This window comes from Spinacia oleracea, chromosome 1 (genome assembly GCF_020520425.1).
Source record: "Spinacia oleracea cultivar Varoflay chromosome 1, BTI_SOV_V1, whole genome shotgun sequence".
NCBI lineage: Eukaryota > Viridiplantae > Streptophyta > Magnoliopsida > Caryophyllales > Amaranthaceae > Spinacia > Spinacia oleracea.
Window position 1 is genome coordinate 113079425 of NC_079487.1, and position 104125 is coordinate 113183549.

Sequence of the window (104125 nt, forward strand, 5' to 3'; positions counted from 1 at the left end):
TTGACTTATGAGATACATTTACATGTGTTTAGGTGATGAAAGCTCATTACTTATACAAATGTATAAGAAGATAATCTTTCTATGCATGTCTAGGTCTATCTAATACAAGGAATAGTTAAATCATGAGCAAAGTCAAATAAATAATAATAATAATATTGTAAATTTGTGTAACATTTATTTTACACGTAAGTCGTTTAATATTAATAAATGTAGATTTTTGTTTAAACTTAATTATGAAGAATCAGATCAGATTAGATTATATCAGATCAGACTAGAAAAAATAAGTTCAGATCAGATCAGAACAAACTAGATCAGATCAGACCAGATCAGTTCAGAAGAAATAAGGTGAACTAAACAGGGCCTTATTATGTGTTTAGGTGATGAAAGCTCATTACTTGTACAAAGAAGATAATCTTTCTATGCATATCAGCAATGACCACCTTACAAGGCTAGACATTCCTAACTATAGGGTGCCAAATTGCCAATAGCCAAGCAGTACAAGTAACTAGTCTATTTAAAGGAAGAAGTAAGTTCTATCTAGTAAAGCCCAGGGTTAAAACCATTGACAGTCATTCCACCATCAACTGAAATAACTTGGCCTGTGATGTAAGAAGCGGCAGGAAGGCAGAGAAATGCCACCATAGCGGATACCTCTTCAGCTTCTCCTACGCGGCCAAGAGGCGTGCGTGAAACAACCTTGTCTAAGAAGCTCTTGTCAGCAAGCAACTGAAAATTTTAATAACCAAGGAAAAAAGGAGTAAGGTAGGTTGCCTCAGCATTCGAGGCGCCTAAATAAATGAAATCAGAACTAAATTCAATGCACATGAGGATAATTTCTTGCATCTTGACAAGGCTTTGAATTTTGATACCCAAAAAATGATGAAATAAAAGATACAAATCTATCTCAAATTAAACCAGGGTCGTCACATTTTACTTTTCTAGTTAAACTTCGTCAATGTTTGAGCTTTACTTTCTTTCAGACTATCACTACGTAGATGTCAACTAGCATACTTGGTAAGTCTTAGGGGTGGTACCGGAGAACTAAAGATCAAATCTCGTTTACATTACTACCCTTGTTAGCTCTGATTAACAAAAAACAAAAAAAACTATTACCACCAAGTCAGAAATGATTGAGGTAATAAGACGTTGGGATTATATACCAGCAGGCAGTAGGCAACAATATACCCATCCTTCTTTATCACCATCTTTTGTGGCTTCTTGTACCTTTTGTTAAAAAAAGTTGCATCACATAAAATGAGAGATGTGGATGCACCAGAATGTAACATTTACCTTCATTTTACTAATTGTGTCGGGGGGGAGGGGAGATTAAGTTTTTACTTTTTACACATGAAGCTTAAACTCGGAGGAGTTGGCATTATACTCCGTACGAAATATGTATTTTCACCATGCTATTTATTGACAACTAGAATTACATGATGTAGTAAAAAAGTAATATACCAAATGTACCCAGTGAGCAAGAATCGATAACTTCATATCAGGCTTAACAGGAAAAAGAAAAAAAAGATTCTTTGTAAATTTTCACTTGGATGAATACATATTTGATATTTCTACCAAAAAGAAACGACCCAGAAACAAGCACAAACGTTAAAAATGAATCAGCATGAATAGGAAGTTTCAGCAGGGCAATAATTTGGATAAGCCTCAAGCCTGTTACAAAATTGGTCCCAAAAGAGAGGGAGAAAAATGTCTAAGATTGGAGGATAAAGTGGAAGAAGCAAGAAAAGGTCACGGTAGGGCAATAGATACTGACAATAACATTGGAAGGTTACGTACAAGGATCTAAAAACCTTAACTATGTGGCTCTCTCTTGCCCAGCTTGGCTTGATGCTGTAGCCCAAACCTTGCACAGGCAGAAGCCCAACATGAGTTTATCCCTACCCCAAAGCCTCACCTGAGTCACCCCTAACAAAGCGCTTGAGCACATGATGGCTTTGTGCAAGAGAGGGTTGACAAAATCCTACGCGTACTAACATACTGTTGCAGAACAGGTGGTTTATTCATTATGGAGGATATATGGCTTATCCTGAATACTTGAAATTATACTAACCATCAGCATCATGGCCAAGCCCTACCAACTGGTATTCAATAATGAGACTACTTTTCCAAATACAAAAAGGGGGGTAAACTGGGGATTCAAGAGGTTATGAATCTCTCCAAATCTATCTCGACAACGACAACCCTTTCGGTTTGTCGGATTGGGAATGATTGTACAGTAATGAAGCCTCCATATCCATATCCATATCCATGCACCTTTTCAAGTAGTAAGAGTTGTAGTGAAGGTGCAACGAAATGGGGAAGGCTAACAATTATAACATAACATAAACTCATTAGTACTACTTGTAGTTATGCATTCAACCTATTCTGGGTTTAAAGCTTTAAGCAGAGACAGATCTTTGATAAAACTACAATAGTCGTATATTCTTTAGTGCCTTTTATTTTCTCCAAAAGAGGCTGTAATAAACCGGTCTAAGGGGAGGGGCATATAGTTAGTTCAATACAATTCTGTTAATAGTATCTTGAGGAGGAAGGTAGTTGGTTAGTTAGAGGGGAAGGAGAATCAGAAATGTTATCAATAAGGGAGGGTAGGGGAAGAAGGCACCCACAATATTTAGTTATTGAAGCTTAGTTTAGCTCTTGGGAGTGAATCAGGCCACTCGAAAGTTTGATAAAACTATACGCCCTATATTTTGTATTTTCAGAATTATAAATCAAAATCTATTTAATCTTCCATTAATTTCTGTCCTAACTATGCCATTCTATAACAGTGTAGAGACACTCCTAACCATAGATAAAAAATGCGGTATCGGTCACGGTCGCGGGATCGGTCGCGGAGTCTCGGTCGCGGAAATGATGCGTTTGCTGCGGACCGTGTCGCGGTTGTCGCGTAGGAATTGGAAATTTGAAATAGAAGTCCCATGTCAGCCCCACTCTACCTACCCTAGTCCCCTCCCCTAAACCGTACACATGACCTAAAATGAATTTCTTTGTCTACCTTCTCTTTTCTCTCTTGTTTTAGATTTGAAAATTGAGTTCTCTACTATATTTCAGTGGAGTTTCTCCATTTCTTTCCTTTTTCCCTTTCTTTTTGTCGAAAACATGGGGAATTCGGCTAAAAACCGAGTAGATGTGAGGTTAATAACGTTTAACGCGGACAAAATTCGTTCGAATCGGTTGAACCGGCCGAGATATCGCCGTTTTTAAAAACACCTTTGCAACTCGGGATATCTCGTATCGCCAGCCTCCAAAACCTTGTTAACTCGGGCGATACGAGTTAACTCGGGCTAGTTTTTACACCATGCTCCTAACTCCTAAGGGGGTACTCCAGTGTCCAACTACCCTTCCCATTTCAACTAAATATCCTAAATATGGAATGTGTACAGGAGGTGAAACAAGAATTATTTATGAATAACTAGCAAAGACTAGAAAGTAGACAGTCGTAAAGTGAGGATATGTTGAAGGGTCTTACATGTTCCACAAGCGAGGTTCTGATATACCAAGGTGCAACAGTGTTGGTCCTAATATTGTCTTTTGCCCATTCACATGCCAGGTTTTTTGTCAGCTGATTAATTGCAGCTGAAAATAGAAAACATGATATGATTAACAAAGAATCTTCACCTTTTCAAAAAAAAGAGCCTCTACTAAGTAATACTTGGTAAGTAATTACGCACCTTTAGTGGCCGCATAAACAGATCCAGTACCTATACTTGTAACACCTGCAACAGATGATATGAATACAATACTTCCAGCTCCAGAATCTTTTAAAAGAGGGTGCGCAAGCTGACATAGATGGTAAGCAGATTCCAAATTGGTGGTCATGATTTTGGCATATTCTTCAGCAGAAACATCCGTAGTTGAATTTCTTATATTCGTACCCGCATTATTTATCTGGAGGAACATTCAAAATATGACCAATATATTACATGATAGGCATTTTTAATACCTTAATACCTTACAAGCACTTTATTATGCTGTAAGAAACTTCCTATTGTGTGAAGCCGGATAAAAAGCACAGAATCTGATTATAATGCCTGAATATGAAGAGCTTTACAACACACTGAAGTTGTCAGGAAGGCTAAGACTCTCTTCAAAGTGTTGTTACTAACTAAGGTGATGGGCCTTTATGGCATCGAAAGACGCACACAAATAAAGAAAAGAAAAGAGAAGAGGAAAGGCATATAAAAACTGCCATCAGTCCAGCAGACTAGTAGAGCAGTAGATACCAAGAGAACTCCAAAAAGTTCATCCACACCCCAAACGAGTGAACACCTAATTACATAATGCAGAAAGAAAATCAGTAATTCTACTGCTTCAGAATAAAAACACATCAAAAGAATTTCCACCATTTCTGCCAAGGTTAGTCAGTCAAAACGGCAAAATGCTACTCAACTGAAGCTTAACTTTTATTGTCCAACAAATCACAAAATGTATTTTGAGGATAGTCAGTGACATGTTATTTGGCTAAGAGCGAATAGTCATGTAAGGCGTGCATCCTAGCTAGGGGTCGTACTAATCTATGTTCAGGGGTTTAATTAACACAGTGACTTAGTGAGATGTAATTTTTTCAAAAAAGTTGTAATCAGTTTAGCGAGATCTCCTACTAATTAATGTTCAGGGGATTTTGTTAGCACATAGCAGCACATCTACTGTTCCATTTGAACAACAACAATGCCTTAGGCTCCGTTTGATAGGGTGTAAAATGTTTTCCATGAAAACGATTTTCCCTTTATAATTATTTTACGTTGTTTAGTTTGACAAGGGATGAAAAATAATTTTCCATAACTTCCTCAAAGGTGGAAAAATCTTTTTTCATTTAAAAGGGGGAAACCACTTCTCCACTTTTCCACCTTTCCTCCTTGCCTCCCCCTCCCTTCTTCCCCTCAATCTTCACCATCTTCTCCCATTATTTTTTAAGGAACCAAACAAAGGAAAACTAGTTTGGAATTGTGTTTTCCCTTGGAAAATGTTTTCCGTGGAAAATCATCTTACACTGAAAACATTTTACACCAAACCAAACGGAGTCGTCCCAAAATGATTTGGGGTCGGTACAAGAACACATAGCATCACATCTAGAATTCTGTTGGAAACAAAACCATTTAAATATGGACTGTTGTTATGCCAGATTTCGATGAGGTAAAATCTCAATGCTGTCTGATATTATGACAAAACTTTGGGTGTATAGCACCATCATCTACTTGCCTCCAAGTTAAAACTTATCATTAATCATCCAAGTGCAGCTTGTGTGTGTGTGTGTGTGGTGGAGGCAAAAATGTGCATACTCCTTCCGTCCGGATTTAGTTGCAACATTAGTAGCAGTAAATACAATATCAACGTGACTATTCATTTCCATCATTTGAGAGCATGTCTTAGGCGTCCATAAACAAAGGGGCTAACCTATTCGGACGGGGGAGCATTACAAATTCTATACTTCGTTTCTTAGTGCTTCATTATTCATATAACATTCCAAATTTCCTATCATCTTCATGATCATGAAAAACAATTAACATAAATTCAAAGTCACCAAAACCTATGTTACATAGACTCTGGTACTAGTGTTGGACATGGGTACGTGTCCAAGTGTCTGACTGGGCTAAATTGTGAAAAATTTTCATGATTTAGGGTGCGTTCTATTCAGCCGATTTTCAAAACTTATTTTAGTTATAAGTTGTACTTGGTCAAACCTTAATTTTCCTGAACTTATCTGGACTTATATTTCCTGAAATAAGGTGAACCGAACACAGCCTTATGTCGAAAATGAAGGGTCGGAGTGTCGAAGATCTGACACGGGTACTTATGGTAAAATGAAGAGCCCGAGTAACATAGACCAAAACTATTCAGATAAATTCCCAATTTGCAATTTACAACATACCAAAAACACAGATTTTAGAACGAAAATGTTAAAATGATCAATTCCATATGATAAATCTGCAATTTCTGAAAAAAAAAGTCAAGTCCAGACACATAAATTCAGAGGCAACAAATAAGAACTTACAAGAATGTTGAGCTTCCCATTGAAGATTGAAGAAACATCTTGCAAGAGCTTCTGTCGTTGTTCACGAGAAGAAACATCAGAAACAGAACCACTCACTTCAAAACCTTTCGCCTTCCATTCATCCAAACACTTGTTTAATTCTGCCTCATTTCTTGAACAAAGGTGGACTTTTGCTCCAAAACCGCCTAATTCTTCCACCACTGCATTCCTATAAACCAAAAAGCCAGACATAAATTCATACTAAAAACTTGAATTACTGAACTAGATAAAAACTATAAATTTATCAAAAAACCAGAAAAATTAAACCCTCAAAAATTGATATTGAGCAATTTGGAGGCGAGAGAGACCCAATTCCACGAGTACCGCCGGTGACAAGAGCAGTCATCCCAGAAAGAGACCATCGTTGAGAAGTAGTGCCACTATTTTGGGAATTTGCCATTTTTGTTTTCAATTGATGATTTCTTCAAATTTAACGGAAATAAGTCAAATAAGGATGAAGAATTTACGGTTTACTGTTTAGTTTATGGCTTTATGCGCTAAACTATAGATTAACATAATACAATTCGGATGGCATGTTCGGTTCGGCGAAACCAGTGGGTAACGGTTAACGGTTGAGCAGTAAATAGTAACAGTAGCGGGTAGTTATTAAAGTGGTGGGTAATTAGGTTTTAGTATTCGGTAAATGTAGCGGTTGATATGGTAAAATAAAATAAAAACTATGCATACTGTTTAAAACTTTATTATAAATTTATCAAACGGCAAACGCTACTCGCTATCTGCTACTTTTGAACCCTACTTAAGCCTTACTTGGAAAATATAGCGTAGCGGGTAGTATTTAGCGGTTGAGTAGCGGGTTAATTAGAGCGAATATGGGTTTGACCCGAAAATATACGGATATGGCAAAGTTTTTCAGCCTGATTTTCGGGTCAGGCTCATTCCAACCCGATTTTGTAAAAGACAGGATGTGTATGCAACAATTTACTTCCTCTGTTCTTTTTTAGATGACATAATTTAACTTTTGACACTTCATTAATCTACTTTGACTATCAATTGTGATTTATATTTAAGAAAAAATAAAGTCTTATAGGATCATGTTATAAACGTATAGTCGTATGGATTTATAATATCAACTTATTATAATTTTTATAAATTGACAGTTAAAGATATTAATGATTGGAATATTGCATTGGCAAACGTGATAAAAGAATTGTATCAATTGAAAAAGAAAGGGGAAATTATTTTTTAAGCCATTTATGGTGATGTTTGCAATTAGGGAGGGGGGGGGAGTATGACTTCTTAGGAAGTAGACGTTTCTCATGTTATTTGGTTGATATGAAATAGATGAAACTAGTATAATACCCGTGCGATGCACGATATAATCATCTAAATGTAAATTTATATGAAATCTGTAGACAATATCATCAAAATAGTACTTATGGATATTTTCCAAATTAAAACTAAGGATGGATAAATTTGTTATTGCTCATTCATTTTCTTATTTATTAAAACAAATAAGGGTAGATATATATATATATATATATATATATAAAATATTCCCACTTGTGTCAAGCATAAAGTTATCTCGTCCACCCTTTACTAATTGCTACTTAATACTCGCACGGTCACCCCATTAACCTCATTACCTGATCACTTAGCACCTACATACACTACTTACTTTATTCACTTAGATATGACTTTGAGGCGGGGCGGGCTCTGCAGACGCGTATCCGCCTACAATTCTCTTCCCCATCTTCTCCATCAACGATAGGAACGACACCCACCACTCTCAATCCGCGTCTCGGGAGGTATAAAATAAATTTCATCCCCTATCATCACCCCCCTCCCCCCGGTATACCCACACCTGCCTCAAACCCATCCTTAGGTTCAACTTTTATATATATATATATATATATATATATATATATATATATATATATATATATATATATATATATATATATATATATATATATATATATATATATGGGCCGGTTATAGAGGCTTAGAGAGTCTGTTAGTTTTAATCTTAATGAGTTATTAGCGTTAATATGGGCCGTAGATCAAAATCCAAGGGTTGAGGATGAGAGTTCTCATTAAAAGAGGGGTTTTCATTATAAGAAGGGTTCTCATGAGAACCGACCCCAAAAACCCGCCCCACTGACAATCTGACATCCCTATATTCGTTAAATAATCCGCTTTTTCTTTCAACTAACTTTTAAATATATTGACATAAGTTTATTACGTAGTATTAAAATTGATTGTTTTAGCTATTATATTGATGAAAATATTAAAGAGTGATATACATAATTAGGAGGTGAGTGTTCTCAAATCCAATTAATTCAAACTCGCCCCTTCCGATGCACGGTTTATGATATGAATATTAAATTTGCATATCTAAACTATAACTATAGACAATTATCACCAAAATGGAGCTTATAGATAATTTTCTTATTAAATTAATGATTGCTCGGTATGTTACTGCCCCATTCCATGTCTTATTTATTTAACAAATTCAAAATAGAAAAATAAGGGCACGTAGATATATTTACGTTCTTCCCCTTTCATAACAAACCCATGTCAAACATAAATTTATTCTCATCCGTTCTTTACTTCGATAGTCATAACCATTTAACTCATATATTATCTAAATCATTATTTGTCAAATATTGTGTAATCTCGTATCATTCTCATTAATAACACACGTATATATAGTACAACTCAGTTACCTAAACCCTAGGTACACATTAGGTAACTTACCATAGTTAGGACTCTACAGAATATTCACAGAATAATATCTAATATCTTAACATATCTTAACATCCCCCCTCAAGGTGGAGCATGTAGATCTCGAATGCCCATCTTGTTCAAAAAAAACTCAAATTGCGCCTTCCCCAACGCTTTGGTGAAGATATCTGCTAACTGAACCTTCGTCGACACGTACGACGGACTGATGATCCCTTCCTTGATTGCATCTCGAATGAAATGACAATCTGACTCGATGTGTTTTGTCCTTTCATGGAACACCGGATTCTGTGCAATATGTAACGCAGACTGACTGTCGCAATACATCCTCATGCCTTGGTCGTGTGTCACCCCCAAGTCGCGTAGTAGTTGTTTCAACCACTTCAACTCACACGTCAGACCTGCCATCGATCGATATTCTGCCTCAGCAGACGACCGAGAAACAGTATGCTGTTTCTTGGTCTTCCAAGAAACTGGCGACATAGCAAGTGACACAAACCATCCAGTCACCGACCGACGCGTCATTGGACACCCTGCCCAATCCGAGTCGCACCACCCCTCCAACTGCAACGCACTGTCCGACCGAAGTAGTATACCTTGACCCGGACACTTCTTCAAATATCTCACTACTCGCAAAGCTGCTTCCCAATGTGCCTCCTTTGGTGCTTGCATAAATTGAGATAGGACATGTACAGAGTAGGCAACGTCTGGTCGCGTGACAGCCAAATAAACCAGACGTCCGATCAGACGCCTATACTGCTCACCGTCCGACAGGTCTGGCCCGTCTGCCAATGCCAACCTATGATTCTGTTCCATGGGAAAGTCCACAGGCTTTGCTCCCAACAATCCGGCCTCGGAGATGATGTCGAGGGCATATTTTCTCTGACATACATAGAACCCTTGACTACTTCGTGCCACCTCTAACCCAAGGAAGTACTTCAGAGCCCCGAGGTCTTTCATTTTAAAACACTCCTTCAAGTATGCCTTAAAACTCTCAAGCGCAAACTTGTTATTGCCTGCGACAATCATGTCGTCCACATAAATGAGCACACTCAGCTGCAACGTACCTTTAGACAGAGTAAAGAGAGAATAATCGGACAGCGACTGTCGAAATCCATAGTGCGTCAATGCCGTCGACAACTTCTGGAACCAACATCTAGGTGCTTGTTTCAACCCATACAACGACTTTCTCATTCGACACACTTTGTCAAAGTGATTCTTCTGGAATCCAGGAGGAATCTTCATATAGATCTCTTCCTCCAAGTCACCGTGCAAGAACGCATTGTGGACGTCCATCTGATGCACGTCCCACTGTTTGACAGCTGCGACAGCTAGGAAAGTTCGAATTGTCGCCATCTTCGCGACGGGAGCAAATGTCTCATTATAATCCAACCCTTCCTCCTGATGATTCCCTAAACATACCAATCGAGCCTTCAGTCTCAACAAATTCCCATCCTCATCACGCTTCTCAGTATACACCCATTTACTCCCCAGTGCTTTCTTCCCTTCCGGTAAATTTTCCAACGTCCATGTCCCCTGTTCCTCCAACGCGTCGATTTCAGCAGCCATTGCCTGACGCCACCCCTCATGCTGCATCGCTTGTTTAAAAATCTTAGGAACTTTCCCTTCTTGCAATGCTGCTATATAATGCCTGTGCTTTGACGAAAAACGCTCATAATTAACAAAATATGTGATAGGATAAGGAGTACCTGAGAGTGATGACGCCGTAGGTGTTTTGTCGGAAGTACTATATTTTTCCCGTATTGTATGTATCACACAGTCTTTCAGCTTTGTCGACGGAAACTTCGCACGCTTCCCCCTTCCTAACTCCGTATCCTCCACACACTGCCTTGTCTCACTCTCGTCACTATTCGTCGTCTCCTCTACACCTGTCTGTGAGGAGACGACGTCTGAATCCACTCGACTAGGAGTTTCATGTTGTTGTTCCTCCCTCCCAGGCGACGACACTCCCCTGTCGTCGCCACTGGTCAATGACACCCCCTCATCAGCTCCCGGATGCGACAATACTCCCTCAGTATCACCTGTAGGCGGCGACACCCCAGCAGTATCACCTGCACGCGACGACACGGTCTCAAGACCCGTAGTCCCACTCTCATCCAAACTCCAATGGTCAAGCCCCCCATGACCATCATGCACCAGTGGCAACACATCCGATTCATCTACAAAAGGAAACGTCCCTTCATGAAACTTGACATCCCGTGAGACGAAGAACTCATGTGTCTCTAGATCATAAAGTTGCCATCCCTTCCTGCCAAACGGATAACCCAAAAACACACATCGGCGACTCCGAGACTCAAACTTATCCCCTTTACACCGGAGATTATATGCATAACACAGACACCCAAACACGCGGATAGGCACATACGATGGTGGTTTACCAAACAACATCTCATAAGGTGTTTTATTGTCAAGGATCGGGGTAGGTGTACGGTTTATCAAGTAACAGGCGGCCAAAATACATTCCCCCCAAAATTTTATTGGAAGATTTCCTTGAAAACGTAACGCCCTCCCAACATTCAAAATATGTTGGTGTTTTCTCTCGACTCTCCCATTTTGTTGAGGCGTCCCAACACACGACGACTCAAACAGAATCTCATGTTGACGAAAATAATTTTGTAAGCAATTGAATTCAGTACCATTATCACTGCGTACTACTCGAAGGGATCTATTAAACTGACACTTAATCATGGCAACAAAATTAAGAAATGTCGATGCAACTTCCATTTTATTACTCAGTAAATAAATCCACACACCTCTAGAATAATCGTCAACAATGGTAAAAAAATACTTTGCCCCACAAGACGAGGGAGTCTTGTAGGGTCCCCATAAATCAAGATGAACCAATTCAAATGTGCGACTAGCACGACTAACACTAACTGGAAAACTCTCCCTACATTGTCTCGCCCGCGGACATACATCACAAATTGTTTTATTCTTCCTAATCTTATGACTCACTTGAGGAAGTAACTGCAACACTTTTTCCGACGGATGCCCCATCCGTTGATGCCACAAGTCGACCACACACTCCACTGCTAGCACACGAACCTTTGGAGCCCCACGGAAAAAATATAGTCCTTCCTGTCGATCACCTACGCCAATCACCATCCTCGTCGAGCGGTCCTGAAGAACACACATTTTGTTAGTAAATTGAGCAGCACAATGTAATTCGTCACTTAATTGAGTTACAGAAATTAAATTGCAGTTCAATTTAGGCACAAATAGAACATTATCAAGCACGAAACCATCCTCCAAGACCACCGAACCATATTGGTTTGAATTTGCAGGTTGACCGTCCGGCAACACAACCTGTTGATTTCTTGATGTCTTGATATTTCTCAGGATTGAAATATCACCCGTCACATGACGTGATGCCCCACTGTCAACAATCCATCGTAAATCAAGATTACCTTGCAACTTGTTTGGAGGTCGTGACAAGATGTCAACTATTTGCTGGACTTGCTCCTTCGTCACCCCAACAAGCTCATGATTGGTTGTCGTCACTGCACCCTGCGATCCGTCTCCACTCGTCACAGTGGTTGTCGCCCCTCCTGTGGCATTGCTCACGGCATTGGCACGAGCGACACCACTGGTCGACGACGCTGCCCCACGAGCTACTCTGCCTCCTCTAATCGACGTCCTGCCTCCTCGACCAGGCCCTCGTCCACCTCGTTTCTTCTCATCCCACCATTCAGGAAATCCAATCAGCTGATAACAAGTTTCTTCCTCATGACCCTCACGATTGCAATGACCACAAAATCTGCCACTGACATCTCCCGACCTCGACCGAGCCTTAGTCTCGACCTTGAACGCCATGACACTCTCCGGACCTCTCGCAGCCTTGGCGCGCATGGTCTCGGTATTCATAACCGTCTGGTACGCCTCGTCGAGTCCTGGCAACGGCGATCGTGCTAACAGTTGTGCACGAATGGCTTCATAGTGATCATCCAGGCCAATTAGGAAATAGTGCAGACGATCTTCATCGTGAATGTCCCCCACCTGCTTCGCTATATTACACGTACAACCCGCACATACACACCTGGGAACTCGTGCATACTGTACGTACTCCTTCCATACCTTCGACAAGCGGCCATAGTACTCCATGACGCCCTCAGACGTGCCCTGCTTGCAACCACTCAGAGCCATCTTAATATGGCAGACCCTGGTGCCCGACACGACGCAGTACCGCGTCCTCAAATGACTCCACAACTCGTGAGCAATATCAAAGTCCTCCAGATTCGAACGCAAACTCTCGTCAATGGTGTTTGTGATCCAAGACACCACCATCGAATTGACCGCAATCCAATGTTTCATCTTCGTCTCGTCCATAATGGGTTCCTTCACAGAACCGTCAAGAAATCCAAATTTGAATTTTGAAATCATCGAGCGACGAACGGCTTTGGCCCATTCATCGTAGTTCGATGCTCCTCTTAGTTTCACAGGGGTGATAACAATACCGGGGCCGTCGCCTGACCCGAGATAGTAGTCTAGGTCGACGGCGGCGGCGATGACCTTTGGTGGTGCCTCCTCATCGGAACTCATGGTGATACTTAAGGAATTGTTAACTCCTGATCTCAATACTCAACAAGCGAAGAAAGTCGCTGTTCTCAATACTCGGCTACACTCTCTCAAATTTCTTGCGGAAAAAAAAATCTAGGGTTTTTAACCTAGGCTCATGATACCATGTCAAATATTGTGTAATCTCGTATCATTCTCATTAATAACACACGTATATATAGTACAACTCAGTTACCTAAACCCTAGGTACACATTAGGTAACTTACCATAGTTAGGACTCTACAGAATATTCACAGAATAATATCTAATATCTTAACATATCTTAACATTATTCGATCATTTAACACCTACCCCACCATATACTTTATTCAGCTAGAGATATCTTCGAAGCGGGGTGGTGCTGGTTCCCCAACACAATATAAAATTCTCATTCACATGTCCGTCACCACGATAGGTGTCATACTCATCCCCGTCCTCATTCCCGCCTCGTAGGAAAAAAATAAAATTAACTCCGCTTCATCCCCGTCCGTGTATCTACACCCGCCTCAAACCAAGTCCTAGACGGCTTAACCCAACATTATTTTTTGATAAGAGAGTTTTGAATTTTAAAACTCTAAGAGTATTAGAGAATTTGGTTGTCTGGTTACATTATACTTTGGACACATATAACTTATAGATATTTTCCTAATTAATTAAAGTTAATGATGGATAAATATGTTATTCCCTATTCGGTTTCTTATTTATTGAAAAAAATGAAACAAATAAGGGTACATAGACAAAATTATTTCCCTCCCTATTCATCACACGTGTCAAACCTAGCCCTAGAGCACCCGACATTATTTTTCGGTAGGAGAGTTTATTTTAAAACTCTATTCTAGAGTATTTGACAATATGGTTGTCTGATTACATTATAATTTGGACACGTACAGCTTATGAACATTCTCCTAATTAAAACTAATGATGGATACATTTTTTTATTGCACATTCAGTATCTTACTTATTAAAAAAAGAAAACAAATAAAGGTACATAAAACAAATTATTTTCATCCCCACTCATCACATGTGTCAAACCTAGCCCTAGACGGATGGACCCAACATTACTTTTTGTAAGAGAGTTTTGAATTTTAAAACTCAAATCTCAATTTGGTTGTCTGATTACACTATACTTTGGACACATATACCTTATAAATGTTCTCCTAATTAAAATCAATGATGAAATTTTTTGCTATTTTCCCATTCGGTATCTTGTTTATTATAAAAATAGAGACAAATAAAGAATCATAAACAAAGTTATTTTCATCTCTATTCATCACATGTGTCAATCATAATGTTATTTTCATCCACCCTTTACTTTGATGGTCCCATGTGTCAATCATAATGTTATTCTCATCCACCCTTACTTTGATAGTCATATTTATATCATTATCCGAGCACTTAACAACTACTCCACTATTTTATTTATTCAGCTAGTAATAACTTTGAAGCTGGTCAGAGTCTCCACAGTCGTACTCGTCTAAAATTCTTATCCTTATTCCCGTCACCCACGATGAGAAAAGTACTCACCCCTCCCAATCTCCTTCTAACGGGTTAAAAGTAAAACTCATCTCCAATCTATCACCCACCCGTTTATCCACACTCGCCTCAAACCCACCCCATGACTCAATTTTTTTTTTGGTAAGAGAGTTTTGAATTTTAAAATTCTACTACAGAATCTTCTACAATTCCAGTATCTTATTAGAATAATTGAGTAAATAAAAAAAATATTATAATATGTACTCTCTCCGTCCGGATTTAATTGTTGCAATAGTCTATTCATGAATTTTTATGCGATAAGTTATCGTAAGCTTATATTATATAGTATAATAGAAACATAGGTTTGATGGGATATAGTGAGATTTTTTTTATATAGAAAAAGTATAGGAGAGAGAATTAGAGAGAGACATAGCTCCACATCGATTTTCGTTATCCAAAATTACACGCAAAGATCTTTCATTAGATTACAATGTAAAATAAAGGCAAATATATTACCCATGAAATGATCAAAGATAAATAAACTAATAATCCAAAATGAAACTACAAAATCTTTAAATTACTTTTCATTTAAAAGATTAAGGAACTGTTAAATAAAAGGCATAGTAGAAATTTTAAATTCGAGAAAGAAAAGATACAAAGTTGTTACACAATTTCTTCTTTCAATAAGCATGTTTTACAAAACCTTGATAAATACTACTTTGAATATTAAAGCAAAGATAAATATTTGTTATACATATCCTCAGTCAATATAAGACACATATTTTAAATAAAAATTGACAATATATACATACAATTAGTCATTAGTAAATTTAAGTTAAATATTTTAATACATGCTAAGAGATGTTAAATATTTTAAATAAAAAGATATTTTAGACAACCTTGTTAAAATGTTTTTATTCTTATTTTAAACAGATTATTGTCACATTGTAAATAATGCGATATTGAAGTAAATTCTCAGTATAACTTTTAGTCAATGATCTTGAAGTATGTACAACATATTTCAACATGTTATTTTTGTAGTATTAAAAATAATTAAAAAAATTATTTTCATAAGTAAATAAGTATTTCATAGTGTAATTGATTTATTACCAAAGTAATTAGAAGGTTTAAGTAAAAAACATACGAAGTTTATTATCACATTTATTGCCATATTAAATGTTTGGAAGTAGATTATTGTTTATTAAAGAGATTGTACTTGCAGTAAATGAAATGATATGGGTATTAAATTTGTATTATGTAAGTATTTAGACAAATCCAACAAAATGATACGGAGTACATGACTATGTTCATCATCTATATTAATAGTCATCAAATAACATTAAAATTACAGAGATGTGCGAATATAATAGTTAGTGTAAAAATAAAAGAGTTGTATCTAAAAAATTGAGGAGATACATAGTAGAGTAGTAGATAGATTAGGTTACGCAAGTTTTTCTCGTGTTTAAGGAAGTTACATACTCCGTACTTTCTTTTTTAAAGTAATAAAATATTACTTATAATTATCGAATTTAGTTGTAAAAATATTATACAATATTATAGTAACCTTTTTTATACTATATTCATACTTCGTTGATTTTCAAATTTATTTGCATTCTAATTATGTAAGTACAAATCGGTAGATTACATTAATTATTTTTTGTAAATATCCTACTACGTAATCCGTATAATGGATTAATGTTTTTCATAAAAATATAATCATATATTGTTATATTTGTTACCAAAATATAAAAACAGATTTTATAAAGTATTCCTCATGTATAGAATGACATTTTTTTTAGGAAAATAGAATCAAATATTTTATTGGGTAAAAAGGTAACAAAATAATTTACAATCAAGTATTTTATTTTTTGATTTTTTTATATCTAAAAGAGAGGCCAATCAATGAGTGACATTTGTCATCACCACATTGATTTCCTCTCTTTTAGTATAATATATAGAATATAGATGTGGAAAGTGAAACTTCTATGAGAATTTTGACTTTCCTATAGACATAAGAAGTGGCTTACCCACCCTCCTTTTGTAAGTTACAGTCCCCATGTCAATTTCTAGGAAGAGTGAATACTTGTGTCAACCAAACAAGTTTAAGCAATTTTAATAATTTTACAAGGGATGTAACTTCTCATGAAAATAAACTTCAATTCCAATGAGAATTTAATTCCTATGTGAATCAAACGACCCCTACATTTACGCTGAAAAAATGGTACGATTTATTTTTTATTTTTTGGATAAGGAAAAAAAACCAGGTTAATCCCTTTGATAGAGAAAACCTAACTCATCTTTTCAGATGACAAGGGAGAGGGAATGATCAAAAGACGGAAACCATAACGACATAGTAGGACAAGAGCTTTCTTTTGCCGCCAAGAAATGCGTCGCTTGATTGGCTTCCCGATAACAGTGAATGACCAAAAAAGAATCCAAATTCGATAAATACCGACTGACATCCTCAACTAGCTATAGCCCTTAATCTCCCATGGGACCTTCCAAATCCGGTTCATTAGGTTGATCACCATCAAGTTATCTTCTTCAATAATAAGATTTTTGCACCCCATCGCCACCGCACATTTGATTTCTTCTCGTGGTGTCAAAGCTTCAGCAAATAGGATGGAGTCTTTCGGGTAAAAAGCTTTGGCTCCCGCCACTAACACCGCCCTTCATCGTTGCGAATAACAAACCCCAAAGTTGTGGAGGAAGTTCCTCTTTTGACGCCATCAAAATTTAATTTGAAGTAACCAGAAGGAGGTCGATTCCACGACACTTTCTTTTTTGCCCGAAACACACTTTTCTTAGAAAGAGAGGAAGGATATGCTTGATCTTCAATGTTGGACCACATCTTTATATAGTTAATGATTAAACAACTAATCTCTGTGCCTGACGTTGTTTCATTTTTAAACACTATCACATTTCTAGTATACCAAATATACCACCAAACCGAAGTTAGTTTTGCTATGGAATCCCACCATAAGGAGTCCTTGATGTGAATTAAGTTATCAGCAAGGAGAAATGGGGATCAAGTGAAGTGAGATACCAACCATGTGAATGGTTGAGATGGCTGAGAAGATCCTCTCCAAATGGGCAAGAGAGGAACAAATGCTCACTAGTTTCCATATGGTAGGAACAAAATTGGCATTCAAGAGGAACCGAAACATGACTTCCAAAAAGTCTTTATTTTGAGGGGATAACATATATCGCTACAAATTAAATTTTCCAAAGATTTTTTTTTAATTTTTCGGGGTTACATTTAGTTTCAAAATTCAGTTGAAAGGAACTCTATTATCTGTTTCCAAAGAAAGACCTTGCACTAAGCAATTAGCAGTTGTTTTAGTTGAAAAGATGCCACTTGTGTAACACCCGGCCTAACAATTCATTATTTTTATAAAACTATTTTCGCACTTAAATAAAGGAATTATCAGAATATTACCGCCACCGTAATAATGGGTTAAGGCTACTATCATAATTATGCAGCGAAAATAACAAACTTTCAAAACATAAATAAATAGTTAATGACCTTTAATACAAATTGGAACCATTAAGGTCCAAACCAACATCCAATTTAAAACAAACAATTCCACTAACTACTCCAATATATAGTCTAGACTTTAATTAAAACAAAGCTCAAAACTATGCAAGCAATATTAAACTCTCCCAACCATCCCATCCTGAATGATAACCTTACTTGCAAGTCACCTTCTACGAGTCCTACTTAGAAAATGCTACTCCCCAACAATGCAAATGCATTTGATGGATCATCATAAGGTCATTATGGCAAAGGCCATGACCACAAGACATGAAAGCACGTAATCAACAAAAGCTGAGTACCACAAGCTAAACCAAGCCTATAACTAAACATGCTTCACTCCAAAATACAATAATGAATTCACATGCAAAATCCACCTTATGAACATTCAATCATAAATATAAGACTCGACTCATGACACGACTCATGACTTTATAATTTAATTACAATAAGCACCGGGGTCTCTTTCTTCTTAGGTCCAGCCAGACCAATGTTGGGAGCTCTCCAAACACTCAAAATATAATAATAACCTATGTCACCTCTATGACCTGAATTCCCTACACATAAAATAATAATACAACGTCTTGTATCACCGTTAGAAGCAACAACCCTGCGACCAAGTACTCCTCCCATTGTTCATACTCAACATGTGGCATACATTCCAAGAGTTTTGAAGCTTATTCGATTTCACTTTACATTTATTAATGTTTTATTCAAAGTTCGACTCAAGACACAATCTAATAAAACATTCAATAATTAAATAACCAAACAACACTTTTAGAATCATTTAGGACTTGTGATAAAAAAAATACTTGACTTTAATTAATTACTACTTTGTTCCTTCTCAACATGATTCTACACGTTAGTCCACTTCATGCCTGTTAACATGAGGGTTGTGTACTAGACACAAATAAATTAGATACTCCCTCCGTCCCTTAATACTCGCATCGCTTTCCTTTTCAGGCCGTTCCTTAAAACTTGCACCGCTTCTATAAATGGATTTTTTGTTTACCAATATTACATTATTTTTCATACTTACCTACTAACCCGACCACTCCATACAAAACATCATTTAAAAATTCACACCCCCACTAACCCCTTACATATTTCCCACTAACTATATTAAAAAAAAAATACCCCACTACAAACTACCACCCATTAAATTAATAAGTCAATTCAAGTGTCTTAAACTCCGCACCTGTCAAACCGTTGCGAGTATTAAGGGACGGAGAAAATATATTATTGTAATAATTATGGGAATATGTTTTATCATTTTATCAAGTGAAGGATAAAAAAAGCTCGGATTAAGGTCTGCTCGAACTCGAATTTTTTTTTTATCACATAAGAATTCTTAAGCTCGAGGTGAGTGCAAGCTCGAGTTCGAACTCAGTTAAATTTTACCAAACCATGCCGAACCATGTTAGAGTTTGACTGGTTAGGCTCGTGTCTACCCCTAATGTTGTTATAGTTTAGCTCGGTTTGACTTGTGTCCACCCCTAATATTTATATGCAATTCACTTATGCACGATACATCATGTCTATAAGTGAATACGGAGTACAAAACATTGCCACACTCTAGTCACTCATGACCAAAAGGAATGATAACATGACCCATCCAGTTATCCAAATGATCCAATACATCATAAACTAATGTTTTAAGGTATGAACACAAACCAAGACGATTACAAAATCTTGAATCTTGAATCTTGAATCTTGAACCAGAATGCAAAATTGCAAAGAAAAACATGATAGAAAATAGCAATGGCGATTATCAAAGCAACCCAATAATAGTAAACATCTATATTTACATTTACTTGAAAAGTAATCCATGTCTGAATTCCACAATAAATCCCTTAAAACTTTGCATTTCATCCATCTTAATAAACCCCCATGTGCTAACCCCTGTCTCACCTTTAACGAAATACTCGTACGTACAGTAAAAATTAAAAAGTCAGAGCAGACCTTATTTATTATTTTTAATTAGCTGTTTTGCATCACACCAAAAATATAAAATTAAAAGAGAAATATACTCTGTTTTATGCTCTGGTTTCTGTCACAAATTCACCAAGAAAATCAAGAAATTCACCTCATACCTATTTGTGGTAAATAGAGTTTTGATATATGTGAGACAATTCTTTATTTGTGAGTTTAAATGCAGTAAATAAAATAAAAGAGGTATATGTATATTTATGAGCTGAGCAAAAGCGATGTAACATGAATATGCCTTTGAGGGAATGGGATACTTGTAGTTGTTGTTTGGTGCATTAACCTTTGAACCATCTTTGTCATTTAACTAACTGCATCTTTGTGGGACGGTTGCATGAATTCTTACTGGTACTAGGTTTTATTTTTCATGTTTTTCCCACTGTCTTATCTTCTTCTTTTAATTTATTTCGACTTTCGTTTCTAAAGATAACTCTGCTAATATGATATCATTCTCATTTGTCAATTCCACCGTCAATGAATTACTCTACTAAATTGACCTTGTGTCGAGAATTCGAGCACTTTTGTCATCTCACCAAGACTGCAGTACGGAGTACTAAAATACGTGATCTTAACGTCCATGCTAATTATAGTAGAATAAACGCATTCGTATTATTGTTACTATTTGTGCAAGTTGCATACGAGTAATTGTTAGTCAGTACCGGTTTATTAAACACCACTATATGCGTAACACCGCTGATATTAATAGTAAAAGATAACTATTTGATAAGAAAGTACAACTAATAATAGTAGACATAACTATTTCATAACAATGTCTTACTATTTGGTAAAGAAATTGGTTTTATACATATAAGTTTTTGTAGCTATTGTGCTACGATCTGATCATACATTTTTCTTGAATTGGGATGAAGAATTAATATTGTGCATAGAGTATATATAATCTTGCACCCACAAAACAAAACAAAAAAAAAGTATAGGTCATATACGTTTATGTAAACCTCCTAATGTATGTCCTAAGTCTTATTGTATGCCAAATTGATGAAAGCTAGTGTATACGTTGTACTTTCTTTGTTCCTAAAAAGTTACCACGTTTTTTTTGTTCGTTCTTTTGAATTTACCCCGTATTATTTGTACCATGTGGTCTTTTATAGGTCTTCTTCACATTCTATTTATTTAAATTAGCGAAAAGACAAGACTATTAACTCATTTATTTTTATTTTGTCTGCTTTCTTAATAAAAGTGAAAAATATAATATGAGGCAATTGTCTTGGGAAACGGAGGGAGTACGCCATAGTTTTTTCTCAAATTCTTTTATTTAAGCTAGTGTGTATGTAGTACTCCCTCCATTCCTAAATGATCTTCCTATTTGGTGTTTGGGGTGAAAAATAAAAAAAATGGAATCTTGTAATGATTGGGTGTAAGAGTAATGATTGGGTGTAAGAGAAAATAATAAATAAATGAAGAAAAGTAATAAAGAAATGAAGGAGAGAGAATATATGGTAATAAAAAATCAATTAGAAACAGGAACGACATTTATAGAAACAGGAAGATAAAAAAGGAATGGAGGGAGTAGGTCATAGTGTAAAGTAGCTAACAATTATACTCGGAAAATATGGAATCAATGTTACCAACTTCCGCGTGGAATTATAGGGCATATCCACGTGTCTACAAGACTACAACTAGGATTATTAGGGGCTAACTAATCACATATTGTAAATAATAAGTACTACGTACGTGATTTATCTTGTAAACATATACAAGTATCTAAATAAATAAAATCATTCGACCGAAACTCGTTTGATCTTAGCTTGCCCTAAGTATAGATATGATATTGACAGAGATGATCAACGACAATTTACACGCGGCAAGTCAAAGAAATCAGAGACAAAGACCCCGTAAAAAATGCCAATCGTATTATTAATTATTATAAGGCATTAAGGCCCCTTAATAATTATGATTAACCAAATACATAAGTTATATTCTTTTCGACCACGACAAATAACTCTGCTCCTTTTTTCTTAATTGACAACTTCTTTTGTTCCTTGTGTATTTTTTTGTGATGGTTTTTTCATCGATTTGCTAAATTGAAGTCTACAGAAGAAATTAATCGTGACATTACTCGCGTTTATTCAAGTTAAAATATACTATATATGCATGAGCTAATTGAAAATCAACCTTATTTTGGAAGATACTAAGTGTGTAGTAAGTGTTCATCATCTATACTTTTTTTCTTTTTTTTTTTTTATAAAAGGTAAGAAAAAAAACCTAGGTTCCCCTTCGCACAAGGGTGAAACCTAAGCTGTCACTTTGAACAATATTATCTAAATTAGGGCTAGAGTTCGGGGGAATACACAGTGGTTCAACAATAAGATGTCCTACATTAGCTATCCAATCTGCTGCTCTATTTGCTTCACGGAAGATATGTTTGATATGGGTAGAGTGAAAATGCTGAAGAAGAGTCCTGCTATCTTGAATAATGTTTTGAAGCTTCCACGGGGGGGTCCAGATTCCTTTTAGCGAGTTGATCACAAGTAGGTTGTCACCTTCGATGTAGATATCTTTAATATTCAGTTTGATAGCCTCTTGGATGCCCTTATGAAGGGCTAGGGCTTCAGCCATGTAGACTTGCGAGTTACCCAGGTTAAAAGATTTGGCGGTTCATCATCTATACTTACTGTATTCAAGTTGAGTGTACTATTAGCTTGTACGTTTATACAAGAGTGTGTAATATACACGTAGGCGTGACATGTACGAATATTGCATTTGATTTGATTTGGGAGTTTGAAAATTGAGCTTTCATTGCAAGCTTCACGCATGTACATTGAAGTGACATTGTCATTGTATGTCACTTTCTTGCTTCAAATCAATATCAATGTATGAGAATTACTTAATATATAGAATAAATTAAAAATATCATTAATTAATAAATTTAGCCCTTCACTTGCTCTTTGAAGATCATGTTAAACACTACATACTCGATCAAGAACCTTAATACAATCAAATTAAAGCTAGCAAATTGTACTGAATTTGCTCATACAACCCGATATGAATAATGTAAATTAAAATAAGTAATCAAATCAAAATACGTACTCCCTATATAATTAACCAATCCGATTTGAATAAATAACTAGGGTACGTATCACAAACTAATTAGTACGACTTCAACGTATATGGTTGTTAGCTAGCTACTAGCTTAGACCTTTTGAAGCGGACCGCCCAGTCTTAGCTCCAAGTCCAACTCCTCCATAGATTTACTAGCTTTAAGACTTGAAATCTTCGGTAATTGTAAATCGCTATTATCCTTAACATTAGAACACCTAATCTCTTCAAAGAATGGAATCAAAGCAACATTATACTCACAATTATTTTTCTTAAACCTCTTATTATTCTTTAAACACTCTTCTTGATAATAATAATCCTCCTCTTTTTGGCACTTCCCCATAGCTAAATCCAACCCCATGGACATTTTAGCTTGAACGACATCATTAGTACTACTAATTACTTTCTTAAACCCACGTTTAACAGAATTTGAAGAAACCCTAGATAAAGAAAGATGTGCTACACTAGTCTTAGATACACAAACCTGAGACGGGTTTAGAGGAAGCATTGATTTCGAAGGCTGACTGATCACTTGATCATCATGATTATGATCATGATTATCATAATCGTGTCGATTTTGATCATGATCATGATGATGGGTGACAACTTGTTTGAGTAAAGCTCTATCTCTTCTATGAACATTCATGTGTCCTCCAAGAGCTTGAGCTGATCTAAACTCTCTTTTGCAGAAACTACATGAATATGATCTTTGAGGCCACATTAATGATCCTCTTTGCGCCCCACGGATCGTGTCGTTAGCAAAGGCTGCCTCTTCTTCATAATCTTCCCATGAAGAACATGGTTTTTGCTTCAATCTCTTCATATATTTGTTGTTTTTATTTTATAATATGGTTTCTTGTAACACATAAACTTATTAGCTAGCTAGTTTATATAAAAGATATGAATATCTTTAATAGTGTGTTTTAATTGGATATTTATGGCATGAAAGTAACATGAGAATTTATTAAAAAAAAAAAAGAGAGAGAGAGATGGAAAAAATGTCAATGGACTGACTTTTTGTGAGGGTGCTTAATTATGGAAGATAAAGAAGTTACTCTGTTATACTGTTTGAGGGGGCCTTGAAATGTGTGCAAGTTGCTATTTTTAGTAAGTATTATTAGATGGTCCCATATAAGAAGGATTTCATGCAACTGTCATACCTTTGATGGAACCTTCAGATTATCCCCATGGTTAAAAATAGCTTAATTGAAAAAGAATGAATTGAAAACACGTACATTTTTAGTTCTGAATATTGAATTGAATAATTGATTGACACTTTTGATTTGCATCTTTGTGTACATTATGTCTCTCTGTGCATCTTGGTTGGATCTATATTTGAATTCGACAAATGTAAAAAAGTCTATGTTTACACTTTACGGTTTGTAGCATGGTAGTCCAAATGAGGGTACTATAAGGTGAAATCTTGTTATATTTACGTGTATGTATCATGTATATTATGGACAATTACATTCATGCTGATTTATATGGTCATTCATTAGGAAATTTAGGTAATTTACCAAAATTAGAAACTTGTTACTCTTGCTCATTGGTTGAAAATTAAATAAGGTTTAGTCTTAATCGCTCCGGCAAACAAATACCTTTCCCTTACAAATGTTATAATTCGTACACAAATTCTTATTTAATTGTTTAATAAAATTTATTCCTTCAAAATCACTAATAATGTAAATGATTATAATCTTTAATCCTTTAAAATGTTTATTCATCACCTTTTTTCAATAATATAAAAGTTAGTCATGACATATTAAAAATTAGAAAAAAGATGGATAAAAGTTATCCCGGTCTTGTACGTGCAAAACCTTTTGTATTTCGTATCAAGAATACTTTTTAAATGTTATTCTTCTACGTGATACAAAAATTGTCCGGTTTTTTGTAACTTGATAGGAGAAGTGTTGTATACCTGTATGTCAAATTTAAAAGGCGTGTATTGATGCCATACATTTTGAGCAACTACGAAAATAGTCGTAAAACTTACTATCAATCAATCAAAATTATTGTTAAAATCTTAAATTAGTAGTTTGATTAGTAGGCTAGTGAGCGTATTAACAATTTAATGGTCTTCCTCGCACAAATTAGAGATACGTCTAAGATCCACATTTGAATGAATGTTTGAATCAATTAGGTTGATTATTATTGCATGGAGAATTATTATAATTCCCGTTATTGAGCAATTTTTGTCCCGTGATAGAGACTCTCATCCGTGACTCCTGAGTTTCTCCTTCATCCATCATTTTTAAGCACAAAATAAAGATGGTACACATCAACGAAGTCTTATAATTTGTATTGTTCTTGTAGGCCGTTTGTGAGGGGGTCGAAAAAGCACGAGGCTAATGCGTGACCTCGTCCCTCGTGGGTGTGACGATTCTTTTTATTCAATCAAGTGTAATTGGATTTCCTGTGAGTTTACACCCAATTGACTAGTAATATAGGAGTCGCCATTCAATTTTTAACGACAATGAGAAAAACTGACAAAACCCGGTTATCGTGACATAAAGGGAGTGCAATTATGTTTGACCACGACGACCGTAGGTTCCCTTGTGATCCCTGGTGTGGAGATCTCTCAACATACACCCGCAAGGTAGAGATTGAGGGTTCGGGGGACTGTAACTACCGAGAGGAGTACTTCGCTCGTCGATAACTCCAGAGGCAGGATATCCTTACTAGCTCAGCATAAATAATTGAAGGGACATGCGTTAACTATTAAACTAATCTGAGTTGATTTTAGCAACATGCAACATATAATACTAGATCGATCGCGATTATCTGATTTAAATAGCATTAAGGGACCTAGCATGATAATCCAATTTCCCAAAAATATTATATTTGTTAGGCGTGATAGAACAATCAGATTTAGTTAGTTTAACAGTTCATAAAAAGGGCGAGGAACGCAATTAAATCATCGAAAAGGGACACATTACGACGCACCCTTGAGAGGTGCGTCACGGTTCTCAGAAAACTAACTACTTTGACTTTGCTATTTCTCCTTTTTATTTAACGAATCTCAAATTATGGGACAGGATACGTTCTGTTCGATTTATGGATCGATTGCAACAGAACGCGTGAACAGTTTCGCAGCGTGAGGCTTAGGCTAAGGGTTGGAGTCAATACTCAGCATATAATTGTGTGTTGTGTGTGTTCTTTTCACGTCGAATTTAGGGGTCTATTTATAGGGAAGAGTTCGTGGAAAGATAGAATTGCAGAGTTCTAATCCACAAAGAATTAGGAAAAAACACGTACCCAAGTATTTTCAGCGCCCAAGCCTGGGCGCCGAAGATTTCGGCGCCCAGAGCCAGGCGTTGAAAATAGGGTCTGCGCTGTTTTCTTTAGTCAGATTCGGATTCCTGAAATCCATAGAGTTTGAGATTTAATCGAGTCTTTTAGCGCGTATCAATTTTATGACGGAATGCGTCTGGGCCGTTACGAACTCTAGGCTCGTTAGGATTTTAATTAATACGTAACTCTTATTTCCGAATCATATTAGGAATAGGATTCTCGCAGTTTTCTATCTCATTTAGGATTTATGTTGGAATGCAACACCTAATTCTGACAGGTTTCTATCCTTTATGATTTGCCACTTTTAGAAGCTACCTTTTACGGTAGTTACTATTTTTAGCAGGTTTCCATAAATAGCAGGTTTCGGGTGAAATGAAATGGGGAATCGAGATTCGTTTATTTTATAGGAGATGCGTTGTCAAGTGGAGATTTATGCTTTCATCATCGAACCTTTCCCTTTCGGGAATGGGGACAAAAGTAGGTGTCTACACCGTTGTGACTCTTCTGCAAGAAAACAAAACTCTCTACATTTTTTTTACATGTATTCGATTGTTTATTAAGTCTTTCTTTATTAAGCAAGCTTGTGTAAGAGATTAAGAGACTAGCTAACGTGCAGGTAAAAAATTGTCAAAGGTTTCATTCACATTGTACCCTGGTTTGGATAGATTAAGAAATATAATCGTTCTAAAAGGATATATGTATATCACCATATCGGTGTAAGTTATAAACTTACATAAAAGCAACGACATAGTATTTGCAAATGATTACGTTGAAGTACTATTTCTATATGTGATGTTGTTTTGTTAATGCAAATAATGTGAAATCATATTTGTTTCGTGTATGAAATAATGAGCTTCGGATCGGATGAAGGTCATTTCGTTGGTGTGGAAGATCTATCTTGCTCTTGATGTGATAAGTCCAAGAACACCTGCACACGAGTAAGATTACTAGCCTCGGGGGTGTTTCTGAGAAAATCTCCTCCGATGTCTAAGTAAGCACTTGGTTCGGATCTAGAAAGAGTTCTCTAGAGAATTGTAAGTGTGAATGCAATAAATGAAAATACCTTGATATGTGTTCTAGGGCGCCATATTTATAGTGTTTGTGTAGTACGTGAAACCAGGGCTTTACTACAAATGGATCTTGTGCCGCTTATATGAGGCGTATAGCCTATTGGGTGAGAGCTAACTTGTATTGTGTTAGCCAAGTGGGCTTTTGGGAAGCAAGCCCAATTCGTAACCAATTGCGCACCTGTTGACCCTAAAGTTTTGATGATGACAAAGCAAACTCCTGACAATTGGTTAAGTTATGTTGCATAATAGGTTCCGAGATCCTTAGAGGGATAATGCTAAGTTAAGGAGATCCTGAGTTGGATAAACTAAGCAACGTGGAATATAAGCAAGTAATTGATCCATGTCAGACACTACATTGAAGAAATAATCATTAAGCAAGGCGAGATCCTTAGGCGAGCTCCTAAGGCGAGATCCTCATATATTATGTGGATCCTCGATGTTCCAGAGAAGGAACAAATTGGGAAGTCTTCGAGTGAAGCTTCTAAAGGTGCAACATGAAGACTACAACATATGAGTTTATGTTTAGGATTTATGTAAGTATTTAATATTGTTTATATGTAATTTGGAACGAAAGGAACCTAAGTATTTTGGTACGTTTTAAATGAAATATGTTAACTGTAATTATAAAAGAGTTTTAACTTGGAAAATCTTTTTAATAAATAAAATGAATTTAATTAATAAATGAAACATAGGATTCTGATTTATTATCCTTGTTTCTCAAGTAAAAGATTTTCCATGTTCCTTGAAACTCTCCCCACGTATTTCTGTTTAACGTACATTTAGTGTTTTGATTTGGTCTCCCTTGTTTCTCTCCAACTATGCCCATGTTACTGAGCAGTAACTGTTAGTGGGTAGTTGAGGAGAACATGGGTACCCAACCCTAAGTAAAACTCTCCTATAAAAGGAGAATTGTTTTGGCTTTTCAAAACACAACTGATTTCTACAAAATCTATCTTAAAGAGCTTAAACGTTTTAAAAGAATCAGTTGGCAAAATAGAGTGTTCCTTGAGTTCCTTATTACTATAAGCTTTATTACGTACTAGAATCTATCTATCATATTGTATTTTGGGTTTAAGGATTGAGTGATCCTTGAGTGACTTAGAGTTAAGTCAAAGAGAGAAAGAGCGACTAAGAGTTTAGTCAAAGAGAGAAACAGCGACTTAGAGTTAAGTCAAAGAGAAAAGGAGCGACTTAGAGTTAAGTCAGAGAGAGAAAGAGTAGCACAGTAATCGAAGGGGATTGCTGTGGGGAACTCGTGTTCGAGAGGAACTCGAGTTAAAGAGTGTATTTGTAATAGAGTTATTGCATTAATACAAAAGAGTAGTGAGGTTCTTCTTGATTAGGGTCAAGAAGGTTCCTCCATTTTATATCTTTCTTCGCTCATTATTCTCAGTTTCTTTATTGTTTAAATTCCGCAAGAAACTTACTCAAGTTCCCAAGAAACAATTCACCCCCCCTCTTGTCAAGTGTTCCTACTGAACTATCAGTTGGTATCAGAGCAGGATCTCACAAAAATACAAGAAACCCTGTTGAGAAAAAGTTCCTGGAAAGTATGAACGCTTACGAGAAACTCGAGGAAGGTTATTCCACTCAAAGACCTCCAATGTTCAACGGGAAATTCTACACCTACTGGAAGAACAGGATGGAGATCTATATCAAGGCAGAGAACTATCAAGTCTGGCGAGTCATAGAAGTCGGTGATTTCAAGGTAACAATGACCAATGCTCAAAATGAGGTAGTTCCTAAACCCATGTCTGAATTTACTAAGGAAGATTTTGAGAAATTAGAAATCAATGCAATGGCTGTGAAAATCTTGCATTGCGGCCTTGGACCTCACGAACATAACAGAGTTATGGGGTGCAAGAGCGCAAAGCAAATCTGGGATCTCCTTCAAATAACTCACGAGGGAACTAATGAGGTCAAACGTTCTAAAATTGATTTATTAATGTCTAAGTATGAACGTTTTGAAATGCAACCAAGAGAAACAATCCAGGAAATGTTTATTCGTTTCACTAACATTACTAATGAGCTAGTTTCTCTTGGAAGAATTATTCCCTCTGATGAACAGGTTAGGAAGATCCTAAGGAGCATGCCACAGGATGATAGATGGAGAACCAAGGTCACTGCATTGTTTGAAACAAAGGACTTCACCAAATTCAACATTGAACAATTGGCGGGATCCTTGATGACTCATGAATTACATCTAGGAGCAGCTGTTCCTGAGAACCAAGGCCTTGCTCTCAAGGCTGAGGAACAGGAGGACTCAGAACCTGATGAAGATGAGGTTGCTACGTTGGTCAGAAGAATGAAAAGATTTTACAGGAACTCTAAACCTGGAAATCTAAGAGGAAGGAACTCAATGAGAAAACCAAGCGGTTCCAAGTCTGACCAAGGATGTTTCAAGTGCGGTGATTCTGACCATCAAATCAAAGACTGCCCTCAGTGGGAAAATGAAAAAGGGAAAGGCAAGGGAAAGGATCAATATAAGGAAAGATTCAACAAATCCACCTTTGCCAAGCCCAACTTCAAGAAGGCAATGATCGAAGCTTGGGAAGAAGCCACTGACTCGGAAGAAGATGAGGATCAACCAGAAGAAACAGCAAACCTTTGTCTTATGGCAAAGATCGATGAATCAACACAAGATCCATCAAGTGAAGTAAGTTCCTCAACTCTTCAATCTCTGTCTGTAAATAAATTAGTGGAATTATTGATAGAAACTCTAGACATTTTTAAAAAGCTTATCGTAATAAAGGCTCAAAGTGACAAGGCAATGGAACTTAGCAAAGAACACACAACCTACCTCGATAATGTTAAATCTGATGTACATGGTAGGTTCTTTCAGTTGCCTGACAGGAACACCTCTCTTAAAGACTCTTTTAAAAGTGTTGAAAATGTACATATTATGCTTGATGAAACTAATGAAGTTCAGGAACAGAAGGATTTCGAAAATGGTTTGATTCACTTCACAGATAACAATGAGGAAACTTCTCCAGCTAGACAACATAAAGAGACAGTTGAATCAGGAGTTCAAGAAATCAAAGTGAATCAGGGAGTTCCTACTCAAGAGGAACAAGATCTTAGAGTTCATGATCCAGAAGTTCCTGTTCCTGAGGATCACCCTATTATTCAACAGGAACAAGGAACTCGAGGATCTCAAGGAACTCAAGAAACAGAAGTAACTGAGGAAAGTTTGAATATTCATGTGGCTCAATCTCAACCTAAGCCATGGAAACATCAGAGTTCCTCTCCAATGGATCTGATCGTCAGCGACATTGAAAGAGGAATTGTGACAAGATCTGAACTCAGGAACTTTTGTACTTTCCATGCGTTCCTCTCCATAATCAAGCCAAATAACCAGAAGGGGATAGAACTCAAATGGATGTACAGGATCAAGCTTGATAAATGTGGAACAATGGTCAGGAACAGAGCAAGGTTAGTTGTTAAAGGCTACAATCAACAGAAAGGTACTAATTTCGAAGAAACTTTTGTTCCTGTTGTTAGATTAGAAACTATAAAAACTTTAATTGTTTTTGCAGCCTTTACAGAAATTAAGTTGTACCACATGGACGTCAAACGTGTCTCCATAAATGAATTTTTTAAAAAGGACGTCTGTGTGGAACAACCTCCCCATTATAAAAATCATGAATTTTCAAATCACATCTATAAGCCTGACAAAGCTCTCCATGGGTTAAAGCAAGTTACAAGATCGTGGTGCGAAATATTATCTAAAATCCTTCTGAAAAATGATTTTAAACGAAGCAGATATGACAAAAATTTATTCTTAAAATCAAAAGGAACTGACTCACTAGTTGTACAATTTTACGTTGATAATATACTGTTTGGTACAACTAATGAAAATTTGTGCAAGGAACATGCAAAGTAAACAAGCAGAAAGAAGCACGGGAAAATGAGATTGGACCTCGGGATGATCAAGCTGAGATAAGTAAGCAGGAAAGTTCCTCACAAGGTATGACTTTTATAGATTTATGCATAGCTACTATATACCATTATAAATACATGTGCGTGAAGCATAACTGAAGTTTACCATTGTTAAGGAACAACTAAAAAATTAAAATTAAAATATGTATTTAATTAGTCAAGCAATATGAGATACGTAATTAAAACAGTTCCACTAAAATAGGAGGATCATGGATATATTCTTTTTGTTACAATTTTCTTCCATCTTTTATTTTTCCACAAATTATTTTTATTATTTTTATTTCTTTTTATATATCCATATTTTTATTTATTTTTTTCATTAAATTTTATTTTTTCCAAAATTAAAAGCTAATGGATCACACCTATGGATCTCTCATACCCAATTCCACCACCAAATTCAAATTTCACCAATTCAAACAAAAGAAACCCTAAAAATCAAAAACCCCCAAATTCAAACCCTAAATATCAAAAATCCCCAAAATTAAAACACCAACCACCACTACCGGCGGCCTGACTCGGCTAGCCATGACCACCGGCCAAGTCTCACTCAGCCCAGCGACCGGACTCGACCCGGCCAACCGATCGAGCCCAGCCGCGGAGCCCACTGTCGCGTTGCCAGCGAAACTGACCCATCCCTCAAAGAAACGCGAGCCACCAGCGTCGGTGACCCACGTCCCTTCGCTGGTGGCGGCTGATGACCCAAACCCGGCTGTGTCCGACGCCCACCTAGCCACGCCGACCATCGTCCCTAAACCACCCTCCAATGTCAACCCCTCCTCCAGCAACGATCCAAACGCCGAGGTGCCTCACCGACCCGCCAAAAGGCAGCGGTGGTCGTGGGGGGTCCTCAAACCGGTCGGGGAATGGGGATGTTCGTTCTCAGGGGGAATTTACACCAAACCGTGTTTCTTCGGTTGAGGATGCATATTTGGTGAAAAGCTTTGCAGTTTATAAACTTGGTGTGAAAAATTGAGGAATTCGTTGAAATACTAGAACATCAAGAATGGGTTATGATGTATATATTAAGGGGAAGACGTTGCTTTATTTTATTTTAAAAAAAAAAAAAAAAAAAAAAAAAATAGTATGAAAGGGTTTAAATGGTGGTTCCTAAGGTGAACAGTTCTCTGTTGTTTGTTGATATATATTATGATAATGAGAATGATGATGAGAAAGTGGAAGAATGAAAAGACGCAATTGAGAAAGGATATGGATCTATATGCAGTTGAAAAAGGAACAACCTAAACTTGCTACATACCCAAGCCATCTTTCCTGATCCTATCCATTTGTGTTACATTACGCTTTTGATTTTTTTGGAACTTTTTATTTTATTTTTTTTATTTTTTTTGTATGTAACCATCTGTTGGGAAACATACAATTTCTCTTCCTTTATTTCTGTGGAACTCCTAAAAGATCGTATCTCTAAAAACTTGGCTTGTTAATTATTATGTTTTATATTCGAATTTAGTACGTTGGAACTTAACTTTGAGGCTAACTTAGTTTGCCAACTGTTGATCGGAGGGCGCTATAATCGGTATATATTAGTATTGTGTATTTCTACTTTTTGTTAATGCCAACAGGGGGAAATGAATGCAAACTTAACTTAAATTGATCACTTGAGTCCGTCTCACTACTCTCTTCTCGATGTAAGTTTATAAAATTTTATTTCTCGTTCTTAATTTTATTTTCGTTTATTAAAATTAATTTCAATTTTCCTTAATTTCATTTAGGAAATTTAGATTAATTTTTATAAAAATACTTTATTTAATTTATTGCTTTATATTTATGCTAATTGATTATTATTGCATTTAGTGAAAGTTTGCTTATGTTGTCATCACCAAAAAGGGGGAATATTGTTGACCCTAAAGTTTTGATGATGACAAAGCAAACTCCTGACAATTGGTTAAGTTATGTTGCATAATAGGTTCCGAGATCCTTAGAGGGATAATGCTAAGTTAAGGAGATCCTGAGTTGGATAAACTAAGCAACGTGGAATATAAGAAAGTAATTGATCCATGTCAGACACTACATTGAAGAAATAATCATTAAGCAAGGCGAGATCCTTAGGCGAGCTCCTAAGGCGAGATCCTCATATATTATGTGGATCCTCGATGTTCCAGAGAAGGAACAAATTGGGAAGTCTTCGAGTGAAGCTTCTAAAGGTGCAACATGAAGACTACAACATATGAGTTTATGTTTAGGATTTATGTAAGTATTTAATATTGTTTATATGTAATTTGGAACGAAAGGAACCTAAGTATTTTGGTACGTTTTAAATGAAATATGTTAACTGTAATTATAAAAGAGTTTTAACTTGGAAAATCTTTTTAATAAATAAAATGAATTTAATTAATAAATGAAACATAGGATTCTGATTTATTATCCTTGTTTCTCAAGTAAAAGATTTTCCATGTTCCTTGAAACTCTCCCCACGTATTTCTGTTTAACGTACATTTAGTGTTTTGATTTGGTCTCCCTTGTTTCTCTCCAACTATGCCCATGTTACTGAGCAGTAACTGTTAGTGGGTAGTTGAGGAGAACATGGGTACCCAACCCTAAGTAAAACTCTCCTATAAAAGGAGAATTGTTTTGGCTTTTCAAAACACAACTGATTTCTACAAAATTTATCTTAAAGAGCTTAAACGTTTTAAAAGAATCAGTTGGCAAAATAGAGTGTTCCTTGAGTTCCTTATTACTATAAGCTTTATTACGTACTAGAATCTATCTATCATATTGTATTTTGGGTTTAAGGATTGAGTGATCCTTGAGTGACTTAAAGTTAAGTCAAAGAGAGAAAGAGCGACTAAGAGTTTAGTCAAAGAGAGAAACAGCGACTTAGAGTTAAGTCAAAGAGAAAAGGAGCGACTTAGAGTTAAGTCAGAGAGAGAAAGAGTAGCACAGTAATCGAAGGGGATTGCTGTGGGGAACTCGTGTTCGAGAGGAACTCGAGTTAAAGGGTGTATTTGTAATAGAGTTATTGCATTAATACAAAAGAGTAGTGAGGTTCTTCTTGATTAGGGTCAAGAAGGTTCCTCCATTTTATATCTTTCTTCGCTCATTATTCTCAGTTTCTTTATTGTTTAAATTCCGCAAGAAACTTACTCAAGTTCCCAAGAAACAATTCACCCCCCCTCTTGTCAAGTGTTCCTACTGAACTATCAGCACCCAAACAACATGTCCCCCCCAGACCCATTTCATTTAAGATTTAATAAATGGGTAGTCATATGCAACTTGACGGTTTTGAAGTCCAAAATCCCGCCATTTTATTCAAAAAAGGTATTTTGAATTGATGCATTTATGACAACTATCGATCGTCGCTTCAACTGATCATGCGGTGTAAACCTATATAGATCGGAAGTTTCGCGATTTTTAAATGGCTTCCCTGTAAATATCCGACCCAACACTTCATTCCAATCTTTATTTTACACCTCTTTCTAAAAATTCCCTCAAACTCAGGCGAGCTTGCTCTTCGAATTTCGTAGATATTCGTCTTGTTGTCTGGAATTTTCTTTGGGACCTTTCATCATTCGACTTGTCGACGAATTCCGCTTCTAAAGAAGGTATTCTTCTTGTTACCTTTTCACTTTCCTTCGTCTTTCTCTTCTACCCCACCATCTGAACCCTAGATCTAGGTTTTCCGGTGATGGCTCGAGATAAGGGAAAGAGTAAGTTCATTGTAGACTCCTCCAGCCAGAGGGAGGAAGAGGAATTTCCTCTGGAGAGACCCAAGAAGGTTTCTCGTCGTCATGGAACTCCGGGGAGCGTTGTTGTTGATATATCTGAGAGTGTTGCTCGTGTTAAGTCGAGCATAGAAGCTGGTTCTTCGGGGCGATATGCCTTTAGCCATGATTATCCTCGTTTCACGAGGAGGCGGATCCTAATGCGAGGACGAAGATGTCGTCCTTGCGTTTGGCTGGTAGTGGGCGTACCCTTTGTACGAATTGTACTGTTTTTTTGGCACGTATTTTTGCTTGGTGGTTAAGGAAATTCGCGACTAAAAACTAGCCGTTTCGGTTTTTCGAATTCGGTTTTACGGGATGAGGCCCGACTTGCTCGGTTTTGTGGGTCGGCGCCCGATTTTGGATTGCTTAGTGTCATTTGACTGGAAAAGGCCTTGTAAGACCAATGGAGTGGTCCATTGGGTGAGATTAATTGTACTTGGATTTTAAAATTGATTTTCGGAAATTGAATTTTGTACCAAGTTCCGTAATGGGAACGGTCTCGGGGATCGGACTTTGGATCTTGGATTTTGGAATAAGTTTTAGCAATTGGGACTTCCGCACGGAGTTGTTCCAACCACCTATCAAGGATAATGGTATTGTCATCATCCCAATGGGGAGACACAATTTAGGTGTCTACAGCTAGGGAGACATATTTATAGTGTTTGTGTAGTAAATGCAGCTAGGGCTTTATTACAAATGGGCATTGTTAGGTTATGATACATATGATATTACATAAATCATGCGGAAACAACCATTAAGTCAGGAATACATATTATTTACACATAATCATATAGCATAATTTAGATGCATACTCTTTGTTGCGTGCCCTCCCTAGCTGCGCCCGAACCGAACAAGAACAAGTCTTTAGGACTCCAAGTGTCGTCCCTCCGTAGATAGTCCACAGCACGTCCGGATCCGCCTTAAGATTGACCAACTAGAATCGCCCTTAAGGTACTAGAATTTTCGGCACTTTTGAGCAAGATGTGTGATTGGATTTTTCTCTCAAAAACTCACTTTGAATACTTGAAAACTCGTTATAAATTGTGAACCCAGGCCACATATTTATAGGGGTATGGAAAGGGAATTGGAATCCTATTAGGATACGAATTAATTAAACTTAGAATCCTACAAGAACTCTAATTAATTAATTTATCAAATAGAATTAGGAATTTAATCATTAACCGAACTCTGCACGTTTTAGGAATCGTGCATGAACACAAACACTTACGCACACACACACGGCAGCCACGATGGGCCGCCCATGCGCGTGCGTGCGAGCAGCAGCCCACGCAGCGAGGCCTACGCGAGCTACAAGCCCACGCAAGCACCTGCGCGCGCTGCGCGCGCTGTGCGCGCTGCCACGGCCTGCTGGGCCTGGCCCTGCGCTGGGCCTGGCGTGGCCTTGGCTGTTCGTGTGGCGCGCTTGGCTTGCTGGGCGATGGCCTGGCTTCGTGCTGGGCCCTCGTCCGATGCTTATTCGTACGATACGCTTCCGATTAAATTTCCGATTCCGGAATTCATTTCCGATACGAACAATATTTAACATTTCCGATTCCGGAATTAATTTCCGTTTCGAACAAATATTTAATATTTCCGTTTCCGGAATTATTTTCCGATTCTGACAATATTTCCGTTTCCGGCAATATTTCCGATTCTGGCAATATTTCCATTTCCGATAATATTTTCCGATACGTACCATGTTTCCGTTTCCGGCAACATCTACGACTTGGATAATATTTATATTTCCGATACGATCCATATTTCCGTTTCCGGCAATATCATCGTTTCCGGAGTATTCATTTCTTGCTTGTGACGATCTCAGCTCCCACTGAAACCAAGATCCGTCGATTCCGAATAACCATAGATAGAGTATCTAATGCCATTAGATACTTGATCCGTTTACGTACTATTTGTGTGACCCTACGGGTTCAGTCAAGAGTAAGCTGTGGATTAATATCATTAATTCCACTTGAACTGAAGCGGCCTCTAGCTAGGCATTCAGCTCACTTGATCTCACTGAATTATTAACTTGTTAATTAATACTGAACCGCATTTATTAGACTTATCATAGAATGCATACTTGGACCAAGGGCATTATTTCCTTCAGGCATAGGGCGCTTATATGAGGCGTACGTAGAGCCTATTGGGTCATTGGGTGAGAGATGACTTGTGTTGTGTTAACTAAGTGGGCTTTTGGGCAGCAGACCCAACTGATAGCTAATTGGACACCCAAACAATATTTTTTATTAATAATAATTTTTTTAACAAATAATTCAAAATATTAATAATTAATGTTATGCATTAATAAACATAAAATATAACTTGTTAAAATAATTTTTGAACAAGGAGGGTATTTAAGAAATACAGTAGGAAAACATCATCCGAGTATTGAAAAGGGTGTAAGTAAGAACAACTCCAATTATTAAAAAAAGGACCTGCTCAAAAAAAAAAAAATACGTGGGTAGGTAGTCAACCGTTGATACATCAATGACATAATCAATTATCAAAGTCTTGTAGCTGTTTGAGCAAGGTAGCTCAAAATCTTGTTGGATATTGAATAATTTATTTTGGATCAAATAAATAAATAGTTTAAATATTACAGGGAGCTACAAGGTATTATAGCTAGGGGTGTGCAAAAATTGGTCCGGACCAGACCGACCCAAACCGGACCGAAGGCAATCAGTCCGGTCTTCGGGTCGAGAAACATTTATTTCCGGTCTTCGGTCTGGTCCGGTCCGGTCCGGTCAAAAACTCGATTTTGGACCAGACCGCCTTAATAAAATAAAATATATTCTATTTAAAAATGTAATTCTCTCCTTTAATATGTTGTATATATTACTATATTGTGATATATTTTATTTTAGCTTCCAAAAAAGGCCTTAAACAATTGGCTTATATATATATTTTTTCTTTTTTTACCATAATTTTTAGAAAAAATAAAAAAATATAGAAATAGGTATACAACCGGTCCAAACCGGTCCGGTCCGGGTTTTGAACCGATTTTTTCGGTCCGGTCCGGGTTCGGTCCAAGCATAGTCGGTTCGGTCTTGGGGTCTTGAATTGTCAAAATTTGGTCTTCGGTCTGGTCCGGGTCGGTCCAGTCCGGTTCGGGTTTGGACCGATGAACACCCCTAATATAGCAAACTAATGTGAAACTTTGTAACTTAAATCAATTGTAGTTAGAAATTTGATGTGGCAAATTTAGCTACACTACCTTATAGATCACTATTTGAGTAGCTCTAGAACTGATCAAAAGGTGGGTCGGGTCGGGCCGGACCGAGGACAAAAAATCTTCCCATTAAGTCGGGTCGGGCCAAACTTCGGGCCAAATTTTTGTGCCCAAAACCCGCTATTTCTGGCTAAAAATAGCTAATTTTTAAGGCCGGGTCAAATTTATAACTAAAATTGTAGTTTTACTTTGCCCAAAGGACGCAATTTTTTCAAAAAGTTCGGGCCGGGACCGAAAAACGGGCCGAACTATTCTACCCAAAACCCGGCAATTTTCGGGTCGGGCCAGCGGGCCTGGCCCATGTTGATCAGCTCTAAGTTGCTCTAAGACCATTTTTAATCATGGGCAAAAAAAATCCTCACCCCTCTCTCTCCCACTTGCTCACTCATTTTTTATTTATTTTTCCCATTAACAAAAAAAATCTCCATCCCTCTCTTATCCATGACTCATGAGTAAAATAAAAAAAAATCACCCGTAATTCTCTCTCTAGTAACAATAATAACAATACGGAGTAATAAAAAAAATAAAGAAAAATATTAGAAGATGAGTAATTACGTTTTTGGTACATGTAGTTGTAAATACGCAAATTAAAGAGAGAAATGAAAATTATTTTTTGTGTTAAATTATATCAAAACGGATATCCATTTGTAGATCTCGAATTTTTATGATTGATGGTAACTTTATTTTATTTTTTACGAATCAAAAATATAAAAAAATTAACGTTGAAAAATAGTTGGTACAAGATTTTTCATGTCATTCCACATGTCGGGTTAAGATTGGGTGAATTTTTCCACCCAAAAGCTAAAAAATCCCCATGCCAATCATTTTTTATTTTTTCTCCTACCATGTACAAAATTTTGCCAACCATTAACACAACCATTTTTTATTTTCCCACTATTTCTCCACATAAGCAGAAAAATCTCAACCATTAACAATGCTCTAACGTGGCTGACTGGCATAGTGGTTTGACCAACCCATTAAATCCTAACTAGTTTTTTACCCGTGCAATGTACGAGTTTCTTTTATATTTCCCCTTAAAACTTCGTAGGACCATTGTAGTCATATTTTATATTTTTTTAAATGTACAATGATATTAGTGATTCCATGCTTTCAAGTTATTCCCAAAATTTTCTTCTGACCCTTTGCTACAATAGGATTTCCAATTTCAGGTTATATGATCAACGCCGAGCCTTTTTTTTTTTTTGTGTTTTTCAAATATTCATGCCTTTGACATTGTGCCTTCATATCTGATAGTCAGTAATCAGTAAACTTTACCGACTGCTTTTCATTCGGAACTTACTCACTTACCGACCAGGTTAATAATGACTACCCTTTACCGACCATTTTTGGTCGGAAAAACGTTTACCCACTATTTTCAGCATTTTACCGACCAAAAACGGCGGTAAAAAAAGCTTCGTTTTCTTGTAGTGAGCTACTCAGCTAGAACGGAAGAAGCATCTTTGGGCTTGAGCTTGATGTTTCTGTTTATATTTGATATTTAAAAAACGGGTGGGTGACGAATCCGGTGATGGGTTAGATGTACCTCTACCCGTTCCGACCCGACCCGAACCGCCACTCGGCCGATTCATCCATCACACCCTTAGCATCAACTTGTTTTTGGGTTTCGTTTCATAATATGGTTCGGATGGTTTAGGCATCTGCGGATTCAGGTAAAATTGTCAGCCCCAGGTGAACTGATCCAAGTAGTAGATGCTTTGACAAAAGAAAAATTCTTTTATTGGCAGGAAAAAACAACCGTTTTGAAATTTTTATGCTCGCATGCAAAAATTTTAAAGTTTGTAATAAACGACAACTTTTGTGTAAGTCCGCCTTACCGAAAAGACCGTTTTGATTGCTTAACTCGTTGGTTTCATTGTTTAATTAATTGGTTCCATTACCTAACCAATTGGTTTCAGTACTTAATTAATTGGTTTCATTACTTAACTAATTGGTTCCATTGCTTAACTTATATGACACCATGATGGTCTTTCGTGTAAGACCGCCTTATATAAAAGTTTGTGATAAAAAACTGTAATGGGGTAAAGGTAATTTTCAAGAAAGGGAGGGAGTATGAAGTTTTGTTTATTTTCAATTTCTTTTTACTACCTCTAAAAATGAGCTCCAATAAGGAATTCAGATTAAATACGAGTATGATTAAGTAGTATTATTTTCTACCGTACAAGAATACGGTTTAGATTCAAAATAAGAAGATCACTTAGTATTCTGGTGTGGCTACTCGCTAGGGTTTAATTTGTTGGGAGACGGTGACTCCAAATAAAACCATTATTTCTAGAGAACTCCAAATAAGAAGAAAAAAAAGTAGGGTTGTATTGAGTTAATGGTACAACCACAACTACCATTATCGTAAAAAAATACCATGAATTTTTTGGGTAAAAACTTTACCTATCTAAAATTATAGATATTAAGTAAACGAATCTAAATTGACATAAATGTTTACTTCGTTCATCGTTTCGATAACTGAAAATTATTTTTGATAATACTCGAGAATCTGGGCTGGTCTGGACAGATCTGTAATCGACCATTATTTTGCATAGCATGAATCCATGTGTGTTAAGATAGTCAAAGTTTGGGGGGGTTAAAACGGGTCTCTGGTCAAGTCTTCGGGTCGAGAAATATTATTTTTTTGGGTCTCCAGCCCAGTTCGGTCCTGGTTTTGGACCGAACGATTTTTTCTTAAAATAAATATAATATAAACTAATTAAAAAGTTATAGTAATTTGCTATTTAAATATTTTGGAAATATTACTATATTATTAGATATTTTTATTTTAACTTTCAATAAACGCGTTAAACAATAAGTTTTCTATATTTCTTTTTCCTCTTTACCATATTTTATAGAAAATATAATTAAATATAGAAATAAGTCTACAACCGATCATGTTCGTAACCGATCCAAGCATAACCGCGATCTCCGAATCTTGAATTACTAAAATTTTGTTCTTCGATCTGGTCCGAATTTAGATAGGTGAACACCCTAGTCGAATCAATTACTTGTTGAATAATTCCCCAAAATTTCCCCATTAGGCCACTACAACAATCTCATTGATCACAATTAGAAAAATTGAAGATATTTAGAGTACTCTTTAGTTGACTTTCAGTAATGACTAAGTTTGACACAATCTAAAATGCTCGTTTCCACTCCTTTCTTTTGAAAATCAAACCTACCCCTATTTCAAAACACAAACTCAAACTAAAACTAAAAAAAACCGCAACACCGCATCGTCGTACTCTTTCACCCTGTCTTCCATCTCTGCAACTTAAAACTTCGGAGCATCCCACAATTTTTTTTTACAATATGAACAACAACCAAAACAACGTTGTTAAATCTTTCCCAGAAACCAAAACCCATCAAAACAAACTTTTCCGTTTAATCAAATCCACTCTCCTTCTATCACTCCTCTTGTTTATTTCCATTTTTGCCCTCACCGCCTTTTTCTCCTCCCTCCCTCCTTCTCCGGCCCGCATTTTCTACTCCATCTCCTCCGCCGTCATCCCCTCCTCATCGTACCGCTCCTGCAACCTGTCGACCCATGAATCGGGCCCGACCCGGTTGGACCATATCCTGTTCGGGCTCGGCGGGGCTTCCAAGACGTGGGAGACCCGAAGGGTCTACTCTCAGCTCTGGTGGGACCCCAACACCACTCGGGGGTTTGTCTGGCTCGATGACAACCCCCCGAAGATGAGTCCTGGAAGGAGCTTTCCTCCTTACCGGGTTTCGGTTCGGGCTTGGTATAGTCTGAGCCCGACCCAAAATACGCCATCGAGCTCCGACCGGATGGCCCGGATATTGAAAGAAAGCTTCGAGCTGGGGTTGCCCGGGGTGAGGTGGTTTGTGATGGGGGACGATGACACCGTGTTCTTCCCGGAGAATTTGGTTAGGGTGTTGTCGAAATACGATCACCGGGAAATGTACTATATCGGAGGATCGAGCGAGAGCGTGGAACAAGATGTGATGCACGGGTATGAAACAGCGTTTGGTGGTGGTGGGTTCGCCGTGAGTTACGGTTTAGCTTGTGAATTAGTGGGGATTTTGGATGGGTGTATTAATAGATATCATAATTATTATGGGTCCGATGAGAAAGTTTCTGCTTGTGTTGCTGAACTTGGTGTTCCTCTCACCAAAGAACCCGGCTTTCATCAGGTAATTTCTATTTTTACCTATGTCCCTATTATTAATTGTCACGTTGATAGCGTAATTTAATCTAACAACTTACAACTACATACGAAGTATTAAATTTAGATACTGTACATGGTTAATGTCAAAATTGAGTGAATTGGGAGTTCTAATTTCTAAAATTGAAGTATGTTTGTCCTAGAAATATTTATAATTCTTGCTGTTGGACAAACAATCCTGTTTTGTGGGGAATGTTCCACGTGTTGTGTTGGCTATAATACATTTGGGACTTCATTAAATTCAACAAGTTACCAGAAATGCAAGTTTTTTCAACATTATGGAGGATCTGGTATATAGTAATAAATGCTGTAGAGGGGTTGAAGCTATGTGCTAGACTAAGCGTACATGATTGTTAATTTCAGCCGCATTAGTGTTATTGAACTGAACTGAACTGAACTAAACTGATTAATACAAAGTACTTAAAAAACTAATGGTGATTAGAATTTATTTATGGGGGTATAAGTTCTGAACTACTCTGTAGTATGTATTGGTTCCTGTAATCCTATTGCCAGAACTTTGGCGGAACTAGACTTGAGATAAAATTTCTGCATAATTTATCGAGTTGAAGAGAACTGATCCTAATGTATTAACCGGTTTTTAATGCAACTAATTACAACTATAAAACGAGTCAAAGAGTTGAATCTCTACTTGTAATCACTGTTTCATTCTGCTTTCCGATTTGAAATTTGTTTAATTGTTCCTGTAGCTTAAGTTTACCAGTCTGTCAGTCTGTAAAAATTTGTAAACAAATCTGACAATGATAGTTGTATTAAATTATGAGTTTTAACTCCAAATGAAAGGAGAAAAAGACCACATTTTGGTCCACCAATCAAGCAAATTTCCCAATTGATAATTTAATAGTATCTAAACTTAATGAGATCTGAAGAAATGCTCTAAAATCTGAATGGTCATTCTTCTTTTGGACTTTTGTTTAAAGAAAAGGAACACATGTCCAATTTTGGAGGAGCCACGCATATACTTTCCGGGTAATCGCTGAAATGCACGTCTTAACAACTTCTTTCTGCTGCTAAGTCCTTGTTACATACGCAGTATAATAGTCAGATTGTGTTTTGTCATAGTCAAAATGAACTCAAAAGTCTTGATCATGAGAAAAAATGAGTCATTGAAGGAGCACAACTGCACAAGGGATGAATGAAATCGTCCACCAAACCTTTCATTACCAACAATGTTAATCAATGCCAAGTGTCTGGTTAAGAAACAATCACCCATTACCAAACTTTGATAGGTTTTTGTAAGGAAAGGGAGAATTTTTAACCAGCTATATTGGCAGTATATTAGACACTTGTAGGGTATAGCACATTAGCACGATCAACCATTCTTATTATATGAAATATTATACTCCTTAAATGGCTTATAGACTGTGGTAGCGTATGGCATGAATGCATGATCACTTAGTTTATTTGACATGTTGATGTTATTTGTTGTTTATGCTAGTTGTTTTGATTCGCTTGTATCATGAACTTTAATAAAGATGTTTGATAAAATTAGGCGTTAGTGTTATGTGCAGAATGACTAGCTTCAAAGAAAATTATCATTAATTTGAAAAAGCCAATGGTCATTTATCAAACTTATTTTTATTATAAAGTGTGTTTTATGAAATGATTTTATAAAAACTAACACCAAATTAGAAATTGTTTTTTTACCCGCTGCAACGTGTGAATCGGTGACAGTGACATGGCTCCGTGTCACAAGCACGACAAGTTAGCTTTACCCTTGGTGTGTTTTTAACGAAGTTTGTTTATAGTGATAATGCTTAAACCAATGACCCTCTAAACTAGTGTATGTGTGTGTGCCTGTCCTTTTTAAGAGACACCTAACCCCACTTTCTTATTTTAGTAACCCCTTTGGACTGTGGTGCTAATTTTCTTTATTCCTTTCAAATTACTGCTTGTACTACACTTTCTTTTTTTAATTACTATTGCGGAGTACTCTGTAGTATTTTAAAGTTTTGAAAACTTTGTTGCTTTCAGGTGTTCTTTAACTGTTATTACCTGTCAAAATGATAACACCTTGTTATTTGGAATATTTGCATGTGGACCTAGTCAAGTTACTTTTGGGTTAATTATGATTTCAAAATTTTGAAATTGTTGTAGGAAATTGCTCCGGATTTGGTGGATTAAAGAAAAGAATTCATTCTGAACTTTGTTTTTTCTGTTTCTTCCTAGAGGAATAAAGCAAGTGATTTGTTTAATCATTTATAATGATACAGAGTAACTTTGTTACGATTTTAGACTCTTGGTACATGTTTTTTGGATTAAAAAAGACAGTAGGACATTCATTTGTGGAACGAGGAACTAGGAGACTTGTTCGAACAACTTATGTCATTGATTGGAAGATGGAAAACAAACCCCCTGGTCCCAAATTCAAGTTGGCATTGCTCAAGGGCACGTGGATTGAGAACCGAGAATATGTAGAGAGAAAAACTGAGAGCGAGTGATTTGTGCCCCAACTTTAGTGTAGAAGTAGAGGGAAAAAACCTTTAAATGTGCGTTGTGTTGTAACTATGGGGCATTTAAAATGATACTTTGGATAAGTTAATTTAACTATGGAACGGACGAAGTAGGAAACTTCATTTGTTGATTTTAGAGCATGATTTCTTAAAGAAAAGAGGGGGAAACCCCTTGTTGATGTTTAGACTCTAGAGGCTTGGCTTTCTGATTTGATTGATGCATATAAAGTTGCTTAAGGTTTATATATATTTGCCTTAATAGTAGTTTGCATTTGTTTTCTGTCATCAGCTTGACGTTAGAGGAGACGTCTATGGTATTCTAGCTGCACATCCCGTGGCTCCATTGGTGTCGCTACACCATCTTGTTGGTGCAAAGCCATTATTTCCAGGTGAAAATCAGGTGGACTCTCTAAGAAGGCTGTTGCACGCATACAAGGCTGACCCAGGCCTCACCATCCAGCAGAGTTTTTGCTACGATCATAGTCGTAAATGGTCGGTATCCATATCTTGGGGCTATACCGTGCAGCTATATCCTTCCCTTATTTCATCCAAGGTCCTGAGTGTACCTCTGCAGACATTTCATACTTGGCGTAGTGGGAGTGAAGGGCCTTTTGTGTTCAATACCCGTCCTATGAGGGATGATCCATGTGAAAGGCCTATTATTTATTACTTGGACCAAATTAAGGAGATTGGTGAAGGTAAAACTCTAAGTACTTATAAGAGGGCTGCTGCTGCTGATGGAAAAGAATGTGCGCAACCAGCTTACAAGAATGCTCTGTCAGTGGAGAATATTACAGTGTCTGCTTCAAAGACGGGTCCTAAGAAGTGGATGAAGGTTTGTTTCCTTGCTCTTTTATCTGGATTATAGAAATAAGAAAATTGCTTATCTGGTTTATAGAAATAAGAAAAGTGCTTGCTATTGATTTTCTCTGTTGTGCAATTTGCATTTGAGCTACTGTGTGTTGAGTAATGTGAGTAAGTGATCATAGTTTCAACAATGAAGAATGAATTGTTATGACCTTGAAGTTGTGGAGTTAGAAACTACGAACAGAGGTTTAATTTAATATGAAACTGATTTGTTTTATTTATTTATAAACTGTCATTGTTTTTGTTTTTATTCCTTGATTTTGGGAGTATCAAAAACTTGTAGCAGTAGCTTGCATTATGGATTTATAGGTCTGTTCCTGTAACCTTGGTTTGTTGAACTTGGTTATTGTGTCTGATAACTACAGTTGTGAACAAATACTGAAAATCCATTTGAGTCTGGAAATTAATATTGAAATTTTTTATTGGAAACATTACCCTGGTTTGTAAAGTTTTTGTGCTAACAGGATTGATTTGATTGCATGAAACAGGCACCGCGCAGGGAGTGCTGCGAGATTAGAAATAGCCCGACTGTGTATAGTAACATGCGAATAATGATTAGAAGTTGTAAGCCGAGGGAATCCATCACGATATGAAGGTTAGCTCATATTCTCTTTTTATATCTCATATGTTAAGAGTTTGTTTAGTGTGCTCTAATCAGGAACCAACTACATTGTGGATGAATATAGAATTGGATAGAAAACAAGTAGCAGTATGACAAAAGTGTTTCATCTAGGAGTTGACTTTGCAAGCACATTTACAGGCTGTATGTGAAAAACAATAATGCCATATGAACGGAGACATTTATATCGAAACTTGATGACTGCCTTCCTATATTAGTCAGGTGAGGACTGAGGAGCAATCATGCCATATGCTCTCACCATCTGAAACTGGATGATTGCCGTGTTAATGCTGTGCCGTGTTCAGTATGGATCTGTAAATGAAAGATTGATTGTCTGTGCCTTAACTCTGACAGAAAACTGATGCCAGTTGATGAAGAGAATGCATGGGCAGAAGCTGGACAGTTGATAAGTATGATAACATCAGTAACGTTTGGGTCAGGTTAGGTAGGGGGGTTGGAGAAGGTAATGGACGAGTCAAAACCTGAAGAAATTGCCATTAGTGCGATTTTCACTTAGTATCTCTGAATGCATTTTCGAATCTTTTGAGATTCTCGTGTTAGAAAACAAAGGGATCACTGCCACGATAACTACATACTTATCAATATGCACCTGTAATCTCATGGGATAGTAAGGTTGATCTGATGAGTGATGATTACTGTTTGAATTTTCAGGTAAAGTGGAAATATGGCGTTATTGAAGGCTGTACCAAGTTTATATAAATAGAACCAGAAAAGGAAAGGAGCACTTCTAGATTTTTATTTATTTTTCCTAGGAGTAGATTAGAGAATAGAGATAGTTCATGTACACTAATACTCCATCAAGATTACTAAGCATCTAAGCTATTTTTTTCACTTCTTAGATGATCGTCTGTGAAGGTATGTAAATGTGAATCTTTATGTTTGCCTTCAATGAACTATACAGAAACACGTCCTTGACTGCTGACATCTTTGTAATAGTTTCCATCCGAATTAATAAAGTTTTTTTTTTTTTTTTTTTACACATCTTGTGGATTTATTTTGATGTTTATGCTTTTATCAATCAATTACAAACGAGTCTATCTAATTTAAAAATCGAAATGAAATTCGCTTATAACGATAACGAGTACTCACTTCGTATATTGCTAAAATTTTAGCTGTAATGTTTTACATGTTTGTAGGAAACACAAACACCATCAATTGATTACTGATGTTCAGACCACAAATATGATAAATAGAATGAGTCAAAATCTCCACAAATTATGCTGTGAAAAAAAAAATTGAGGCTAAAATAAATTTCCGGATTGCAAAACATATGTTAATTACAAAGCTGTTCTCCAAACATTATAAATAGCGCAGGTCAATTGTTCATTTAACATAAGCAATTACAAACTTTCTCTGTGATTAATCTTCTACATACAAAATTTCATTTACTTGTACACAACTTCTTTATCCAAAATGAGTTCCTCCCAGAAGGCAAGCTTCAACGCCGGTGAGACCAAGGCTCAGGCCGAGGTAATCTTGCTACTCCGTATGATGTTTCACTCGGCATGCAACATTATCTATTTTTTTAACTACGAATGCCTCTATAGATGGCATTCAAATTTTCCAACTAAACAACCAGAGTTCAAGCAATATCAAATATCATAATTTTGTTAGAAATTTACTGCATTGCATTCATACAATTTTCTCCCTTGTTTATAATCTTTGATATCATTCACAGTAAGAAAATAAAAACTAATTTAGTATTTCTATCTCAACCACAGGAAAAGACCAACCAGATGCAAGAAAAGGCTGGCGAAATGACCAACCAGATGCAAGAAAAGGCCAGCGAGAAAACCAGCCAGGTATCTGAAATGGCCGGTGAAAAGAAAAGCCAAGTTTCAGACATGGCCGTTGAAAAGACCAACCAAGTGTCAGAAATAGCCGGTGAAAAGACCAGGCAGGTCTCAGACATGGCCGGAGAAAAGACCAGGCAGGTTTCTGATGTGGTCGGTGCGAAGACCAGCCAGGTTTCAGACGTGGCCACTGAAAAGGCCAGCCAGGTGTCAGGCGTGGCCAGCGAAAAGACCAGCCAGGTGTCAGAGGTGGTAAGCGAAAAGACCAGCCAGGTTTCAGACGTGGCCGGTGGCATGCTTCAGTCTGCTAAGGAATCAGTCCAAGAGGTTTGGCTTTGCAATGTTTATGTTTAAGTTAATAGGTGATCATTAATGTCAGTTTAATAACTCATTACATAATATAATGCAGGCTGGTTCACAAGTGAAGGCAAAGGCAGAGGATGCTGCTGAGGCTGTCAAGAACGCCACTGGCATCAACAAATGAGCTCAGTTACCTCATTAGCTCTCACCCATTCACCACCAAATAATCGACTTAAGACTCCGTTATTAGTAATATGGAAAGAAGCCAAAACTCTCCAATAGATTCTTAGTCATTTTTTGCAAATTCTTTACAGTGTAATAATTCTGTCAAAGAGTTGAGTTTTTGAGCTCCCAATAGTAGCTTGTTTCCCTTTTAAATTAATACAATCAAAAGCTTTAAACCTATATTTCTCTTTCAATTGTCACCTTTTTCACACGGTTAGTAGCTAAAAAAAACTTCTCAGCATTATTGACCGGAGATGCATTTCCAAATTTTGATATACATGGTCGGAATGAATATAAAAAAGTGAAAGGAAATTCATGTACCATGAAATGCAGGCTACGCCACCAAAATGTTTAGCCACTATGAATTTAAATTACAGATGTTTCTGTAACTTTGTAGTGCTAGTTGCAACTTTACGAGTCCATACATTATGATCCACGATTCCACGCTATACAAAACTACAATGAACATATAAACGTACCAGGAATCTATTTGCAAAAAAGTGTTTCTCGTGTGGCATTTCCTGTTGTTGGATTTACCCTGAAAATAAAGAAAGGCTTCTTAAGCTTTCAACTCTCAGCTAGACAGATAGGAAATTATATAAATTTCTGAGTTGGTAAAAACTATCTCACCCATCAGCAACTTTGCAAAGGTATGCTAGTTGATCTTCTCTCAAATTCACATCAGTAAAATCTGTTTGTTCATAATAATTAGCATGTCTTTCCAAAAAACAAAAGCATAGAAAATGGGAAGGATTATATGTATAATGTATATACCTGCTCCTGTGATGACTGAACCTCTAAACGATGTATTTCCAGTGGCCAGAGCACCTTCCAAGTTAGCATTGGTTAAATTTGCCTGAAATTACCATTTTGTTTAAGGCCATTATCAAGTGTTGGTTATTGTGTGCATCGCTTTAGATTATTACTATGTTGCAAGTCTTGCAACACATAATAGCCGTGTCATAAGATCATAATAGTCCAATGTACCCGAATTAGAAAATGCGTAAGCTTCTTGGTCTGAACGGTGTAAGATTATAATAGTCCAATGTACTAGTATTAGAAAATGGATAAGCTTCTTGGACTGATTGGTGTAATTTCTCAATTACAAAAACGTTTTTATGGCATTTCAACAAGAATGTGAATTCATGCTTACCTTTGTCACATTTGCCAGGGAAAAGTCTGCCCCTCTCAGATCAGCATCTGAAAGATCAGCCCCTGAATCACCAGACAACCAAATTATAACATTCATATAAAGCTAAGTTTGCATGCCCAGCAAAAAGCAAGCAATGGCAATCATTCGTAGGAGAAAGCAAAACGTAGCAACTCAGTGAACTTCACCATATCAAATTACATTGGACTCAGTGGGAAATCCAAGAATGCACTTTATATGGATTACATGCCCATGGGCCAAGAAGAATTCCCCTAAACTCGAGCCAACTTACCCCTTAGATTTTTCACACACATTATCTTCGCTCTTACATGGTTTACCCCTTGAACTTTTCATATATGATGGACATTGTGTGAGATACCACATCGTAAGATATCAATGTAGTGGAGTCAAAAATAACAAAATCCTGAAGCCACCACTGCATTTCTGATAAGAGTAGAAGGTCTAAAACTAAGAGACACTAACCCCATGAATGTTAAGTAATCCCATATCCATTAAGCGAATTCAAGAACATCCTAACTCGTTTGCATATCAAATCTTCCTCTAGTCACCTTTACCCATGCTTAGCACCTCACATACTAGATACTCATGTGCTATGTGAACGAAGTAACGAACAATACGAAGGTCTCTCGAAGAAGCACTTCACCAAATCCTCCATTAATAATTTTACTCTAAATTGATATCATTACAGTTGATTCTTATTTCAAAACAATGAACTTCACCAGCTTCTTAAAACCCGACAAGACATTCTCGAACAGCAGTATATTCTTCATCTTGATCAATGATGATTACAACTTAATAAGGTCTAGGTTATATGATGATCCATTATCTATCTCCTAAAGCATTCTCAAGTAACACATTCTACTTCTACTATACAATTCAATTAACAGCTACTTCAACAAAATCAAGCATATGAATACCTGTTAAATCTGCATCAAAGAAGCTAGCACCCAACAATTTCGCTCCCTTAAAATTAGCCATTCGCAAAATTGACTGCATCAAAATCCAATTCCCATAAAATGTATGATAAAAACAACAACAAAATTCACTAACAAAAACAAAAATAGCAAGGGAGAAATGAACCGTTTTGAAGTCTTGCTTGATTAAGGTCTGTCCACTGAAGTCCTTCCCAGATAAATCTTGACCTCTTGTCACTCCTTGACCATATGGCCCTCCACCCTTTTTTTTTCCAGAAAATCAAACCCAAAATTCAGATAAATTCAGATTATAATTTTACAAAGAAGAGATTAAAAAAAATAGTACCTTGAAAGCAAGAGCAGGGTCGGAGAAGCAAAGTGAAGCAGAGAGAAGAAGAACCATACTTGCTGAAGCAATTGGGTTTTCCAGAATTGGTAATAAAAACCCATTTTTCTTATTATTTGAAACTTGTAAATTTTGAAGGTCCTGTAAATCAGCGAAACCACAAAGTTAAATAAGAAGAAGAAATTAAATAGAGAAATGGTTGAAATTGATTGAGATTTGAGAAAGAAAGGGTGTTACACTGTGAGGAGGAAGAGAAGAGGACGAGAGAGAAGAGGTGAGATGGGGTTTTGGAAGAGAGAGAAGTGGTTTTGGTGCGAATTTGAGAGTGAGGGAGACGTTGAGTGCTGCCATTGTTGTTGTCAAATAAGCAAAACCACACCTTTCTGTATTGTGATTTTGTTAATTGAGCATTTGAGCTACATCATCATGTGGCTTCTTTTTTAATTGGATTTTCACAGGAAATTATGTATGCTATATTGCTATGGATTAGATTGGCTTGTTCTTTTGCAGGATGCAATTTCTACTCATACACACTGACGTTGGACTGAGGTATGCGTGTGGTCCGGGCTGAGTTAGGGCCAACTTGGGGGCATCCTGGTCGGATTAGGTTGAGCTTTTCAACATGAATCTAACATGATTCTACTCGACTAAAAATTAATCAATAGTTTAACAGTGATACTATACTCCGTAAAACTACAGAATGAGAATAAGGATAGACAAAATAATACGGCACCGAACAAACGAGCTAGGCTAAGTTTTATTGGACTTATTTTGACTAAACTCTGAACTTTTCTGAACTTATTTTATCTGGAAAAAAAAAACTTATTTTATGCGTGAAAATCTCTTAAATAAGTCAAAATAAGTCGAATAAAATATAGCTTTAGTGTTAAGATTTTCCTCATGTTTAATTAAACGTGTCAACATGACATGACATGACATGACACGACATATTTAATTAATAGAGTCAACATGATACACCTTATTTAAATAAACAGGTTGAGTTAGTGTGCCGTTTTTAAACCCGTTTATATACTCCGTACAACATTAACACGAACATGATATGTTTGCCGGATCTAATCTCAATACATATATTTAAAATATGAACTTTACTTCATAATTTTTATTTTTATTACTCCGTAATAAATTAAAGATTTTATATTCTAAAGAGTATGTTGACAAGCGTTAAAAAAAAATTAAAAAAATCAAACAATTGCAATTAAAAAGCACAGGAAGAGTGTTTTCTATCCCTTTGTTGAATATCCAGGGTCTGAAAACATTTTGGAACTTATTTTGACCTTGAAAAATAAAACATTATTTTTTGGACTTTATTTCAGTTCAGATCAATCAAATTTAATTTAGTTCAATTCTATTTAGTCCAGTACAGTTCAACTCAATTTAGTTCGGTTCAAATTCAATTAGTACAGTTCAGTTTAGTTCAGATAAGCTCCATTGATTTCACTTTAGTTTCATACATCTCAGCTCCATTGATTTCACTTTAGTTTCATACATCTCAGCTCCATTCATTTCACTTTAGTTTAATTAAGTCAATAAAACTCAAAATAACCGGATTTAAAAAGAGAGTGTGGGCTTGTGAGTAAAATGAATACTCCGTACAATTGACACAAGAATATAAGATTGATCATAAACTTAAAAATGCAGTGAACAATATACGTTTGAGTTTGATGATAATTCACCCCCGTATTGATAGTGTTGGAATTCTGCAAGTACATACTCCGTATAATGGAAGGAGGTGTGTTTTGCAAGTTGGTGACATTGGGAGGCGCAATATATATATATATATATATAGTTAGCGCAAAGTTGAGGAAGATGGTTCGTGAATCCCATACGAATCCGCAATTATGTGTATGACTAACGTGTGAGGAAAGAGAAAAAGGGACTGTAACTTTCTAGGTGCTACTCTGCTTTGTTTTTGATGTGTCCTACAATGGGAATGGGTTAATGCAGACTGCAAAGTGTAAACCCTAGCCGGCCTTGAACTTCAAGGGACTCACTGACTCAGTCTCAGGCTGTCCGTTCCACCTTAATGTTAATTACTGTGTATGTTTTTGTGTGACTTGATGTCTTGTCGGGACTTGTTCTTCTTAGCTCCATGCGCACGTTGCACGTTGCACATTACCCCACCCCCACCCCTACCTCCTTTTCAAGTGGACGGTGCGTAACTCGACTTGCTTGGAAGTTTGAATTGCCCAACTGTAGTCCATCTCTAGAGAGAGCCAGGGACGGGAGGGTCAGCCTAATAGCCTCACCACTCACCAGTTCCAGTAGGTACTCCGTAGGCAGCTTACGGATTATGAGACCAAGTCTTTACAATTAGATCAAGCCTTGCTACAGACTACAAACTACTCCGTAATGTTTAGATCGATACCTGTGAAGTTGTCCATGTACAATAAGTACAGACTATTGTTTACATGCTTCAGACTCCTATGATCCTATATTCTTATCAACATACAGACTATACTCCTAATCTAATTGATGTCATGATTAGCAACAAACCTTATTATTTTGGTTGATTAAACGTTGCCATCCATGTTAAAATTACAAAATGTCTTGCGCGTACAAGGTGTACAATAAATTTATTGTACACCAAGATAACTTTTATGCAAATTTTCGTAACTTTAACCTATTTTTCTGTAACTTTTATATTATAAAGTTAGATAAATATTTTAAAGGGTCAAACGATTAATTTATACATTATTAGTGATTTTGAAGAAATAATTTTTATTCAAATGAAAAAAATTTATCATTAAAAAATAGATAACTTTTACATATATAAATGTAACTTTTAAGCATTTTGAGTCAACTTTACTCCGGTGTACAATATTTATTGTGCACCCATTGTAAATAAGAATTTGTGTTAAAACTATGATACTTTTAGGAGGATAGGAGCAAAGTGGGTAGATGAAATTTGTTGCAGCTCATAGTTCACAAAGTTGGACCCGATATTTAAAAAGAGATTCGAAAAGAAAACAAATTTTCTTTCCCTCAAAACCAAAAAAAGAAGAAAAGAAAACCAATTTCGGAAAAGGGGGACATACAAAGACTAGAGACTGCTTAATTTCCACACTATATACGGAGTACTATACGCCGCGCACTAAGTTGGAAGCTTTGAACCTCTACATGGAACTTTGCTTATCAGACATTTAGCAGGAAAATTAGAAAGAATAACAACTATTATTCCTAATTTAATTAAATTTCATAACATTATTAGAACTGGATGGATATTTAGACCTTTGATAACCTGACACAAAACACAAGGGGTGTTTAATTCTTTATGATAACCGGTCTTTATTTTAAAAATGATTAGCACAACTTAGTGACATTTCCCTTTCATTTTTATTCCTATGATGCAAGAGTTATATTTCCTGTCAAATTTATATAATGACATTGATAGAGAAGTTGAAGTTTAAATAGACTCCGTGATAATTGTCAATTGAAGAATAGAGAGAAATATTAAGTTGTGCTAGCCAAGTATTATTGGTTTGTTCACTCCGTTGGTTTTATCCATATCCAACTAAAATCTTGTCCGGGTTAACAAACATAGTTTCTACACTATATCGCCAATTTTGGTATCTCTTAGATGGCTACGTATGTAGACATGGTTATTGAGATGACCTTGTAATCTTCCAGTAATAACTCGTTTGGCTTGTGTATGACTAATTTATACGAAGTGTTGGATAAATTTTAACTTATTTGGTTTTATGTTGAGTCGATTATGGTCAATCAATTTCGATTTGGGTTAGAGTACAAATTTACCTGAATATACGGACTATGCTTAAGGTTACCTTATATAAGAAGTGTCTAAATTCATTACTTGTACTCCGTAATACTTTAATTCGTATTTTCAGGCAGGTTATAGTTTGAATGATCTTACTCCGTAATACGGAGTACTTTAATTCGTATTTTCAGGCAGGTTATAGTTTGAATGAAACAAATCGGGTCAATTTTACAAGATTTAGTCAATAAATGGGGACAAAATCTAGTAACTTTAGTAATTTGTCGTTAAAGGAGGAGGGGTATACAAGATTTGTAAGGACAAGACCCTAAAAATTAAAGGCGAAGGAAGAACAAACCCCACCCACATAGTTGCACACCTAGAAAGGGTAAGAACAAGGTGACCCTTCCTTATAGGATTTCCTAAAATTGAACTTCTCCCTCTTTTCTCCCTTTCTTCCTCCCCAACTTGGCCGTACTCACTAACCGCCTTTGCTTTTCTGTTCTTTTCTTCACAGTTTAGGGAAGAACAAGGTACAGAATATTTTTTATTTACCCAGAAACACTTAATTTATTGTTTTTATTTTTTTTGTGGGTCACCAAAAATTTATATTAAAAAACTAAAAAAGAAAGGAACTTTTTGACTCCCTCATTTGAAAGATTTGAGCTTTGGAGCTGAGCAAAACTTCCCTTGAGTTTGCATGTCAGAGTTTCAGTTTTTCTGAGGTGGGTTTTCTTTTAATTTCTGTTTTTGTTTAATTTTTGATTTTTTTTTTTGCATAGTTAAAACTAGCTTAAATTAGATAAGGTTCTGTGTGGAGAATTATATTTCACTTTTATTTAGGAAATAAGGATGAAGAATTTGAAAATTTGAAGTTGGAGTTGAGGTTGCTTGTATTGCTTTCTCCGTTTGACTCAAAAGCAGCAAAAAAAACACTGGAATCAAGGAAATAGAGAGAGGAGAGAGAAAGTTGAGCATCAATTTCAATTCAATGCAAACTCAACTAACATCTTAATAATACAAAAAACAATTACCAAACCCTGTAAACATCAAAGAGTTGGCTCCACTTTTCTTGACTAATTGTTGTTGGTTTTTTTTGGTTTGGTAAGAAAATCTAAAGAAAAGACAGGAGAGAGAAAAAATAGCTAAGAAATTTGGTGTAATTTTGGTGTGGGTTTAATTGATTTTATCAGGATTTTTAGTAGGAGAAGGGGGAAGAAAAAGATGGCGAACAGGTGGTGGGCTGGTAATGTAGCTATGAGAGGAGTTGAACAAATGTCTGATAACCCTAAGATGGAGCAACAACAGGAGAATGCGAACAATGGGAATCAGAACCCGGATTCTGACGATAGCCGGGATAATAATAACCATGAGTCAGAGGATAATCAGAACCCGAGTAGCGGTGGCGGGGTTGGTTTTGAGATGGTGGAGTTTGGGAGTGGAGGAAATAGTGGTGGAAGTAGTGGAAGGCGGCCGAGGGGCCGTCCTCCTGGGTCGAAGAATAAGCCTAAGCCTCCAATTGTGATTACTAAGGAGAGTCCTAATGCGTTGAGAAGTCATGTGTTGGAGATTAATACTGGTGCTGATATTGCTGATAGTTTGGCTACTTTTGCTCAGCGTAGACACCGGGGAGTGTCGGTGCTTAGCGGGAGTGGAATTGTTACGAATGTGACTCTCCGTCAGCCGGCTGCACCGGGTGGGGTTGTAACACTCCATGGGCGGTTTGAGATTCTCTCGCTTTCGGGGGCGTTTCTCCCTTCCCCATCCCCGCCTGGAGCAACGGGGTTGACTGTTTACTTGGCTGGTGGACAAGGACAGGTAGTAGGAGGTGGTGTTGTAGGGCCATTAGTTGCATCAGGTCCTGTGCTAGTTATTGCTGCCACTTTCAGTAATGCCACTTACGAGCGGCTCCCAGTTGAAGATCAGGAGACCAATGCAGCGCCTGAGGGTAACGTTGTGGATGCAGGAGGTGCGCCCCCCGAAGCAGTGCAACAACAGGTGAGCGGTGGTGGGACTGCATCTCAGCAATCACATGGGAGTGGAAGTGGTTTGGTTGCAGGAGGAGGGACTGCAACAGCAGCAACAGCAGCAGCAGCAGCTGATCAAAGTACGTCTTCAATGCCAATGCCTATTTTTAATCTGCCTCCTAATTTGCTTCCTAATGGTCAGATGCCTCATGATATGTTTTGGGGTCCTCCTCCTCGCCCTCCCCCGTCTTATTAATAATTAATGGGGGTAAACTTTGAATTTTGGGGTTAATATTGTTAGCTTTTATGAGGATGAGGTGGACTAACAAGATTTTGTCAAAAATTAGGGGTGCTTTAATATGTGGTTAGCTGGCTGTTGTAAGAATTAGCTAGGATTTCAGTTGGAAATTAGCAGATTAGGACTTGTGTTTTCCCATAATGGTAGTAACTGTTAGCGGATTGATCAGTATTAGATGTATGTTAGTACGCAGTTGATGATCTTTTGTGATATTAACACTTCTTTCGTGGTTATTCGAGATTAATTAATTAATTTGTTGTAGAAGCCAGCCTTAGTTTTTCCGCTGTAATCTTTGGTATCTTGTGGATATTGATATCTACTGATCTAGTTAGAGAGGCATCCTAATTAATCTTTATTGTTCCTTCCTATTTTCCTTGATAAGAGTATATTTTCCTATTTTCGGCACCCAATGATTGTGAAGTAGAAAGCTTCCCATCATCATATTCCTTCATCCATTGTTTTATTTTGTTGTTCTGCTACTGTATTATTTGCTATCTACTTCGTATGTTGGAGCATTTTTTAAAATATGCTCAATTGTGATGTCTCGTCCATCACCAGTGTTGTTCTACAACACATCCATTCCTCCTCCTTAGAGAGTACTCTTTATCTAAGTTTATCCCTCATACTCACACAAGATTTTCCCTGTTTTTACACATTATGCCCGCTTCAGACTCAATTAAACTCTTCGAAAAGATAACTAAATATGATGATCTGGTATAATTTAATTTGATTGGAGAAAAAGTAGAGTCTTAAGTGAGTCTTGAGTGAGTATTGGATTTTTAAACTCACTTCAAGACTTGTTGAGTTGTTGTAGTCTTTTGTCACATTATCCCAAAATTTAGACTCGAGATTCAGTTTGAAGCTCAGGATAAACTCACCCTTAGTGATGATAGAATCATGTATCGCCATAAACCAAATCTAATTCATACTTTTATGCATGATGGGACTATGGCCCAAAATTGCTTGCTCTAAATTCTCCCATTTCTTAGTATGTATGATGATACAAGAATGATTAACCCCGACCCCTTTAAGTTTCCTTTGATTATATGGAGTATTGATGATTGCCGAACATGTTATTTAGGTTCATAGATATTTCATCCGATCAATAAATTAAATTAAATTAAATTGATCGCATGAGTTCCAGAATTTGATCAACCATACTCGATAAAGGCCATGGATATTAGGGGGGGGACTTTTGTCTAGTGAAGATTGTTCAGTTCAGTCACCTGAGTTCTCTTCTGTACCAAAAACTTGGCAGAACATTTAGATGAGGGTGGTTGTACATTATGCCCTAAGCTTCTATCTTCTTCTGGACACGAAGCGTTTGGTTAATTTGCTAGCGTATAGATAAAAGAAAGGAATCAAGACATTAGACACTGGATATAGTGGAATAAAGGGGAAGGTATCAAGAAAGGGAATATAGTCTCATGTTCAAATAAAAGTAAGCTTCATCCTTTTCTCAATCCATCATCTAACAGCTCGATCCATTACGTCTACTATAGTACTACTGTTGACATTGTCCTCTTGATCACTGCCCAACTTCCTAACCCCCATTCTGCCAGGTTGGGTGGGCTACCCCCCTGCTTCAACTCGAGGGTGGTGGAAGTAAGCGCGCAGGGTGGGAGAGAGTGGTACGTGGGCTGGTTATATCATGCTAAGAATAGCTAGGACGGGACTTTGGGTGGTGATGATGGCAGCGGAAGCGTGCTGGGATATAGGCCTAGCCGCCTAGTTGTTAATTAAGCTTGTCTACCTAATTCAAAATAGGTGTTTTGCATGGGCTTCTCATTTGTGCACTACAAATTAGGGCTGTTAAAAATTTACCCGATCCAACCGATTTCTGATAAAAGCTGAAGTGACAAGGGAAAAAAAAAAAATCACACATTCAATCCGTATAAGCACAATGATCATGTACAACTACATTGTTCGATTATACCTGAATCGATTGTACCTAACCCGTAATCGACCGACGACCAGCTTTGACACGCCACTACAGATTATAGACAATATGACATGAACATATTTACCGCACAGACAATCAACTACCACATTTTCCTTGACGATTATATATCTCACATATTGTCTCCTACAGGTAGCAAGGTCATGTACAATTTTATTGAAATGCTTCGTTTTTAGAGACTTCATACCTTAAACGAGACAAGAGGGGGGAAATAATAATTAAGGAATAAGTTGGGTATGACCAGGATGAAGAAAATACACTTGTTATACTTGCACGTATACACTACCAACTGACAACGCTACAAATACACTTATTATACATACATAGATATACTACTACGATACAATGCCTACAAGCAAGTACTGTACTAGAAAGTACAGAGTTGCATGTACTCCATAATACTCGGTATTGTGGTAATCATGCATCCAAACCAAAAAGAGAATAATTATCAAAAGTTAGAGGGTTAAATAACCCTTCCAAAAGACATTCTTGGGGTCCATTCCCAGTAGCAGCGTTACCATAAAGATTATGTCCTTCACATCCACAAAAGGATGCTGCTGGTAAGTTGATCATTTGGCTGCATGACCCATTTTCTGCATTTGTTGGTTCCACTTGGTTATTTATACTACTACTACTACTACTACTATTATTATTATTCCAATAATATTCTTGTAGATTCATCATTTCATTTCCTTGTGAAATTAAGGGTGGCATTGAATCATGGATGAAAATATTGTTATTAGTTGCTTGAGAATCTCCACAATCACTAGCAACAACCTCAATGCTCATGCTGTTGGCCATATGGTTGCCAAGAACTTCTATCTCGTCTTGTAAATTCACTACCTGCACTTGTTCAAGGATCTATATATGTTATATACTTCATTTCTCAACATTCTAAACAAGAGCTAGCTAGCATTCTAAAGTGATTGTAGAGAAAGCAAACCTGTTGTTGAAGGGCATGAATATAGGCAACACAACCATATACAGGATCTCTGATGCGCGCTGTAGCTTCAAAAGAAAGGGTTAAAGCAGCTTCACCCCTAAATTGTTCAGGGAGGTGAAGAAGCAGCCTAGATACATTACTTGCCCCATACACTTTGTGAACTGCTGCAAAATGGACAACTGCCTCATCATAACTATAATAAGGTGCAAATACACATTCTTTTCTACACTTTCTCCTTAGAAATTTACATGCTCCACATGATGTACTCACTCCTGTCATTGGACGACTGAGGGTAACACCCTTTTTTTGGGCTATTCCTTTTGTTAAATTTGGGCAGGCAAAGGTTTCCTTTTATAGTGGAAGTTGATTAATTAAGCTAATCTTGTTTTAAATGGTTTCTTTAATTAAGGGATAGACAATACTTGCTTTATATTAAAAGTTGCCCTCCTTTATTTAGGTCACCTTCATGGGCTACATTTTTCTTATTCTTTTCATGGAATTAAACATGCATTTTGAGAATTTAAGCTAGTTTTGCTTCAAAATGCCTGAATTAGATCTACCACTACTTGCTCAATAGCCTCAATAAGGTAGCTTTGCTTAATCAATTAAATTATCCAATTAAAAAGCACCACTAGAATATGTTTTAGTAGTGTGTTAAGTGCTTTAATGAAAATTAATTGTGTAATCATCATTATGATTGGCTAATTGCTCATGACAAATGACAATTGGCATAACCATATTGAATGATTAATTTTGTCAGGGTATCCCTTTTAATTTTGGGATTAGTATACATTCTTTTAATTAAAGGGTAAATCATCATTAAAAAGTAGTTAAACCTTGTTTAGTGAATAATTAAGCTATAAGTCTCACGTATTTTATACTCCGTACTGAGTATGGACCTTGGTTCTCTGCTCTAAGACATCATCTACTTTCCTAGACATATTAGAACCCTAAGTACGTATATACTACGTACGTAGTACATAAGCTAATTAAGCTAGAATGTCAAGTAAATCGTAATGACATGCCTTTCTCATTCGGTCATTCCATATTCAAGAGTACAAGTCCTGGAGTAACCTACGTACAAGCTTTAACCAAATATATTACGGAACACTTCTAATCACATCCAAACAAGCCAGGCAAACACTATGTATGTATCACAAATCACAATGTCTAGATATCATACCTGTACGAATGTGCCCCAAAAAATTATATTAGCTACCCCGGCCTCTTAATTAAGTTGGAGTATGAAGATAACAAAAGAACCTATTCCGTTATTTGTATAAGACAAAATTAATTTGCTACGAAACCTTTCTTTTTTCTTTATGCTTTTCACGTAAGCATGATATCCGTTACCTTTTGTTTTTACACTTCTCTTCTCCATTGTTGGGTATGATTGCATCTATCATGTTCGTTGCAAAATATAAGATTCTTTTAACCTACCTAAGCACACAACACTACAAGAAATTGTACTATTAACGATCGGAAATCTCGTCGCTAAAGGCCAATAATTGTTGATTAACGACGGGATTTTCCGTCGCGAACCCGTCATAAAAGGGGGTCGTCGTTAATGGAAAATCCTGTCGTTAACCCGTTGTAAAAGACATTTGCGACGGTTGTTCCCGTCTTTGTTGGCTTGTTATCCCCGTTGCAAAAGCCCTTACGACGGGAATTTTACCCGTCGCTATTAGGTTGTCATAAAAGATACAAATTCTTGTAGTGTAATCATATCCAAAAATCCAAAATCATTCCTTTTTTCTGTAGAATTGTTACCTTTGATTGGCTTGAGTTTTAACACAAAGATGGTGTCATGTTTTGCATGTCTTCATCAAGAATGGCCTTAGTGCATGGCGGCTATATTTTACATTTTCTTTTTAGCTACCAAAACAGGAACCCAAGATATATTGTCTTATTATATTTATGCACATTTACTAGGTTTAAAGATCGGTTATACTTAGATTAATGACTCATCATATAATTTAACATTATTCTCAATAATTAAGCTCACCAAATTATTTTATATCAAATTGGTCATTATCCTATCGTTCCCTAGCTAGACAACAAAAAGGAATAAACATTTGATCTTCACAGTATTTGGCAGCAATTTTGAGTGCTTACCACTATTTGCTTTCAATGTTTTACGACAATTAAAGAATCTAGAAGTACCAGTGGAATTGAAGGAAATTAAAGAATCGTTTGTTTCCATTGAATTTGATTAAAATTAAATTATCTGAACTTATATATGTTTAAATTGTCCGCAAAACTTATTTTTATTGAATTTAACTTATTTTTACTGAAAAACTTATTTATATGTTTAAATTGTTTGAAAAAACTTACTTTTGCCGAACTGAATATATATGAACTTATTTGATTAACTTAATTTATCTGAAATCATTTTGATGCAATAAGTTAAAACTAGTTAGTGGCACGGATAATGCTCCGGGGTATTGCATATAGTTTAATTTTTAATTCATTTCAAATGTACTTATAAATTTCTTTATGTATGCAATTTGAGAATGATATGAATTTCATTATATATGCAGACATGCAGTTTAAGAATAAAATTGGTTAACCAACAATTAGGGAACTAAACTAGTGTGTGGCCCGGACATTGTCCTGGGTTTTGACTTTTATTCGTATTGATTTGTTGTAAATATGTGCCCAAATAAATGATGTCGTCATAGAATTGTGGGGGTGACACAAGATTAGCGGCTGATTAGCAACCTTCCCAAGTTGAAACCCCACATCCGAAAATCAAAACAAATTCGGATCCTTTTCTTCATCATTAGATGATTTATTACTCTGGACGTATTAGTGCATCGTCCACCCAATGGACTTTTATACCCATTGGTGGTCCCTATCACATTTTCTCCTCACATGTTAGGAGAAAATGTGAGAGAGTTCACGGTGCACCCGTGTACATGTATATTGTTCTATAATTACTCAACCACCATCAATGTTTCTCCTCTTACCCCGCGCATTTTTTTTAGGCTTAATCTAGGTAAATCATAATTGTACAATTATAAATGAAGTAATCATTTCCTTTTTTTACATTCAATTTGTTATTTATTGTAAAAAGAACATATATGTTTATATAGAAAGTATAACATAAGTTGTAGTTGGTTAAGATGGTAGAAAGTGCAACATTTATCAAAGAGGTCTGGGGTGTTCAATCCTTGTTACATGTTTTTGGTTGTCAATGACATGTCATGATATTGATTAGTGGTGACATGACGTAACTAGGAGGGATATACATGACATGATACGTTCTCAAGAACGCCTTTTAATATATTAGTATTGTGTAATTTTCTTTAGGAACATTTGTAAAAAATAAGCCAACATTTGGACGCTCTTCTAAAAACAATCACTATTTTGAGTATTGTATAAATAATTCAACGTTTAGGGGGTCTTTCCAAAACAGTCCATGACCGAATGGTAACCAGATTAACAAGTCAAAACGACACGTGTCTTAATCTAATTGGTCTATATTCTTTTAATTTTTAATTTTTAAGATTTTGATTTTAATTTTAATTTTAACTTAACAAAAAAAAACATCATTCTCTATTCCCCTCTCCTTGTCTGACTTCTTTCTCTCTCTTCCGTCTCCACCCTCCTTCGATAATCCTTCATCTCATCCCTCCTTCATAGCCTCCTTCATCTCCTCTAGCTCATCTCCCACAGTACTATGATAACCCCTTCCTCATCTAGGTTTATCTTCTATGCGGCAATGGTGGATTTAAAAACTACCACTAACCTTCTCTCTCCTCCTTCCATCTCCACCATTATATCCACCATCTTCAACTCGCACACTCCTTAGAACTACAACAATTTTCTCCCCCGTCTTCTACTCCATCCCCCTCTCACATCCAAATCTCCATAATATGGGCCACCTCTAATAATCTCAAAAAAAAAAAATGTAATTTATGTTGGAAATTGGAGGAGATGGGGATTTGAAGAAAAATTGTTTGATTTTCAATGGTTGCAGGTGGTGGAGCAATGGGAGTGAGATTGGGGCTAGGTGGGGAGCCAAACCGAGGAGGAAATTGGCTGGAGGGGGGTTTTAGGTTGTGGCAGGGGAGGTAGTTGCACGCGGTGGGTTCAATGTGGCAGGAGAGAGAACGAGATCGAAGCAGGGGATTTAGGGGAAAATTAGTTGATTTTTGGTGGTTGTAGGTGGCGGCACATCGGGAGTGAGAAATTTGGGGTTAGGTGGGGAGCCATAACAAAGAGGGAGTTGGTTGGAGGGTGGTTTTAGGTTGTGGAAGGGCAAGTTGCGGTGGGATCAATGTGGTAGGAGAGACAATGAGAAGGAGGAATTAAGGGGGAGTGGGTGGGTGGTTGCTTGCGATGGGTTTGGTGTTCGACGTTTGTGGCAGCGAGGCGATTGTTGATGGTTGCAGGTGGCGGTGCAGTGGTGGCTATGGTGGATTCGAGTGTGGAAGAGAGAGATTGAAAAGGAGAAGGAAGAAGGAAGACGGGAAGGAGAATTTTTCAATCTGAAAATAAATATCCTAACCAATAAGAAAGCGGCATGTGGCATTCTTAATCTTTTTTTTAAAATTGACATGCTATTAAGGTTGTGGGTAAAATGAACTGTTATGGGAAGAAACCCTTAAACGTTGGATTATTTATAAAATACTCAAATCTGTGATTGTTTTTAGAAGAACGCCCAGAGGTTGGCTTATTTTTTACAAATTGTCTTTTTCTTTATTTGTATAAAACTTTATTTATTGTACTACTTACTTATAATTTATAAGAAATATTTTAAGTTACACACGTATATTGAATTACAAAGCCGAAACACATTTTAGAGGAAAAAAAACACATTTGATTAGCTAAAGAAATCACATCATTATTTTTTGATTTAAATAAATTTCTAGAAAAGATAAATGATTTAAATAAATTTCTAGAAAAGATAAATTATTTGATTAGTAAAAGAATAAAAATTCAGAAAAAAATTATTATCATAAATTGTTACTCAAACATATAAACTTGGGCATTAAAACTTTATACATTCAGAAGAACGACTTTTCCATTTTTTAATTGTTTTAGAGTCACAAGTTATATAGTCGGAGTGATGGATAAAGCTTGACATTGACCTACAAGAGGCCTTGGGTTCAAGGATGAGTAACAACATTTTTATTTGTGAGGACACAATAAATAATCATGTGTGCGTATGACATGGCACGACGATGCCATGTCACTTGCCAAATCATCGTGACACATGGAGAGAGGTCATGTATTGCTCCGGAGATTTAATAATAGATATAAATAAGTGGAAACAAACAGACCGTTTTAATGAGATCACATTTTTAAATAATTAAAAATACTACGGAGTATGTAAGTAACAATAATCCCTACTTTTATCGATCTTTTTAGTACTTTACTAGGTAGGTAAAAAGTTGAAACTTACCCTACGCTAGAGATTTGTGTAATTCCAGCTAAGCTAGTTGCAAACGACTAAGGATCCTCTCGATTTTCTAAAAGATTTGGATGGTCCATTTCTTAAATTGACAGGTATATAATTATTATTTTTTGACAATGAAAATTGACAGTTATAAATGTGTGAAAACAGAAAATCGAAAATAACATTATTTTTTTAGAGTTATTTATTTAAGGTGTCGTCATCTTAAGAAAAAAGCTGATAGAAAAAATGAAGAGAATCCTAATGCATTGCGGAATAGAAAAAAACAGACAGCAAAAAGAATACATATGTGATATGCCTAATTTACTCCCCATAAAAGGTTTGCACTTTGTGTCTTTTTTTTTTTTTTTTTTTGGCATAATTAACTTTGTGTCTTTTCAAAGCTGTTAGAAATTAGACTTTTAATTGATTTCTTGTTAAAGTACTTTTGAGTTTTGATCAATTATTAATGGCTTAATGCATAGAATGTGGCAATTAAGAAGAGACGACAAAAGACGGTGACGGCCTGACGGGTAATTTTAATTGTTTCCTTTTATTTTATCGGACTGAGAGTACATTATTAGCCGTTTTATAAGAATCTTCTTTTGGTGATATCACTGTACACTTTTAAGTTTAATCTGAATTTGGTGTGAGTTAATGGTGAATAGATTTCAACCCCTTCTCAATTGTTTTCGCAGGGGATCGAACACGCGAGTTTTCATATCAAATTCAGCCCCAATCATCACTGAATCAACAAACAATTGATGATTTTTTTTTGTTTTTTTTTTTTTTTTTTGACATTGGCTGAATTTTACATAGAATAAAGAGGTTTACACAACTACACACTAAATTCTACAACAAAACTAAGGTCTTTATAGACCATTATACATATTAAACCAACAAAATAAACATCTACAAACAATGAAATGGCAATGTGATCTTCTCGCTTGAGCCCGTGATTGTTGAAAATGTCTTGCTTACACCACCTTTGATGCGGTGTCCGGCCAAGGCACTTTGCGACCGAGTTTTCTTTATAGTAGATGGTGCTGATGATAGGCCACTTACGACTAGGAGACTTTTGGAAGAACCTGCAGAACTTGGGAAACAAGAAAAGGGACGACAGAGAAACCATGCTACGGCCTAGGCTCATAGACCTTGTGTATTGCACACAAGCATCGAAATAGAACTTGTTTAGCATGCTATGAAACCCCATAAAATGGGGAGCAACGTTCAGATACTGATTTTTGAAAGCGCTAAGAACAACTCTCAACACTAACCTAAAAGAAGGGATAACAAAAGCTAACCTCCACGACCAAATTAAAGGACCTCCCAAACCCAATAACAACGGACCTTCCCATAGTCTATTTCCCCTTCCTTAATCAAACAACTAACACTACAACCCCCAATCCTACACCCAAATCCAAAGGACATGAACTCCATTATTCCAACATCAGCTACGGTGGAGGGAGGACACACATGGCCACACATTAACTCCCCCCACCTAACAAACAACCCTGCCATTTGAACAACCTTAACGAGGTTAAACCACCTACAAACTGAATATATCTCCAGGATACATCCAAACAACACCAGAAAAGTCAGACGAACACCACAACCAACAATCTTAACACAAACCAAAACCAAGAAGAAATCAACACAAAACTGCCCAAATCAAAATAGTACACCAAAACATATTTTTTTTTAAAAAACATAAAGACTAACATAAGGCAAAGCAGGGGAGGAATGGGCACAGCACAAGAGGCAAAAATTAACCCAAAATTAAAACCCTAAACTAATCTTTACCTTTACCGTCAAGGTCGGGGTGATTCGACACTACCAGGCGGCAATTGATGTTTTATAAAAATAATTGATCACATGCAAGTCCTTTGCCATGAGTTTGCATTTCAAATTTTCAATACGAAGTACTAAAGGGAGTAATGTAACCTATTCTTTCTTTATCGAATGATTTATATAGGGGCTTACTATTTACCGCCCCATATTACTCAAAACCGCCCTAATATTTACCCCCTTATTTTAGCATTTACCATTATCCTTTACCTTTTCCCTTTTTACCGCCCACCCTAAACATAATGTGAAATAATTTTTACATGGCCGAGACTACTAGTGGAACATCAAATTCACAAGAGGACTTTTTTTCGGAAAAAAATATTCAGAAACTTATGTATTTCTAGTTTGTACCATGGTACAGACTTATGAAGTTTAAGCCTGTACCATGGTACAGACTTATGAGTTTTCAGCTCCGACCATGGTATAGACTTATGTAGTTTAAGCTCGTACCATGGAAGGAGCTTAAACTTCATACGTGTATACCATGGTCGGAGCTCAAAACTCATAAGTCTATACTATTTAATGTTTTGATTTGTTGTTGAATTTGATGTAATTTGTTTCGGAGAAAAGATTAAGAGACTTATGCATCTTAAGCTTGTACCATGGTACAGACTTATGAATTTTAAGCTCGTACCATGGCAGGAGCTTAAAATGCATAAGTCTATGCCATGGTGTGAGCTTAAAATGCATAAGTCTATGCCATGGTGTGAGCTTAAAATGCATAAGTCTCTACCATGTTGTAAACTTAAAATGCATAAGTTTGTGGAATCAAAATTAAATTAGTATTTTTTTAATTTATTGATTAATGTACTTATTGACAAATAAAATTGCTTGGTTTAAATAATTTTTTTTATGGGTGTATGATGGTGGTTTGGATGAATATACTTTCTCTCTTCAAAATAGATGGGGTAATTAATTTGGGAGAAAAGTTTCATTATATAAGGACTAGTCTTATATGCACGCGATGCGTGCGAGATTATATAAAACTGTAGTATTACAATTAATCATCACAATATGGAATAGTAGGCAAGAAAAAATGTTCGCAAAGTTCATCTAAAGAAAAATTAATCGTCCCTTTTTAAAAAATTCTAAATAGTAACACAATTTATTCATGTGCTTACATGATTAAGAATCAACATCTTAGTACCAAAATAACTAAACATATTTCTCCAGCTTTTTACGATTTTAGTAATCAAACTACAATTTTTGGATGGCATTGGAACATATTTCTCCAGCTCTTTACGAACTTTTATTGTACAAACTACGTAATCCAACTTAGTCTCTAGGTTGCGTATCTTGATAGCACAATCTACTTGGCTGGAAACACCTACATCGCCAAAAGAAATTAAAGACAAAAGAGAACACATTAAAGAAGCACCGTCAACAATGGCAAAGTAACTACTGGACTGTAAAGGCATAAGGTGGTAAAATTTACCAATTTAAATCATCTTAAGCAAACCCCCTGCATACACCAAAACAACAGCAACACTGTAGTCCAGAAAGAACCAAAAGAAGAAATTGTGCCCAATCTGAAAACAGTAAAACAGATGCAAGCTACCAGCCTGCACTGAGCAAAAAACCAGCAGCAAGCCAACAGGCTCCCAACACACCTGTTGCAGATTAAAACAGAAGCACCACCACAGACTCACTACTAAGGCACTAAAACAACTAATTTATCCCTCTAAAGACGCCTTAGGTAAGTTACAGCCTAAATTATATAAGTGAAGAGTTATCTTAACCTGCAATTCAGAACTCGGGTTTAGATGAACCTGAACCTAAACCTAAACCTGGTTATTTGTGTTTGGCATAGATTATGTTCTACTGGCAGATCTTTGGAGGTGGATAACCATAAGCATTACCATGGACTTCGAGGATAGAGTTGCATTAACATATACTTTGGATGAAATTCAATTTATGGGACTTATCTTACAAAATTAGATATTACCATATTTGTCATTTACTATTTCATACCGGATTAGCCATAAAGTTATGTAGGACTATAGGAGTATTAGATTTAGTCTTTAAATTTATACCTTGTTGCGGCGAGGAATGAGTTCTTGCAATATCTTCTCATTAATCCTGTAACGGCGCCTCTGCAGTCCAACACTTGAACAATCAGAGAGGGAACTTGAAGAATACAGTACAAAACACTTCAATTTGAAATAGCAATCTAACATAAAAAGAAATCAAGCATGAAAAAAACACAACATCTATATAGTCTCTCACTTTATTTGATTTCCCAAATACCCACCAACTGTTGGACGAATTGCCTCAGAGAACAGAACATTAAAAATGGAAAACCCCAATTACCGTGGATACAAATTGCATTTCACATTTTTAATCTTTTAGTGTACAACTTACAGAGGATAAGAGAAAGAGAGAGAAATAAGGGAGTCATGGTTATGCCAAAAACAGCAATACATCCTTTCTCAAGTGACGAAAGAGAAAGCACAAATTTAACCCATTTTTTATCTTACCAATACCAGTTAATTTCCTCTTTCAGTTTAAGTTTGTTATTTCTGCTGCTTTTTCTGGATTATAATTAAATTAATTCATTATGATTGCTTCCTAGATTGGTGCTTATATATTTGGGGATTTTTGAAGTGAAAAATCAAAATTTCAAACCTGGTACCACACGGGGATCGAGCTGTAGTCCTGGTGTACTGCACTGGATTTCCCGTACCATCCACCGGATTCTGTTAGGATAATTGCGTTAGGAGAATTGGATTTTCTGTTAGATGAATTTCTCCTAAATAAAACCAAAAAAATAAATAACATGTGATAATTATAAAACCAAACACAAAATTCCAAGAAAATAAAATAATTCACCACTAACAACACGCAGCGTTAATCTCGAACCACTAAGCACAAATCAGCTAAGCATGAGAGACATGTACTGATACTGAGTACAAATTGCCATCAACTTTTAGCCTTTTAGCATAAGAGACATGTACTGATACAGAGTACAAATTTCCATCAACAATTTAAAAGCTAATACACTCGGAAGAAAACACTAAAATAGACGTACTGTAAACGATGCCACGAAAGAATAAGCAACGGTGCCAAACTCATTATGTATGATCATGTATGATCAAGAAGCACATTAAAGACTCATTACATCTGGGCACCAAACTCTCTAATTAAGTTCTTGACACTTAACGGTCTATCCACATTACATTAGCAATTTCGAATAATTCATACCTTGAAAAACTCTCCGTCAATTCAGCATGTCGTTTGATGACATTTCTACCTGTAACAATGCAAAAACCCTTTCAAAATACATACATTTCATGATTTCATCAACTATAAGCAAAATCAAACGAAATTGAGCTCAAATTGCAGGAAATTACATCTAGCTTTGATCGTATCAAGCCGTATATCTTCATCATGAATAAAATTCTACAACAAATTATCAAATAAATTGTAATCAATACAATTGAATAAAGCAAGAAAAACACGATTGTTCTTCAATTCATAAACTAAATGCACCAAAGTAATTGAACGAACGGGGGAAGTGAGTTAAGCATGAGTAAATTAAGACTAAGTTATCAGTTACTTCAACGGAATTCAGAAGAAATAGTACCGAAGTTGAAGATAGTATTTGATTTTAGGTTCCTCCATTGATGGTCAAAGCCGGTTAGGGTGAAGCAGCAAGACGCGCGGACTCCTGGGTATTTGTGTGGAAATTGAAGCTCCTCCGCACAGGAGAGTGGTGGTCTGCAACACCGTCAACCGAGCGAGCGGGGCGGCGCAACACACTGATGGGAGAGAGATTCGAAGGTTTTGGGTTATGGGTTTCTAAAACCTAATCAAAAGCAAAACCTCGTTATAAATATGCTTTCAATTAGTAATGCAAATTGCAAAAACGAAAACAAAATAGCAATTGAAATCCCTGGTTTGTAAAATCAGAGCCGCAAAAACAGAACCAAATCCGAAGTAACAACAAAATTGATGCAAAAAAAAGTCGTGGAAGCATGAAACAACAAATTTGGATCATATTTTAAATCCTGGAAGTTTCCCAAATTCTCAGCCAAATTTGATCAAATTCTATCTCAATTACCAACCAAAACCCAAAATAAATTCTATAAAACAAAATTCGAAGTTTCAAAGCAGAAATTCAAAGAAGTTGAACAATTAATTAATCAAATTCAAAGCAGAAAGTAAATTGAAGGGAATGGAGTACCCAAGCAGTTGAATTTGAGAGAGAGGCGAAGGCGGATAGATGATCAGGATTAATGGTGAGTTTGGCATGGATGAATAAAAGGATGGATTGAATGAAGTCTGGTGGTGGGTCGTCCAGTTGGTCCGCTGTTGTTCTTCATTAATGGTGAATTTGTACGCTGCTCCGCCGCTTCCACCTCCGCTTCCACCTCCGCCTCCACTGCCGCTGCCCTCCACCACAGGGTTAGAATGGAGGATGGGGTTTGGTGGAAGAGGATTAGAGGAAGAAGATCGAAGAAGATGAAGAGGATCGTAGGAAAAAACTGGAGGAAGGAGAGAGAAAACGGGAGGGAGGAAAGGTTAGGGTTTAGTCGCTCAGCACGATAAACAACGAAAGAAGGGTGTTTTCGTAAATTGCTAGGTGGACACGAAAAGTTAATTTACTTAAATACCCTCAGGAGCTGGCTTATATAATAGAGATATTAAAGTAAAATAGTGGGGCGGTTTTGAGTAATGTGGGGCGGCTTTTAGCGCTCCACTTTATATATCTATGTTAGCAAGGTTAAGCTAAGCGCACACAACGTGGTAGACTTGTTTAAAACAGACCTATTACGTATTTAATTATCGAGGTAATAGTTAGTATTAAACCAAGACAATAATCTACTTAAGACAATATATAAACCTTAATTGTAGTAATTAATGTTAGGTCAGGTTCTTTTGGACGTTATTTCAATTCAATTTAAAATAAAGGTTGTGTTTGTCTTTGTTTTAATAATCTATTTTATTATTTTTTCTATTATTATAATGTTTTTTTTTTTTGACGGCTATTATTATAATGTTAAAAATACTACTCCGTACTATTACTATATAATAATATTCATCTTATTTATTTATTTATTTATTTATTATTGACTATTATTATTATTATTATTATTATTATTATTATTATTAGTAGTAGTAGTAGTAGTACTACTGCTGCTGCTGCTATACTACTACTACTACTATTATTATAATATCATTATATTTATATTATTATTTAAACTAATTATTATTTATTACTACCCCGTTCTTAAAAGTTCTTAATGCCTTGGAATATGTGTCCAAGGGATGAAAAATTTGACTGTAAATTTTTACTATTTTATACATCAAAACGTTGTCATGTAAGATCTTGATAGATTGTTCTCGGTATGTATTTTCAGCATATCAACTTTAAATAATTTTTCACATACGGAATTGGATATATTTGTGGTTAAATATTGCATTGTAGGTCGTGCAAATAGTTAGTGTAAAAAACTTTAACGGTGGTAATATTTATTATTTATTCGAAGTAAAATTGACTTCGTATTATTTAATATTAATTGTTTATCATATATAATTTATTATTTATCATTCACTCAGTTCCATTAATTTTAGTACAGTGCAATTTCAATTCAATTCAGTTCATCCAATTAAAGCTCGGAAGAACAAGGTATTAGTGTGGGATCGTTTTCATCTCATGTCATTTTCTAGCGAAAAGTCACCTATTTAGAGCTCGTTTGGTATCATGTTCAGTTTTCAGTTTTTTGGTTTTGAAAGTAATATGATTTATATAGATTCATCATGAACTAAAAAACATTGATACATATAGTAATCGTGTTGATGTTGGAAACTAACAACAAGAAACTGAAAACTATTTTTTGTGGTTTTCACATTTTGATTTTTTGGTTTTATAAAAAGTATAAAACTAGTAATAAAAAATGATACTGAACGTGCCCTTATTTCTTTTACGAGCTCTTGAGGTCCTTGATCGAATTAATTAGAAATACGATGCCAGATCTAAGGGTGTTAATGAGCCGAGCCTGCCCGTGAACTACTCGATGCTCTGGTAGATCGAGCGGGCTTGGTTTGAGCACGGGTTTGGCTCGAGATCTTAACGAGCCAAGCCCAAACTATCTTAGACTCGACTCGAAAGCTCGCGAGAAAGCTTGAATATGTCCAAGTCAATAGTATTTCTTAACAATAAATGACTAGTAACATTTAAAAATTGTGTGACTTAGAGTCCCACATAGGTTGGTTAAGATTGTGTGGAAGCTTGTTTGCATGTATGGAGTAAAACTATCAAGAATCATTTACACACTTTAGTATTAGTAATGAATTATAGTTGCTCCAAATCTCTGTTATTTTAAATAATACCAAGAATAATGTGATTTCTATCTATATTTTGTCTTTGTTTTACTATTATATTTTATCACACTAATAAATGAATTTTCCAAAAAGTACGAAGAAGAATGATTATCAAACGAAGTTGCCAATTTTTCAAATAAATGATATTCCGGCAAGGGATAATACAAAGAGGCTGTCCAGAATAAATTTGAGGAAGATAACCTCCTAACTTGATATTGTAATTTAATGAAATATATGATTTGATTGCAAAAAATATTATCATGAACCTAGAATATAGCTCCGTTGTCAAAGGAGCGATATAATAAAAGTGGTTTGAGTAATTTGTTAGAGACATAAAGTCCCACATCGACCAAAAAGAAAAGAAGGAGACAAGTATTACTTATAAAATAAAAACAATGCTGGTAAGATTCAATATGTGCATCTACTTTGCTGTAGTTGAGCATATTAAGCTTTCTTTTTTTTTGGCCTTAATTAGGGGTGTTAGTGGGTGGTTAACCGTCTCGAAATTTAATTTAATTCGGTAACCACAAATTTTGGTTAAGCATTTTCATGAACCGTAACGGTAACGGTTAATTACGGTTTTGGTACGGTTATCCGGTTAACCATAAACCTCTATTCGATTTTTTATTTTTATTTTTCATCGCATTTATCGTATTATTTTTTTACAAAAATAACATTTTAAATTGAAGATCAAGTAAAACAAAAATAAGTACAACATCTAAAATTACACAAGTTCAAACAAAATTACAAAGTCACTCATTGTTTCACGAATGGGCTAATGGATTAAGAAGTACATTAACTAGGCTAGCAATGCACAAACAAACAAATTTTTTACCCAAATACTTTACCATTACAGTATAATTTTGTGATTTTGTCACCTTCAACTAAATTGAATTAAATAATTTTTAAAAAAAAATAAATTTCGGTTTTTTTGGGTTAATCGTTTTGTCAAAAATTATAACCGTAACCGACCCTTTTAACCATTAATTTTGCCGGTTCGGTTACCGTAACGACGTAACCATTTATGTTAGTTTTCACCGGTTCGATTTACCGCGCACCCGTTTAGTCCGTTTTTTTTTCGTTTTCGGTACGGTTCGCGGTTACTGTTTTTTATGAACACCCATAGCCTTGATCATACTAGTTGTTGGACCGTGCGCTAGCGCGCACGATCTCCCAAGGTATATAAATTTATTTGCAGAAATGTTACGTAAATTACTGACATTTACAAATTTACATTAAATATAATGCTAGAAACGCAATGCTAAAGTTCGATTTGCATGTAATTAATAATATGAAATCATACATATGTTTACAATATTTGTGTCATTGATATTGTAGCATTCCACAGGCAACATTGATAGGAGAGACGAGAGGGCGGAGGAAAGATAGGTTAGATAGACTGACGGGAGAAATTCGGTGGAAGGGTTATTGGGTTGTCAGCAAAAGGAAGAAGACAAGGCAAAAGAGAAAAAAAGGAGACAAATGGTAGCAATATGACCAAGAGTATAATTGTCACAACACTATTGATAAGAATAAGACAAAAAAATATTAAGGCACAAAATGAGGGCAAAATAGTAAGTGCACTATAGGGTGAATAGTAATAGAAGTTCAAGGCTTTATAATTGTTAGAATATCTTGGACTAAGCTATCAAACTATGTCGAAGTAAGGATATTAAGTTTGAATGCACTAAGCCCATATTGAGCCTTAGCTATATCGAGCCGAGCTCGAGCTCACTTTTAATATTATCGAGCTAGAGCTCACTTTTGATATTATCGAGCTACAGCCGAGTTCAGTTGTAAAGGCTTGACGAGCTTCAAGCTCAGTCTCAACTTATCATTTTTGAGCTCGAGCCAAGCCTAGCCATGCTCAGTCACGGCTTGGCTCATTAACACCCTGGCCAGACCCTATGGCCATATGCTTAGAGAGATGTGCGGGCCGCTCGAAACAAATTAGACAAATTAATGAGATAAAATTATCGGGGATGGTCCATCTATTTAATGGTATATTGCTTATGTGGTGGAATTGTGATCCACAGGCCCACAGCTGCATCTTCCTTGGAAGTACTAATAACTTAATAAGATTGGTCGATTAGACATCATTAGTGGGCTGGATAGCTACTTGGCTCGTTTACCCAGCCTGCCTAATTTTGTCCGAATAGCCCGTCCCATTTTACCCGATTTTTTTTCGGGTTTTCCTCTTTTTCTCTTGATGCTCCAGACCCGAAATTCCGCCTAAACTACCTGCTAATTTAGACTGATTTTGGCCCTGTCAGTCCCTAGATCAACTCTTCCTATTTAGGCTGTTAAAAAATGATACGACCTGAGAAACCGATCGAATTGAACCGACATTCGAACTGAATATTCAAAAAAAATATGAATCTGAAAACTAACCCGAACCATTTTATGTTGACCCGGAATTCGATTTGACCCGTGAGTTCAATATTTGAATTCGAACCGTTTGCAACTCGAAAAGACCCATAACATGATCTGCATCCGATAACTTTTACCCTAACCGAACTCGCATCCGGCTCGATAGCAACCCAAAAACCGTTTTTACCCAATGGTTCCAATAAAACCCGAGATTGACCCGGACACAAATTAACCAATATGAATCGGAAACAATATATGACCCAATTTCATCTGAACTCAAAGATATCCGAACCGATCTGAATGGGCACGAATCGAAACATTGAACCGACATTATTCGATTTTAACTTGACCTGAAACGTTTATAAACTGTATGAAATCGACCCAATGACCCGATTTGACAACACTATTCACATCTTCGACCCAAACCCATAAACTATCTATCTATCTAACAATAACATTGACAATAACAATAACAATAACAATAACAATAATGTTATGAAATACTCGTATGATGTAGAATCCCATTATAACCTTAATTAGTATATTCCGTAGTATTCTAAATCTTATGGTATATTGTTCTCCAAACAAACACTCTATATAAATATATGGAATAACACACCGTTGTTTACTCCCAATTTCTTTTCTCATTCTCTTTATTATCAATATTAACCCTAACCGACTGAGCAGGTAAGAAACAAAGGAAGACATTCGTCATTGAGGTAAATGTTATTATACTCATTTATCTTATTATTGAAACTTTGAGAATGATGTGGTGGTATATATATACTTGGGGCTATATGCGATTGGAGTATATGTTGGGCTGTTTTTATTTAGGAAATTTAGTGAAACACTACCTTTAAGTTTGGTGGTTTTGTGAATTGCTACCTTTTAAAAAGGAAATTATATTACTACCTTATAAGTTTGGTTTGTTTGACTAACACTACCATTTGCCGTTTTTTTGTTAATGTTTTACGTCTTTGGACTCCACTACAACGGTTATTTAATATGGCAAATGCACAAAATGACAAATGAACAGAGATATTTAAAAGAATAGAAGAAATACACGACGGAAAACATTAACGAAAAACGTCAAATGGTAGTGTTAGTCAAACAAACCAAACTTATAAGGTAGTTAAATTAAAAAAAGTTTTTATAAGGTAGCAATTCACAAAACCACCAAACTTAAAAGTAGTGTTTCACAAAATTTCCTATTATTTATTTGTTAATGTGATTTATTTTTGAAATTGAAATAGGATCTTATGATTATTTCTTCATCTTTCACGTGTTCAGTCGCATTAAATAGATTTTTTTTATCAAGATTTTTTGTATGGTGATTACAGTCATGTATTTTTAAAATCTATACTAATATATTAAAAGGTGTTCTTAAGAACGTATACATGTCTTCTGATAGGCGACTTTAATGAACTTCTTCAGCCTTCTGATAAATGTGGTGGAAACCCAATCACCCATTACCAATGCCAAAGATTCCCAGGTTTATAAATCGCACAAATGCCACAGACATAGCATGTGTTCAAAATTCTTTTTCCTGGAAATCTCAATCCCACCCAGGGTTGTATCAACGTCTTGATCGGGCTATCGATAGCACTAGTTTCACCGATAAATTCCCCAATGCAATAGTCAAATACGGTACATTCACGAGCTCGGATCATGCTCCAATGTTCTTTGATACTAATTCAGATCCCGTAATGAGAAGTAGATTATTCAGATTCCAAAATTCTTGGACTCTGGAGGAAGAACCGGCAAAAATTATTAAAGCTAAATGGAACTCTAACATTTAAGGCTCAAGATTTTTTAGAGTAAGATCCAAGCTCAGCAGCATAAAAGACGATCTAAAACTTTGGGCAAGAGATAAACTCTCACACAAAACTATTCAGCTCAAGAATAATGCAGATAAAATCCAAGAATTGGAAGATAAGCTAATTAACCAACCTTTCAACTCCATCTGGCGAAATCATTTGCTCAGGATGCTCAAACAAAGAGAGAATCCTTATGCAAAAACAACACCTCTGGAAAAATACAGCTAAAAAAACTTGGTTAAACCAAGGCGATAGAAACACTAGATTTTTTCACCAGCTTATGAAACATAGAGCTGCAAAGAACCACATTTTTAGACTAAAAAATAAAGACAACCAATGGGAAGAGGGCCAAGAGAACGTTCAAAAAATTCTTTACGACTCCTTTAAAGATAGATTTAAGTCCTCTGTCCAACCTGGCCGTACTATTAATCTAGACTTTCTCCCGCAACTAATCTCGAACACGGAATCATTAAATCTTATCGGCCCCTTTTCTGATGAAGAAATAAAAGATAGCTTCTTCAGCATAAACCCGCTAAAGGCACCAGGCTCAGATGGGTTTGGACCTAAATTCTTCCAAACCTATTGGCAAACAATTGGCCCTGAAGTAACGCTAGCCATTAAGAGCTTTTTCTCGCATGGAAGACTTCCGCCTTTTCTTAACCACACTCTGATAGCGCTAATTCCAAAGAATGATAATCCGGAGACCCCCAATCATTTTAGACCGATTAGCCTCTGCAGTACATTGTATAAAGCCATCTCTAAACTTCTAGTTTCAAGACTAAGCCCGATCCTGCAAAAACACATAAGTCCCTTCCAAAACGCCTTCACCCCTGGAAGATCCATTCTTGATAATCTCCTTCTGGTCCAGGAAATTCTAAATGTTTTCAAAAAATCAAAACCCAAGACTGGCTGGTGTGCTCTTAAACTAGACATGGAAAAGGCATATGATAGGATTGAATGGGATTTCCTTTGGGTAGCCCTTGCTAAAATGGGCTTTCCTTCAATCTGGATCAACTGGGTGAAGGCGACTGTGACCACAGTCTCCTACTCCATCAAAGCTAACACTGCGACTACGGATGTTTTCAGCCCGTCTAGAGGACTAAGGCAGGGAGATCCGCTATCTCCTTACCTTTTCATCTTATGCATGGAAGTTTTTATAATTATGCTTACTAATGCTAGTTCCAGGCCCACCCTGGGATTGGGCTTTAAGATACCGCCTCGGACTACTAAAATCCCATGCTTAATGTTTGCAGACGATAGCCTCCTTTTATGCAAGGCCACTAATTTTGCATGTCAAAACTTGTTAAAAGTGATATCAGATTTTTGTAAACTGTCAGGTCAATTAGTGAAAGATTAAATGAAAAATTCCCTGCAAGCCGGCCTTGCTGGGAAATCTTTATGACAAATATGTTACCAAATCTCTTGGAGAAATGCAAACTAACGTTCTCCCAAGAAATAAAGACTAGTCGTCTAAAGGCCTAAGAAGTGGCCCAGATTAGCACCCTCACTAGGCTGATCACCTAGAACACAAGGGTCACACATTTCTAAAATAGCTATATAAAGAAGCTAAAGACCTCGGCAAAAAGACCAAGGCAAGCATCTGACGTCTCAATTTAGGGGCGTCAGATATAATCGTAGAATCAATCACAAATAAACAGATGACAAAAGCTAAAGAGCAATAAAAACGTTCAAAAGACGCCACGTCATTCCAAAAAATTAGTCATAATTACAAAATTATGCACATAGTTTTAGGTTATGATACATATGACATTACATAGATCATGCGGAAACAACCATTAACCCAGGACAACATATTATTTACACATAATCATATAGCATAATTTAGATGCATACTCTTTGTTGCGTGCCCTCCCTAGCTGCGCCCGAACCGAACAAGAACAAGTCTTTAGGACTCCAAGTGTCGTCCCTCCGTAGATAGTCCACAGCACGTCCGGATCCGCCTTAAGATTGACCAACTAGAATCGCCCTTAAGGTACTAGAAAATTTCGGCACTTTATGAGCAAGATGTGTGTTTTAATTTTCTCTCAAAAAACTCACTTTTGAATACTTTGAAACTTGTTATAAATTGTGAGCCCTAGCCTCATATTTATAGGGGTATGGAAAGGGAATCGAAATCCTATTCAGATACAAATTAATTAAACCTAGAATCCTACAAGAACTCTAATTTAATTAATTTATCAAATAGAATTAGGAATTTAATCATTAACCGAACTCTGCATGTTTTAGGAAACGTGCACGAACACAAACACTTGCACACACACGCACGGCAGCCACGATGGGCCCCCATGCGTGCGCGCGAGCAGCAGCCCACGCAGCGCCCGCACGCGCTGCGCGCTGCGCGTGCTGTGCGCGCTGTGCGCGCTGCGCAGCCTGCTGGGCCTGGCCTTGCGCTGGGCCTGGCGTGGCTGTTTGTGCGGCGCGCTTGGCTTGCTGGGCGATGGCCTGGCTTCGTGCTGGGCCTCGTCCGGCAGGCCTCGTCCGATGCTTATTCGTACGATGCGCTTCCGATTAAATTTTTCCGATTCCGGAATTCATTTCCGATACGAACAATATTTAATATTTCCGATTCCGGAATTAATTTCCGTTTCGAACAAATATTTAATATTTCCGTTTCCGGAATTATTTTCCGATTCCGGTAATATTTCCGATTCTGACAATATTTCCGTTTCCGGCAATATTTCCGATTCTGGCAATATTTCCATTTCCGATAATATTTTCCGATACGTACCATGTTTCCGTTTCCGGCAACATCTACGACTTGGATAATATTTATATTTCCGATACGATCCATATTTCCGTTTCCGGCAATATCATCGTTTCCGGAGTATTCATTTCTTGCCTGTGACGATCTTAGCTCCCACTGAAACCAAGATCCGTCGGTTCCGAATATTCATAGATGGAGTATTTAATGCCATTAAATACTTGATCCGTTTACGTACTATTTGTGTGACCCTACGGGTTCAGTCAAGAGTAAGCTGTGGATTAATATCATTAATTCCACTTGAACTGAAGCGGCCTCTAGCTAGGCATTCAGCTCACTTGATCTCACTGAATTATTAACTTGTTAATTAATACTGAACCGCATTTATTAGACTTAACATAGAATGCATACTTGGACCAAGGGCATTATTTCCTTCAGTCTCCCACTTGTCCTTAGGGACAAGTGTGCATTTCCTAATTCCTTTGTCGCTCGATGCTTGCTCTTGAACATAAGGTAAGAGTTGTCATCCTTATTATGTCCAGAGGTGTTCCTCGGTTTCAGAGTTCAACTGATCAAATAAACAGATAATCATAGCCTATGATTCATCCGAGCACGGCCATGCATTTCACAGTTTCTAGCTCTCCGAGTGGCCTTGTACAACTTTTAAGCATCTCATCCCGATTTATGGGAGGACAATCCCAATCTTGCGATCTTGAAGTTAGACTTCGTTTGATAGGTGATTACCTGAGCGTTGCCTTTATAGCCTCCTTTTACGGTGCGACGGTTGGTCAACGTCAAAGCAACCAGTTCTCAAACAAGTAATCTCAAATCACTCAGGTATTGAGGATTTAGTGTCTAATAATTTAATGAAATTTACTTATGACAGACTTTCATCTCTTACAGTAAAGTTTCATAGGTCTTGTCCGATACTAGTCTTCCCAAAGTAAGTATCTATGCAAATGATTATGACATTGCCATGTCCACATAGTTCAAGAAACAGAACTACTAGTCATCTTGCCTTCTAATCGTCTAACGTTTTCTATGCGTCCAATTTTATAGAAAACTCCGATTAGGGACCATTTTCAACCTTTGACATTCAAGTTCACTTGATAGACATTTCTTAGTCACAGGACTGGTCCTGACAGTCTATCTTGAATATATCGTCAAATTGAAGGGACTCATCATTTAATAAACCACAAATTAAATGGAAAAATGAATTCTTTTCATTTATTGTGAATGATTAACCAATAATGTTTTACAAAGATTTAAACTCTAAAACTTTAAAACATTAAACAGAGACATCAAAGCCATTCTCCAATATGCTTGATTCCCATAGCTGCAGTGTGCGAGTTGTGCTTCGCCTGCGGCAGAGGTTTAGTTAATGGATCTGATATGTTGTCATCAGTTCCAATTTTGCTTATCTCGACTTCTTTTCTTTCAACGAACTCTCGTAGAAGGTGAAATCTACGAAGTACATGCTTGACTCTCTGGTGGTGTCTAGGCTCTTTTGCCTGTGCAATAGCTCCGTTATTATCACAATACAGGGCTATTGGTCCTTTGATGGAGGGGACTACACCAAGTTCTCCTATGAACTTCCTTAGCCATATAGCTTCCTTTGCTGCTTCATGTGCAGCAATGTACTCTGCTTCAGTTGTAGAATCCGCAATGGTGCTTTGCTTAGCACTTTTCCAGCTTACTGCTCCTCCGTTGAGGCAGAAGACAAACCCAGACTGTGATCTAAAATCATCTTTGTCGGTTTGGAAACTTGCGTCCGTATAGCCTTTAACAATTAATTCATCATCTCCACCATAGACCAGGAAGTCATCTTTGTGCCTTTTCAGGTACTTCAGAATATTCTTGGCAGCAGTCCAATGCGCCTCTCCTGGGTCTGACTGGTATCTGCTCGTAGCACTGAGTGCGTACGCAACATCCGGGCGTGTACATATCATAGCATACATTATTGAACCAATCAATGATGCATATGGAATCCCATTCATTCGTCTACGCTCATCAAGTGTTTTTGGGCACTGAGTCTTGCTTAGAGTCATTCCATGAGACATGGGTAGGTAGCATCGCTTGGAGTCCGCCATCTTGAACCTATCAAGCACCTTATTGATATAAGTGCTTTGACTAAGTCCAATCATCTTTTTAGATCTATCTCTGTAAATCTTGATGCCCAATATGTACTGTGCTTCTCCTAGATCCTTCATCGAAAAACATTTCCCAAGCCAAATCTTGACAAAGTTCAACATAGGAATGTCATTTCCGATAAGCAATATGTCGTCGACATATAATACTAGGAAAGCAATTTTGCTCCCACTGACCTTCTTGTATACACAAGATTCGTCTGCGTTCTTGATGAAACCAAAGTCACTGACTGCTTCATCAAAACGTATATTCCAGCTCCTGGATGCCTGCTTCAATCCGTAGATTGACTTCTTTAGCTTGCATACCTTTTTAGCATTCTTTGGATCCTCAAAACCTTCAGGCTGTGTCATAAACATAGTTTCTGTTAAAACGCCGTTTAAGAAAGCAGTTTTGACATCCATCTGCCATATTTCGTAATCGTAATATGCAGCGATTGCTAACATTATTCGAATAGACTTTAGCATTGCAACTGGTGAAAAGGTTTCATCGTAATCCACACCGTGGACTTGCCTGTAACCTTTTGCGACCAATCTAGCTTTGAAAACTTCAAGTTTCCCATCCTTGTCCTTTTTCAGTTTGAAAACCCATTTGCTTCCAATGGCTTGGTAGCCATCTGGCAAATCGACCAAATCCCATACTTGGTTTTCAGACATGGAGTCTAATTCAGATTGCATGGCTTCTTGCCACTGCTTGGAGCTAGGGCTCGTCATAGTTTGCTTGTAAGTCGCAGGTTCATCACTTTCAAGTAATAGAACGTCATAGCTCTCGTTCGTCAAAATACCTAAGTACCTTTCCGGTTGAGATCTATATCTTTGCGATCTACGCGGGGTAACATTTCTAGATTGACCATGATTCTCACCAGATTCTTCTAAAGATCTCTGAGTTTCATCCTGAATGTCATCTTGAGCATTCTCTAGAGTTTGTTGTTCGACTCGAATTTCTTCGAGGTCTACTTTTCTCCCACTTGTCATTTTGGAAATGTGATCCTTCTCCAAAAAGACACCATCTCGAGCAACAAACACTTTGTTCTCAGATGTATTGTAGAAGTAATACCCCTTTGTTTCCTTTGGATAGCCCACAAGGATACATTTGTCAGATTTTGGATGAAGTTTGTCTGAAATTAATCGTTTGACGTATACTTCACATCCCCAAATCTTAAGAAAAGACACATTTGGAGGCTTTCCAAACCATAATTCGTATGGAGTCTTTTCGACAGCTTTAGACGGAGCTCTATTTATAGTGAGTGCAGCTGTATTTAGTGCATGTCCCCAAAATTCTAATGGAAGTTCGGCCTGACCCATCATTGACCTGACCATGTCTAGCAAGGTTCTGTTCCTCCATTCTGACACACCGTTCCATTGTGGTGTTCCAGGAGGAGTCAATTCTGATAGAATTCCACATTCTTTCAGATGGTCATCAAATTCATAGCTCAGATATTCACCGCCTCTATCAGACCGCAGTGCCTTAATCTTCTTGCCTAATTGGTTCTCTACTTCACTCTGAAATTCCTTGAATTTGTCAAAGGATTCAGACTTATGCTTCATTAGGTAGACATAACCATACCTACTGAAGTCATCAGTGAAAGTGATAAAGTAGCTGAAACCACCTCTAGCATTTGTACTCATTGGTCCACATACATCTGTATGGATTAAACCCAATAGTTCATTTGCTCTTTCTCCAACTTTAGAGAAAGGTTGCTTTGTCATTTTGCCAAGTAAACATGATTCGCATTTACCATAATCCTCTAAGTCAAATGGTTCTAGAATTCCTTCCCTTTGAAGTCTTTCTAAGCGTTTCAAGTTTATATGGCCTAATCGACAATGCCACAGATAGGTGAGATCTGAATCATCCTTTTTGGCCTTTTTGGTATTTATGTTATATACTTGTTTGTCGTGATCTAATAAATAAAGTCCATTGACTAATCTAGCAGATCCATAAAACATCTCTTTAAAATAAAACGAACAACTATTGTCTTTTATTAAAAAGGAAAATCCCTTAGCATCTAAGCAAGAAACTGAAATGATGTTTTTAGTAAGACTTGGAACATGGAAACATTCTTCCAGTTCCAAAACTAGCCTGGAGGGCAACGACAAATAGTAAGTTCCTACGGCTAATGCAGCAATCCGTGCTCCATTTCCCACTCGTAGGTCGACTTCACCCTTGCTTAACTTTCTACTTCTTCTTAGTCCCTGTGGATTGGAACATAAGTGTGAGCCACAACCTGTATCTAATACCCAAGAAGTTGAATTAGCAAGTATACAGTCTATAACGAAAATACCTGAAGATGGAACGACTGTTCCGTTCTTCTGATCTTCCTTTAGCTTCAAGCAATCTCTCTTCCAATGCCCCTTCTTCTTGCAGTAGAAGCATTCGGATTCAGAAGTGGGTTGACTGACCTTCCTCTTTACAGATTTGGCGCCAGTTTGCTTAGTTGGGCTGGCCTTGTTGCCACCTTTCTTAGCATTCCTCTTCTTTCCAGATTTCTTGAACTTGCCCCCACGCACCATAAGCACATCCTGCTTATCACTTTTGAGCGTCTTTTCAGCGGTCTTCAGCATACCGTGAAGCTCAGTGAGCGTTTTGTCCAGACTATTCATACTGTAGTTCAGTTTGAACTGATCATACCCGCTATGAAGAGAATGGAGGATGGTGTCTATAGCCATTTCCTGAGAAAATTGCTGATCCAGCCGACTCATATTCTCAATGAGTCCAATCATTTTGAGAACATGTGGACTTACGGGCTCGCCTTTCTTAAGTTTGGTCTCAAGAATTTGCCTATGAGTCTCGAATCTTTCGACTCGAGCCAGATCTTGGAACATGTTCTTCAACTCACTGATGATTGTGAAAGCATCTGAGTTGATGAACGTTTTCTGCAGATCCGCACTCATGATGGCGAGCATTAGACATTTCACATCCTTGTTGGCATCAATCCAACGATTGAGGGCTGCCTGAGTGACCCCGTCGCCTGCAGCTTCGGGCATCGCCTCATCCAGGACATACTCCTTTTCTTCCTGCATAAGAACTATTTGCAAGTTCCTTTGCCAGTCAAGGAAGTTTTTCCCGTTCAACTTCTCCTTTTCGAGAATTGATCGAATGTTGAATGAATTGTTGTTTGCCATATTAAAAACTACAATTGAAAAGAATAAACAAATAAATAACCATTCACAGTTTCTCTTAATAAACTTAAATTCTAGCATACATGCATAATTCAATGTTTATTAAGCATTTTATTCAAATTGCCGGAAACGGAAATATTGTCAGAATCGGAAATATTATCGGAATCGGAAAATAATTCCGGAAACGGAAATATTAAATATTTGTTCGAAACGGAAATTAATTCCGGAATCGGAAATATTAAATATTGTTCGTATCGGAAAAGAATTCCGAAACCGGGAATTTTATCGGAAGCGTATCGTACGAATAAGCATCGGACGAGGCCTGCCGGACGAAGGCCCAGCACGAAGCCAGGCCATCGCCCAGCAAGCAATGGCGCGCCACAACACAGCCCAAGGCTGCGGCAGGCCTACCGCAAGGCAGGCCCAGCGCGCAGCTTAGGCCATGGCAGCCTCGTGGGCTGCGGTAGCTCGCATGGGCTTCGTGGGTGTGTGGGCTGTGCGCGGGCATGGCCTGCATGCTTGCAGGTCATGCTCGTGTGTGTGTTTGTGTCCATGCATAATTCCTAAAACTATTAGGATTTGATGTATGATTAAATTCCTATTCCTATTAGGATTATTTAATTAAATAGAGTCCTTGTAGGATTCTAAGTTTAATTAAATCGTATCCTACTAGGATTCCAGTTCCCTTTCCAAACCTCTATAAATAAGGGCCTAGGGTCATAATTTATACGAACGATTGAAGTATTCAAAGGGTAAGTTTTTGAAAGAAAATTCAGCCACTCTCTTGCACTAATAGCCGAAAATTCCTAAGCACCTTAAGGGCGATTCTAGTTGGTCAATCTTGAGGCGGATCCGGACGTACTGTGGACTATCTACGGAGGGACGACACTTGGAGTCCTAAAGACTTGTTCTTGTTCGGTTCGGGCGCAGCTAGGGAAGGCACGCTACAACATGTATGCATCAATTCTATGCTAAATGATTATGTGAATATAATATGCTTTCCTGGCTTTATGGTTTTTCCGCATGATTTATGAATTGTCATATGTACCATAACCTAACAGTGGTATCACGAGCCTCTTATTATTTTCATAATCTAAATTGCATGAACATGGTTAAATATTACAAATTTGCAAGAATTAAAAGGGGTGATTAATTTTCGTAATTGTTAATTAATTGCAAATTGCGTTTATTTAATTATACGTACGCAGTTTTTCGACAGTTTCTTCGTTACTCATCCAAATCGAGTGATTTTTGTGTCAATTCCGCATGTAAAAGGCATTCTAAAATTTTGACAAAACTAGTATTTTTCGGCCGAACCCAGAATTCTCAAATTCGAAGCTTAACTATGACTTTTCGGAGGTTTTAGTTTTTCGAATGCAAAATTTCGTAAATTTAAGATGTTAAATTAAATATTTGCGATTCTTGTTGATAAATCTTGAATTTTTGATTGACCTACTGTATATGTTTAACAAGTTTGAATGCCTAGCCTTGTTAATTATGCAATCTAATTTGTAATTATGATTAATTTGTTGAAAATTGAAATAATTTAGAATTAATTTGATTTTCATAATTAGTTATAATTTAATTAGAAACCTATGATTAAAAACCACCATAAAAATTGTAAATTTATGTTAAATTTTAAATTTTTATGACCTAGACTTGAATCCATGTTAATCGGAAATCAATTAAATAATAAATTTTCGATTCTTCGCCCTAAAATTATGAAATTAATATTATTTATTAATTTGTCATTAATTTTGAAAATAAATTCTTAATTTTTATGCGATTCGCTCATGTAACTTGCACGCACAAAGCAATGGACGCTACGTGTTACCCTTAAGGGGTGTTGTATAGTGCGGGCATGCGACGACGAGCAAGGGAGCTCGTCGCCCATGCGGTACGAATGCAGCGAGCAAGGGCATGGTGCACGAGCATAAGGCAGCAGCCCTGCCTTGTGTCGTGGGCTGTGAGCAATGGGCGCATGGGCAGGGGCGAGAGCAAGGCACGAGCAGTCGCGTGTGGGCAGCAAGCGTGCTGCGCCACAGCGCGCACTGCCTCGCGCAAGCATGCGGAGCCTCGCGCGCAGCGAGCGCAAGCTCGCGTGCCACGAGCGCTACGCACAGCGTAGATGGCTCGCGCGCAGCGAGCGCCAGCTCGTATACTGCTGCCTCGTGCGATGAGCGCAAGCTCGCGTGCGGGAAAGGCAAGCGCGCAGCGAGCGATGGCTCGCATAAATCGAGCGCTGGGGCGCGCAGCGAGCGATGGCTCGCGTACATCGAGCGCTGGCGCGCGCAGTGAGCACCAGCTCGCGTGTTCGATTGATGCCTTGCGATGGTGAGCAGCAGCGATGCGACGCAGCGCATGGGCTGCGCGCACATGGCCAGCTATGGCTGTGTGCGTGTGGCCCATGGGCGTGTGTTGCGTGGGATTGTTGCGTTGCGATTAGATCGTTTTAAAATTTTAATTTGAAATTTTCAGTTTTCGTAATTTTAATTAATTTTAAAATTAATAATTTAAATTGTTTTCTTGGATTTTAATTTTGAATATTATAATTATAATAAATTTTATTTATTCTAATTATTTTACTAAAATTAAAATCATGAATTAATTTAAATACGACTGAAATTAAATTAAATTTATGGATTCAATTATAAATTTATATGAGATTTAAATTTTAATTAAATTTGTATGTTTCCGGTTAGACTAGAAATACATTTTTATGTTTAAAATTAGTAAAGCATATGAATTTATTGGTTTAAGTGGGAGCCCTTTTAGTCATAAACTCTTGATTAGGTCTACAAATCCTTAAGGTTAAAACAACTTGATTAGAATTAATAAGGACTGAATAATTGGTAGATTATTGGTGCCCTTGATTAATTGCTGCAAATATTTACGTGATGCATAATGTGTTTTACTAACCAGCTATGTGGGCCATTCATGTTAATGAATGGGTGAATGTTATATATTGTATATGTACTGTTTTGCAGGTTATGAAGTGACTAGTATGGCCCAAATAGGATAGAAAATATGGTCTGCGTACCATTAATTTGAATGTAATTGGTCTAAAGTACCAAAGTTGTTTTTCAATTCAAATATGGTCCGCGTACCATCAAATAGTTGTAATTAGTTTTAATTATAGCTTATCCTATTTGAAGAAAATGGTGCCTCCCACGGAGATTTTCGAGACGGACTTTGAAGTTGAAGCTTCAAGATGAAGTCGGGCCATACTAGATCACATTTATCTTATGCATGCTTTAAGTTATTTATTGCTTTAAATATGTCTTAATTATGCATGAGATTGCGGCTTGATTATGTTGCATGATTAAGGATTTTAGTTCACTTAAAATCTAACCAACATAGTAAGAGCCTTAAGTTCCAAACTTAAAAATTGAGTTAAAAGGTGCCATGCCAAAATATACACTTGCTTGGATATCCTTTACATCAATCTAGTAATAGTTTTCGCTCAGCGAGGTGTTACTTATTGGTCCTAAAGGGGAAAGGTACACAAATAATTGTGAGTACATGTTAGTTTTGGTGAAACTCAACGATATAAGTAAGGAGTCCTTTTATGTCGTGGCAAAATCGATAGGTTTACCTAATAAGTTCTTAGACGTACCTATCAACCAAGAATAGTTTCTAGACTATTAGCAAAAGGCTTTTGCTTACCTAAGATGTTTTAGGATTAAGTCGACAAACTGTGCTTAATTCTTCAATGATTTTAGGATCTTGGAATCATTTTATTCACACCTGCCGGAACAATAAATTCGAATAAAATGCTAATAACTTGTTGAAATTGCATGATTGCTTTAATTTTCAAGTTATTACTCATGATAAATGTTTAGACTTTGCATGCTTCAATGTATGTTTTAATTATTGTTTATAATTAAATATCTTGCACTGCAATAAATCCTTTTAGAAAGGTAACAGTAAATTTCCTCGATTGGTAGTGAATCCAAGAACGATTCACGGAAATGAGAGAAAGTGAGCAATTTAAAATGTACGTTTCTTATAGCGACTTTTACGGTTGTTTTCGAACATCAAAGTCGAATGGCAAACCAATTGGTGCTTGTGAATTCAAAATACATTGTAGTTTTGAGATCATAAAGCATTGAGTTTAATACGCTCAGCTTTACCAATGGTTAACAACCTAATATCTTTGTCCATTTAATTCTCGAATGAGTCTAGTCCCTAGACATTCGAATAGATCGATGCTTAGAGAACTTTAGAAGCTTCTAGTAAGATCATCTAGTTGAAACAAAATATTCAACATAAATTAAAATGGTAAAGAACCTTGTTGGTGACATTGGACATGTCTAACAAAGTATAAAAGTCAACACTAAAGAATTCAATTCTTAAGACTATAAGAAAGGGTACAAGAAATAGGAAAACAAAGGAACAGATGACAGGAATTTACAATTCCGTTTCTACCTATAAGTTTATGTTTAAAGAAAAGTGACCTAGCAATCAAACTTCCTTGGTATCATATACCGCTTGAGGTTCTTACTTCGGTAATAACTCAAACAATGGAAGCTAGGCTACACTAATGACCTACAAGTGGGAAATGAAGCATGGCAATGCTACATTAGTTGTAGGGTCATCTAGTTTGTTTTAAGTCCTTTCAAGGCTGGAACTAAATGGCTATTTTGTTCCATAATCAGCATACCTAAATTTCTGCTTCAAACACAGAAAGACTCACATTCAGAAGAACAAAAACAATGTTTGTTTGTTTGTTTATTTGAATGAAATGGTCATTTACGGGATGAGTCAATATGCTTGATTAAAACAAATAACTCTTTAAAGAACTTTACTAGGTTCAAATCAACCCCTTGATTTGAGTTCCACTAATCTTTGGCATTGTTGCTTAGACCATATCAACAAGTTAACATTCAAAAGCTCTATTTTGATGGACTTTTGAAAGTTGATTGATTTCTAGATCATTTAAGACAACTAGTCTTACTTGTTGAAAGTAACAAAAGATATGAACTATTGTTAGAACGCCTAGACAATAGAGTTCAAAGCTAAAGAAAGATTTTATGACATTATTATTTCACATGGATTTGATTGAATATAGGTTTATTTACTCAAATGTGATATAAGTTGAATCTGTTTGGCTAGTTCAAAGATTCAGAAGTATAAAATCCACTTGGCAAGAAATCATAAAGATCTAGGTTAGATCATGTTGATGATTACTTGAGACCAAATATGATCATCAATGATTGTGTGTTGTAATTTCACAATCTAGGTCCATAAGATATGGCATATCTTAGTTGGAATAATCGAAGTCAATTAGTACTTGATTCGATTAATGATGAATCATAAAGACTTTTCCTATAATTTCTAAAACAAAATGCTCAACTACCACCAAACTAAACCAAATTCGTCAAAGCTATTGAAAAGTAATTTCAGAATAACTTTTCATAAAATATATCTAGAGAGTTGCAAAACTCAGTGGGCGCTTAGTGTTTGTCATTCGACAAACTAAGGCCCAAGTATAGATATATGTTTCATTATGATTTATTCAAATGAGACACAAGGGTATTGTTTCTACCACGAATTTTTGAGAACATAATGTTTGTTTGCTCGAAATAATGTCCTTTTGGAGATTCGTTTCCAAAATGACAAGTGGGAGAAAATAGACCTCGAAAGTCTTCGAGACGAACAACAAACATAAACGGACATTCCGGAGGCTTTTCGAAGTGCTTCAGAAAATCCGAACTTATTCTTTAAGGACTTTAGAAGTGGCTTTAAAGAATAGACATCTCTTAGAAGACTTTACAAGTGCTTCAAGGAGAACAGAATATTCAAAGGACTTTCAAGTGGCTATTGATATTCTATTGTTTGATGTTCTATACCCAAGTAGGCATAGAGTTCAAGTCACTGGAACTATGAGATTCTTCTATTAGATAGTAAAGAAACATAGAGTTCTGGTCAATGAAACTATGAGATTCTTCTATTAGATAGTGAAGAAACCTACAACTTGCAGTCAAACTATTATCATGTAGATTAATGAGTTTGTGACCTGTAAGAAAGCTATGACGAAACCCAGATTCCCTAAAATGGTTAGAGGCCATATATAGACTCAAATGTTTTAAATGGTTAGAGGCCATAAAACGTACTCAATGTTTTGATGACAAAATTGAAATTTTGTTGATTTGCAAGAATAGTTTCACACCTATTGGTTGCAAGTTTGTTTTAAGGATAAAAACCATCAAACATGAAATTGTGTTCACAACACAAAGCTAGATTAGTTGCTAAAAGGTTACAAGCAAATTCACGGTGTGGATTGTGTTGAAACCTCATGCATAATCGTAATGCTCAAGTCTATAATTCAAGCAATGATTGCATATTGGTACATATAGCAATTGGATAACAAAAACGTATTCCTCAATCAAATGTTGGAATAAACTATGTACATGGTATGTCATAGGATTTGTGGATCCAAATAAATGCTTGAAAAAGGAAAGCTAGCTTATAAAATCTAAGTACAGATTTAAGCAAGCAATTGGGAATTGGAATTGTATTTTAGTGAAGCTAATAAGTATTTTAGTTTCATAAAATGTACAGGATTCTTATAGACATATAATAAGTTTAGTGGGAGTACGTAAAACTTAATTGGTCCTATGTGTATCACACACATATCTCTCTATTGTGAAATAACATTCAAATGCTAATGACTTAGATTTGAAATTATTCATCAATGATGGACCATGGCGAAACTTAGTGCATACTGGGTATTAAGATCTATTTATAAAGATCTTATAATATTGTTTTGGATTAAGTAATGGCATTTATTAAATCAAACACGAAATACTCCATTGGAGACATTCGACCCATATGAATAAATCTAAGTAAAGGATGTTTGAACTATGTATAAGCATTTACTAAGTTAAACATCAAAGAGTCTAAATGATATTCTTAACCTATATTATATGTCAAAGAATTTAGCTGGATTTAGTATCTACTGAAACTAGATGAGCTAAACTTACATGAATAGAATTCAATTGGGAATTATTCTGCAAAAGAATTTATCATGTATGATATAATATTAGGATCGCCAAAAACGTATCGTATGACTTTAGGCATGACGAACATATACCAATCTCTATTAATCTAAGTGAAGATCAACCAGATTGAGATCAAGAATACTTATGGTACTTGAAAAGAGTACATACGAATAGTTCTTGATTCAAGGAAATAAAGATATGCTAAATATTGATGCTACACACATAAACACTGGCAAAGGATCAAGCAAGACCCTTTGGAGTTAACCATTGATAAGGACGAGCTATAAAGCATCGTGTTTCGAAATGGAAACATGGATTGGAGACCATGAGTTTGAAGGAAATAATGCCCTTGGTCCAAGTATGCATTCTATGTTAAGTCTAATAAATGCGGTTCAGTATTAATTAACAAGTTAATAATTCAGTGAGATCAAGTGAACTGAATGCCTAGCTAGAGGCCGCTTCAGTTCAAGTGGAATTAATGATATTAATCCACAGCTTACTCTTGACTGAACCCGTAGGGTCACACAAATAGTACGTAAACGGATCAAGTATTTAATGGCATTAGATACTCCATCTATGGATATTCGGAATCGACGGATCTTGGTTTCAGTGGGAGCTGAGATCGTCACAGGCAAGAAATGAATACTCCGGAAACGATGATATTACCGGAAACGGAAATATGGATCGTATCGGAAATATAAATATTATCCAAGTCGTAAATGTTGCCGGAAACGGAAACATGGTACGTATCGGAAAATATTATCGGAAATGGAAATATTACCAGAATCGGAAATATTGCCGGAAACGGAAATATTGTCAGAATCGGAAATATTATCGGAATCGGAAAATGATTCCGGAAACGGAAATATTAAATATTTGTTCGAAACGGAAATTGATTCCGGAATCGGAAATATTAAATATTTTTCGTATCGGAAATGAATTCCGGAACCGGGAATTTTAATCGGAATCGTATCGTACGAATTAGCATCGGACGAGGCCTGCCGGACGAAGGCCCAGCACAAAGTCGGGCCATCGCCCAGCAAGCCAAACACGCGCCCAGCCAAACGCGCGCCCAGCCAAGGCAGCGCCCAGGCCCACCGCAAGGCAGGCCCAGCGCGCGCCAAGGCCATGGCCTCGCTGCGTGGGCTGCTGCTCGCACGCACACGCATGGGCGGCCCATCGTGGCTGCCGTGTGTGTGTGAGTTTGTGTTCATGCACGATTCCTAAAACTATTAGAATTAGTATATGATTAAATTCCTATTCCTAAAAGGATAAATTAATTAATTAGAGTTCTTATAGGATTCTAAGTTTAATTAATTCGTATCCTACTAGGATTCCAATTCCCTTTCCATAACTCTATAAATACGTGCCTAGGGTCACATATTTTCAGAGATTAATTCAAGTATTCAAAGTGAGTTTTGAGAGAAAAATTCAGCCACATTCCTTGCTCAATAGTGCCGAAAATTCTAGTACCTTAAGGGCGATTCTAGTTGGTCAATCTTAAGGCGGACCCGGACGTGCTGTGGACTATCTACGGAGGGACGACACTTGGAGTCCTAAAGACTTGTTCTTGTTCGGTTCGGGCGCAGCTAGGGAAGGCACGCAACAAAGAGTATGCATCTAAATTATGCTATATGATTATGTGTAAATAATATGTATTCCTGGCTAAATGGTTGTTTCCGCATGATTTATGAATTGTCATATGTATCATAACCTAACAGTGGTATCACGAGCCCCTTATTATTTTCATAATCTAAATTGCATGAACATGCTTAAATATTACAAATTTGCAAGAATTAAAAGGGGTGATTAATTTTCGTAATTGTTAATTAATTGCAAATTGCGTTTATTTAATTATACGTACGCAGTTTTTCGGCAGTTTCTTCGTTACTCATCCAAATCGAGTGATTTTTGTGTCAATTCCGCATGTAAAAGGCATTCTAAAATTTTGACAAAATTAATATTTTTCTGCCGAACCCAGAATTCTCAAATTCGAAGCCTAACTATGACTTTTCGAAGGTTTTAGTTTTTCGAATGCAAAATTTCGTAAATTTAAGATGTTAAATTAAATATTTGCGATTCTTGTTGATAAATCTTGAATTTTTGATTGACCTACTGTATATGTTTAACAAGTTTGAATGCCTAGCCTTGTTAATTATGCAATCTAATTTGTAATTATGATTAATTTGTTGAAAATTAGAATAATTTAGAATTAATTTGATTTTCATAATTAATTATAATTTAATTAGAAACCTATGATTAAAAACCACCATAAAAATTGTAAATTTATGATAAATTTTAAATTTTTATGACCTAGACTTGAATCCATGACAATCGGAAATCAATTGAATAATAAATTTTCGATTTTTCGCCCTAAAATTATGAAATTAATATTATTTATTAATTTGTCATTAATTTTAAATATAAATTTTAAATTTTTATGCGATTCGTTCATATAACTTGCACGCACAAAGCAATGGACGCTTTGTGTTACCCTTAAGGGGTGTTGTATAGTGCGGGCATGCGACGACGAGCAAGGGAGCTCGTCGCCCGTGCGGCACGAATGCAATGAGCAAGGCATGGTGCACGAGCACAAGGCAGCAGCCCTGCCTTGTGTCGTGGGCCACGAGCTATGGACGAATGGGCATGGGCGAAAGGCAAGCCATGGCAGTCGCGGGTGGGCAGCAAGCGAGCTGCGCCACGACGCGCACTGCCTCGCGCAAGAGCGCGCAGCCTCGCGCGCAGCGAGCGCAAGCTCGCGTGCCACGAGCGCTGCACCCAGCGTTGATCGCGCGCGATGGCTCGCGCGCACAGCGAGCGATGTCGCGCGCACAGCGAGCAATGGCTCGCGCGCACAGCGAGCGATGTCGCGCGCACAACGAGCAATGGCTCGCGCGCACAGCGAGCGATGTCGCGCGCACAGCGAGCAATGGCTCGCGCGCACAGCGAGCGATGGAGCGCGCGCAGCGAGCACCAAAGCGTGCGATGGCTTGCGATGGTAGATGCAGCAGCTATGCGACGAGCGCATGGGCTGCGCGTACATGGCCAGCGATGGCTGTGTGCGTGCGGCCCATGGGCGTGCGATGCGTAGGGTGTTTGCGTTACGATTAGATCGTTTTGAATGTTTAATTTGAAATTTTTCAGTTTACGTAATTTTAATTAATTTTAAAATTAATAATTTAAATTATTTTCTTGGATTTTAATTTTGAATATTGTAATTATAATAAATTTTATTTCTTCTAATTATTTTACTAAAATTAAAATCATGAATTAATTTAAATACGACTGAAATTAAATTAAACTTTTTGGATTCAATTATAAATTTATATGAGCTTTAAATTTTAATTAAATTTGTATGTTTCCGGTTAGACTTGAAATACATTTTTATGTTTAAAATTAGTAAAGCATATGAATTTATTGGTTTAAGTGGGAGCCCTTTTAGTCATAAAACTCTTGATTAGGTCTACAAATCCTTAAGGTTAAAACAACTTGATTAGAATTAATAAGGACTGAATAATTGGTAGATTATTGGTGCCCTTGATTAATTGCTGCAAATGTTTACGTGATGCATAATGTGTTTTACTAACCAGCTATGTGGGCCATTCATGATAATGAATGGGTGAATGGTATATATTGTATATGTACTGTTTTGCAGGTTATGAAGTGACTAGTATGGCCCAAATAGGATAGAAAATATGGTCTGCGTACCATTAATTTGAATGTAATTGGTCTAAAGTACCAAAGTTATTTTTCAATTCAAATATGGTCTGCGTACCATCAAATAGTTGTAATTAGTTATAGCTTATCCTATTTGAAGAAAATGGTGCCTCCCACGGAGATTTTCAAGACGGACTTTGAAGTCAAAGCTTCAAGATGAAGTCGGGCCATACTAGATCACATTTATCTTATGCATGCTTTAAGTTATTTATTGTTTTTAAATATGTCTTAATTATGCATAAGATTGTGGCTTGATTATGTTGCATGATTAAGGATTTTAGTTCACTTAAAATCTAACGAACATAGTAAGAGCCTTAAGTTCCAAACTTAAAAATTGAGTTAAAAGGTGCCATGCCAAAATATACACTTGCTTGGATATCCTTTACATCAATCTAGTAATAGTTTTCGCTCAGCGAGGTGTTACTTATTGGTCCTAAAGGGGCAAGGTACACAAATAATTGTGAGTACATGTTAGTTTTGGTGAAACTCAACGATATAAGTAAGGAGTCCTTTTATGTCGTGGCAAAATCGATAGGTTTACCTAATAAGTTCTTAGACGTACCTATCAACCAAGAATAGTTTCTAGACTATTAGCAAAAGGCTTTTGCTTACCTAAGATGTTTTAGGATTAAGTCGACAAACTGTGCTTAGTTCTTCAATGATTTTAGGATCTTGGAATCATTTTATTCACACCTGCCGGAACAATAAATTCGAATAAAATGCTAATAACTTGTTGAAATTGCATGATTGCTTTAATTTTCAAGTTATTATTCATGATAAATGTTTAGACTTTGCATGCTTCAATGTATGTTTTAATTATTGTTTATAATTAAATATCTTGCACTGCAGTAAATCCTTTTAGAAAGGTAACAGTAAATTTCCTCGATTGGTAGTGAATCCAAGAACGATTCACGGAAATGAGAGAAAATGAGCAATTTAAAATGTACGTTTCTTTTAGCGACTTTTATGGTTGTTTTCGAATATCAAAATCGAATGGCAAACCAATTGGTGCTTGTGAATTCAAAATACAATGTAGTTTTGAGATCATAAAGCATTGAGTTTAAACGCTCAGCTTTACCAATGGTTAACAACCTAAAATATTTTTTCCATTTAATTCTCGAATGAGTCTAGACCCTAGACATTCGAATAGATCGATGCTTAGAGAACTTTAGAAGCTTCTGGTAAGATCATCTAGTTGAAACAGAATATTCAACATAAATTAAATAGAAAGAACCTTGTTGGAGTGACATTGGACATGTCTAACAAAATATAAAAGTCAACACTAGAGAAATCAATTCTTAAGGCTGTAAGAAATGGTACAAGAAATAGGAAAACAAAGGAACAGATGAAAGGAATTTACAATTCCGTTTCTACCTATAAGTTTATGTTTAAAGAGAAGTGACCTAGCAATCAAACTTCCTTGGTATCATATACCACTTGAGGTTCTTACTTCGGCAATAACTCAAACAATGGAAGCTAGGATACACTAATGACCTACAAGTGGGAAATGAAGCATGGAAATGCTACATTAGTTGTAGGGTCATCTAGTTTGTTTTAAGTCCTTTCAAAGGCTGGAACTTAATGGCTATTTTGTTCCATAATCAACATACCTAAATTTCTGTTTTCAAACACAGAAAGACTCACATTCAAGAAAAACAAAACAATGTTTGTTTGTTTATTTGAATGAAATGGTCAATTCAGGTTGAGTCAATATGCTTGATTAAAACAAACAACTCTTTAACAATAAAAGTTTACTAGGTTCAAATCAACCCCTTGATTTGAGTTCCACTAATCTTTGGCATTGTTGCTTAGACCATATCAACAAGTTAACATTCAAAAGCTCTATTTTAATGGACTTTTGAAAATTGGTTGATTTCTAGATCAACTTAAGACAAGCTAGTCTTACTTGTTGAAAGTAACAAAAGATATGAACTATTGTTAGAACGCCTAGACGATAGAGTTCAAAGCTAAAGAAAGATTTTATGACTTTATGGATTTGAGTGAATATAGGTTTATTGACTCAAATGTGATATAAGTTGAATCTGTTTGGGTAGTTCCAAGATTCAGAAGTATAAAATCCACTTGGCAAGAAATCATAAAGATCTAGGTTAGATCATGTTGATGATTACTTGAGACCAAATATGATCATCAATGATTGTGTGTTGTAATTTCACAATCTAGGTCCATAAGATATGGCATATCGTAGTTGGAATAATCGAAGTCAATTAGTACTTGATTCGATCAATGATGAATCATAAAGACTTTTCCTATAATTTCTAAAACAAAATGCTCAACTACCACCAAACTAAACCAAATTCGTCAAAGCTATTGAAAAGCAATTTCAGGATATCTTTTCAATTATATATATCTAAAGAGTTGCTAAACTCAGTGGGAGCTTAGTGTTTGTTATTCAACAAACTAAGGCCCAAGTCTAAGATATATGTTTCATTGTGATTTATTCAAATGAGACACAAGGGTATTGTTTCTACCACGAATTTTTGAGAACATAATGTTTGTTTGCTCGAAATAATGTCCTTTTGGAGATTCGTTTCCAAAATGACAAGTGGGAGAAAATAGACCTCGAAAGTCTTCGAGGCGAACAACAAACATAAACGGACATTCCGGAGGCTTTTCGAAGTGCTTCAAAAAAAAACCGAACTTATTCTTTAAGGACTTTAGAAGTGGCTTTAAAGAATAGACTTCTCTTAGAAGACTTTACAAGTGCTTCAAGGAGAACAGAATATTCAAAGGACTTTCAAGTGGCTATTGATATTCTGTTGTTTGATGTTCTATACCCAAGTAGGCATAGAGTTCAAGTCACTGGAACTATGAGATTCTTCTATTAGATAGTGAAGAAACATGGAGTTCAGGTCACTGAAACTATGCAATTCTTCTATTAGATAGTAAAGAAACCTACAACTTGCAGTCAAACTAAAAGAAGTGACTTGTAAGAAAGCTATGACGAAACCCAGATTCCCTAAAATGGTTAGAGGCCATATATAGACTATATGTTTAATTGGTTAAAGGCCATAAAACATACTCAATGTTTTGATGACAAAATTGAAATTTTGTTGATTTGCAAGAATAGTTTCACACCTATTGGTTGCAAGTTTGTTTTAAGGATAAAAACCATCAAACATGGAATTGTGTTCACACACAAAGCTAGATTAGTTGCTAAAGGTTAAAAGCAAATTCATGGCATGGATTGTGTTGAAACCTCATGCAAAATCGTAATGCTCAAGTCTATAAATCAAGCAATGATTGCATATTGATACATATGGCAATTGGATGACAAAACAATTCCTCAATAAAATGTTGGAATAAACTATGTACATGGTATGTCATAGGATTTGTGGATCCAAATAAATGCTTGAAAAGGAAAGCTAGCTTATAAAATCTAAGTACAGATTTAAGCAAGCAATTGGGAATTGGAACTGTATTTTAAGTGAAGCTAATAAGCATTTTAGTTTCATAAAATATACATGATTCTTATAGATATATAAGAAGTTTAGTGGGAGTACTTAAAACTTAATTGGTCCTATGTGTATTACACACATATCTCTCTATTGTGAAATAACATTCAAATGCTAATGACTTAGATTTGAAATTATTCATCAATGATGGACCATGGCGAAACTTAGTACATACTGGGTATTAAGATCTATTTACAAAGATCTTATGATATTGTTTTGGATTAAATAATGGAATTTACTAAATCAAACACGAAAGTCTCCATTGGAGATATTCGACCCATGTGAATAAATCTAAGTAAAGGATGTTTGAACTATGTATAAGCATTTACTAAGTTAAACATCAAAGGATCTAAATAAGATTCTTAACCTATATTATATGTCAAAGAATTTAGCTGAATTTAGTATCTACTGAAACTAGATAAGCTAAAATTACATGAATAGAATTCAATTGGGAATTATTCTGCAAAAGAATTTATCATGTATGATATAATATGAGGATCGCCAAAAACGTATCGTATGACTTTAGGCATGACGAACATATACCAATCTCTATTGATCTAAGTGAAGATCAACTAGATTGAGATCAAGAATACTTATGGTACTTGAAAAGGTACATAGGAATAGTTCTTGATTCAAGGAAATAAAGATATGCTAAATATTGATGCTACACGCATAAACGCTGGCAAAGGATCAAGCAAGACCCTTTGGAGTTAACCATTGATAAGGACGAGCTATAGAGCATCGTGTTTTGAAATGGCAACATGGATTGGAGACCATGAGTTGTTGCGTGGGAAATTAAAAATATTAATTTCTATGTTCTAAGATACAGCTGGAAAGTCTTCCACATATTTGTGAACTGCTTGGATAAGCAAATCCAAACAAAGCATCACTAGCAACCTAAACAGTTGAAGTAAAAGTACTTATTGCCTAAGAAACAATAAAACAGAGTTGTTTATATTAATGAGTTCTTCATTAAACTTGGGAAGATCACCTATCTGCTGGCTTGATGGTTCTTCATTGAAAAATGCGTAGAACCACTCTTGAAGCAAGAAAAACGTCTGCTAACTTGATGGTTCTTCATTGCAAAATGAGTAAAACCACCATCGAAGTAAGAAAGACTAGATCACATAATAAACAAACTCGAAAAGATCTTATCATCATATCTCGAAAAACATTCGATGAAAAGGATATTAAGATTGGCAAAGCATGATAACTAAACCTATGCAACAAGTGAGAAGCAACACTCACGTTGTAGCACTGGAAATCAAGCATAGCTTTGAATTCCATGAATTGTTTTAGAAGATGGGTTTGAGGCCCATGGTTATAAAACATTGGGGTTGAACATTTATCATATATGAAATGTATTTTCATATTCCATTTAATCTTGGTTTAGTATTAAATGATGAGTCCCTTCAAATTTGACGATATATTCAAGATAGACTGTCAGGACCAGTCCTGTGACTAAGAAATGTCTATCAAGTGAACTTGAATGTCAAAGGTTGAAAATGGTCCCTAGTCGGAGTTTTCTATAAAATTGGACGCATAGAAAACGTTAGACGATTAGAATGCAAGATGACTAGTAGTTCTGTTTCTTGAACTATGTGGACATGGCAATGTCATAATCATTTGCATAGATACTTACTTTGGGAAGACTAGTATCGGACAAGACCTATGAAACTTTACTGTAAGAGATGAAAATCTGTCATAAGTAAATTTCATTAAATTATTAGACACTAAATCCTCAATACCTGAGTGATTTGAGATTACTTGTTTGAGAACTGGTTGCTTTGACGTTGACCAACCGTCGCACCGTAAAAGGAGGCTATAAAGGCAACGCTCAGGTAATCACCTATCAAACGAAGTCTAATCTCAAGATCACAAGATTGGGATTGTCCTCCCATAAATCGGGATGAGATGCTTAAAAGTTGTACAAGGCCACTCGGAGAGCTAGAAACTGTGAAATGCATGGCCGTGCTCGGATGAATCATAGGCTATGATTATCTGTTTATTTGATCAGTTGAACTCTGAAACCGAGGAACACCTCTGGACATAATAAGGATGACAACTCTTACCTTATGTTCAAGAGCAAGCATCGAGCGACAAAGGAATTAGGAAATGCACACTTGTCCCTAAGGACAAGTGGGAGACTGAAGGAAATAATGCCCTTGGTCCAAGTATGCATTCTATGTTAAGTCTAATAAATGCGGTTCAGTATTAATTAACAAGTTAATAATTCAGTGAGATCAAGTGAACTGAATGCCTAGCTAGAGGCCGCTTCAGTTCAAGTGGAATTAATGATATTAATCCACAGCTTACTCTTGACTGAACCCGTAGGGTCACACAAATAGTACGTAAACGGATCAAGTATTTAATGGCATTAGATACTCCATCTATGGATATTCGGAATCGACGGATCTTGGTTTCAGTGGGAGCTGAGATCGTCACAGGCAAGAAATGAATACTCCGGAAACGATGATATTACCGGAAACGGAAATATGGATCGTATCGGAAATATAAATATTATCCAAGTCGTAAATGTTGCCGGAAACGGAAACATGGTACGTATCGGAAAATATTATCGGAAATGGAAATATTACCAGAATCGGAAATATTGCCGGAAACGGAAATATTGTCAGAATCGGAAATATTATCGGAATCGGAAAATGATTCCGGAAACGGAAATATTAAATATTTGTTCGAAACGGAAATTGATTCCGGAATCGGAAATATTAAATATTGTTCGTATCGGAAATGAATTCCGGAACCGGGAATTTTAATCGGAATCGTATCGTACGAATTAGCATCGGACGAGGCCTGCCGGACGAAGGCCCAGCACAAAGTCGGGCCATCGCCCAGCAAGCCAAACACGCGCCCAGCCAAACGCGCGCCCAGCCAAGGCAGCGCCCAGGCCCACCGCAAGGCAGGCCCAGCGCGCGCCAAGGCCATGGCCTCGCTGCGTGGGCTGCTGCTCGCACGCACACGCATGGGCGGCCCATCGTGGCTGCCGTGTGTGTGTGAGTTTGTGTTCATGCACGATTCCTAAAACTATTAGAATTAGTATATGATTAAATTCCTATTCCTAAAAGGATAAATTAATTAATTAGAGTTCTTATAGGATTCTAAGTTTAATTAATTCGTATCCTACTAGGATTCCAATTCCCTTTCCATAACTCTATAAATACGTGCCTAGGGTCACATATTTTCAGAGATTAATTCAAGTATTCAAAGTGAGTTTTGAGAGAAAAATTCAGCCACATTCCTTGCTCAATAGTGCCGAAAATTCTAGTACCTTAAGGGCGATTCTAGTTGGTCAATCTTAAGGCGGATCCGGACGTGCTGTGGACTATCTACGGAGGGACGACACTTGGAGTCCTAAAGACTTGTTCTTGTTCGGTTCGGGCGCAGCTAGGGAAGGCACGCAACAAAGAGTATGCATCTAAATTATGCTATATGATTATGTGTAAATAATATGTATTCCTGGCTAAATGGTTGTTTCCGCATGATTTATGAATTGTCATATGTATCATAACCTAACAGAGTTGTTGCGTGGGAAATTAAAATATTAATTTCTATGTTCTAAGATACAGCTGGAAAGTCTTCCACATATCTGTGAACTGCTTGGATAAGCAAATCCAAACAAAGCATCACTAGCAACCTAAACAGTTGAAGTAAAAGTACTTATTGCCCAAGAAGCAATAAAACAGAGTTGTTTATATTAATGAGTTCTTCATTGAACTT

General features: G+C 36.6%; 8 protein-coding genes across 17 annotated transcripts; 3 read left to right on the forward strand and 5 right to left on the reverse strand.

Moving 5' to 3' along the window:
- Window positions 1-231: 231 nt before the first annotated feature.
- On the reverse strand, window positions 232-6527 carry LOC110785470 (tropinone reductase homolog At5g06060). The gene is made up of 5 exons (XM_021989908.2): window positions 6358-6527; window positions 6011-6218; window positions 3690-3906; window positions 3488-3594; window positions 232-726 (listed from the first exon to the last, which is right to left on the reverse strand). The coding sequence occupies exons 1-5, from the start codon at window positions 6447-6449 to the stop codon at window positions 538-540; spliced, it is 813 nt and encodes a 270-aa protein (XP_021845600.1). The 5' UTR covers window positions 6450-6527; the 3' UTR covers window positions 232-537.
- A 16017-nt stretch (window positions 6528-22544) lies between these two features.
- On the reverse strand, window positions 22545-22898 carry LOC130465615 (uncharacterized). The gene has a single exon (XM_056834449.1). It carries the CDS (start codon window positions 22896-22898, stop codon window positions 22545-22547), a length of 354 nt encoding a protein of 117 aa, XP_056690427.1.
- A 353-nt stretch (window positions 22899-23251) lies between these two features.
- Window positions 23252-24329, reverse strand: LOC110785457 (probable transcriptional regulator RABBIT EARS). Its single transcript, XM_021989898.2, has one exon. The coding sequence runs from the start codon at window positions 24199-24201 to the stop codon at window positions 23473-23475; it is 729 nt and encodes a 242-aa protein (XP_021845590.2). The 5' UTR covers window positions 24202-24329; the 3' UTR covers window positions 23252-23472.
- Window positions 24330-41499: 17170 nt separating this feature from the next.
- On the forward strand, window positions 41500-47774 carry LOC110775183 (uncharacterized). Of its 8 annotated transcripts, XR_002529673.2 has the most exons (6): window positions 41500-42787; window positions 45580-46125; window positions 46646-46752; window positions 46918-46998; window positions 47131-47239; window positions 47449-47774. XR_002529673.2 is itself a non-coding variant. In XM_056840235.1 (4 exons), exons 1-3 carry the CDS (start codon window positions 41942-41944, stop codon window positions 46748-46750), a joined length of 1497 nt encoding a protein of 498 aa, XP_056696213.1. In that variant the 5' UTR covers window positions 41500-41941; the 3' UTR covers window positions 46751-46752; window positions 46918-47774. The 8 variants fall into 8 exon arrangements, 3 of the variants coding, with proteins under 3 accessions (XP_056696213.1, XP_056696219.1, XP_021835477.2); XR_008930386.1 differs by having other exon boundaries at window positions 46918-47239; XR_008930385.1 differs by having other exon boundaries at window positions 47131-47774.
- Window positions 47775-48053: 279 nt separating this feature from the next.
- On the forward strand, window positions 48054-49295 carry LOC110775189 (late embryogenesis abundant protein 1-like). Its single transcript, XM_021979790.2, has 3 exons — window positions 48054-48267; window positions 48519-48917; window positions 49000-49295. Exons 1-3 carry the CDS (start codon window positions 48211-48213, stop codon window positions 49072-49074), a joined length of 531 nt encoding a protein of 176 aa, XP_021835482.2. The 5' UTR covers window positions 48054-48210; the 3' UTR covers window positions 49075-49295.
- Window positions 49296-49403: 108 nt separating this feature from the next.
- LOC110775184 (thylakoid lumenal 15 kDa protein 1, chloroplastic) lies at window positions 49404-52029 on the reverse strand. The gene is made up of 8 exons (XM_021979786.2): window positions 51784-52029; window positions 51547-51687; window positions 51367-51462; window positions 51204-51276; window positions 50269-50330; window positions 49890-49971; window positions 49746-49806; window positions 49404-49653 (listed from the first exon to the last, which is right to left on the reverse strand). The coding sequence occupies exons 1-8, from the start codon at window positions 51895-51897 to the stop codon at window positions 49602-49604; spliced, it is 681 nt and encodes a 226-aa protein (XP_021835478.1). The 5' UTR covers window positions 51898-52029; the 3' UTR covers window positions 49404-49601.
- A 3592-nt stretch (window positions 52030-55621) lies between these two features.
- Window positions 55622-57796, forward strand: LOC110775188 (AT-hook motif nuclear-localized protein 15). Of its 3 annotated transcripts, none has more exons than XM_056840257.1 (2): window positions 55622-56004; window positions 56123-57796. In XM_056840257.1, exon 2 carries the CDS (start codon window positions 56504-56506, stop codon window positions 57500-57502), a length of 999 nt encoding a protein of 332 aa, XP_056696235.1. In that variant the 5' UTR covers window positions 55622-56004; window positions 56123-56503; the 3' UTR covers window positions 57503-57796. The 3 variants fall into 3 exon arrangements, with proteins under 3 accessions (XP_056696235.1, XP_021835481.2, XP_021835480.2); XM_021979789.2 differs by having other exon boundaries at window positions 56473-57796; XM_021979788.2 differs by having other exon boundaries at window positions 56482-57796.
- Window positions 57797-59470: 1674 nt separating this feature from the next.
- On the reverse strand, window positions 59471-60753 carry LOC110775192 (LOB domain-containing protein 29-like). The gene is made up of 2 exons (XM_021979794.2): window positions 60448-60753; window positions 59471-60347 (listed from the first exon to the last, which is right to left on the reverse strand). Exons 1-2 carry the CDS (start codon window positions 60724-60726, stop codon window positions 59922-59924), a joined length of 705 nt encoding a protein of 234 aa, XP_021835486.2. The 5' UTR covers window positions 60727-60753; the 3' UTR covers window positions 59471-59921.
- Between the last annotated feature and the right edge of the window lie 43372 nt (window positions 60754-104125).

Coding starts and splice junctions, on each gene's coding strand:
- LOC130465615 (XM_056834449.1), bottom strand. CDS start 22,898: ATGGCTGAAGCCCTAGCCCTTCATAAGGGCATCCAAGAGGCTATCAAA.
- LOC110775184 (XM_021979786.2), bottom strand. CDS start 51,897: ATGGCAGCACTCAACGTCTCCCTCACTCTCAAATTCGCACCAAAACCA. Junction 49,807..49,889: donor TTCAGTCATCACAGGAGCAG/GTATATACATTA, acceptor ATGAACAAACAG/ATTTTACTGATGTGAATTTG. Junction 49,654..49,745: donor CTTTGCAAAGTTGCTGATGG/GTGAGATAGTTT, acceptor CTTTATTTTCAG/GGTAAATCCAACAACAGGAA.
- LOC110785457 (XM_021989898.2), bottom strand. CDS start 24,201: ATGAAGAGATTGAAGCAAAAACCATGTTCTTCATGGGAAGATTATGAA.
- LOC110785470 (XM_021989908.2), bottom strand. CDS start 6,449: ATGGCAAATTCCCAAAATAGTGGCACTACTTCTCAACGATGGTCTCTT. Junction 3,907..6,010: donor ATGGGAAGCTCAACATTCTT/GTAAGTTCTTAT, acceptor ATGTTCCTCCAG/ATAAATAATGCGGGTACGAA. Junction 727..3,487: donor GAACCTCGCTTGTGGAACAT/GTAAGACCCTTC, acceptor TAAAATTTTCAG/TTGCTTGCTGACAAGAGCTT.
- LOC110775183 (XM_056840235.1), top strand. CDS start 41,942: ATGAACAACAACCAAAACAACGTTGTTAAATCTTTCCCAGAAACCAAA. Junction 42,788..45,579: donor AAGAACCCGGCTTTCATCAG/GTAATTTCTATT, acceptor TTCTGTCATCAG/CTTGACGTTAGAGGAGACGT. Junction 46,126..46,645: donor GTCCTAAGAAGTGGATGAAG/GTTTGTTTCCTT, acceptor TGCATGAAACAG/GCACCGCGCAGGGAGTGCTG.
- LOC110775192 (XM_021979794.2), bottom strand. CDS start 60,726: ATGACAGGAGTGAGTACATCATGTGGAGCATGTAAATTTCTAAGGAGA. Junction 60,348..60,447: donor TTCATGCCCTTCAACAACAG/GTTTGCTTTCTC, acceptor GAACAAGTGCAG/GTAGTGAATTTACAAGACGA.
- LOC110775188 (XM_056840257.1), top strand. CDS start 56,504: ATGGCGAACAGGTGGTGGGCTGGTAATGTAGCTATGAGAGGAGTTGAA.
- LOC110775189 (XM_021979790.2), top strand. CDS start 48,211: ATGAGTTCCTCCCAGAAGGCAAGCTTCAACGCCGGTGAGACCAAGGCT. Junction 48,268..48,518: donor AGACCAAGGCTCAGGCCGAG/GTAATCTTGCTA, acceptor TCTCAACCACAG/GAAAAGACCAACCAGATGCA. Junction 48,918..48,999: donor CTAAGGAATCAGTCCAAGAG/GTTTGGCTTTGC, acceptor AATATAATGCAG/GCTGGTTCACAAGTGAAGGC.